Source organism: Chenopodium album, chromosome 13 (assembly GCF_948465745.1).
Source record: "Chenopodium album chromosome 13, dcCheAlbu1.1, whole genome shotgun sequence".
Taxonomy (NCBI): domain Eukaryota; kingdom Viridiplantae; phylum Streptophyta; class Magnoliopsida; order Caryophyllales; family Amaranthaceae; genus Chenopodium; species Chenopodium album.
This window is the reverse complement of record NC_137846.1, coordinates 18264433-18408611: the sequence shown is the minus strand read 5'-3', so window position 1 is coordinate 18408611 and position 144179 is coordinate 18264433. Positions and strand designations below refer to the sequence as shown.

Here is a 144179-nt window from a genome sequence, read left to right as displayed (position 1 = left end):
AATTCCTTGTCTTAAAAATAATGTATGCATGATGCATGTTCTTAGGCCAAGAGGCTAAGGACAATTACATCATGTGACACGATAGATGAATGAACTTAAGTCATGGAGCTAAGCATCATATATGGTGTAAAGAAACGATCTTGAACGTTACTTAGGTTTGGAAGCTAAGCACGTATATAGATGAAGTGATTATTGCATAATGAACGTTGCTTAGGTCAAGGAGCTAAGCACGATATGCTTTGTATGATTACAAATCATTGATATATAAATGTTGTTCAGCACATTATGCGATGCGTGAAACAATGAATATTGCTCAGGTTAGGAAGCTAAGCAAGTATATAATGTTTCTTCATGCGCGGTAGGGAAACAAGATTTCATGATAAAGGGTTCCTAAGGGAAAGATGATATGGCTATGTATGTGTGAAAGAAGTGTGTGAAAGTGATACTAAGGTGAGGTTGCAAAGGCTATGGTGATGGAAAGAGATGTGAGAAAAGTCAAAATGGTGACTCTTTAGGCTAGGTAGGCTAAGTGATGTGGGTTCAAGCCCCCAAGTCTAACTCTAGATGGATAAGGTCATAGGGATAAGCATTGGATATTCTTCGACTCGATCATGCATATGAATGTGGCCGCACCTCAATGTGAGGTTGCCTACGTATCCATTAGGAATCAGGCCGAAAGTAGCTCTAGCCGAACTTTGCACAAGTGTATGTACACCTCAAAGAGGTCTTTCAAGGGTTGTAATGGTTCAGCTGATGGTTTAAGGAAGAAAGGGGTAAAAGGCTCAAGACCCGAGAGAAGCCCCCAAGATATGCAATTATGTATTGGACTTTGCAAGTTTTATTTATCATTTTTTTTTTTTTTTTTAAATTTCTTTTTTTTTTTATTTCTTTTGAATCAATGTAGGCAATCTCAGATCATGTGATCTATCACTCACTTAGAATTCATGTTACTTAGGCACGGTACCAAGCACTCGATGAGAGACGCAATTTGAGACGTGTTCATATCGAAGACATTTGAATACTTGCCTTTACACATTGTTTTTTTATTTATTTATTCTTTTTTGTTATTATTATTTTCTTTTATTTGAACTTGCTTTCTGATTGTTACACAAATTGCACACCATCCCAAGGTTAAGTGAATATGGGTTGAATAAATAAGGTCAATCGTTAGACAAGGCTTAAAGTGGTTAACGAAGAAATGGATATGTGATGAATGGCTAATAGGAAATGACAGGGTTGCAAAGGTGCCTCAAGTCATTGGTGTACCTTGTGTATAGTTCGGTAATTGATTTTTTTTTTTTGAATGAGTGAATGAAAAAATGCTACGATCGAGATGTAAAGGAAATATGCTAATTTTATTAATGGAAAAGGTGAACTAAACACATGAAACATATAGAAATTTGAAATGGAAAACCTATGCTAGACATGAATGGGGGAATAGAGATAAATGATTAAAAAAAAAAAGAAATCATGGAATCTTGCACGAAGGATCTGCTGTGCGCCTTGTGTTCATTACTTCTTGTTGTTTGGAGGGACCGGAAGTTTGTTTGCATCCACCAAGTCTTGAATGACGTTCTTCAAATTCCAACATTACTCGGTAGTGTGGCCCCTTCCTTGATGGTACTTGCAATGGGCATTGGGATTCCATTTGGCGCTCCTTTCTTCAGGTTTTGGCTCTGGAAATGACCCAATAGGTGTGATCAAGCCTTGACCATAGAGGCAATCAAAGGCCGCATCATAAGTCATTCCTAAAGAAGTGTTAGTTCTCCTTTTCTTGGGCAATGGAGCATCAAGAGCTAACACTTCATTGTGATCAACTTGGCTTATATTGTTGGTAGTATTTTCGTGCTTAGAAGATGAAGAAGAAGGAAGGTCGTTCTTCTTGTTTTTCCAACTGTTATTATTGTTACTATCAGTAGTCTTTATTGGCTCATCCTCGATATTGATGTCAATGTCATATACAGCTTCGAAAGTGTTCAGTGGAAGAAATTTGAGATGTTCCCTATACTTGTAAGTCAGATTTTAGATAAAGAGGCAAACCATCTCTCTTTTTTTAGGAGGATCTACCAAGAGTGAAGTCTTTTCCCTCCACCTGTTCAGATAAGCGGTGATGCCTTCATTCTCTTTCTGTTTGAGAATGGAGAGTTCACGTTCAGAAGTTTTGGTTTGAATGTAACACTTATAACGATTCATGAAACTGTCGGTGACATCTTGCCAAGTCGCAGTACGGTTGGAATCTAGGGAATAAAACCATTGTTGGCAAGCATGCTCTAAGGAGAGAGGGAACACCGTAGGGAAGAGTGTTAGTTCAATCCCTTAAGAGCCATGGTTGTTGAGAACACCTTCAAATGGAATATTGGATTGTTAGTAGGCTTGAACATTGGAATATCAGCGGTGGAGAACTTTTCAGGGAGACCGTATTTCACATCCAAAGGAGTGGGAGGCTGTTCCACATAAGTGAAATGCTCAGAAATCTTACTCATCTGTTCCTTCAATTTGTCGAGAGTAGAAACAGTGACCTTGTTTTGTTCCATGGTAATGACCCTAGTGGTAAGGGTTTTCATCATGGCAGACAGTGCTTCGATGGATTTGTTGATGTTCTCAATATCTTCCTTAGTGGCCATTGGAACAAACTGAAAGTAGTTTGAAGGTAAACGCCTCTTAGATCTAAGAGATTATTGCGGTGATGACTCGAACCGTATTAATCTACTCCTGCTCCTTGACCAAGTACTGAAACAAAACAATTTGCTTAATTGTTTGACACATTCCTCAATATAGGAAAGGAAGGGAAAAAAATGGACATTTGAAAACATGTGAGAAAAAAAAAACTCCACTCGTTTTTTTTTATTATGACGAGAAAAAGGGTGCATGAACCTAGTATACGATCATAAACGACATGGTGCACGACTCGAGTCGGAAAATAAAGAAAGTGTGTGGACTATACATGACTCGTGAGTGTTTAAGTGATATTATAAGACTCGTGGTATGATCGTATGGCTAGACATCTGAACAGTAACCAAAATGACTGACGCGAGGACCAAATTAGCACGGAAGACTAAAAAAAGGCTGACTGGACTTAATCCTTGGGCACCGTGACACGATAAACTGTACTGTGTCACGGTACAATTTGCCGTGACACGGCACTATGACACGGCACTAATTGTCGTGACGTGGCACTGATTGCCGTGACGCAGCATTTCTGTCGTGGCGTGGTGATCAGTTCCAGGTGTTTTGTTTTGTTTTTTTTTCGGTTTTTATTTTATTTTTGTGTTTGCGCTAATTACTAAGTGAGTACGGTCCATTGGCATTAGTAAGTCATAAAATAAACCACCATTGACAAAGAAAACTCTTTAAGGTTAAGATCAAAATGATCACATATAGGGCACGTAGGCACAATGATGAAAATAAGAGTTCGCAACCTAAAGTCAAGTTATATGTTCCACTATGGTCAAGTTTATTTGGTGTCAAAGGGTACCATGGTTAAGAGTTTGGATGCGTTGGCAAGGAAGCCTCCCTTGAGGGTGTATGCCAACGGGCGGCTCCGCGAGTTCGTGATGGAATTGAACTCGACTCTATGGTTTAGGTGGATTTAATAACTCGGATGAGCCTTTATTGCCATGAGAGTTTTTAGGTTGATAGAGTTTAAATCCCCAGGGGCTAAGACGTATGTAGAACACACACGTTTTTTCAGAAAAGTCGAAGGAAGCTGACTGTGAGAAGAGAAATGAAGCCACTGGAAGGATTTCTGGACTACCGCAACACGGCAGAATCAACCGTGTCACAGTGCTGGACACCGCATCATGGTGCCCTGCGCCATGACACGGCAAGCTCTGTCGTGGCACAGCAGTTAGGAAATCTGACCGGCGCCTTTATTTTTTTCGTTCACGACCAGCTTATCCAATTTTTCCTACGGGACAAACTTGAAATACGATGTTAAAACGTCTATGCATATGCAAAAATGCCAATTTAATCACAAGATAATTTTCCAGAATCTTTCAAGTCTCATCCACTCATCTTAATTAAATATTGGACACTCAAATCGATAAATAAACAAAAATCCTCCCCAGTGGAGTCGCCAAATTATAGGCATCATTCGAAGTGCGCCTACGTCAAGCATGTGGTGAATATGCTTGGCACTCATAGGAAGTAGGAATTGACATATACGATTAGGGACAAGGAAAGTAGTTAGCTGCCAACAAGTTTTTAAGGAACTTGTACACCGTTCACAAATCATAAAAGGCAACCACAATTAAGGGACAACCAAAGGCAACAACGATTGACCCGTGAAGGTTAGACCCTATTCATAATCCATGAGATTACTAACTCCATATGGTTCGGAACCACGAAAGGAAGATCGGGGATGATGGTACGAAGTGAGTCATGAAGTCACATTCGCCCGTATTGGCCCTTACTCGATTCTTACTGTGAAAAGTGATTCCTGCGATCTCAAAGGCATGCAAACAAAGATTCAATTTGCTCCAAATTATTATTATGCTAAATTGGTTGAATATTAATGCAACATATAATTTCAAAATATTGTGATCACTTGATTAAACAACAAGATTAAAACGGAACCTAAACCGGTCGTCCAAATTATCTTATTAGGAGTGATTTTCAATCACATATTCCCTTTAAACATGCAATATGTTGATCAATAATAATAGAATCAACATTAATATTGGAAGCAATTTAACAATAATAACTTTAGTCAAATCAAATAATAACAAACCCTAATCATGATGCTAGCAATATAAAAATAAGTAATTAAATTAATTAATTACTCACGTTACGCGTGATCCTTAAAATTGCTACATCATGAATAAATTGTTAGTAACTTCAATAAAAATATTAATCAAATGGAAATTAAATTAAATAAATGTAGAGTTTAGTTGGTCCAAACCCTCAGTTAATTCTACCTTTTCACGCCTTGGTTTAAGGACAGAACCTCGGGTCAAGTATGGACTCCTTGGAGTGCTTAAGGGAAGAATGATGTAATTAGAAATATAGGTTTAAGGCTTAGAATATGAGAGAAAGAGAGAAGAGAATAATTTCTTGTGTAGAAGAGAGGAGGAGAGAATGATTTTGGTGTAGAAAGTGAGAGAGACTGATTTTTAGTACCCCGAACTGCAGAAATGAGGGGAGTATTTATAGGGAAAATGAGTAGAGGGAACACACGGAACCCTAAAAAGATAAAACCCTAAAAATAATGTCGCGACACGTCAGCATATTGTCGCGACACGGCAAAATATGCCGTGACACGGGAGAATTTAGCGTGACGCGGGAAAGCTGCAGCCCTAAAAAGGATAAAACGCGTTCAGGTATATGCGGAGAAACCACGGTAAAATCTCGTGACATGGCGCATGTACCGTGACACGGCAGAAAATGTTGTGACGCGACAAAGTCCACCGTGGTGCGGCACGTGGCGTCGTGTCACGATGTTTTATTTTTTCAAAATGCGGTGGAAAATACACAAAAAAAGACACCGTGACACGGTGTAGAATCCATGTCACAACAATATGCACCTTGCTACGTCAGCCTTTACCGCTGGCGTTTTAGCTGCTGCGCTGTAAATCCAGTTTTTTACGCGTTTTTAAAACTATGATAACTTTTGATCTGTAACTCGGAATTAGGCATATAATATATCATTGAAAAGCTTATCAAGTCTACTTTCCAATAAAAATTAGGTCAAAATCATTTGTAGATTTAAAGATATGGTCGTTTTAGTGAAAAGGTGTCGGTTTTGGGCCGAGTTTAGTATTTTGCTCATATCTTCTTCGTTTTAAGTCTGAATTGGGCTTATGATATATTGTTGGAAAGCTTATTTCAAGGCCTATACAACCAAATAATAATTGGATCAAAAGTATAGGGTTACAAAATCAGTTTCTCTCGGTTTTGTGATGTGGATATAAAAAGTGGAAAGTAACTTATGGTTTAGGGAAATGAGCTATGAATTGGATCGGTTTATGAAATGTATTGAATGGAAATATGGATTAAGTACTCCAAATATTAAATACTCAACCCGAACAATAATGGCGGTGAAAGGTTGTTCATCATCGGGTTTGGTTTTGGGGAGACATTTTTAGGTGTTTACAACGACAATGTAGCCGATCCACTTACTAAACCTCTGCCTCAAGTGAATTACAACAAGCACGTTGAGGCAATGTGAATTAGGCACGTTGGGGATTGGCTTTGATTTCCCTGTTTAGTGTTTTAATTAATTTTGAACATTTTAATGTAGGACACTAAGATGAACCACTCAGGTTTTGGAGTAATTTAATTTCATGCAATTTTATCAATCCGTTTCTATTTAATTGTGGTTTAGAATTAAACACTGAGTCCATTCGATACTGAGAATATTCAAAATAGGGTATCAAGACCAGTTTTGAATAAAGGAACACCTATTAAGTGAACATTGAATATTTTAATTGAAAATTAAACCTAATCCAGGTCATTTAAATGATGGACGATTAATGACCACTTGAGATTAGTGTATAGTTTGATTTATAGCACCGTTTCTTGTGGTACAAGGACATGATTGTCATAAATCATTTGCACAGTTATTGGTTTAGAACCATACTGGATCGACCTATGAGAATACTTTATGTGATTTAAAAATCGTCATAAGTATACTTCTCATTATGGCTATCGGAACCTCTTTCCTCGACCATGAGTATTATGAGTTCTCTTGTTTGAGTACTAGTCCGTTTTGATGTTAGTCAAACGTCTGCCGTACATGGAGATTATAACGGCAACACTCGGGCGGCTGGGTCCACTTAATAAGAGAAGCTGACATTACAAGACTGGGAATGTCCCCCTACTGACAATAGGGAACGTGTCTTTTTTGTTTACAAGGCCTCTCGAAGAGCGAGACTGTTAAAATGCATGGCCGTGCTCAGATGAATTTTAGAAATCATCTTTATATTGACAATCAAACTCGGATTTTGAGAAACACTTTTGGACGTAATAAGATGACGAATAATCTTACCTTATAGTTCATGAAGAAACATCAAGTGACATAGAAAAAAGGCTACTAAAAGCACACTTTTCCAGAAGGACAAGTGGGAGATTGAAAGGAATAGTGTCCTTCAAACAAGTGTATTATTTCGATAGAGGGTTCGAAGCTATTAGAAAGCTAATTATTCGGTTAGTTCAAGTGATCGGAATGCGTAGGTGGAGGCCGCTTTCGATTAGTAATATTAATGCATAATTAATATTACAGCTTGATCTTAACTGAATCCTTCGGGTCACACCCTGGACACTAACGATCAGACACGACGAATTAATTTAGAAGGAATTAATGAGTCGCTCGAGTATTAAATATTTAGACGTCGAAAATCAAGCAAGGAGCGTCGAAACCGAGCGTCGCAAGTCGAGTCGAATTAATAAAATACGAGACATTAAAATCAATAATTAATCAACAATTTGCCAAAATACCCCTAGCATCGGAATGCCCTAAGATAACCGAGTGCTAGGGGCATTTAGTATAGCAAGGTGGCTAGCATGCGCACCAAGCCGAGCCTAGGCTGGGTGGTTGGTGCTGCAGCATGCTAGCGCACCACTGCTAGCAAGGCTTCCATCACATGGCTAGCAAGCTGTACTAGCATGTGCGGGCAGCAGCAGCATTAAGCTAGCAGTGCTAGCTAGCTAGCAGCGCACTAGCATGCTAGCATTGCTAGCAGCGTGGCGCGAAGGGGCCTCGACCAACAGCTCGCAAGCAATGTGTGGTGTGCTTGGACGAGGCAGCAGCACTTCCGCACAAAGCAGTAGGCACAACCATACACACCAAGCGCCAGCAAGGTTGCTTGGGTGCCAAGGCTTGGCCTGCCACGTGGCAGCAGTACACTAGAGCTAAGGATGATGGGAGCCGGTTTGGGAAGCCTTGGGATCAAGTATTGGTCCCCCCCCCCCTTCCCTTGTGGTCCTTACCTAACCTCTTCTCTAAGAATGCCACTTGTTGATTAATTAGTTGTTTGCTATTTTCATTTATTTTTAATTTAAAAATAAAAAGGGAAAATTGATTTTACCAACTCTCCCAATTGATGGGAGAGTGGACTTCTCACTTGAGTTTCCCTATAAATATCCCACTTGGGAATTGGGAAAACTCACTTGAGTAAGAGCTCAATAAGGCATCTCCACTTGAGAGAAAACCGTGTTTTGGTCCGACTTGGCTAACCTCCAAGTAAGAGACCCGTCGCGGTCATGTTATTCGTGGATATCGTTGGAGGCCGTTGCGCTTGCGAGGCTTAGCTTTCTCAAGTAAGAGCTTCGGTTTTCGAGTGAAGCATGCTACAAGGGTAATTTAGTCTTTCCTCTAATCTTGTTATTTATGCATTTTGGTTATATTAATTGTGAGTTTTTTCTTGGGCTCGGGTTTTATTTCCGCAGTGAGTTAAATTCATCGGAACCCAACCTTTAAATACCAAACTCTTGTTGTGACCCAATGTGGTGCAGATGTGGGATGGAGGGTTGCCACTAAGAAATCTAAAAATAGGGTGTGCCTGTAGCTACTTGTAATAACTTTGATCAGTTGCAAGAACAAGATCAGGTATAGTAGATTGAGGATGAGGAATCGATTCAAGTGGATAATGTGGAGATGGATGACCAAGATGATTCGATCTTGGAGACACTACTGATATTTAATGTCAAATATCTGCACTTGGAATGTTAGAGGGCTAAATGATCCCTCTAAGATAAGTGAGGTAAAGAAGTTGGTTAGCTCAAATAATATTCAAGTTTCTTTTGGAAACTAGAGTCAAGCTTAGAAATAAGGATAAAATTATGTAGAAGCTTGGTGGGCATTGGACTTGGTATACTAACTACTCCTTTCGTGTTAGAGGAAGGATTTGGTTAGGCCGGAGACCAGTATTATTCATGTATCTGTTCTATTCATTTTTGAACAAGTAATTCACTATGAAATTGCTGATAATGTTCCTAACTTTTCTTTCTTCTTTCTTGTTGTTTATGGGTTGCATACTATTGAAACTAGGAAGCAAATGTGGTGTGATTTGAGGTATATACAAACTATTGTTGTCTCTCTTCTTTGGTTGATTATAGTTGATTTTAATCCTCTGCTCCATGTCACTAATAGAGTTAATGGTGTTAACTTTGGCTGAGATTAAGGAATTTGCAGAATTCATTGCTGGCTGTAATCTCTTTGAGTTGAAGAATGTTGGTCACTTCTTTTCGTGGCATAAAGGGGGTGAAATGTCTAATATATCAAGCAGAATTGATTGGTGCTTGGGTAATAGCAGCTGGATGCTTTCTAAAGGAGATGTTGTTGCTGACTATTTGAACCCTTCAATTTCTAATCATAGGCCAATTCTGATTAATTGTCTTAAAGATGTGCATGGTGGGGGCAGGCCTTTCCGGTTTTTCAATTATCTTGCTGAGCATAAAGGTTTCTTGCCCTTAGTTGAGGATTGCTGGAAAAGTGATGTTCCTAGTACTGCTATGTTTAGAATCTGGACTAAGTTGAAAAAGGTGAAGGTGGCTCTTCAAAACCCCCACTCTGAGGTATTTAAGAACATTGCATTCACGAGATCAGATGAATCCAATGTTCATGATTCCGAGATTTGGAATTTATAGCTTTAATGTATTGGGGAGCTTAAAAAGTGGCTCAAAGTTGATGAAACTGCTTTGAAATAGAAGTCTAGGATCCATTGTATCCATGTAGGAAATTCAAATCATAAATTCTTTTATTCTTTTGTCAAAGAAAGACATAAATTAATCGAATTTCTCTGCTCTATAATGATAAAAATGAGAAGCTCCTTTCTCATGATAATAGCAAGAGGTGTTGCAGTTCTGTAGTGGTCTTCTTGATTCTTATGCCCTTCTCTTCCTATGATTGATCTCCCACCATGAGGAATAGGCCTCGTTTATCTACTGAGCTTAGGAGGTTCTTTGTAATCCTATCATTGATGCTGAAATTGAAGCTGCTTTGAAATGCATTGACGATGGTAAGGCTTCAAGCTTAAATGGGTTGAATGCGGTTTTCTTTAAGCACAATTGGTCTTATTAAGACTGAGATTTGTAGTGCTATAAAGGAGGTCTTTGACAGAAGACACATGTCAATGGTCACCTCAGTTACTTGACGTGGGAAAAACTAAGTCGTTGGACTAATTCTCCCTAAGCCAAACAAAATTTATAAACACTCAACAAACCTAAATACAAGTACAGAGGTAAGTCAAGGGTCGAACCCAAAGGAACGGTAATGTCTAAGTGCTTCCAACTATGTGCCTAAGCTAGGTCAAAGACAAAGGGTAAAAGAGGACACTAACAACTACTAAGACAAAGAAACCAAACAAATAAAATGCTAGGGATTAGGATTCACTTATAATAGCAATGAACAATGCAAATTGGTTTAGGAAGTTGACTAAGTCAAGCAATGTGAGGGAAGATCAATTATGCAACCAAAAGAGCATGTCAAGCTATTCTCCTAGAGGTCTAACTAGCGTCAACTACGATAAACTCTAGCTAGGAAACATCACAAGACACCTCAATCGTGTAAATGCAAGCCACAAATCAATGGTCCGTATCAATGTGAACTTACAATGCAATCTAGTGTGAATAACTAGGGTGATCAAGCCTAAATCAAACACACACATGCACATAATCAATTAACCAATTTAATCACATCATCAACTCCATCAAAATCCCCAATCTACATCAATCCATTACATAATACAAGCTTCACCAAATCCCTAACCAAACAACTACTCTAGCAACATCATCAATTCAACAAACAACTAAGAACTCAACAATCAACAATCTAAGAATCTACAATCAAAGAAGGACAATTACACTAATCCAATACCAATCATCAATCATCAAAATCCGATCAAATCAAACAATGTAAACATGAATACTAAGCAAAACAATAAATGAGATAGAGTTTAGAAATGCTCATTGATAATAGAGTAGATCTCCAATACAATTGTGACCATTGGATCTTCAATCTCTCAATCACCATTGAAATTCTTCACTTTCTCTCTCTAAAATCTACTCCTAAAACTAACCCCTAAATCTAGAGAGAGAAGCTCTCAACTAAGCTAAGAATATGATCTAATTCTATTCTTTTTCTTCTTACTAAGGAAATAGCTATATATACAAAGGAGAAGGTCGGTTTTGACGCCCAAGAATAGACCCACGCCGGTGCGGGCGCTCGGAGGAGAGAGAGAAGGGCGCGCGGGACACACCCAGAAAGGTGCGCCCGCACACACCCCATGTGCGGCCGCACACGACATATGTGCGGCCGCACACACCCCGTGTGCGCCCGCACATATCTGGCAACCTCCTCTTCTTCTCTTCGTCCTACCTCATGGGGTGCACACATCCTAGATGATGATGATGAAGGACAAGGTAGGCAGCAACTTTCTTGGAATTCTTGAAGAATATAAGCAATGAAAAGAGCATATACAAGGCCTTGAGGCATGCTCCTTGGATCCCCCTTTGACTTGAAACTCTTTGCACAAGCATTAGGCATGAAAAACGATGAAAGACCATGGAGAGGAAGCTCGGGATTTCTTGGACAATCAATCACAACCTACAAACAAAGGAGAAAAAGCAAATAAAAGGGAAAAATAACAAATAAACTAGAAAATGCACAAAATAGAGAATACTAACCACAAAAAGCATAAAATGAAGAAAACAAGAATAAAACTAAGGAAAACTAAAGAAAGGAATAATAAAATGGAATGAAATTCATCCAAAAAGGGACCAAATGAGTGCCATAAATGTCACTCATCATTACTTTGGTCTCTAAAGTTCCTAACCCAACCAAGGTTAAGGACTTTCGACCCATTGCATGTTGCACAGTCATTTACAAGATTATTTCTAAAATCTTGACAACTAGAATCCAGCTAGTGATCTCTACAGTGGTAAGTCAATGTCAAGCAGGCTTTATTCCAGGAAGGCACATCTCTGATAACATTCTTTTAGCTACAGAACTCAATAAGGGTTACACTAGGAAACATCTTTCCCCGAGGTGTATGGTCAAATTAAACCTCAAAAAAGCCTATGACTCGGTTGAATGGAGTTTTTTCAGTAGTGTTGTGCAAGAATTAGATTTCCCTGATCTGTTCTTGGACTGGATTTTTCCTTGTCTGAGTTCTGTTTCTTACAGCATTCTTATTAATGGGAAGCTTACCCCTCTTTTCATAGCTAAGAAAGAGTTGAGACAGGGGGATCCTTTATCCCCTTATATCTTTGCTATAGGTATGGAATACCTCTCCAAAAGTACGACTCAATTGAAAAATGATCCCTACTGCAATTTCCATCCTAAATGTGAAAAGCTTGGTATCACTCATTTTATGTTTGCAGATGACCTCTTGATGTTTTGTAGAGCCGATCTTTCTGCAAACATGCTTTTTCAAGCTTTTAATAAATTTTCTTGCTCTTTTGGTTTGGAGGCTAATGTAGACAAGAGTAATGTTTACATTGGGGATGTTAATTTGTTCACTCAGCAGCAAATTATTTATAATTTGAAAATTCCTAAGGGTACCTTTCTCTTTAGGTATCTTGGTGTCACTCTTGCTACAAAGAAGCTTTCTTATTATAGGCGTCGTTTGAAGCGCGCCTACGTTAAGCATGTTGTCAATATGCTTGGCACTCATAGGAAGTGGGAATCGACATTATACGATTAGGGACAAGGAAAGTAGGGAGCCGAGAACAAGTTTTTAAGGAACTTGTAAACCGTTCACGGATGATTTAAGGCAACCACGATAAGGGACAACGATAGGCAATAACGATTGACCCGTGAAGGTTATACCCCATTCATAATCCATGAGATTACTAACTCCATATGGTTCGGAACCACGAAAGGAGGATCGGGGATGATGTTACGAAATGAGTCATGGAGTCACATTCGCCCGTATTGACCTCTACTCGATTCTTATTGTGAAGAGTATTCTTGCGATCTTAAAGGCATGCAAACAAAGATTCAGTTTGCTCCAAACTAATATTAGGATAAATTGGTTGAATATTAATTGACAAGGGAAAAAACACGTCGTCAAAAGTTTATCCCTAGATCAAATAAGATTTATAAAACCTAAACAAACCTAATACAAGTATAAGGCAAGCATAGGGGTCGAACCACAGGGAACGAATAAACACCACCAACTATTATCAACAACTAAGCTAGTGCGGAATAGGAGGTAAGTGAACTAAATTCTAAAGATGCTAAAACAAGAAATAAAACACTAAGGGAAATGTTTTAGGTATAGCATTCACTCGAACATAAACAAAGGCATAGAAGTTGAATTAATCATGAACCAAACATGCATGAATATCGATATAAGGAGTCCAATCTAGCCACCTTCCGGGGTCAATTGGCTTCTCCTAACATAGCCTCTATGCTTCCACATTAGAACCATATATTGGGAGGTAAAATCAAGTAACAATCGATACAAATGAACTTAGCTAAGTCAACTTCCGTTTCATGTAGCAAAGATTCACCTTCAATCAACTAACAACGTGCACTTTGCAAGAAGATTGAAGAATATCAAGCATATAAAGACTTTAATCATAAACAAATTAACTCCAAACCTTAAAACATGCTCAAGATTCAACTAAACCACAACCATCCCTTTAATAGGGAAATTACTCACTAATCATGTTAATAACAAGATTAATTAATAAATAACCAAACATAAACATGATTAAAAAGCAATACTAACAACTAAAACAATAATCAAAAGAAAGAAAATAAAATAGAGGAAAGGAAGTTAGAATTCTCATTGATTTAATAAGGAGATTTCCAAAACAATTGTTATAATTTGGTTCGATTGTTTGCAAATGGTGAAGAGTGGTGGCGCAATTGCTGCTATGCGTGGGCGGCAATGGTGGCTGGAGTTTGTGGCGGCCTGAGGGATGTTCGGGCTGGACGGAGGTTGTGATTTGGTGGCTGTTTTGTTGAGTTGCGAAGGGGCGAGTGGCGTGAGATAGTGATGTGGGCTATTCGAGGTGAGGGTAGTGGTAAGGTGGTCATTGCGGTGGTGATGGGTGATTGCTGCGGCTGAATAGGGGAACAGGTGATGAATGGCTGTTGCGGTTGGAGGTTGAATGTGGTGAAGGTGGTGTGTTTGGGTGGCTGGAGTTGCGTGAGGCTGCTCTGTTTTGGTGGGCTGATTTGGTTGGGAGTGGTGGTTGCTGTGTACGTGAGGGAGCAGGGGAGTTTGAGCAGGGGAGGCTGTTTTGATGTGGTGGAGGATAAGGATTGGTGGGGGCAGCAACCTAGTAAATGAGTGCTTGAATTAAACCTCGAACTTTGGAGTTCCGAACACGGCCTCAAATTAGAACACGAACCTTGACCCAAGCACATACCTACACACATCAAGAAAATCGAGAAGAGAGGTAAAATAAAAATAAAATGAAAATAAATAAAGCAAAATGGAAAAAAGATAAATAAAACTAAAGATAAAAATTAAAGAAAACAACGAAATAAAATAAAAACTAATATAAACTAAGAATTAAACTGAAGCACACTTAAAATACCAAATAAAATAAAAACATTATTTAAAAGAAAACAAGATAATAAAGGGAAAATAGATAAAATAAACACGAGAAAGGACCTAAACACTATCACTAAGAGTGACATAAATGTCACTCATCATTAATGCAACACATAATTCTTAAATATTGTGATCACTTCAATTAAACAACAAGATTAAAAAGGATCATAAACTGGTCGTCCAAATTATCTTATTAGTCGTGATTTTCCATTACACATTCCCTTTAATATGCAATATGGTGATCGACAATAAACAATAGAATAACATCAATATTGGAAGTAATTTAACCATAAATGTTAGTGTAGGGAATATTTCAAGCATCCCACACTTGAGCCCCACTGTGATCATACACTTAAGCATGGTGGCGTCCAAAGGGAAGTAAGTTAGAGTAAAAGAGTCGCCAACAACTTTTAGGAACTTGTAAACCGTTCACAGGGTGAAGGTTACACCTCTTCACGATCTATGAGATCGCTAACTCCATAGTGGTCTGGAACCATGACTGGATATTCGGGGATGAAGGTACAAATCCAACCTAAACGAGATTGAACCTGCCCTAATAATAGGTCTCTACTTTATTCTTCTCATATCCATGTGCGCTTTCTGACTAACATACAATCAATAGGTTAACCTTAAACCTGTTTATTCTATGTTGGTTGAATATTAATGCACAAACAAAACTATTATTATATTGGCGATCACTTGAATTATAACCATATTAGCCTAAACAAGATTATTAATTATCTTATTAAGCGTGATTACAGGTACAAATTCCCTTTAAACATGCAAGAAAAGGCGTGATCAAGCAATAACAATAATATCAAGCAACATAATAACAACCATCATCATCATAACCTTAATCTCATCAAAGCATGATAATATTATTAGCAAGATCCTAGGCATGATACTAACAAGATTAATAACAAACCCTAGCATGTCACTAAAGAATAAAGATCAAAGCTTTATCCCTAACATGATATTAGAAAGAATAGGAAGCATCATAGAAACATGATATTAGAAATCTTAGTTATTACCCTAAACATGATGCTAGGAAGCAATAAAACATCATAACATGATACTAAGAATTAAAATAATCAAAGCATGATTTCGATATCAAAATAATAACAAAGTAAATTTCTTACTTGGATGTCTCTATCTCTTTCTAACAACAAAACACACGCGTTAGTAACTTCAAGGAAAATAATTAATCAAACAATCAAATTAAATAATTAAAATAGGAATTTGGGACCAAACCCTCAGAAATTATCAACCTTTCACGTCGAGGGCAAAGGCAACTTCGAACATGGCTAGGTGATTCTAGAATTCGTGAATGTGGAATTTTGTAGGAGGGGAAGGTTTAAAGAATAGAGAGAGAATAAGCTTCTAGCTTTAGAGAGAGAATAGAAAGGGATGATGATTGTGAATTGTTGATGAATGAAAATGGGGAGATACGACCCCTATTTATAGAGAAAATAGTCCGGAAACAAATCAAGTCCTATTCGGAATAAAATACCTCATGTCGCCAACGACAGGAGTTAGCGCCAGGTGACATCCTTGTCATCTCGTGCTAAGTCAAAATTAAAACGCGCTTTCCACGCGGAATCCTCTTCTTAATACGATTAATCAGCTAATTTCGCGTTGATCATATTAAAATCATTATTCATCAGCGTTCCCAAAAGAGCATCACACACATTCTTCTCTATATGCATCACATCAAGACAATGCCTAACATCGTGTTCTTTCCAATACGGAAGCTTCCAAAAGATTGATTCTTTCTTAAACAGAGCAGTTGAGACCACAACTTTTTCAGATTTTCCAAACACCGTTTGTATACCCTTAACTCGAGCATAAACCTCATCACCAGTTAATGGTCTAGGCGCAGTCTCCTCTTCCACTGTCCCATCAAAAGCCTTTTTCTACCTACGGTATGGGTGATCACGCCTAAGGAACCTTCGACTCTGCAAGTAGACATCTTTGCGAGAATTCTTAAGGTATATGCTTGTTGTGTCATCACTACATATGGGGCATGCTTTTTTTCCTTTGACCTTGTACCCACACAAGTTTCCATGTGCAGGGAAGTCATTCATGGTCCACATAAGGGCTGCACGCAATGTGAACATCTCGTTCTTATGAGCATCAAAAACGGAAACCCCTTCGTCCCACATCTTTCTCAAATCGTCAATAAGTGGCTCAAGGTAAACATCTATATCGTTTCCAGGTTGCCTAGGCCCCGTTATTAGCAGTGAAAGCATTACATACTTACGTTTCATGAACAACCAAGGAGGCAAATTATAGATCACTAAAAGTACCGGCCATGTGCTGTGTTAGGTACTAAGAGTGCCAAATGGATTCATCCCGTCCGTGCACAACCCAAGCTTGTAGCGCGACTTTTGGTATTGAGAATAGACGCTTAAACCTTGGAATAATGGGAAGATATCATTACACCTTAGCAGGAGGTCCCTCCATACCAGGATTGCAACTCATGCGCTTGTAGCGCGACTGCTTGTATTGTGGACACTCCTCTAATTGTTCATACTCATTTAAATAAAGAATACAATCATTAGGATATGTATGTATCTTCTTATACTCCAAACCAAAGGGACACATGAGCTTCTCTGCATATTAGTAAGACTTAGGAATTTCATTCCCATCAGGCAACATCTCACTTAATGCGGTCAATAAAGAAGTAAAACGTCTGTCCACCCATGCTTTGACTTAATGTTGAAAAGTATTAGTACGGCTGATAGTTTAGAGTATTTTTTGCACCCAAGATATAAAGGCTTTTTGGAAGCCTCCAATAATAACTCAAACACGCCACCTTCAACACCATGCAACATCTCATCCACATCTTCATCCTCGACTTCATCCGCCTTATCATCCTCGGCTCCATCCTCACCATTATTAAAAATATATTCATCATTCTCGTATTCCTCGTCCACATGAATCTCATTACTTCTATCATGCACATCATTCCGATCAAGATCCCCACTGTACTCTCCATCTTCACTGTTTCAAATCCACACATGGTATTTAAGCCTAAACCCACGACAAAATACATGATCTCTAATGATTTCAACACTGTTGACCACCTTCACATTATTACAATCAACACAAGGAGAATAAATGCCTTTGTCACCCATTTTGCGTTGATAAGATAAAGCCCTCTCGCAAAACTGTTGAACCCCATTCCAAAATTCCAATGTATTATGTCTACCATACATCCAACCACGATCCTTCTCCATTTAGTAAATTGTCTCAAAACATATATAGCAACATATTATGAATAATGTGTAATTGCTACATATTTTATGTAAATCAAATTCAATTACACATCGTGAATATACTATTCATATAGTGAAAAAATGCATGTTTCCAAAGGGTCCTTATCACTCTAACCTAACCCATCCTTGAATGTCTACTCTCACTAGTGAATGTATGTTAACTTTCCAATTTTAAGGAAAATTTGGCATCATTTCCCCCTAGTTCTCTGAGTACACGATGTAGATAATTACTTACCCACATAAGTACCCAGCGAACATAGTGAGGAAAAGGTAAGCCAAGATGTTCCTTAAAATCGAAAAGAAGACATACATTCACCACCTAAGTGAGAGTACACATTCAAGAACAGTCCCAACCAGGGACTATTCAAGACTTTCTCCTAATGAGAAAGCCTTGAACGAGTATCTAGGCATATGATGATGCAAGAATCTATATATTGTTTATTTATTTGTAATTAAACAATACACAAGTTGTAATATCATGAAAAAACTTTTATTAAATGGATAAATAGAAAGAAATATAGCTTAGTAAAGTTTATAATTCATACCAATATAGCAAGTACAATGGGTGTACACTTTTGAACATCCCACTTGAGCTAAATATGTAGTATTCAAGCTAAACTCGTGCTTCACATATGAATCTAATTTTTAAAAAAAAACAAAAAAAAAATTAGGTTAAATATTATGTATGTACTATTTCTTTCTCATAGCATGTTAATATTACCTAGTATTAGGTGTCTAAGGCTTGAAATGACATTAAAAGAGCATTTTACTAAGTTTTAGGATGCATTTTGTCCAAAATGACCCATATAAGGCCTATATGACTTCTACTTTGCCCATTTCCTACATTTCTTATCAAATGATCTAATTCTTTCTCATAACATGTCAATATAACCTAGTTATAGGTGTCTAAGGCTTAAATTGACATCAAAAGAGCATTTTAGTATGTTTTAAGATGCATTTTATCAAAAATGGCCTAAATATGGCCTATATGACTTCTACTTTGCCTATTTCCTACATTTCTTATGAAATGACCTATTTCTTTCTCATAACATGTCAATGTTACCTAATTTTAGATGTCTAAGGCTTGAAATCACATCAAAAGAGCATGTTATTAAGTTTTAAGACGCATTTTACTCAAAATGGCCCAAATATGGCCTATATAACTTCTACTTTGCCCATTTCCTACATTTCTTATCAAATGAACTATTTTTTTCTCATACCATATCAATATTGCCTAGTTTTAGGTGTCTAAGGCTTGAAATCACATCAACAGAGCATTTTATTAACTTCGAACTATGTTTCATCCAAAATGACCCATGTAAGGCCTATATGACTTCTACTTTGTCCATTTTCTATATTTCTTATCAAATGAACTCTTTCTTTCTCATAACTATTTTTCACTAATCTGTTCAAAATTACCCATTAAAACATACCAAAATTCAACTAAGTAACAAGGTCACTACTCTAATTTATTCAAAATTACCCATTAAAACAACCTAAAATTACACATTAAAACATACCAAAATTCAACTAATTAAGTAAAAAGGTTACTAATCTTTAATTTATTCAAAATTACCCATTAAAACAACCTAACATTACACATTAAAGCATACCAAAATTTAACTAATTAAGTAACAAGGTTACTAATCTCTAATTAATTCAAAATTACACATTAAAACAACCTAAAATTACCCATTAAAACATACTAAAATTCAACTAATTAAGTAAAAAGGTTACTAATCTCTAATTAATTCAAAATTACACATTAAAACAAACTGAAATTACACATTAAAACATACCAAAATTCAACTAATTAAGTGAAAAGGTTACTAAGCACTAATTTATTCAAAATTACCCATTAAAACAACCTAAAATTACCAATTAAAACATACCTAAATTCAACTAAGTAACAAGGTAACTAACTAATATCTAAAGAAATCAAAATTTCCCAATAATACAACAAAAAATTCAGAAAAATTAGGGTAAAATTATATTCAAACCTTAAATTTAATTTGCCTAACAATTGTTCAACATGCAAAAGAATTAATATAAGTACATATTTCAAAATAATTGTTCAAATTGCCACCAAATAAATTAATGCTAACCCTAGGTGGAGGTGGAAGGGAAGGAAAGATTGAGGACTGGTGGAGGCGGCTATTAAGGTGGTGGCTCTCAGGCCTAGACGCGGCTCTCAAGCATGGACGTGGATGTTCAGGTGGCGGAGTGGTGTAGGCGGCTGTTCAGGTGGCGCGCAACTTGGGAGGGGGATGGTGGTGTTTTCGAACACCAAATGAGGAGAAGGGAAAAGAAAGTGAAAGAGAAGGAAAGGGGAAATAGAAGGACAGGCTTGTTGGTGCATGTCTTCGAACCTCAGGCGTTGCAGGTGGCCGACGTTATAGGTGGCGGCAGTGGTGGAGGGTTTTCGAAAGAGGAGGGAACGAGAAGAGGAAAGGAAGAGAGAAGGAAGAACGAAAAGGAAAGGGAAAAGATAGAAAGAAGAACCAAGAAGCTAAGTATAAGGGCGGGTTTTTTTTGTTTTTGAATTGCCATTGGTTTAAACCGATGGCCTTAAAGACATATGGCACCGGTTTGGGTTGAACCGGTGCCAATTAGCTATACCCCAATCCCGCCCATTTTTATCCCTACCGGTTTTTAAAAACCGGTGGCCATTAAGTGGTGCCAAATTCACTTTTTCTACTAGTGCTTGATAGTGGCCGATGAGTTATGTAGAGAAATGAGGAAAATGAATATAGAAGTTGTAGAATGGCGAGTGCCAGCAGGGAACTTACGAACTTAACCATCCAACCAACAATATTCGATGAGATAAGGGAAAATCAAGTAGGAGATGTGAAATTGGATAGGATTCGCAAGATAAAACAAGGCAAAGCTACAGATTACAAAATTGAGAGGTTGGGATTTTAAGGTACAAAGGTTGATGGTGTGTACCATAGAAATGTGAGGAAGTTAAAAGAAAATTAATGGAAGAGGGTCACAATACACCATACTCAGTGCACCCAGGAGGGGACAAACTATACAAGGATTTGAAAAAGGTGTATTGGTGGCCTAGAATGAAGAATAAGGTTGCGAAATTTATAGCAAAATGTTTGACTTGTCAAAAGGTGAAGATAGAGCACAAGAGACCCCGAGGAACTGTGCAATCATTGGAAATTCGTGGATGGAAGTGGGATTGTATCTCAATGGACTTTGAGACTTGCCTCCCAAAGTCAAAGAGTGGAAATGATACCATTTGGGTAGTGGTGGATAGACTTACAAGATCTGCAGTGTTCATACCAATGAAGGAGACTTGGAAGATGGAGCAACTTACAAAAGCTTACATAAAAAATGTCGTGAGGTTACATAAAGTTCCAAAAGATATTGTGTCTGATAGAGATTCTAGGTTTCTTTCGAAATTCTGGAAAAGTGTATAGGAAAACTTTGGTACCACACTTAAGATGAGTAAATCATTTCACCCTGCCACAGATGGACAAACTGAGAGAACCATTCAAACCTTGGAAGATATGTTGAGAGCTTGTGCTATAGACTTCCAAGGGGGATGGGAAGAAACTTGGACTTGATTGAATTTTCCTATAATAATAGTTACCATGCGAGCATAGGCATGGCTCCATTTGAGGCTTTATATGGAAGAAAGTGTCGTGGTCCAATTTATTGGAACGACATAAGTGAAAAAATGATCTTAGGGCCTCAAATGATTGAGGATATAGTAAAACAAGTGAGGGAGATTCAAGCTAAAATTCAAGCAGCTTAAGACCGTCAAAAGAGCTACGCAGATTTGAAGCGTAGAGAAGAAGAATTTGAGGTTGGTGGCAAAGTGTTGCTGAAAGTGTCACTAATGAAAGGAGTGATGAGGTTTGGAAAGAAAGGAAAGCTTAGTCCAAAGTATATTGGTCCATATGAAATATTGCAAAGGATAGGTAAGGTAGCTTATAGGTTGGCTTTACCTGCTATGGAGCTAAGTGAAGTACATGACATATTTCATGTATCTCAGTTAAGGAGGTATATCCTTGATAAATCTCATGTCTACAACCTGAAACCATTGAATTAGATCAAAGCTTAACCTATGAGGAAAGACCTGTCAAGATCCTTGATAGTAAGGTGTGTAGTACACGCAATAAGAATGTTAAGATTGTTTAGGTGCTATGGTCTAACCAAGAGTATGAGGAAGCAACTTGGGAAGCTGAAGATGAGATGAGAAAGAAATATTCCGATTTGTTTCAGGTATATTGAGTTACGAGGACGTAACTCGTTTTCTTTAAGGGTGGTAGAATGTGGTAGAATTTCGTGCTTTTTCCCTATATTTTTAGTTATATTTGTGCTTTTTGCACAATTTTAACGAGCATTTTGAGTAATTTTGATCTCAAAGAGTCACCAAAAGGTAAAAGTATGACAAAAAGTAGAAAAATATTATACAAAGTGAGGAAAAAGTTTTAATTTCATTACCCAAGTTCCGGGACGAATCTTCTTTTAAGGGGGGTAGACTATAATACTCCGTATCTTTGTACATATTTTAATTAAAATAAGTATTTTATAAAGTATTTAAATAATTCGAAATGTATTATTTATGGCATTTTTATAATTTGTTTAATAATTTTGGAATTATTTTATTTTATTATTTAAAATGTAGTTTTGGGCAAGTGATTTTATTAAAGGAAGTTTTTAAAGTCAAAGTCAAAAACAAGTTTGAATAGGAAAGGGATTAGTAAGGGTAGGAAGGGAATTTATGTATAGGAGGGTTTCTTGAGAAAAAGGGTATAAATATTCAACACATGGGCAAATTGAACATTGCCTAGAGTGGAGAATACCCAAAGGTAAGTCTTTCTCTCTCTCCTCTTATTTTCTCTTTCTCTCTTTTAATTTCCCCTTTCCTTTTCTTTTTTTTTTTAAAAAAAACCACCACCACCATCACCGGTGGCCGGCTTCCACCACCAGAGCCGACCGCCACCACCCGCCAGCACGGCACAGCAGCTGCAGCAGTCGCGGGGGTGGTGGCGTCGACCACCCTCCCCCTTATTCTCTTTTTTCGAGCATCATAAAAAAAAAATTATTTCTTTTGATTTAATCCTTCATCTAATTGTTAATTATGGGTTTTGTGATGATTTCCATGATGTTTGATTATAAGTATTATGCAAATAAATTTTCAGATTTGATTTTTAATTAAAAAGCCCCAAATTGAAAACCCTAGGTTTCTAAATCAGTGAATACTAAGGGAATTTGATTATGGGTGGTTTAAATCTTTGATTTGGGTGTTCTAAAAATTATTTACAGCAAGTTTTGATGATTTAATAAAGCTGGAAATTTTGTTAGTAAACCATAATTGAGTTTCTTGAAGGGATTTTTAATTACCCATTAATTGGGATTAAAGTAAAGGGTTTTAAATTAATTCTCAACTTGTTTTAAATAAATTTTGAGTGATTTAAGGAGAGTATATATTGCTGGAAATTTGTGTGGAGTAGATATTAATGCCTCTTTATAAATTTGGATTATAGGAGATTTCCAAGTGAGTGATTTCGTATAGTCGTGGCGATTTTAAGATGGTATTCAAGGTACGTTCGCGTACTTGGTATTTATTTGATGATGTAAGAATATTCTAGGCTTTGAATAATTAATTCCAAACAGTATCATGATAGAATTTGATTGGAATTTGTTATTTGGTTGATGTTGGTGATTGAATTATAAAGCATGGATTATTTGTGATGGATTAGTGATTGGAAATAATTAATTTTGCATGTTGTATATGAATTACACTTTTATTATTGGCATGATAGTGAGCATGTTTAATTAAAATAAAGGTTTAATTAAGTAATTTTATTATGGTTCATATAATTTTTATTGATGCTATAAGCATGAGGAAAGAGCTATTTAAGTGTCTATGCACACGAGCGATAAATTATATATTGGTGCCTTAGTGCACTTAAGGTGTTTCTAACACCGAGGACAGGAATTTTGGCGCATTATGCGTTTAAGGTGTATTTGACACCGAGATAGATTAAAAAGGGTTCAACATTAAATATTACGTGGTCACTAATTATTCAAGAATTAAATTGGTATGTTTAGTTATTTGAATAATTATAATGATTGATTGTGTTATGGTTTGATAGTCATCACCAAGTCTAATAATATGTAAATAACGTAAGCTGAAAAAGATTACGCACCAAAACTCTTGGAACATTTGTACCTTGAGTATGAACATATGGGGGGAGTTATGGGGTTTTATATTTAACCATAACTTCTATTAGGAGTACAGGATGTTGTATATTCATTTTTATTATTATGCGCAGGAATTTCGCCACTTACGAGTGGTTCTTTTATACTGGCACGGTTAGCTCTCGTGTTAGTACCTCTTTATTGGGGTAGGATAAGGAGAAAACCCGTTCGATGCGTAATCAATGATAAATGATTCGTTATTTATTTTAGGGTCATGTTGTATGTTGTATGCTTATAAACAGGTGCAACAAGGTAAGTTGTGTGATGATAGGTGAAAGCATGTGTTGTGTGTTTTATTTACCCTTATATACTCAGCATTACTGATTGTGTGTTGTATGTTTGTTTGGCTTAGTCTTACTTTGGCCCTACGATGACCCATTTCTAATGGAGAGTAATGGGGTCAAGTATCGATGAAGCATATTCATGATGGGCATGAGTGAAGAGCGAATCATGCTTAGTTTCCATAAGTTTATGATGTTGTTTATTGCTTTGATTATTTTATTATATTATGCTGGTGAGACTAACACAAAGGTTTTTAAGTTAGTTTGGTTTAAATAAGGGTCTACAATAGTTCCAAGTTGTAGGTTGACTTCGTTTTACTTTAGTTTGACTTTACTTTCGTTTGGTTGACTTTTAAAGTTGAATTGTTTTGAATTTTCAAAAAATTATCTCGCTGTGTGTCTTTGATAGTTACCTTAGCCGTTTTCACGGTGACGGTAATGTCTTAGATTTTCCTATTTTATGTTTTAAAAAGAGCAAAACAGGTATTTTAAAGCAAAGGAATTTCTAGGGTATTACATCCTCCGAATTCAAATATTTCCCAGCAACATCCTTTTTCTTTTGGTGACATCATTTACACCAATACACCTGTGAACGCAACCATCTCCACCACCATCTTCTTCCTTTCTTTTCCCTAACTTCCTCTTTTCTTGTTTCTTGCCAAAATTAGCATAATCTATAAACATTTCACCCTCTCTTGTAACTTTGAGTTCCTCATTAACAAAACCTGTAGACTAACCTAATAAAGATGTCAGCTCCTTGAGTTTTTTTTTAAACTCATTGTTAATGGAATCAAACTTAATCTCTTGTGCAAGATCCATGAAAACGAAGTCGGGTTTATTGAGCACTAAAGCTTCCACCACCCTTCTAAAGTAAGCTTTCAATTTAGAAGTACATGTAGGCGTCATTCGAAGTGCGCCTACGTTAAGTATGCTGTGAATATGCTTGGCACTCATAGGAAGTGGGAATTGACATATACGATTAGGGACACAATTAGGGACAAAGCGAATTAGAGAGCCACCAACAAGTTTTTAAGGAACTTGTAAACCGTTAACCGATCATAAAAGGTAACCAAGATAAGGGACAATGATAGACAACAACGATTGACCCATGAAGGTTACACCCCAGTCATAATCCATGATATTACGAACTCCATATGGTTCGAAACCACGAAGGGAGGATCGGGGATGATGGTACGAAGTGAGTTATGGAGTCACATTAGCCTGTATTGGCCTCTACTCGATTCTTATTGTGAAAATTAATTCCTGCGATCTCAAAGGCATACAAACAAAGATTTAATTTGCTCCAAACTATTATTAGGCTAAATTGGTTGAATATTAATGCAACATATAATTCTAAAATATTATGATCACTTGATTAAAAACAAGATTTAAAAGAAATCTAAACCGGTTGTCTAAATTTGTAACACCCCCAAATCTCCCTTTACATAAATACTATATTTATACGTATACAAATACCGTAGAGATAGACTTAGGCGTATTACCGCCACGTGAAAACGTAAAGCTTATTTAATTACTCAAATTGCAGCGGAAAATAACTAACTTTTATTAATAATAATAATAAGAATAACCATAATAACTATTTCAAAATACTCCAATAAAAACTTGTACAGTCATAAATAAAATTAACTCCTAATTATGTGATCCCAATCCGGACTCAAGCATGCTCACGAACAACGCTACACCTGAAATCAAGACTGCTTACCAGTAATGGTAAACGGGACGAACCAAAAAAAAAATAAAAAGGAAAAACAGATTAGCAAAAACGCTAATTACGTATAAATGCAAGGCATGTAAATACTTTTATTAGGCAATCATGCTTTCGAAATAATCACTTTAATTTAAACTTGTCACAAGTCACTTTCCAAAATTAGACTTTTCAATATTAAATCTTCCAAGGATAGTAATGTCCATCAGTGGAAGCTTTCCAAACCAATATATTTCGAATTTATAAACTTTTCAATTTTTAAGGTATATTACCAAACCAAATTTCCTCACCTAAGTGTGCACATCCCCCAAACTAGTTAAACTATCCTCGAAGAAAGACCAGATTATACAAAGCTCATGGTCTTACTTAACCAGTCGCGGGTAGAGGGACAATTAAAATATCAAATACTCAGGCTCATAATGAGCTGAAAATTTTAAATTAATTTAATCAAGTGATTTATAAATTAAACAACTTTTATTAAATTAATCAACACTTTTAAAGATCAAACCTTTAAATCGTAAAATTATATATTTTAACTCATCATGAAAATCATTAACTTAAATATTCATATGCAATATTTATTCAAACAAACGTTTACCAAAACACGCATTCAAAAATTGTATCAAGGACCTAGCCACCTATACGTACCTTAATCACGAGAACAATAAGGTACGACTACTAAATTTGACCACGATCGAGGGACTCCTCCTACACAATTAAAATAACCTTAATTAATATAAGGTTAACAAAATAAACACAAAACTATTAACAATACTCTATTTGTGCATGAACTACCAAATTATTAATCTTATAAAATCAAATTTTACAACAATTTACGTAAGCATTACTTTAGTACCAAAGCTAGGTACCATAATAATATTCCTACTATCAAAACTTCATAATAGTAATCATAACACTAATAATAGCATTATAAGGAGTAGAACATTAGGAAAGTTGTTATATTTTTAACACAAGCTCACGCAAAATAGGAAGTGAAGGGAGGATGGTGCGTAGCACCTTGCGGCAGCAGCATGGTACATAATTGAGTTTATGTAACACAATTTGGTAACGCTTTTTGAAATACAAAATTATTCGATTTATAAGTAACACTTTGGTAACATTTTTTTAAAATGTAACACTTTTAACATAAGTAACATTACATAGTAACACTTTTAAAATAGGTAACATTTTATAGTAATACTAGAAGGTGTTACTTTATTTTTTGGAAAAAATAAAATTAAATTTGGAATTAAAAATTCATAATTTATAACAATTCATTTATCTAGGTTTATCATTGAAATTTTTTCCATGGAGAAGGATGCACGATGCTCCATGCATCCGTTTTTTTTTTTAAAAGGCGGAATGAATATTTAGTTGTTCAGTAAAGAACATACAGTTATTTTGTAAAGAACATCTACCTATTTTATAAAGAACATCACATAAAGTTGTATTGTAATGAACATATAGTTGTTTTGTAAAGAACATATAGCTATTTTATAAAGAACATCCAGTTTTATATGTTTTTTTTTTTTTGTAAATCTAAAGAACATTTGTAATATTAATAAAGAACATGATAATATTAAAGAACATTATTCATATAGTAAATGTACATTTGGTATAAATGATCATATAAATATATATAAAAAAAAAAACATTTTACAATATTGTAATATACATTGTATTTCTAATGAACATATATGTTATAATGTTGCTTACAGGTTTAATGTACATTGTATTATTTAAATCATGCAAGTATATAAAAGAGAACATTTTATTGTATTTTAATGTACATTGTATTATTTGGATCTACAAATTGTTCTGAATTTATCTATTTGCTTGCTTTCTTCTTCCAAAATGTATTAATTGGTCCATCTTCTTCAAGAACTTCATTTAATTTCTCATTGCAACAACAAAACCACATAAATCGCTAATTAATTCCTAATAAAACTAAAAATTACAATTTTCAACCAAATTTATAAAAAACAAACACTCAAACTCAAAAGAAACAAGAATAAATGTGGAATCTGGTCTTACCTTTCGTTTTTATCTGTCATCTTGAACAATTTTGGACTCAAATTTTCGAATTTCTTAAAGTTTTGCTTAAGGTTTGAGGAATTGAAATGAGTTTGAAGTTTGATTGTTTGGAGAGAAAAAGTGAACTTTTGGTTTAAAAAAAATGATTTGTAAGTAATGTATGGTAAAAAAATAATTACAGTACTATTTATCTATTCCTTATATAAAAAATTTCTTTAAAAAAAATATACAAAATTGTTGTACAAAAATCTCTTGTACATTATAAATGAACGTTATGTTCTTTTATACGAAGTATATATGTCCATGTACATTATAAATGAACATTATGTTCTTTTATATACCCATGTATATTAGAATATAACTGCATGTACATTCCGCTTTTTTATAGTTTTGGAACGGATGCACCATGCAGTCGTGCATCCGCCTGCACGAACCACCCATTGGAAACTTGCTGCCAAAGGAAAATAAAAAATAACATTTGGGCCAAAATTAATTTTGAAACCGCCAAAGGAAAAAAAAAAATCAATCCCTGAATTTCCTTTTCCCAGCACTAGCAGCAACGAAAATCTCTTAGTTAGGTTTTTACTAGTTCGTCAATCATCTTGCAAAATTTTGTCAAAAAATCAAGTTGTCTTGATCGTGATCTTGGGTTTCATCAAATTTGTCCTTCCAATTTCAGGTATTACACTTTGCTGACTCTGGTGTCTTCATAGCTCATTCTCTCTGGTTACCACCTCTAATCTTATCTCTTCTCTCTATCCTCACCCTCTTTCTCTCTACCTTCACAATTCAAATCCCGAAATTAAGGATAGGGTTTCTTTAATATGGGCATCAATTAATGATAATCCAACGCCGACAAGTGTACCAGCTACACCGAACTCAGCGCTGGAGTAAGCGGTGCACGTGTGAGGTGTCTAGAGATAGAGCTCCGCTAAATTCCCTTGATTATGTGATCCAATGTTTTGTATGAAATCAACAAGATTAATCTATACAAGGTTCAATCTCTCTTTCAAGTGTTGTTTAATTGTGGCAATTTGTCGAACACCTAGCGATAAATTATTATTTTGCGCTACTTTTGTATTGATTTTTGTTGATTTGATTGTTGGGTTTATGGGTTTTGATTCTGTAGGATAGTAGGCACGGGAAAGCTTGGGGGCTTGCTTATAAACATGGTTAGTCTCAAATATTTTCCCAAATTGATTGATTGATTTTAAGTTGATTACATTCATTATATTTGAGTAATTGAGTGCTTCAAATGAGCTTTTAGGCTTTAGTTGTAAATTGTGTACATGATATAGTACTCTATATTTCTGTCTCTTTGGATAATCCCAGATTTTACATATATTTTTTAAACTCTACAGTACTATAAGTGGATGTGTTAATTTTGAATGCTCAAACACCTACTTATTGTGTTGCCACTTATTCCGTATATGACATTAGTCATAGCCTACCACTAGCCGTGATAGGTAGTAATATGAATTTGCTGTCTTGGACTTGGTGGTTGGAACTTTAAGCAAAGCAATTCAAATCCCAAGAAAATGGTTGCATAAAATGAAATACTCCGTCAAAAACTAAACCAAAATATATGCAAGGGACATGAGCTTTGTACATAGGGTTTTAGCTTCAACTACAAAAGGGTTTATCTTTAATTTCTCAAGTTTAAATCAATGACCCTACATCTCAACTACCCTTTTGCAATTACCACTCAATTCCCAGCAATTTTTTGAAAAAATTGATAAAAGAACCAAAATCACGCATCAAAATCATTCTTGATTATGAAGAAAGTTTAACTCTCAAAAGGACTGTTTTTTCTTGGGATGCTCTTCTTTCTGCTATTAATTCTTCTTCTATATCCAAGGTAAACCTAGTATATTGGTTGAATTAATTTTTTATTGGATGCTTGATATGTGTAATACCCATTTGCAATAACTTTAATATTATTTTCTTTATAAATTGTTTTATGGAAATCAACCCTTGTAAATTTTGATATTATGAAATAGAATGAAAACACTAGCTTTCTTCTATTTGGGGTTTAATTGATTTATGTTGTATATGGTTTCATCAGTTAGTCACTATATTATGAAAAGGTATTAGTTAACAGATATGGACTTGTGTTGTATTCTTATATTTGTGAAAACACTGGGAATAACTTTGATGTTTCATCATTGATGTTTTTTAATTGATTTGCTTTTGACAGATGGGAGATATTAGAACAAATTGGGTCAGTTTGTGCCTTTATGGTACTTTGATTATACTTATAGCAGCAGGTTTTAGTGATTGTTTTTGGATTTCTCCTGGACTAATAGATTTCTGGTTTTTAGTCTTTTATAGATTTTAAGATTTATATTTTCCGTAATGTTTTTTATTTCCAGCATGATTCAAGCTTCTTTGAGTTGATGCGAAGAGGATACGATGGTCGATGCAGCTACTGTGGTGAATTACTGTTCTTCACTCACTCCACCTTTTCCAATTTCATACAGCCAACCAACAAGAAGAAAAAAAAAGAGTGTGACTTATTGGTCAGTTGGTATTTTATTTATTTATTCCTGTAGGCATCGTTTGAAGTGTGCCTACGTTAAGCATATGTGAATATGCTTGGCACTCTTAGGAAGTGAGAATTGACATTATATGATTAGGGACAAGGAAAGTAGGGAGCCACCAACAAGTTCTTAAGGAACTTGTAAACCGTTCACGAATCATTTAATGCAATCACGACAAGGGACAATGATAGGAAACAACGATTGACCCGTGAAGGTTACACCCCATTCATAATCCATGAGATTACTAACTCCATATGGTTCGAAACCACGAAAGAAGGATCGGGGATGATGGTACGAAGTGAGTCATGGAGTCACATTCGCCCATATTGGCCTCTACTCGATTCTTATAGTGAAAAGTGATCTTGCAATCTCAAAGGCATACAAACAAAATATTCAATTCGCTCCAAACTATTATTATGATAAATTGGTTGAATATTAATGCAACATATAATTCTAAAATATTGTGATCACTTGATTTAACAACAAGATTAAATGGAACCTAAATCGGTTGTCCAAATTATCTTATTAGTCGTGATTCAATTACATATTCCCTTTAAACATGCAATATGGTTATCGATAAATATAATAAAATCAACATTAATATTGGAAGCAATTTAACAATAATCACTTTCTTATCCGAAGGTTAGGTGAATGTGGGTTGAAGAAATGAAGGCCAAACGTTAGACGAGGCTCAAAATGGTTTGTGTTAAGAAATGGAGTATATGTTTGAATGGTTAGTGGAAAAAAATGGGTTGCAAAGGTGCCTCAAATCATTGGTGTACCTTGTGTTCGGTTCAAAAATTGATTTTTTTTTTTTTTTTTTTTTTTTGTGAAAATGATCGAGATGTAAAGAATACTCAATTTATTGATGATAATGGTGAATAAGCTAACAAAATTATCAAATTTAGAAAGGAAAATCTGTGCTAGACTTGAATTGGGGAAAGGGAAACTAATAAAAAGAAGAAATCATGAAATCTCGCGCGAAGGGCTCGCCGTGCGCCTTGTCTTCATTGCTACTTGTCACTTCTTACCACCTGGAGGGACGGGAAGTTTGTTAGCATCTACTAAATCTTGAATGGCGTCCTTCAAATTCCAGCATTGTTCGGTAGAGTGACCCCTTCCTTTATGGTACTTGCAATGGGCATTGGGATTCCATTTGGCGCTCCTTTCTTCAGGTTTGGGATCTGGAAATGGCCCAATAGGTGTGATCAAGACTTGACCGTAGAGGCGATCAAAGGCTGCATCATAAGTCATTCATAAAGGAGTGTAAGTTCTCCTTTTCTTGGGCAATGGAGCATCAAGAGCTAATACTTCATTAAGATCGACTTGGCTTATATTGTTGATAGTATTTTCGTGCTTAGAAGACGAATAAGAAGGAAGGTCGTTCTTCTTATTTTTCCAAGTGTTATTATTGTTACTACCAGCAGTCTTTATTAGCTCATCCTCGATATTGATGCCAATGTCATATACAGCTTCGAAAGTGTTCAGTGGAAGAAATTTAAGATGTTCCCTATACTTGTGAGTTAGATTTTGGATGAAGAGGCGCACCATCTTTCTTTCTTTGGGAGGATCTTCCAAGAGTGAAGTTGTTTCCCTCCACCTATTTAGATAAGCGGTGAAGCCTTCATTCTCTTTCTGTTTGAGAATGGAGAGTTCACGTTCAGAAGTTTTGGTTTGAATGTTACACTTGTAACGATTCATGAAACTGTCGGTGACATCTTGCCAAGTCGCAGTATGCTTGACATCTAGGGAATAAAACCATTGTTGGCAACCATGCTCTAAGGAGAGAGGGAACACCGTAGGGAAGAGTGTTACGTCCAACCCCTTGAGAGCCATGGTTGCAGAGAACGCCTTCAAATGGAATGTTGGATTGTAAGTAGGCTTAAATTTTGGAATATCAGCAGTAAAGACTTTTTAGGGAACTTGTCTTTTATATCCAAAGGAGTGGGAGGCTGTTCCACATGAGTGAAATCCTCAGAAATCTTACTCATCTGTTCCTTCAATTTGTCAAGGGTAGAAACAGTTACCTTGTTTTTTTCCATGGTAGTGACCCTAGTGGTAAGGGTTTTCATCATGGCGGACAATGCCTCGATGGATTTGTTGATGTTCTCAATATCTTCCTTAGTGGCCATTGGAACGAACTGAAAGTAGTTTAAAGGTGAATACCTCTTAGATCTAAGAGATTGTTGCGGTGATGACTCGAACCATATTAATCTACCCCTGCTCCTTGACCAAGTACTGAAATAAAACAATTCACTTAATTGTTTGACTCATTGCTCAAGATAGGAATGGAAGGGAAAAAATAGACATTTGAAAACATGTGAGAAAAAAAAAAACTCCACTCATTTTTTATTATGACGAAAAAAGGGGTGCATGAACCTAGTATACGATCATAAATGACATGGTGCACGACTCGAGTCGGAAAATAAAGAAAGTGTGTGGACTATACTTGACTCGTGAGTGATTAAGTGATATTATAAGTCTCGTGGTATGATCGTATGGCTAGACATGTGAACAGTAACCAAAATGACTGACGCGAGCACCAAATTAGCACAGAAGACTAAAAAAAGCTAACTGGACTTATTCCCTGGGCACCGTGAAATAGCGAACTGTACCGTGTCGCGGTACAACTTGTCGTGACGCGGCATTTTTGTCGCGCGATGATCAGTTCCTGGTGTTTTTGTGTGTTTTTTTTTCGTTTTTTTAGTGTTTGTTCTAATTACTAAGTGAGTACGGTCCATTGTCATTAGTTAGTCATAAAATAAACCACCATAGACAAAGAAAATTCTTTAAGGTTAAGATCAAAACGATCACACATATGGCACGTAGGCACAATGATGCAAAGAAAAGTTCGTAACCTAAGGTCAAGTTCTATGTTCCATTATGGTCAGGTTTATTTGGTGTCAAAAGGGTACCATGGTTAAGAGTTTGGACGCGTTAGTAAGGCAGCCTCCCTTAAGGGTTTATGCCAACAGGCAGCTCCGCAAGTTCGTGATTAAATTGAATTTGACTTCATGGTTTTGGTATATTTAATAACTCGGATGAACCCTTATCTCCATGAGCGTTTTTGGGTTGATAGAGCTTAAATCCCCCGGGGTTAAGACGTATGTAGAGCACACACGTTTTTCTAGAAAAAATCGAAGTAAGCTGACTGTAAGAAGAGAAATAAAGCTACTGGAAAGATTTCAGGACTGCCGCGACACGGCGGATTATACCGTGTAACGGTGCTGAACACCGCGTGACGGTGCCCCGCGCCGTGACACAGCATGCTCTACCGTGGCACGACAGTCAGGAAATCTGACTGGTGCCTCTGTTTTCTTCGTTCACGACCAGGTTATCCAATTTTTCATAATTTACAGACCTGAATACGACGTTAAAAACGTCTATACTATGCAAAAATGCCAATTTAATTACAGGATTACTTTTCAAGAATCTTTCAAGTCTCATCCACTCATCTTAATTAAATACCGATCACTCAAATCGATAAACAATCAATTATCCTCCCTAGTGGAGTCGCCAAATTGTAAGCGTCGTTTAAAGTGCGCCTACATTAAGCATGTGTGAATATGCTTGGCACTCTTAGGAAGTGAGAATTGACATTATACGATTAGGGACAAGGAAAGTAGGGAGCCGCCAACAAGATTTTAAGGAACTTGTAAACCGTTCACGGATCATTTAAGACAACCACGATAAGGGACAACGATAGGCAACAACGATTGACCCGTGAAGGTTACACCCCATTCATAATCCATGAGATGACTAACTCCATATGGTTCGGAACCACGAAAGGAGGATCGGGGATGATGGTACGAAGTGAGTCATGGAGTCACATTCGCCCGTATTGGCATCTACTCGATTCTTATAGTGAAAAGTGACCCTGCGATCTCAAAGGCATACGAACAAAATATTTAATTCGCTCCAAACTATTATATGCTAAATTGGTTGAATATTAATGCAACATATAATTCTAAAATATTGTGACCACTTGATTTAACAACAAGATTAAATGGAACCTAAACCGGTTGCCCAAATTATCTTATTAGTCGTGATTCAATTACATATTCCCTTTAAACATGCAATATGGTGATCGATAAATATGATAAAATCAACATTAATAGTGGAAGCAATTTAACAATAATAATGTTAGTCGAATCAAATGATAATAACCCTAATCATGATATTAGCAGTATTAAAATAAAATAAGTAATTAAATTAATTAACTACTCACATTTCGTGCGCTCCTTTAAATTTCTACATCATGAATAAATTGTTAGTAACTTGAATAAAAATATAAATTAAATTGATATTAAATTAAATTAAAAGTAGAGTTAGTTGATTTGGTCCAAACCCTCAGTTAATTATACCTTTCATGCCTTGGTTTTAGGACGGAACCTCGGGTCAAGTATGGACTCCTTAGAGTGCTTAAGGGATGTATTATGGAAGAATAAGGAAGCTAGTGTTTAGGCTAAAGAGGAAGAAGATAATGATTTTTGGTGTAGGAGAGAGAGAATGATTTTTGGTGTAAGGAGAGAGAGAATGATTTTTTGTGTAGAAGAAAGGAAGAGAGAATGATTTTTGGTGCCCTAAACTGCATAAAGGAGGGGTTATTTATAGAGGAAATGAGTAGGGGATCACACAAAACCCTAGAAAAGATAAAAACCCTTATTTGGGGCACCGTGACACGGTTAGAGGGTGTCGTGACACAGTACATATTGACGTGTCGCGGTGCATTACTTTGCCCTAAAATGATAAAGCACGTGCAGTTGTGTACGGGGAGAAAACACGGAAAAATCCTGTGTCACGGCATGTGTACCGTGACACGGCAAAGGATGTCGTGACGCGGCAATGTCCACCGTGGCGCGGCACGCGGCGCCGTGTTACGGTGTACAATTTTCCAGATTTGCGTCCGGGTTCATAAGCGCGTGAGAAAAGGGACGTGGAAAAGACATGAGAAAGCACTGTGACACGGTGAAGAATACCGTTTCACGGTACCAGGCCCCGTGCCACGTCATCATCCCCCGCGACGCGGCAATTTCAGCTAATGTGCAGTAATTCTAGTTTTTTACGCATTTTTAAATCTATGATAACTTTTGATCAGTAACTCGGAATAAGGCATATAATATATCATTGGAAATCTTATCAAGTCTACTTTCTATCCCAATTAAAATCATGTCAAAATCATTTATAGATTTTACGATATGGCCGTTTTAGTGAAAGGGTGTCGGTTTTGGGCCGAGTTTAGTATTTTGCTCATATCTTCTTCGTTTTAAATCGAAATTGGGCTTATGATAAATCTTTGGAAAGCTTATTTCAAGGCCTATCTAATAAAATAATAGTTGGATCAAAATTATAGGGCCATAAAATCAGTTTCTCTCCGTTTTTTGATGTGGACACGAAAAGTGGAAAGTACGTTATGGTTTAGATAAATGAACTAGGAATTGGATTGGTTTATGAAATGTATTGAATGGAAACATGGATTTAAGAACTCCAAATGTTAAATACTCAACCCGACCAATAATGGCGGTGAAAGGTTGTTCATCATCGGGTTTGGTTTTGGGGAGACATTTTTAGGTGTCTACAATTCCAATTTCAAAAAATTTTAGAAATGTCATGATTACTCCTATTCTTACATATAAGCCTTGATGGATTATTGACGTTGTCCTTGGTTGGTGTCATAAGCTATGATCCAATGATAGACATATTTTATAATTGGAAGTCCGAAAGGGTAAGCGTCGTCTGTACTACACTTGATGTGCCTCTCAATAAACTGTTTTAATTCAAACATTGTGTTTCTCTGGATGCTTATCCTTGTTGTTAAACTTTATTAGGAAGAATAACCTTAGTTCCAATGATGTAATATGCTTGTTATAGAGAGTGATATCTCATTAGCCCTTGAAAAATTATCCTGAAAGATAATTCAGCTACAGCTCATGAAAACTGTAGTTAAAACATCAAAGATAATTTAGGCTCACACATTAAGGGTTAACTATATCTTGATTATGCCACTAATTTCACTTTAGACTAGGAGAACAAGTAAAAAAAAATTGCAAATGATCAATTTAACCATTCAGCGAATTTAGCAAATATAAGGAATTGTACCATGTGGTAAAGTGGTATAGCATGTATCTGTGCTCTGGGAGGAAATAATAGTGAGTAGTATTACAGGCCTTCCATAAGATATATTAGTAATTAATTCTTAATTTGATGATCTACAACTTTGAAATAAGATAGTGTGATTAACAAAATTTTAATCAAGAGGCACATAACTTGCAAAATTCAAAATTCAAATTTCAAAAGTGAAATAATTAGTGCAAAGAATTTTATTTTCGACATTTGCAAGTCAAATATCAAGTTTATGGGTGTAGGCCTAGTAGCTTTTTCAGCGTTTATGTGCTTTATTTCTTCAGGGGGTTAGAAATATGGGGCCTTAGTGTTGGATCTACACTACAGTCTGTTTGGGCCACTAGGTAACCTTTAATTAGAAGAGTATTTTTATATAATGGATGTCTTTTTTACTGTAATTAGAAATGAGTTACAATTGTGTACTTCTAATTTATAACGGAAGGCAAAAGTAAGTTTCTATACTGTCAATTGTGAAGTGCCTTGAGAATGTTTGTTGTGACCTATGACGATTGGAGGAGCTTGCTGGGCAAATTTTATGCATCACTTTGCTTGGTGCTCTTTTCTTTTTAGTTTACACTTGATTTTTTATACATCGTCCTCTTTGGTATTCTCAAATTTTGTGAGTACCCCATTCTTTTTAGTCGATTAGAAGTTAGAAATCTAAAACGTATCTGACTGATTCTTGTGAAACTTACCTGTCCACCATATTGTATAGCTGCAAAGGTGAAAAATTTTCTTTTTTTGTATGTTCTGATTTTGTTTTAGTAATTCGATGAATCAATACTCAATTCAACAATCTTGGTCTTACAATGCAGGACTAGTCTGAATATTGAACGATGTTCGACCATGTCCAGAACAATCAAAACATTTGCTGATGCGTTGGATTCTAGTTCTGTACTCTCTCAGTTCATTGTAGTGAATAAATTAATGAACATTCTATTTCAGTGTGCTTACCATCTCTACTTTATTTGATGGACCTTGTACTGATGCACTTGTGTTAGCATTCTAGAGGATGTGACTCTAATCCCAACAGCCAATACTCACAGAAAGGGAGCCAGCAGATGAAGGAAAAGGTTCTCAATGATCAAGTTTCAGCACTGTTGCTGCATATGTTATCCTTTACTGCTAACTAGCCTTAAGCATTGTCATTTTTTTTTTGATATTTTTTTAAAGAAATTGTAGCATTACAAGCATTATTAATAAAAATATTTAAGTTTATATATATATATATATATATATATATATATATATATATATATATATATATATATGTATAATTGTTTGTTTATCTATTAATCGAAAAAAGCATTTTTTGGCATAAAAAGGGCACCGGTTTAAGGGAAAAACAGATGCCCTTAATAATAATAATAATAATAATAATAATAATAATAATAATAATAATAATAATAATAATAATAATAATAATAATAATAATGATGATTTGACAGGGTCTTATCCTTTGACGCAATCGGGGCTATCTGACTTTGTTCCTGGACGGGTTGTGGTTGATGCAGCTTATCAGAAGCGGGTGAAGTAGGGATGGCAATTTAATCCGAGTTCGATTCGAATCCGATCCGATCCGAAGGAAAAAATCCGATTCGAATCCGTTTAAAATTAGTCCGAATCCGAATCCGATAAAATAGATCCGAATCCGAATAGGAGGTGGATCGGACTTGGACCCTACGCAAAGTCCGACGGAGTCCGATCCGAGTCCGAATCCGAGAGTATAAGCATATGCTCTATAACTTGGGACAATTATTTGCTTGTTTTGTAGCAAAATTTTGTTATGTAACTTAGTTTATAATTTAAATATGTTATGTTTATACTTTAATTGGTATGACAATACAAGCAATTATAGGTATATGACATTACAAAAAAAAAAAAAAAAAAAAAAAAATTCGGACCATTTCGGAGGTCCGAATAAACGGACCGGATTCGGATCCGAAAATTACGAGTCGGATCGGATTCGGACTCGGATTTTTCGGATTCGGACTCGGATTCGGATCCAAGTCCAGGGTCCGTTTACTAAATGGATCGGATTCGGATTTAGCCACATCCGACCCGAATCCGATCCGTTGCCATTCCTAGGGTGAATTATGAATCTAGTTGCCGAGAAATTGGATATGTATTCCTTCCCTTCTCATTTTCTTTGCTTGGGGAATTGGACAAGGAGGCTGTTACATTACTGAAGCGAGTTCATAAGTTTTCGACGACTCTGGACATCGGGGCTCGTGTTGCTGCTCATATTTTTACTAAGATAGCTAGAGGAGTGGGGGCCCAGATTGTATCTCGGCTTCCCACTAATTTTTTGTAGGTTGTATGACTTTATCTGGTTTTGAGATATAATAATAATAATAATAATAATAATAATAATAATAATAATAATAATAATAATAATAATAATAATAATAATAATAATAATAATAATAATAATAATAATAATAATAATAATAATAATAACAACAATAACAATAATAATAACAATAATAATAATGACAACAATAATAACTATAATAATATAACAATAACAATAATAATAATAATAATAACAACAATAATAATAACAATAATAATAATAGAATGTTACCAATTAACTAACAAGGTATTACATTAGTTTTAGAAAGTGATACATAATGTCGAATATAGTGATACTATGTGTCAAAAGATGATTGAAAAATGTTACGTAATAATCAACAAAGTGTAACATTAGTTTGCAAAAGTGATACACAATGTAGCATAAAGTGTTACTGTATGATTGAAAAATGTTACTAAAGATAGTCAAGTGTTACATAAGAAATAAAAAGCAACAGTTTAAAAATAATACTACTAATATAAAAAGTGTTACATAAGAGGGTTTACAGTAACACTTTTAAAAGTGTTACTATACGCTACCCAAACTGTTACATAAGACCTTAGGAAACATGGGCGGATGTATCACCCACTAAAGTGTTACCTATTGTCTATAATAACACTTTTACCACTTTATATAACACTTTTTGGGTGTTAGTTAAGGTTATTTATGTACTAGTGGCAAGAGGTAGGAAAAGGGAGCAAGAAGGCGGCAGTATCAAGATGTCGTTAGTTTTAGGGATGGCAATTCAATCCAGATCCGACCCTACTCCGCCCCGATCCAGGCAAAAAATCCACTCCGAGTCCGAGAAAAAATTAATCTGAGTTCGACTCCGATAAAATAATTCGAATCCGAATCGGAGGAGGGTCGGAGTTGGATCCTACAAAAAATCCGAGAAAAAAATCCGACTCCGGCGGATGTCCGACTCTGACTCCGAGATAATCCGACCAGTAATCCGACTCCGACTCCGACTTGTATACAATGTTTTTTGGGATTTGTGTAATTGTATACTCTAATTTATATAATTAATTTTTTTAAGGGGATATAATTAATTTATTGTAATACTTAGGATACACAGAACAATAAAACTCTTTATTGTTACGAATCAACAATATAAACACAATTTAGTTGCGTCACATTATATGATTCATCAATCATCAATCAAGAGTATCTATATTATATAATAAAGTAATCACCATAAGTATCCCTAAAAGTACACGTGTCACATTTACATTAAAAAAATTCCCACCCAAAAAATTTTACTTTTTCTCTTTTTGTTTTTCTTAAAAAATAACGTGTTTGGTTTTAATGAATAAGAACTTACAATAATTTATAAAAAAATATTATAAACCATGTATATTTAACAAGAGAGTTTTAAGGATAGACATTAAATGATTCAAATTTCAAATTCAAAAAAAAAATGGTTTATATAAGTCAATTCATTTAAACTAAATCCATTTTAATTGACTTTTATTATTTTTAAGTCTTATTATAAATCCGTGCATTTGCACGAGGCAAAAACTAGTATATATATACTAAAAGACACACCAGCAATGACACGTGTCATTTTCTGGCGTGTCCCTTATATTTTTTATTTTTTTTTAAATCCATATTAAAAATAAATTTTATACATAAATAAAAGATTTGATGCGTCCTTATATTTATTGTCAACTATAAACTTAAACATAAAACAATATTTCTTATTTACAATGTTAGTCAACCATAGTTTGTTCTTGATCCAAAGATTTTTTTTTTTAACAAATTTAAAGTAACTTAAATAGTACTCCCTCCGTTTCACTTTGTTAGTCTCATATACTATTTTGGGCGTTTCAAAATGATATACCCAAATAGAATATTTCCAAACATTATTATAGGGTGAATAACTTTCATGATCCAAGAATAATTAATCTAATTGGGTGTTTAAAGAGTCAAATAACTCTGATTGGTTAATATATGTGCTAGTGGATTGCTGACATGGCAAATATTCCAATCAAAATTTATTATAAATGATTTAATTATAGCCAATTCTCATAAATAAAACAAATAAAACCAGAAAAGACAAAATATTAATTACAAAGTTGCAATCAAATTCCAAATTAGTGGGATTCCTTCTTTTCTTATTTTAAGTCATTGATTCCAAAGGGAACTAACAAGTGAAACGGAGGGAGTAAATATTAAAAATTATTATTCATCTTTATATCTATAAAGTCAATAATTCAATCAACGGAGTATAATGTTATTCTATCAATAGTTTGTTCGTGATCAAAACTTTAAGTTTTTACTAATTCACAAAAACATAAACATATATATTTAAAGTTATTAATTCAGCTTTATATCTATAAAGTCAATCACGTACTCAATCGATAGAGACCAATCAATACTTAATTCTTGATCAAAAGTTTTAAATAGTTACTAATTCACAGTAACACAAACTATTTATAATTATTAATTGTACTTTATATCTATAAAGTCAATCACTCAATCAATGAAATATAATGTTAATCAATCGATTCATAGTTTAGTCTTGATCAAATGTTTAAGCTTTTTTAGTAATTCATAGTAAGTCAATAGCACAAAAATAGTAAAAGTAATTAATTCACACTAAATCGGTCTAAATTCTAAACTTTTTACTAATTCATAGTTACACGAACATAGTTAAAGCTATTAATTTCAATATTATATTTATAAAGTCAATCACTCAATCAACGAAGTATAATGTTAATCGATCAATAATTGATTAGGATAGTTTTCAGCAATGTGGACTACCTTGATTGACGAGATCTATTGTTAAACTTACCTCTAAATCTCTAATGATTATTACTCCATACTTATTAGACCAATTTGATATATAATGACATAATAATTTAGTTACACAATTTTAAAATTATGTTCTTGTTACACAATTAATATATGTAATGGGTAAAATATAAGACATTCTTTTTTTCTTTATGTAAAAGTTAGATTGAAATGAAAAAATAATGTATTTTTTTTTCAAATTAAAATATCTAATTCTAATTTTGTTGTCTACTTGTCATTTGTCTAAAAAGTAAAACCCTAGACTCACATTCTCACTCCTCGCACTCTCTGTTTCAAACTTTCATGCAGTCACTCATCTTCCTCCTATACTCTCTCAATATCAGATCTCTTCACGGCGGCACGTCTCCACGTCAACCACCTTCTCGTCGCCGCTCCCGCAGGCTGATGCAACACAACATTGTCGACAAGTCAGGCATGTGTTCATTTTTTAAATTTTTTTTTATTCTGAAACCAAATTATTTGCTCGATTATGTGTATTGTTTGCTCGATTATTTGCTCGATTATTCTGAAACCGAATTATTTGCTTGAAATTTTTTTATTCTGCTCGATTATGTGTCTTGTTGTTTGATTTTTGGTTGTTATCCCCAATTAATTTTTTGGTTGTGTGTTAAATTATTAGTTAAAGAATTATGTGTGTTAAAATTTTGGTTGTCTGTTCGATTTTTGGTTGTTATCCCCAATTCACTTTGAAATATTTTGCATTTAGGTATGGAAGAAGTTTCATCTACTCCTACTAATGGATATGATGATGATGAGGGGTTTGTTGATCCACCCTCCTACGTAAAAGAACCTACCAATGTTACTAAAAAACAATCAACAAAGGTTAATGTTGAAGAAATGGCTCAAGATGATGAAGAAATTATAGGTGTTAATGGAAGGAAGCTAACTTTAGTTGTTTGGAAACACTTTGACTGAATTAAGGTGAATGGAGAAGACAAGGGAAAGTGTAAAGGTTGTAAGAAACTTTTTGTTGTTGGAGGAAAGAGTGGTACTACACATTGAAGGGATCACGTAAAGAGATGTATGAAAATAAAAAACACTATGGATGTGAAACAACTTTTACTAGCTATGTCAAGTAAAAGTGGATCTCCTTCCTTAGGGATGGGAAAATTTAAGTTTTGTCCTCAAGTGTCAAGATCCGAGTTGGTGAATATGATTATATTACATGAGTACCCACTTGCCATTGTTGAGCATGTTGGGTTTAGAAGATTTGTAAATAGTTTGAATCCGGATTTCAAGGTTATCTCTAGGAACACCGTTAAAGCGGATATCCTACGAGATTACAAGGAAGAAAGATCAAAGTTAATGAGGTTGTTTAAGGGGAATGATTCTAGGATTGCTATTACCACCGATATGTGGAGTAGTAGCAATCAAAGGAAAGGATATATGGCGGTGACGGCACATTACATTGATGATGATTGGGTTTTGCGTGAACTTATCATTAGGTAATTTAATAGTTTTATAGTTTTGTATGAACTTACATTTAGTTGAATATATTATTAATATGTATGTAACTTGATTGTGTTTGATAGGTTTTTGTATGTGCCATGCCCACACAACAAGGAATCAATTAGCAAGACATTGGTAGAATGTTTGAAGAGTTTCAATATAGATGAAAAGGTATCCACCATTACACTTGACAATAGTACAACTAATGATGCTGTAGTAGATGTTTTGCATGAAAAACTTAACTCTAGCAAGCTTATTATGGGTGGTTCTTATTTGCATATGCGTTGTTGTGCACATATATTGAACTTGATTGTGGATGATGGGTTGGAAATGACTAGTGGTGCAATTGAGAAAGTTCATAGTGTTGTTGCCTTTTGTGTATCAACAACAAAAAGGTATGAGAACTTTGAGGATGCTTGTAATTATTGTAGAATTCCTATCACTAAGAAATTGACATTAGATTGTAAGACATGATGGAATTCATGTTATGATATGTTTCAAATAGCCCTTTTGTATAAAGATGCATTTACTAGGTTGGATTCAAAGGTGAGCAAAATTGGAAGGGATAAATTTAAACTACCTAGTAAAGAAGATTGGAAAATGGCTAGTGAGATATGTGAAAGGTTAGCACTATTTAAAAGGGCAACGGAGGCTTTTTCGGGAAAAAAATATCCTACGGCCAATTTGTATTTCGAAAAAGTGTGTGAAATTCTACTTGCTTTGAGAAAATGGGTTTGTTGTGGGAATAAGGTGATTGAATCTATGGCTTCAAAAATGATTGTTAAGTTTGATAAATATTGGAATGTAATTAATGTGATGTTGTCGGTTGCTTCGGTTTTGGATCCTAGAAGAAAATTGGATATTGTGACTTTTTATTATAGACTTGTGTATGGTGATTGTTTTGAGATGAAATGTGATAGGGTGAAACGATTGTTGGTTGATTTAGTTCATGATTATGAGATGGATGCAAGTTATGATGACACTCCTTTTAGTTTAACATCCTCCATTGTCAATGTGAATGGTAAGAGGCCCATGGATGAATTTGATGAAGTTGAGGGGTTGTGGGCAAGACATGTTTCGCAACAACCTCCTAAGAGGACTAGAAAATGTGAGGTGGAAACTTGTTAGAGGAGAGGCTTGTAGTTGATGAGAGTAAGTTTAGTCTTTTGGCTTGGTGGAATGCGGAGTCACATAGGTTTCCCACCCTTGCTAAGATTGCTAGAGATATTCTTGCGATACCCATTTCTACCGTTGCTTTCGAGAGTTCATTTAGCACAAGTGGGAGGGTCATTGGACCCCATCGTAGTAGACTTCTCCCAGAAACCGTTGAAGCTTTGATGTGTCTTCATAGTTGGAGGCGTTCACAATTGAAAGGTATTTCAATATTATTTCATTTATTTTAGTTTTTTTTGGTCAATTTATAATACTAATGTATCTTTTTATATGATTTTTAGTAACTATAAAGATTGAGCTAGAATAAGCTTTAATTTATGAAGATGAAGATGTGGAAGTTGATGAGGAATAATGAACAAAGGTGAATTTTATATGTTTTTGATTGGTTAATTAATTAATAATAAAATATTATGCAATTATGTTACTAAATCATTTTTTTTTATCTTGGTTAGTTTCACAGTGAACTTGAAGTTAAAGAATTGAAATCTTGAAGAGTTGCATGGAGCCATGGAGGAATGATTGAATGAACTTGGTTGTTTTGTATTGCACTTGTAATTTATTATGAATTTTTATGATATAATTGTTCTAATGTAGACTACTGTGAAATATTTTCTTTGTTGTACTTTGAATTTTCATTATTATTGTTTTTTAGTGGAATTTGGAAATTGTTAATTTAGTATAAATGTCTTTTTTAAAAAACCTGAAAAAATCAAAAAATAAAAGAAACTCGGAGTCCGGTCGGAGTCGAAGTCAGAGGTCGGATTTTTAAGTCGGGTCGGATTCGGAGTCTCGGAGTCGGATGTCGGAGTCGGATTTAGCATAATCTTCTCCGAATCCGACCCGTTTCCATCCCTAGCAATAAGGTGGAAATGGTGGCTATGGAAATAACAACTTGGTGGCGATTGCGGTGTTTGTTTTAGGCAAGGAAAATAGGAAGAAGGAGAGGGCCGTGAGTTTAAGAAATAGGGAAAAGAGTTTTCTGATTTTTGTGTGAGGAATTTATGAAGGATTGAGGGTCTATTTATAGTGTTTAGAGGGGAGAAAAGATAGAGTTGAAGGTATGACATGTTTACTAGAAAATATGGTAAGTTTTGGGGTTTGTTAAAGTACTTGGATCAAATTGAGTCTAGGTTGGTAGTTGGGTTAAAAGATGAGAAGAAATTTGGATAGATTTACATATGGTTGAAGGAATGAAGATAGAAAGCAAAAATGGATAATGAAGAAGGCCGGCTAGAGGTTAAATCAGTAAAGCCATGGTTGCTAGCTTCACGTTAAAGTTTTATTTTATTTAATTTTTTTTAAAAAAAACGAAAATCATAATTACATAAATAAAATAATTGAATTTGATAATTAAACCAAATTATTATATATAGATAATATCAAAACTAAGATTAGTTGTAACTCATAAGATAATAATTAAGCTAAGGTTGTTAAGTATTATTATGATAAAATCCGGAAAACAATATAATTAATGTAAAAACGATGTACAACATTAATTAATAAAGTGTGGACCGACCAAGATCATAATTTAGAAATATGATAATATTTCATTATTACAATTAAAGAAATTACTAAAATAATTAAGAAAATATTTACAAAAAAATTAGGGGTATTACAAAATTATCTTATTAGGCGTGATTTTCAATTATATATTCCCTTTAAACATGCAATATGGTGATCAACAATAAAAACAAATAGAATAAACATCAACATTGGAAGCAATTTAACAATAATATCGTTAGTCAAATTAAATCATAATAATAACCCTAAACATGATACTAGTAATAAAGAATAAAAATAAGAGTAATTAAATTAATTAATTACTCACATTTCGCGCATTCCTTTAAATTGCTACATCATAAATAAATTGTTATTTAGTAACTTCAATAAAAATATAAATCAAATTAAAACGATAAAATTAAATAAAAAAGTAGAGTTGATTTGGTCCAAACCCTCAGTTAGTTCTACCTTTCACGCCTTGAATTAAGTACAGAACTTCGGGTATTGTACGGACTCCTTGGAGTGCTTAAGGGATGTAAAATGAGATAATAGGGAGGCTAGTATTTAGGCTAGAGAGAGAAGAGAGAGAATGATTTGATGGTGTAGGGAGAAAGAGAATGATTTTTGGTTCATAAGAGAGGAAGAGAGAATATTTTTGGTGTAGGGAGAAAGAGAATGATTTTAGTGCCCCGAAACTGACTAAATCAGGTTCGTATTTACAGAGAAAATATGAGAGGTAAAGCACGGAACCCTAGAAGTGAAAAGGGTGCTGCGAAAAAAACCTAATTTAACGCCGCGTCATGACATGTGTGTCGTGACACGGTGCTCGACACTCTGACACGGTGCACAACACCGTCACGCGATGTGCATACCGTGGCGCGGCATTTTCCTGTTTTTACGCGTTTTTAAAACTATAATTACATCCGTAACTCGGAATAAGGCAGATAATATATCGATGGAAAGCTTATCATGTCTAATTTCTGACCCAATTAGAATCAGTTCAAAATATTTTTTATATTATAAGATATGGATGTGTTAGTGAAAGGGTGTTGGTTTTTGGCCGAGTTTAGTGTTTGGCTTATATCTTCTTCGTTTTAAATCAAAATTGGGCTTGTGATATATCCTTGGAAATCTTATTGAAAGTCCTATCCAACCAGATAATAATTGGATTAAAATTATAAGGCCACAAAATCATTTTAAGCTCGGTTTTGTGATATGGACACGAAAATCGAAAAATAAGTTATGGTTTAGCAAAATGGGCTAGGAATTGGGTTGGTTTATGAAATGTACTGGGATTGAATATGGATTTAAGTACTCCAGTATTAAATACTTGACTCGATAAATAATTGATAGGAATGGTGTCCTTCAAACAAGTGTATTATTCTGGTAGAGGGTTCAGAATTATTAGAAAGCTAATTATTCAGTAAGGTCAAGTGATCGGAATGCCTAGGTGGAGGCTGCTTCCGATCAGTAATATTAATGTCTAATTAATATTACAGCTTAATCTTGACTGAACCCTTTGAGGCACACCCAAGCAACTAACGATCCGACAAGACGAATTAATTCGGAAGGAATTAATGAGTCGCTCGAGTAATTAATATTTAGACATCGGAAATCGAGCTAGGAGCGTCAAAACCGAGCGTCGAAAGTCGAGTCAAAATAATAAAAGACGAGACGGTAAAATTACTAATTAAGCAACAATTTACGGAAATACCCCTAGCATCAGAATGCCTCGAGCAAACCGAAGCCTAGGGGCATTTGGTATAGCCAAGGTGGCTAGCATGCGCACCAAGCCGAGCCAAGGCTAGCTGGTGCATGTTAGCACACCATTGCTAGCACTGCTGCTGGCACATGGCCAGCAAGCATAGCTAGCATGCGCAAGCAGCAGCAGCAGCAGCATCAAGATAGCAGTGCTAGCTAGCTTGTAGAGCGCTAGCATGCTAGCACTGCTAGTAGCGCATGTGTGCTGGCGCACAGGGCCAGCGTGGGAGAGCTGCGGCATGGCGCGCCACACCCAGCAGCAAGTAGCAAGCAAGCTTGCTGTGCTGGCTCGCAAGCATGGCCGCTCCTAGGCTAAGGCAGCAGCCGCAAGCACCAAGCGCCAGCAAGGCAGCTTGGGTGCCACGGTTTGGGCTGCCACATGGCGCAAGTTGATTGGGGCAAGTGGTGCAAAGGGCCGGTTTTTCCTTAAGCCTTGGGGATCAAGTTTGTTCCCCCCCCCCCTCGTTGTGGTCCTTACCTAACCCCTCCTCTAAATGTGCCACATGTTGATTAATTAGTTGTTGGCTATTTTCTTTTGTTATTGATTTAAAAATGAAAGGAGAATATTAATTTTATCAACTCTCCCACATTAATAGGAGAGAAGATTTCACTCATGAGTTTTCCTATAAATACCTAACTTGGGGTCTGGGAAAACTCACTTGAGTAAAAGTTAGAAAAGGCATCTGCACTTCAGAGAAAACCTTTAAACTCATAATTACTCGAGTAGTTTGGTCAGACTTGGCTAATTTCCAAGTAATAGACCTGGTTAGGGTCGTGTTGCGGGTGGATACCCTAGGAGGTTTTCGCTCGTTGCGAGACTTAAGCTTTCTCAAGCAAGAGCTCGATTGACGAGCAAAGCACGCTTCAAAGGTAATTTCGTCTTTCCTTAATTCTTGTTAATTATGTCTTTTGATTATATTAATTGTGAGTTTGATCTTGGCTCGGGTTTTATTTTCCGCGATGAGTCGTACTCATCAAAACCGCAACAATCTCTTAAATCTAAGAGGCGTTCAAAGAGAACTTCGCCATCTCCACATTACTTATCACCTTTAAACTACTTTCAGTTCGTTCCAATGGCCACTAAGGAAGATATTAAGAAAATCAACAAATCCATCGAGGCACTGTCTTCCATGATGCACCTTACCACTAGGGTCACTACCATGGAACAAAACAAGGTCACTGTTGCTACTCTTGACAAATTGAAAGAACAGATGAGCAAGATTTCTAAGGATTTCACCTATGTGGAACAGCCTCCTACTCCTGTGGATATGAAGGACAGGCTCCATGAAAAGTTGTCCACTACTGATATTCCAAAGTTCAAGCCTATGACAATCCAATATTCCATTTGAAGGCATTCTCTACAACCATAGCTCTCAAGGGATTAGACGTAACACTCTTCCCTACGGTGTTCCCTCTCTCCTTAGAGCATGCTTGCCAACAATGGTTTTATTCCCTAGATGTCAAGCGTACTGCGACATGGCAAGATGTCACCGACAGTTTCATGAATCGTTACAAGTGTAACATTCAAACCAAAACTTCTGAACGTGAACTCTCCATCCTCAAACAGAAAGAGAATGAAGGCTTCACCGCTTATATGAACAGGTGGAAGGAAATGGCTTCACTTTTGGTAGATCCTCCGAAAGAAAGAGAGATGGTTCGCCTCTTCATCCAAAATCTGACTCACAAGTACAGGGAACATCTTAAATTTTTTCCACTAAACACTTTCGAAGCTGTATACGACATCGACATCAATATCGAGGATGAGCTAATAAAGACTGCTGGTAGTAACAATAATAACACTTGGAAAAACAAGAAGAACGACCTTCCTTCTCCTTCGTCTTCTAAGAACGAAAATACTACCAACAATATAAGCCAAGTTGATCTCAATGAAGTGTTACCTCTTGATGCTCCATTGCCCAAGAAAAGGAGAACTTACACTCCTTTAGGAATAACTTATGATGCGGCCTTTGATCGCCTCTACGGTTAAGTCTTGATCACACCTATTGGGCCATTTCAAGAGCCAAAACCTGAAGAAAGGAGCGCCAAATGGAATCCCAATGCCCATTGCAAGTACCATCAAGGAAGGGGTTGTAGGAGTTTATAGGTACGAATGTGGAAAACACGAATCATATTCATATAGCACCTAATCCCAAGATCATGAATAACACATAAAGAATTAGAATTAATACCTTTGTAGCGTGATTCCACGTGTGATCGAACAAGAACAAGGGAGATAAAGAACCTCAAACGTGATTCCTCTACTTGGTCCACGGGCACGGATTAAGACCTCCACTAATGCTAGTTAGTTGCAATTGAACCCTTCAATTGACCTTCTATGGAGAAGATCGAGCAACGAACGAACCACGAACCACCACACGCGCCACTAGGAGTGGCCGGCCGTGAGTCCAAGGGGGAGGAGAGAGAGAGCCATGGATTACAGAGAGAGTTTGAGGGTTTTTGGGATTTCTGGTTGCTTGATTCACAATCACTGTTAATTGTTCAGTCAATTGTTATGTCATACAACCCTAGGCATGGATCTTATTTATAGATCTCATATCTAAATAAGAGTCCATGACAAAGCCCAAATCCTAACTCTAATCTACCTATGCTAGCCCAATCCAATTCATGATTAGTTACTTGTTCATGAGGCCCATAAATGGGCCTCTAACTTGCTTAACCCAATACCCTTGTGTGTGACCTCATAGGACCCATTCTAGCGGGCTTTGGACTATTTGACTAGCCGAAAGATCATTGATCATAGTCTAGCAACAGATAATGACGACCCAAAAGAACGAACTTATTATCTCCATAATAGTGATCCTTGATATATCTAGTAATTGCACTTATCGAAGACATAATTCCTCCAATCTCCCACTTGTTTGAGACAAGTGCGCAATATTCAAATTCCTTAAGTCAATGTGTGTCGATTTGATAATATGATTGCATCTCATGTCATGATCATATTAATCTACAAATCTTTTCTTGAAAACTGAGTTAGAATTACAAAACAAATGATTACCATGTAATCCATTTGAGCACGGCCATGCATTTTCTGAATTATCCCTCTTCAAGGGGCCAAGACACATTCCGAATTAAATAGGTAGACTCAATCCAATCTTGTGGCAACCAATGCTCCCACCTAAATCATGAAGTAACTAGGAAACACCCTTTATAATCTCCAGTTACGGGAAGATGTTTGAATGTGCACAGTTACATCAATCATTGAATGAAATCAATGTTCCACTCATGTCAAAGGAATCCACTAATATATCCGGAAGCTTTATACTTGAGATTCAAAGTAGGTCTATAGTTCGATCATGCATCATTCATGCATAACCATGTGATTGACCGAGCTTCACTACGCTCCTATAGCCCATGAAACAGAGCTATCCAATCAATCTTACATGCTAGTCCATAATATATGGATTTTGTTCACCTGTGGGGTTTCATTCACCAGGTCATTAAATAATTAACCCGATGAGCCCATCAATCAACAATTATTTTGGACATTTTATTTAATATTGAAACCACAATTAAATAAGAGAAATGATAAACTTCTGATTAAACATAATTCTGCCAATGAATGTATTACATATGTAATAAGTTTTTCTCTAAAAATAAATACAACTTAAATTACATCATTAGCCTCAATCCAGTTTCATTAGCATGTTTCTCATGCTTAGGAAATGGAAGGGGTTTAGTAAGGGGATCAGCGATATTCTCATCCGTATAAACTTTTCACATCTTGACATCTCCTCTGCCAACGATTTCTTGAGTGAGATGATACTTCCTCTCAACATGTTTGGATTTGAAGTGTGACCTTGGCTCCTTTGATTGAGCAATGGTGCCATTGTTGTCACAATACAACTCAATCCCTTTTTGAGCACTTGGAACAATGTCCATCTCAATAAGGAATTTCTTAATCCAAACCGCTTCCTTAGCTGCTTCAACAGCAGCTAAATATTCTGATTCTGTAGTAGAGTTTGCGACAGTGCTTTGCTTCGAACTCTTCCAGCTCACTGCTCCTCCATTCAGACAGAAGATGTATCCAGACTGAGATTTAAAATCATCTCTGTCTGTTTGGAAACTCGCATCCGTATAACCTTTAACAACAAACTCATCTTCGCCGCCATATACTAGAAACATTCCTTTAGTCCTTCTCAATTACTTAAGGATGTTCTTGGCAGCTGTCCAGTGTGCTTCACCTGGATTTGCCTAAAATCTGCTACATATGCTTAAAGCATATGAAACATCCGGCCTTGTACAAATCATGGCATATATTATTGACCCTACTGCCGAAGCATAAGGTATAATCGCCATACGTCTCATCTCGTCTGGCATAACCAGACATTGAGATTTACTGAGCGTAATGCCATGAGACATGGGGAGAAATCCTCTCTTGGATTTTGCCATCTCGAACCTATTAAGAATCTTATCAATATAAGTCTCTTGACTCAGTCCAATCATCCTTCGAGACCTGTCCCGATGGATCTTGATTCCCAAGATGTACTCGGCGTCACCTAAGTCTTTCATGGAGAAACAACTCTTCAACCACTCATTTACTGACTCAAGCATCGGTATGTCATTCCCCATGAGTAGTATGTCATCTATATACAAGACTAAGAAAACTATGCTGCTCCCACTGGACTTCTTGTATACACAAGGTTCCTCTTCGCTTTTGACAAAACCAAACTGTTTGATTGCTTCATCAAAACGAAGGTTCCAACTCCTTGATGCTTGCTTCAATCCATAAATGGATTTCTGAATTTTGCGTACCTTTCCAGGATTTTCTGGATCTTCAAAACCCTCGAGTTGTGTCATATACACTTCCTCCATCAAGAACTCATTCAAGAAGGCGGTTTTGACATCCATCTGCCAAATTTTGTAATCGAAAAATGCAGCAATCTCTAGAAGAATCCGAATGGACTTAAGATGTAGGCATTTCCATCCTTGTCTGTCTGTACCCTTTCGCAACCAGTCTTTCTTTATAGATGTAGGCATTTCCATCCTTGTCTGTTTTAATCTTGTAAACCCACTTGCAGCCAATAGGCTGTACCCCATTAGGCAAGTCCACCAGGGTCCACACAGCATTTTCAGACATCGATTCCATTTCGGATTTCATGGCCTCAAGCCATTCTTTTGAGTTGGGGCTCATCAAAGCTTGCTTGTAGGTTGTAGGTTCCTCATTCTCCAATAAGAAGATTTCAGAATCCTCAGTTAATAGAACTTCAACAAACTGTTTGTTTCTGATTCTGGCAGACCTACGTGGGGTAGGAGCAACAATAGAAATGTTCTCTTCAACTCTTTGAAGATTTTCGCAAGAATTAGATTCAAGTGGGACGATAGGAGTCTCGCTAGTTGAATTAGCTTGCTCCGACACATGATTATGCGCCCCTGCCTCTGATGTGGTGTTATCCACATCCATTTGTTGCTCATCTCGAATTTCTTCGAGAACTACTTTACTCCCACTTGGCTTTCTAGAGAGGAATTCATTTTCTAGAAAGACACCATCACGAGCAACAAACACTTTGTCATCTTCGCGATTGTAGAAGTAATACCCTTTTGTTTCTTTGGGATAACCTACAAAGAAACATTTGTCTGATTTAGGGCTGAGTTTGTCACTTTGTAAACGTTTTACATAGACTTCACAACCCCAAACCTTGAGATAAGACAACTTTGGAACTTTTCCAGTCCATAATTCATATGGTGTCTTCTCAACTTCTTTTGGATGGGCTTTTGTTTAGTATGTTCGCAGCTGCTCCTAATGCATATCCCCAGAATGATATGTGAAGATCATTAAAGCTCATCATGGACCGAACCATATCTAGTAAGGTCCTATTCCTCCTTTCTGACACACCATTCAACTGTGGTGTCCCTGGACGAGTTAATTGTGAAGGAATTCCACAATTTATCAAATGTTCATCAAATTCTTGAGTCAAATATTCACCACCACGATCAGATCGTAATGCTTTAACTGTTTTCCCAAGTTGGTTTTGTACCTCATTCTGGAATTCTTTGAACTTTTCAAAGGCTTCCAAATTCTGCTTCGTTAAGTAAACATAACCAAATCTACTTAAATCATCAATAAAAGTAATGAAGTATCTATATTGATCCCTAGATTTTAAACTCACTGGTCCACACACATCCGTATGTATGAGTCCCAAAAGGTCACTTGCTCTTTCACCTACACCCGTAAAGGGTGACTTAGTCATTTTACCAAGCAAGCATGACTCACAATTTTCAAATGATTCATAATCAAATGTTGAAAGGAGTCCATCCTTATGTAATTTCTGGATGCGCTTTTGGTTAATATGTCCAAGCCTACAATGCCATAGGTAAGTTGGGTTTGATCCATCTGTTTCTTTTCTTTTTATGATTTATATTATAGACATGAGTTGTATAATCTAAGACATACAAACCATTAATTAATTTAGCGTTAGCATATAACATATTCTCTTTAGAAATAAAACAACATTGTCTCTTATTTCAAAAAAAACCTTTAGTATCTAAAACAGGAACTGAAATAATGTTTTTGGTAATAGTTGGAACATAATAACATTTATTAAGCACCAAAATAAGACCAGATGGAAGTCTCAAATGATAGTTTCCAATAGCAAGTGCAACAATTTTTGCTCCATTTCCTACTCGAAGTGTGACTTCCCCTTTTTCTAACGTCTTACTCCTTCTAAGGCCCTGCATGTTATTAACAATGTGAGCACCACAACCGGTATCGAATACCCAAGTTGAAGAAGAAGTAAGATTAATTTCTACAACAAAAACATCAAGTAACTCCTTACCTTCTGTTTTCACTGGTGTATAATGGGGACATTTTGGTGTATGGTGAAGCCAATCACCACAATAAAAGCATTCGCTTTGTCTCCTTTTCAGGTACTCCTCAGCATGGTTGAGTAAAAGGTTGACTAATGTCACCGTCGAGCCCTCATCATTATGAGTAAGCCTGACTATATCAAATCCATTGTGGAGTGAGAACAAGATTATGTCATGTGCGGAGTCATCATCAAACGGTTTCCTAAGGACGTCCATCTGATTGAATAAATCAATCAGTTCATTGACATGGGTCCTTACTGACTGACCAGGCATGAGTTTCTTAGCCATTATCTTACAATGAACATTGTAAGCCTCATACCTTATGCTGTCAGTCCAGGAATAATAAATCTGAGGGATTGAATTAACGACCTCTCTTACATTGTAGTCGTTGAAGTTTCCTCCTCCACTTCCTAATGCCCCAATGCCACCTCGACAGATGGCACGAAGACACTCACACAAGTTGGTTAACTCATATTGCCTGAACCTTCTTTTCCAACAATTTGGAATAGATTCTAAAATGAGATTCCTGAATTTCTCTGCATTCGAAACAATTTTCGCATGCCTTTCAGGATCATAACCTTCAGTATACTTTCCCTCAACAGGTATGTATAAACGAGATTCAAGCTTTTGGCTTATGAGAACATTTCTCAACTCGTTCTCCCATTCCCTGAAGTTTCTGAGATTCAGCGTTAAATTTAGTTTCGTTGGCAAAATAGTGTTGTCATTATAGTTATTCATCTACAAACAAAAAAAAAACGAGGGCAAAATTCATTAATTATGTTTAATAATTTTAAAGTACCATAAACGATTTAAATTGGTAACTTTAAAGCATTTATTCAATATTAAAATGATCCCTGTTGAATTAAATGATTCCAAGACCCTTTATTTGTGTAATAATTGACCGGACTTTGGCCCTACCATCAACCATTACATTTTCAAGGTGAGTAAACTCTTTACAGATTACAACTCTTGTAATTCTTGGTTGAATAATTACTCATCACATGTTTAATTATTACCCTTGCTTCAAGGTTCTAAACTCTTTAGGTAACCTTGTTGAGTATAACCAATTAAAAATGTAAAACTTGATTTACCCCAACTTTCCCAAGATATAATATGACACCCAGCTTTGGCATGACCCATCATAAATATCAAAGGTTTCATCAGGTTTTCAATTGGAAAAGCAACCTCAATATTACCGAGACCTAGATTTATTATGTTGTGATTATTTAGTGAACTCTAACGCATCATCAATTAACATAAAATAAACCTAACATGCATAATCTACTAATGCATAAGTATAACATGACATAGTATGGCCCCTTAATCCTAAGAAAAACTAATAAAGCAGAAAAATGCTCCTAAATATAATCATTATCATTACCCAAATAGAATCTTTTGCTCCATAATAATCTAAAATTAACAAAAATAACAACTTTAATTTTGTTAATTATCTTTTCAAAATCAAAACTTATCCTTTTAATTTTAATTTCGAAATCTGATTTTTAATTAAAACAAAAATAAAAATAATTTTTTTTTATGAAATAGCTGCGCCAGCCACCGTGGTGTGGCCAGCCGAAGCCAGCCACGATGGTCGTACACCTTACGGTGTACGCTGCACAGTAGCGACGCAGGAACAACAGCAGCAACACACGCAACACTTGCGGTGCACTGCTGTCGCTGCTCCTGTCCGAGTCCCTGCCCAGCCCTGCCCTCCCTCCGGACCACCTGCAATGGCAGCCATCGTGGCTGCGCCACCCAGCCGCGGTTGCCGCTGCTTTTAAACCTTTTTTTTAATTTAAATAAAAAAAACAAAACAATTTTGTAAAATTAAATTAATCTTAATGTGGTCCAATTAATTTCAAAATTAAATCATATTCAATTTTGAAATTAGAGTTCTTCATGAAATTAATCCCCAATTTAATTTAACTCTTAAATTAAATAATTTGATCATGAAAAATTCATAATTTAGCATGAAATCAAATAGATTAAATTCTATACACACATAACAATCGAATTAAATCAAAACCAAAACACAAATTTCACAAATTAGGGTTTAGGGTTTCAAATTTTTCGAAAAATTAGGGTGGGGAGTTCGAATTTTCGAGTGATTAGGGGCAAAATTCGGATCTTTGTTGGGTAATTTGGAGCAAATGAAACAACTTTTAATGATTCTATATTGTTAAATCACATTTAAAATAAAAATTGACCCATAATTAAATTATTCTCCCTCCTAATTGAATTAAAATTGTGGACTATCAAAGAATTAATATTCAATATATGTACATGCATAGGCTAACTGATACCACTGTAGGAGTTTATAGGTACGAATGTGGAAAATACGAATCATATTCATATAGCACCTAATCCCAAGATCATGCATAACACATAAAGAATTAGAATTAATACCTTTGTAGCGTGATTCCACGTGTGATCGAACAAGAACAAGGGAGACAAAGAACCTCAAACGTGATTCCTCTACTTGGTCCACGGGCACGGATTAAGACCTCCACTAATGCTAGTTAGTTGCAATTGAACCCTTCAATTTACCTTCTATGGAGAAGATCGAGCAACGAACGAACCACGAACCACCACACGCGCCACTAGGAGTGGCCGGCCGTGAGTCCAAGGGGGAGAAGAGAGAGAGCCGTGGGTTATAGAGAGAGTGTGAGGGTTTTTGGGATTTCTGGTTACTTGATTTGCAATCAACTGTTAATTGTTCAGTCAATTGTTATGTCATACAAGCCTAGGCATGGATCTTATTTATATATCTCATCTCTAAATAAGAGTCCATGACAAAGCCCAAATCCTAACTCTAATCTCACTATGCTAGCCCAATCCAATTCATGATTAGTTACTTGTTCATGAGGCCCATAAATGGGCCTCTAACTTGCTTAACCCAATACCCTTGTGTGTGACCTCATAGGATCCATTCTAGCGGGCTTTGGACTATTTGACTAGCCGAAAGATCATTGATCATAGTCTAGCAACAGATAATGACGACCCAAAAGAACAAACTTATTATCTCCATAATAGTGATCCTTGATATATCTAGTAATTGCACTTATCGAAGACATAATTCCTTCAGGGGTCACTCTACCAAACAATGCTGGAATTTGAAGGACGCCATTCAAGACTTAGTAGATGCCAACAAACTTCCCATCCCTCCAGGTGGCAAGAAGTGACAAGCAGCAATGAAGACAGGGCCCGCGGCGAGCCCTTCGCCTGAGATTTCATGAATTCTTCTTTTTATTAGTTTTCCATTTCCCAATTCAAGTCTAGCATAGATTCCCTTTCTATAATTTGATAATTTTGTTAGCTTATTCACCATTTTCATCAATAAATTGAGTACTCTTTACATCTCGATCATTTTCACAAAAAAAAAAAAAAAAAAAAAAAAAAAAAAAAAACAATTACCGAACTAAACACAAGATACACCAATGACTTGAGGCACCTTTGCAACCTTGTCATTCCCTATTAACCATTCAATCACATATTCATTTCTTCGTCAACCACTTTGAGCCTCGTCTAACGATTGACCTTATTTATTCAACCCACATTCACTTAACTCTAGGATGGGAAGGTGTGCAATTTGTGTAACAGTCCGAAAGCAAGTTCGAAAAAAAAGAATAAGTAAATAAAAAAAAAAACAATTTCTAAAGGCAAGTGTTCCAATGTCTTCGATATGAACACGTCTCAAACTGTGTCTCTCATCGAGTGCTTGGTACCGTGCCTAGGAAACATGAATGCTAAGTGAGTGATGGACCGCATGATCTGAGATTGCCTACATTGATTTAAAAGCATAAAGAAAAAAAAGAAAAGAAATTCAAAACAAAAAAAATATATGAAAAATAAAACTTGCAAAGTCCAATACATAATTGCATATCTTGGGGGCTTCTCTCGGGTCTTGAGCCTCTTACCCCTTTTTTCCTTAAACCATCAACTTAACCACATTACAACCCTTGAAAGACCTCTTTGAGGTGTACATACACTTGTGCAAAGTTCGGTTAAAGCTACGTTCGGCCTGATTCCTACGGATACGTAGGCAACCTCACATTGAGGTGCGACCACATTCATATGCATGATCGAGTTGAAGAATATCCAATGCTTATCCCTATGACCCTATCCATCTAGAGCTAGACTTTGGGGCTTGAACCCACATCATTTAGCCTACCTAGCCTAAAGGGTCACCATTTTGACTCTTCTCACATCTCTTTCCATCACCATAGCCTTTGCAGCCTCACCTTAGTATCACTTTCACACACTTCTTTCACACATACATAACCATATCATCTTTCCTTTAGGAACCCTTTATCATGAAATCTTGTTTCCCTACCGCGCATGCTTCATCATCTTTCAAGACAACATTCATTAGAAGAAACATTATATACTTGCTTAGCTTCCTGACCTGAACAATATTCATTGTTTCACACATCGCATAATGTGTTGAACAACATTTATATATCAATGATTTGTAATCATACAAAGCATATCGTGCTTAGCTCCTTGACCTAAGCAACGTTCATTATGCAATAATCACTTCATCTATATACGTGCTTAGCTTCTAGACCTAAGTGACGTTCCAGATCATTTCTTTACACCATATATGATGCTTAGCTCCATGACCTAAGTTCATTCATCTATCGTGTCACATGATGTAATTATCCTTAGCTCTTGGCCTAAGAACATGCATCATGAATACATTATTTTCAAGATAAGCAATTCAATCCATACGATTCATTTCGTCTTGCTCAAGGAGGAAATTCAAAACTTCTTCCCTTTTTCATCTTTTTCTTTTGGGGAAGTTCAAAAACTTTTTCAAAATTTTTTTATCGAGGGAAGTTCGAAAACAAAACTTCATTTTTCACGTCTTTCTTTTTCGGGAGAAAGTTGATACCCTCCACTCATGACAAAAATGACTGAAAATTTTTGCTTTTGCATTTTCGGTTGCTTGTTTCTATGCACACACTCACTCAAATCATACTTATACACACACAATCACAAGTCATACACATGTCATGTCGTGTCAAGCCAAGCTTGGTTAAGTCAGTTGGTCAAGTCAATCACAGTATATGCGAGTCCCTTGGCAAATTTCATTTTGCAGGTCTCATCTACAGCCCACATTTGGGGACAAGCGAACCATCTACAGCCCACATTTGGGGACAAGCGAACCATCTACAGCCCACGTTCGGGGACAAGCGAACCATCTACAACCCACGTTCGGGGACAAACGAACCATCTACAACCCACGTTCGTGGACAAGAGAACCATCTACAGCCCACGTTCGGGGACAAGCGAACCATCTACAGCCCACGTTTGGGGCAAGCGAACCATCTACAGCCCACATTCGAGGACAAGAGAACCATCTACAGCCCACGTTAGGGGACAATCGAACCATCATCATCTGCCAAGCGAAGATGATTCACTGCGCAATGTTCTCGATACAAAGAGACTTGCAATCTCATCATCAGACAAGTTTTTCCTCAAGCATGGAAAATTGTCGGTTGTCGTTGCCACCTCTCAAGGCGAAGAATTCAGCAATTATATCTCAACAAACATTATTCGGTGGATTTCTTCAAACATAGAAAGCTACCAAACTCATTTGCCACAGATACACTGGTGTCAGATACTGTCGAACATATTTGCCACCGATACAATGGTGTCAGATAAGCATTCTATCCCTTTACTCTTTTATATGTGGAACAACATTTTTCTGCAGGTATCGGCATATAAATAGTGATTTAGGATTGCAGAACTTCTTAAATCATTCTCCATCCCTATCGATTACTTTTACTATCGTTTTCAAAACTGGCATTTCTACAAACTCAATCAAAGTGGGGATTTCTGTAGACACCTAAAAATGTCTCCCCAAAACAAAACCCGATGATGAACAACCTTTCATCTCCATTATTGGTTGGTTTGAGTATTTAATCGTTGGAGTGATTAAATCCATATTCATTCCCAATACATTTTATAAACCAATCAATTCCTAGCTCATTTCCCTAAACCATAACTTACTTTCCACTTTTCATGTCCACATCACAAAACCGAGAGAAACTGAATTTGTGGCCCTATAATTTTGATCCAATTATATTTGGTTGGATAGGCCTTGAAATAAGCTTTCCAACAATATATGATAAGCCCAATTCCGATTTAAAACGAAGAAGATATGAGCAAAGTACTAAACTCGGCCCAAAACTGATACCCTTTCACTAAAAAGGCCATATAATAAAATCTAAAAATTATTTTGACCTAATTCCAATTGGGCTGGAAATTATACTTGATAAGCTTTCCAATGATATATTATATGCCTTATTCTGAGTTACGGATCAAAATTTATCGTAGTTTTAAAAATGCGGCAAAAACTGATGTGGCACGGTGCATATTGTCGTGACACGGCACTCTACACCGTGTCACGGTGCTTTTTTCGTGTATTTTCCGAAAAAAAGTACACCGTGACACAGCGCCACTGCCGCGCCACGGTGGACTTTGCCGCGTCACGGCATTTTCTGCCGTGTCACGGTACATGTGCCGTGTCACGGGATTTTCCCGTGTTTTCCCCGCGTAAAACCTTCACGCTTTTTATCATTTTTGGGCAGCTATTGCACCGCAACACGGTATTATGTACTGTGTCACGGCGCCCCAAAACTAGGGTTTTATCTTTTTAGGGTTCCGTGTGTTCTCTCTACTCATTTTCTCTATAAATACCCCCTCCTTTCTACAGTTCAGGGCACCAAATCATTCTGTCTTCCTCTCTTCTACACCAAAAATCATTCTCTTCTCTCTCTCGTATTCTAAACCTTAAACTTGTATTCATCATTACATTATTCCTTCTCTAAGCACTCCAAGGAGTCCATAATTAACCCGAGGTTCCGTCCTTAAATCAAGGCGTGAAATGTATAATTAACTGAAGGTTTGGATCTAATCAATTCTACTTTTAATTTAATTTAATTTAATTTCAATTTGATTTATATTTTTATTGAAATTACAAAAAATTTATTCATGATGTAGCAATTTTAAGGAACGCGCATAATGTGAGTAATTAATTATTTTAATTACTTATTTTATTTTTATATTGCTAGTATCATGATTAGGTTAATTCATATTTGATTTGACTAACAATTTATTGTTAAATTGCTTCCAATGTTAATGTTTGTTCTATTATATATTTATTGATCACCATATTGCATGTTTAAAGGGAATATGTAATTGAAAAACACGCCTAATAAGATTATTTGGATGACCGGTTTAGGTTCCTTTTTAATCTTAATGTTTAATTAAGTGATCACAATATTTTAGAATTATATGTTGCATTAATATTCAACCAATTTAGCATAATGTTAGTTTGGAGCGAATTGAATATTTTGTTTGCATGCCTTTGAGATCGCAGGATTCACTTTTCACTATAAGAATCGAGTAGAGGTCAATACAGGCGAATGTGACTCCATGACTCACTTCGTACCATCATCCCCGATCCTCCTTTCGTGGTTCCGAACTATATGGAGTTAGTAATCTCATGGATTATCCATATGGGGTGTAACCTTCACGGGTCAATCGTTGTTGCCTTTTGTTGTCCCTTAATCGTGGTTGCCTTAAATGATCCGTAAAAGGTTTACAAGTTCCTTAAAAACTTGTTGGCGGCTCCCTACTTTGCTTTGTCCCTAATCGTATATGTCAATTCCCACTTTCTATGAGTGTCAAGAATATTCACAACATGCTTAACTTAGGCGCGCTTCGAATGACGCCTACACTAGGAGACCGTGAATATAAAAGTGTATGTAGCAACTAAAAAATGGAGGAAGTATTTTTGCTCATTTATAATTATAGTTTGCAACATTTAAATGTAACTCAAGTTTTGTTTGCTATTTGAAGATTGTTTGTCCCAAGAATTGGATTGATTTTCTTGTTTAGCAAAGACTTTAGCTTTTCTTAAAATGTAGCTCATGTGTTTGTTTCTTGTCTTCGTTTAATTTAATACATCCTCCCTTTTTAATACTTGCAACACTTCCCTAAATGTAAATGTCACAATACTTGCAACACACCATAGTTGGAAAGTTATTTTGGGAAAAAATTGTACTATTTCCCTTACTTAAACCACATGGCCAACTAAATTATACTCCTAACAACCTCTCACCTCATTTTAATGTGTATTAAATCATGTGAATCCCACTTTTTTAAATACTGTGAAAAGTGTGTGTTGTAACTATTAAAAAACGGAGGAAGTACTTGGGTTTCACTCATGATAATTATAGTATGCTTTCTCTTAAACTGTCTAGCGCTTTCATGTTGAAAGAATGTCGAACTCATTTCTTATGAACCATAGTATTCTTGTTAGCATATTAGTGGAATGGCACTAAGGGCAAATTATAAGTTGCACCATGGTGCACCTTATACCACGTGTTTACTAGCTGTAGTTTTCTTCTTTCAAATTCTCAATCTTCTTCTTCTTCTTCTATTTCGCACGTCCTTCCCTCTTTCAATCATTTCTTAATTTCTAAATTCCTTCTGTTCAATTCTCTTCTTTTTTAAACTTTTCTTATTTATTAATCATCATACATAATTCCCCTCTCCTCGATTTTTCTCCATTGTTGATTCCTCTGTTTTTTTATTGAATTTGTTCATCACTGTTGTTCATCATAATGGATTTAATTTATGTACATGAGGTTCTCAACACTGCAGGTTAGATTTCTTATTTTATTTGATAATTATCGCTAATTAGGTTTTTTTGTTGTTGATGCTAGTTATTTTTCATTTTGCTATTGATTCTAATATTGTTTTGAGTTATTGTTGATTTGAACTGATCGTATAATTTTTAGGTTTAATTAGTTTTAATTTCATATAATTCAATTGATTAATTGATGAATTGATCAAACGATTGATTAATTTTAATTAAGCTGCTGAAATTTGTGATGAGATTTTGATTTCTCGTTGTTTTTTATTAATTTGTGATGAATTTGATCATTTGTTGATTAAACTATTGATTAATTCTATTAGAATTCGTTTAATATGATTTTGAACATTCGGTTCATATGATTACTTATTACAGAATTTATGTGATCAATTTGAAAGATATTCATATATTTTAGTTATTATTTATTAATTATTGATTAATTTGAGATTTAATGTTAATTAAGCTGTTGAAAATGTGTTGAATTTGATTTTTTATTTTAATTGCTTATTTTTTTTTATGATTTTCAGTTTTATTTATAACTTAATTGTCGAATTAATGCTTTAACTTGTATTTTATGAATGTAATTTGTTTATATCATGTTTTTGAACATTTTGTTCATATAATTTGAGTAATGCACTTTCCATTGTATTTATCATCAAAATTGTTATTAGCAGTATCATATTATGAACACTATTTCTATTTGTTATGAACATTTAGGTTACTTTAATGAACCTTTCCATTTTACATAATTCTCTGAGTATGTATTTATGCTTTTTAGAAAATTATAGTAAACGTAATTATGAACAGTTCTTCTTGTATTTGAACTTTGTTGTTTATTTTTGAACTCTAGTAATGGTTATTATGAATTGTGTTTGTTTATTGCAATTAGAACGTATGAAGTTGTTTATAAGGAAAGTCTAAAGGCTGAGCAGCATTCTAAGCAGTGTCTTCAGGTGCAAAAGTTTTTGAAGGGTGTTTAGTGGTTTGTGGTTGGGTTTAGAAGTTTTTGTAGGGGGTTCAAATGTTTTTGTAGGGTGTTCAGTGATTTGTGGTTGGGGTTCAGAAGTTTTTGTAAGGGGTTCAGAAGTTTTTATAGGGTGTTAATGGTTTGTGGTTGGGGTTCAGAATTTTTTGTAGCGTGTTCAGTGGTTTGTGGTTGGGGTTCAGAAGTTTTTTGTAGGGAATTCAGTGGTATGTTGTTGGGGTTAGAATTTTTGGTAGGGAGTTCAAAGGTTTTTGTAGGGTGTTCAGTGGTTCATGGTTGGAGTTTTAAAGTTTTTGTAGGGGGTTCAGAGGTTTTGGTAGGGTGTTCAATGGTTTGTGGTTGGTTTTCTGAGGTTTTTGAAGGTGGTTAAAATGTTTTTGAACGGTGTTCAGTGGTTTGTAATTGGGGTTTAGAAGTTTTTGTAGGGAGTTCAGAGGTTTTTGAGGTTGGTTAAGGGTTTTCTGGTGGCTTATCAAAAAATTCTAGGGGCTTATCAGAAGTTTATGAGGGCTTTTGTGTTGCTTCTGGTGTCTTATCAGAAGTTTCCGGGGGATGTTCAGAAGTTTCTTGAAGGAACAAGAAAAGTCTCACACAAAGATGGAGGATTTGAAGAAGAGTATTCTCACTCTAGATGCTGATATGAAGAAGCTGGCCACTAGCATTGAGAAGGGAAGAGTATCCACTATCAAGGATATTATCTCCAAGATAAGCAAGAAGTTAGAGGATCTTGCTGTTGATGATGACAAGAGCATTGCTTCTTAGCCCCATCTCACTTTCTTGCCTCTTTATTTAGACGAACTTTATATCAATTTACTTTTGGAAACAATTTATTTTCGTCTATAATTATTGGGTACTTTTGTTTCTTTTGCTAAACTTGTGAATTTATTACATTTGGCCGATGTTTTAAATCGGCTTTGGATGATTACTATCTATGTTTGCTCTACCTATATGCTTTGTGAATATATGTTCTCTATGCATGCTTCCTGTCTTAACACCAAACCACTTAGATTAGTGTTGTGTTATGGTATATTATTGCTTGTGTTGGTTTTTGATGATGCCAAAAGGGGGAAAAGATGAAAGCTATCAAGGAAACTTAATTATTCTATGGTCTCTATTCGAAGTCTTCACAAGTCTGCCTACTTCTCAACAAGCAAGTATATGTAAATACAAGTTTTTCAAGTTTTTTTTTTAGTACTGTTTTTCTTTATAAGTATTAGTTCCCTTTCTAGATTATGTTTTGTTTTTTTCATTTTCTTTCTCTTAGTTTAGGTTGGATTATCTTTGTTTCCTTATAAATAAGTTTGGTTTGTTTGTCATTATCACAAAGGGGCAATGCTGTTAGACTTTATGATTTTGATGATGACACAACCTAACTTATTTACAAACTAATATATAAGAGCTTGATTGTTTGAGTGTGTGATCAGTTGCAATGACTAGGAGAATTGAGTGTCTTGCGAAGATGCCATGAGGAACAAGACAGCCAGGAACAAAGCAATCCAAAAAGAGAAGAGTTTCTTCACCGGAACTAGTGTTTCGGAATTAAAGACTTGAGAAGTGAAGTTGCCCCTCAGGGAACTAAAGCTTCAGAGAAGGTTCATCAGAGAAGAGAAGTTCCTTCCAAGGAACAGAAGCCTCGGATAGACTTGGCAATCCTGACCCAGACTCGATGACCAGACCCGAATGACCCGACCCATAACCCAAAATTGACCCAAAAACATTGACCCGAAAATGACCCGAAACCCGAAATTGACACGACCCGACCCATACCCGACCCGAAAATGGAGTTGACCCGATCTTGACCCGACACCCGAACTGACCCGACCCGAAATTGACCCGAATTGTTTGACCCGAAAAGACCCGATACCCGAAATTGACCCGAACAAACCCGATATCCAAAATGTCCTAAACTAAAGTTACCTTATAATTGAACTTAAAATGTCTTGTACCAAAAATAACTCAAATTGTTCATCTTTAATCGTAGATAAGCTCATAAACTGAATTGGTAGTGTTTGTTATAACAATAACAAAATATAAAACAACCCGAACATGACCCGACCAGATTTTGACCTGATCCGAATGACCCGAACATAATTGATTCAAAATTGACCCGACCCGAACATACCCGACCGAACTGGACCCGATTCCTGACCCGGAGTTGACCCAAAACCTGACCAGACCCGACCGACCCATACCCGACCCGAATGTTAGCTGACCCGAAATGATCCGACCCGAAAGTGACCCGACCCAGACCCGACCCGAATGACCCATTTGCCAGGTCTAGCCTCGGAGTAGAAGCTTAATCAGAGAAACATGAAGGCTAATATATTTTATATATCTTAAGATTTATGTAAGTATAAGGATAATATTACACTCGAAATATTTGTGTGGAATTGGTCTAAGAAGATAATATTGTGTAAGCTTGTTTTTAGGAAAACAGTTGTTTTTGAACATTTATCTTTCTAACAAAAAGGATTTTATTTTGTTCTATTTTCGAAGTATCTTTTTACAAATAAAATCTGATTTTAGTTTTCCCAAAACTTACGGCCTACTCCCCGTGATCTTTCCCATATCATGGTCTTACACATTAAGGAGTTCATGTCCTTAATTTTAGGACATGTTCTTGTTAGTGGGTTGGAGTAGTGGCGTTAGGGTTTTGCTACACAAAATGAGTGTTCCAAGACAAACTTTGGTCTATAAATAGGTAATTGATTTCAATTGGAAAAACTCACCCTTGCTCAAATAGATTTCAATCTTTGTTTTCTTTAATCGAGTCAAGAGTTCAATTCCACACTAGTGAAATAGAGTGTTCTAATGTCCTTATACTACAGTTAATCTTTTCGAGTTGTATTTTGGGGAATTGGGAAGTTTATGTGAACTTCTGCTTGTGAGAGAGAGAAGTGAGAAAGAGAAAGAGAAGTGAGAAGAGAGAAAGAGAAGAGAAGAGTAACAAGTTGGGTGACTTGTTTCTCGGGGCTTTGGGTTCGTTGAGGAACTCAAAGTTAGAGTCTTTAGTTTGTAATAGGTCTTTTCGCCCTATTTTTTTCCTAAAATTCCAAGTGGTCGTGGTTTTTCTCCTTGTTTAGGGCCAAGGAGTTTTCCACGTAAAATCTCTCTTGCACCTTCAGTTCCTTTAGCTTACTTGTTTTTATTTCCGCAAAAAGTTTGACAAATGTGTCATACTACAATTCAAACCCCCTTCTTGTAGTATTCATTAAAACAACAGACATCCATTGTTTTGTTCAAGCATGCAATTACTATTAGAAAGAGTGTTAGGACCAAGACAAACATAGCAACACTAGAGCCCCATAGCAGGATTGAAAAGTTGGCCTTTATTACGCTTCACAAGTATGCAATGGCTTATTTATGTTATATTTATGTTCCGAGGAATGTTGGTTCATATGTCTTAGCCTTAGAAGTTTACAAGTATGCAATGGCTCATTTTGACAAGTTGATACAATTGAGCAAATGTATATAAAGAAATATCACTTTTGTGTGGTAAACAATGCTTCATTTAAGATGATTCTATCGACAATTTTTTTTCATAACACTATCCTACTAGCTTAGTTGGTTAGAACATTGTGCAAATGCACAAATAAATTGAGTTCAAATCTCATATGGGTTACTAATTTAATAACATGCATTAGCTAAAATTTTTTTTCTAACCAAAAAAAACACATTGTTCATTAAACAAATGAGCAAAATACATTACTCCATTTTTCCTAACTGAAATTCTTTGTGTAAATTAACATCTGATCTTTGTATCCAGATTCCCACAGTAGTGTAAAGGTTAAACGTGATTCAGAGACAGAATCTAAGTTTTCCATTAAACAATTAAAGAATATTTGTACAAACTAAACTTTAATAAAAGATAGTAAAATTGATACACAATGCTTTATTCCTGAAACAATGCTTCAATAAGAAACATCAGTAAATTGCAAAACTAAATACACAAACACTGCACATTCTCAGATTTCTCAATTCTGAACCACAGGGGTGTATAATTGGGTTAATAGTTACCATGGCATACGCCCCAGTTCAAATGACCCCTGTACCATTTGATAGTAGCAAGACACTGCTGTCACAGGGTTCCGAACGAGGAGGCATCTTCTTGACATCTGATGATTATGCCCTCTCAAAACAGATTGAGCAGCTGCACAACCCCGATACTCGTAATTTTGATGTTAGACCCCTTTTCCATCTTGTTGAGGAAATCATCAGCCGTGTTGATGATACTCAAGTTACTGGAAGTCGTCCTTCATTGGTATCAATGTTTTTTCTTTTACTTGTTTATGTTTCTTATTTATTCACGCTCAATTTAGCGTTCATGTTTACTGATAAATTTGTTCTGATCTTCGTATACGGTCAGACTGAGGCCAAAGGAAGCAGAGTTACCTATGAATCCCATGATGATGTTCATTCAGAAATTCCGGATTCGCCACTCCTTGTTGATTGGATATCTTCTGAGGTACTATAGTTGCGTTTTTGTTTAAGTAACATGTACACTTTTCTAAATTAGCCGTGTTTTTTAAGTGACACTTCCTAAATTTAAAAATTCTCTTACAGTGACCTTAATGTTATAATCGAAACACATTACTTGTCCTAGATTAATTTTTACACTAGTCATTAGTATGTTTGCAGTTTCCTTACAAGTTACAATTAGTTGCTAAAATTGCTTTACTGTTAGTAATTATACCAATAAAACTGATGCAGATGAAACGAAATCACCCTGATCAACACGAAACCACCCTCTCAGTGTTACATATTTTGCAACACTTGTCTTGGGAAGCCAAGGTGGTTATTACATTAGCAGCTGTTGCTGTAACTGTAGGAAGGATCTGGCTTGTTATCAAAAATACATTAACAAATGACCTTGCATATTCGATTTCAAAACTGCGCACAAATGATGTGGTTGCCAGAAACCAGTTCGAAGCCACTAATCATTTAATAAGGGCCATACAAGATACAACCAGGTGCATAATTGAGTTTGGAGAAATTCCCGCTATGTATATCACAGATGAAGATCCTGAAGTCAAGGCTGCAATGAGTCAAATTCCGATAGCTGTTTATTGGATAATCAGAAGTGCTGTGGCTGTTGCAAGACAAATTACTCGATTTTCTACCATGACCAACGAGGGAGTTGGGTAAGTTAAATGATGAGTATACAATAATACGTCGCCTAATGCAAGAATAAATAACAGAAGGTTTCCTCATTCATTTTCTTTTCTTGACAGAATTATGACAGCCAAGGCTAATTCATCTGAGCTCTACAAGCTCAAAACTATCAGCGATCATTTCAGGAAAACCTTAACTAACTTGTATAGATTAATAGGTCAGATTTAATCAAATTTCTTACTTCTAATCTAGCATGTTGTCCATACAATAATGTCTAAAAATTGGGTGCTAATGAAAGACACTGTTTTGTTGTACAGATGAGAAGAAGCATATTAATTCTTATAATATGACCAAGGAAATCATGAATGATAAAATGCATATTGACAACATGAAAATCCTAAGGACCTTGATCTATGCTGATGATGATATGCCACCACTGTATGACGGTCCTGCAAAGAAAAGGGTTTGTGCTCGAAACTTTTGTCACTGTATATCAATTAATATTCGTTCCACACAACATCTTCTATAAATCTCGGCCTTGACATAATGACATGGGCACATGGCTATCAACTCATGTAAGTTATACTCATAATTTTACTATTTTTCAGGTCCCCCTTGAGATTTTGAGGAGGAAGAATGTGTTGTTACTCATATCAGGCCTCGATATCACTCATGAAGAGCTATCCATTCTCGAGCAAAGTTACATTGAATCAAAGGTCCATGAATATGAGGTTGTCTGGATCCCAATCATTGACAGTTCTCTGCAATGGACTGATCCCATGAAAGTTAAGCTTGAGAACTTAAAAGACTCAATGCCCTGGTACTCTGTTCATAATCCTTCATTAATCAGAAATGCTGTCATCAGGTTTCTGACAGATGATTGGAACTTTCACGGTAAGCCTATGCTTGTGGTGCTCGATCCTCAGGGAAAAGTTCTGAGCCCGAATGCAATCCACATGATGTGGATCTGGAAAAATCAAGCTTTCCCGTTCACACACGTAAGGGAGGAGGCGCTTTGGGAGCAGGAAACATGGAAGCTTGAACTGCTTGTTGATGGTATTGATCAGACAATTCTAGACTGGGTAATTTTCCTTCACTATTTTACAAATTTATACTCCCTTTGTTCCTAAATAATTGACATGTTTTACCTTTTTTTTTTTTTTTTTTTAGTATTCATACACTAACTTTGATCTTTGTTTTAAGTATCATATAAAAAAAAATTGTCATGGATATACGGTTGAATAGGTATTAATATAATGTTTCATAAAATCATTTCATTTATATTTTTACTTAAATTTAATCATATATATCAAATGTTAAATTAGTGCATTAGTATGTGTCATGTTTGACTGTGTCAATTATATAAATTTTAGAATCTCCTATGTAATATTACATAATCTAACCTCATATAATTATGCTAACATCAGATCAGAGAAGAAAAGTACATTCTCTTGTATGGAGCTGACGACCTAAAATGGATCAGACAATTCACTAATTAGGCACGAGCTGTAGCACGAACTCTGCAAATTCCTCTTGAAATGGTCTATGTTGGCAGGAGCCATACCAAGGAGGAGGTGCACAAAATTTGTGCATCTATAATAATGGAACAGCTGAGCCATTGCTGGCAAGACCCGACCTCTGTTTGGTACTTCTGGACAAGAATCGAGAGCATGATCTACTCGAAGATTCAACTAGGTAATGTCCATGACCACGAAGATACCATATGGCAAGAGATACAAAAGCTCCATAGTCATGACAAATCACACAGCGGATGGGTAGTGCTAGCCAAAGGCTCGAGGATCATTGTCCATGGTCAGGGTAAGGTGGCCATGGTAACTCTTGAAGAACTCGAGAAGTGGAAGGAACCAGCTATAAGAGATGGATTCGATGTGGGGTTCGGAAACCATTACACAAAGCTTCATATGGAGGAATATCCATGTCATAGGATTCTGTTCCCCTCTGGTATGAGAATTCCAAGAAGTATGCCTTGCCCTGACTGTCGTCGTCCTATGCATAAGAATGAATCTTTCATCTGCTGCCATGAAGATCACAATGCTGAAGCTGCTGAAGTTCTGGCTGCTTTAACTGATGTTGATCAGTATGAGGCCTAAGTTACAAATTTACTATGTTTATGTGATTTTTAATTTGTCTTGTATTTTAGTATGAGCATTACTAGAATAAATCCCAAAGAGCTGATATGAGGTGATACGTTTGCATTGGTATCATGTTATAGCAAATGGGTCAGTTCAAGCTTGTAGTTTAATATCATGTGTTAATGTACTCTCCATTTTAGTAATACTCTTTGTGTCCATAATAAGTTGTTACACATTTAATTTATTTTTCTTTGGGACTAATGTTGCTGAAAATTGTTCAACCAAGGAGCTGACATTACCTTAATTTTTTTTTTTTTCTTCAATTTATTTAATATAAATGGCCTATAATCTAATTGTAATTCAATTTTAAAGTTAGAACAATGGGCAAAAGCTAATTGGAAAATTGGAGCATAGAAGATTGATTCTGAGGCATATCAGATTATTAGATGCTTTAGGTCCTTTCTTCACTTTCACTAACGTGCTAATGTGCGGAAAATTACTGACGCATAGCGCCTATATGTAACTTCATGCAGAAAGTTAAAAGACTATAATTCTAAATTTCTAATATGACAATATTTTTACAAAAATTTATATTCATTAAAATCAACTTTTATTAGTCGGGTCCCATTTTTTTAGTAAGAACATAGTCTCCAAAATATTTAAGATGACAACATTGATTGACAATTACTTAATACTCTCTATATAGTTTATAGTCACTTTTCCTGTTAATAAACAGAATTTTACAACAAAAAATAAAATAAATAAATCAATAAATAAATAAATAAAACTATATTCACTTATGTTAACGTTACTCATGCTTGTTACATCAATCTAATTAAGTCATTTGACATTGTTACAATTCTTATAAAAGCAAGAATTCGTTTCCTTTTTCCAAACAGGGGAAAAAGCAAGGGTACAGAATCTTCTGTTCTTCTACTGTGGTTTTGCCTCTTGGTGAAAAACAAACTAGAGAATATTGAAATTGAAGTTAATTAGAGAATCGAGCAAACCAAATCAACTAAGCAATTGCTCTGACACTCTACCTTTCACAACACTGTTTGCATTTAACTAATTGTCCTTGAACTGATCCCTTTTTTTTTTTTTTTGGTATGACAACAGTAAAACACAAATAAAGTAAACAATTACAGAAAAGGAAACTAAACTAGTCCAACAATTGTTCACAATAGTGTCTACCTTCAAAATGTTGCGTCTTTGTAGAAGTGAGCTAAGTCGTTGTACGTCTTGTAATGTCCTATGTGAAGGTGAAGCTGTAGTCGTAGTATCCATTATTCTGAAGGCAAACACGTACTCTTTTGACCATAAATTGCAACACTTTAACTAGCATAGTTAACGAGGCACTACTGCACTATGTAGTCAACGTTCGGTTACTCAAATACCATTGGCTATGAGATTGGGGGTTCAATTCCCACTAGAGATATTTTGAGAGTGAGATCCCTTACCCTTCCCCCCTCTCCCTTAAAGCGTCTGACCCGCAAATACCTGACAACATAACCGCGAGGGTTGAGGTATGGTCAGGGTCCTCCTCCTTACCTTTAAAAAAACAAAAAAAAATCCAATACAAAGTTCCTTCTGTTTTTTGTGCGTGTAGGAAGTTGGGGAGGCTTCAATTAAGGGAAATTACTTGTGTTGATTAGCAACTGCAAGTCCAGAATCCCACAGTGAAAAAGTAAAAGGTGATTGAGAGACAAAATCTAAGTATTTCATTAAACAAACGAAGAATATTCTTACAAGCTAAACTTCAATGGAAGCAAGGAATTGAAGTTGATTCACTTTGCTTTATTCCTGCAATGCTATAAAAGAGCAGTAAACAACAAACGCAACACACAAGCCATTCTCAGTTTTGACATTTCTTGACCAACCAAAACTGTATAACAACTTTTATAGCCACCATGGCTAACACCCAGAATCCGATGAACCCCAAAGTATCAGCTCAGTTACAATCTCAGCTGCAAAAACAATCATGGGATGCTGAAAAAAGCAACGTGTTGTTGCCTTCTTATATAGGCACGTCCCTGCTGTCGAGGGGTAACGAACGAGGAGGCATCTTCTTGACCTCTGATGATAATGCCCTCTCCAAACAGATTGAGCAGCTGCACCAACCTGATGCTCGAAATGTTAATGTCAGACCTCTTTTCCATCTAGTTGAGGAAATCATCCGCCATGCTACTCAAAATACTGAAAGGTCTTCAATGGTATAGCGAATAAATAACTTATTTCAAAATATTTGTATTAGTATTTTCTTCATACCCGACCTTGCATGTTTACTCATATCTGTTTTCTGACCTGTTTACAGGGTCAGAGGGATGCCCAAGGAAGCAGACTTACCCTTGACGGTCTTCAAGAAGTTCCTGATTTGCCACTCATTGTTGAAAGGATATCCTCTGAGGTATTTCCTGAACTGTTACATCTCTATAAACCGCATAATATAAGGTCCCAGTATTCAGTGGTTGCAGCTTAATCTAAACATAAAACAGGTTTCCTGTTTTCACCTTTGTTAGCTTATAGTTCAAATGCATTTTATAGTTAATTACATGCACAAGAATGTGTCCTGTTTTCTGAAAATTACTCGCTAAAACTGGTTTTAGTTGACTGTTAGTAATACCTATAAAACTGATGCAGATGACATGTAATGTGTCCTGTTTTCTGAAAATTACTCGCTAAAACTGGTTTTAGTTGACTGTTAGTAATACCTATAAAACTGATGCAGATGACATGTAATGTGTCCTGTTTTCTGAAAATTACTCGCTAAAACTGGTTTTAGTTGACTGTTAGTAATACCTATAAAACTGATGCAGATGACATGTAATGTGTCCTGTTTTCTGAAAATTACTCGCTAAAACTGGTCTTAGTTGACTGTTAGTAATACCTATAAAACTGATGCAGATGACATGTAAGTTACTGAGTGGATACGATGCACACAATACCACCCTCTCGGTGTTGAATATGCTGCCACACTTTTCTTGGGAAGCCAAGGTGGTGCTCACATTAGCAGCATTTGCTATGACTTTTGGAGACTTCTGGCTTCTTGCCCAAATTTATTCTACAAATGCCCTGGCAAAATCAATGGCACTTATGAAGCAATTGCCTATGGTTGTGGAGCATGCAGGCGCCTACAGAAACCAGTTTGAAGCCACTAATAGTCTAATAAAGGCCATGCTTGATACAACTAGGTGCATTGTTGAGTTCGGAGAGTTACCCACTATGTATATCACAGATGAAGATCCTGAAGTCAAGGCTGCAATGAGGCATTTCCCAATAGCTATTTATTGGATAATCAGAAGTGCTGTGGCTGCTGCGACCCAGATTACAACCATGTCTAGCAAGGGAGTCGGGTAAGCTTTGACTATACAATAATGCGATGCCTGATACAACGCAAGGTTCTCTAATAGATTTTCTTTTTGACAGAAATATGTCAGCCACAGCTGAATCATGGGAGCTCTCCAACTGGGCTCACAAACTTAAAACAATCAATGATCATCTCAGGAGCACCTTAGACAACTTGTACATGCTTATAGGTCAGATAGCTTCTCAATTCATCAAATTTCTTACTTATAATCTTGCATTATATTTGTACAATAATGCCTAGAATATTATTTAGCTCTAATGGACATTGGTTTTTCATATAGAGGAGAAGAAACAGATTGACGCTTATAATGTGATCAAGAAAATCATCTACCACACAATTCATGTTGACAACATGAAAGTCCTGAAGACCTTGATCTATGCTGATGATGACATATCTCCACTTTATGATGGTCCTGCAAAGAGAAGGGTTTGTGCTCGAAACTTCAGTCCATAGTATATATCAACTATCATTCATTCCAAACAATAGTTTTTTTTAACATAGCTTTCTAATCAAGGAAACTGTACCTATATTTTGGCTAATTTGAAGGTCCACCTTGAGATGTTGAGGAGGAAAAATGTGTTATTACTCATATCAGGCCTCGATATCACTCATGAAGAGCTCTTCATTCTTGAGCAAAGCTACAATGAATCGAAGGTCCACGAATATGAGATTGTCTGGATCCCAGTCATTGACCGTTCTCTGCAATGGACAGATGCCATGGAAGTAAAGCTTGAGACTCTAAAAGCCTCAATGCCCTGGTATTCTGTTCATCATCCTTCAATAATCGGAAATGCAGTCATCAAGTTCCTTAAAGATGATTGGCACTATCATGGTAAGCCTATGCTTGTGGTGCTGGATCCTCAGGGAAAAGTTCTGAGCCCAAACGCAATCCACATGATGTGGATCTGGCAAAGCCAAGCTTTCCCATTCACAAGCATGAGGGAAGAGGCTCTTTGGGAACAGGAATCATGGAGGCTTGAACTGCTTGTCGACAGCATAGATCAAAAAATTCTAGACTGGGTAAGTTGCCTTCGCTATTTTGTCTATCTAAGCATGTTCCCAGCTTATATACTATGTATGATTCACCTACTTGCAAAGATGCAGGTTCTGCTTTTTAGAAAATTTTTATGTAAACAGGCAAACTTTGAGTAGTTTACTACTATTTGGTTATAAACCAGTAGAAAAAAACACAATCATAATATTCATTCTAATATGAACGGTTACAACCCTTTAATCCTATATACACATCAAGAGCACAGAAGCCCCCACAAAGTCCAATTGCCCACCTTAAGTGAATTATTGAAATATTCATATGCCCATACATGCAGTTTCTTGGTAGTTTGTAAATAGTATTGCATTACCACAATTCCAAAAGCCATGAAAATTTTAGACGAGATTACTAGTTGCAGAAAATTTAAAATAGGAAGCTCAACCACGAGACTCTCAATCAAAACAGCTCAATGATTTGAAGGCGATTAGACCATAGAGAAAACTAGTGGAGCTTATAATCTGACATTAGTGCAGTAAATAGCTTACTTGTTTAGCAGGAGAGGGAAACCTTAAAAGAAGTGTTTTCGCAACTTGAGTATCCAAGACCATCTGCAATAGAGAATCAAAAGCATTTAAGCTAAAAAAGTAATAGATCAGATAAAAACTAGTCTAAAGTGACCAAATAAAGGGAAAAAACCCTAAAAATTAGGGTAAGATTGCATAACTGAAACTCACCAAATTATCCCAACATTCATAGTAGGTTCTTGTTCTTCTTGAAAATAGTACATGGGTGCACCATGCGCATGTTGCACCCGAAAAGAACATTAGACATATTTTAAAGAACATAGGCAAAAAAAAGAACATTTTAGTGTTTGAAAAAGAATATACCTGTGTTTGACAAAAGAACATGTTTGTGTTTGACAAGAACATGACATTACAAAGAACATATAGTCGTTACAAAAAGAACATGTTATTTTTCATGGTTACTTGGGTGGTTAAACGTATTTGAAAAAGAACATTATATTTGACAAAAAAAAAAACATGTTTGTGTTTGACAAAGATAGAGGTGATCATTGGGCAGGACAGGCCAAGGTTAAAAAATCAACTCACTTATCGGGTCGGGCCAAGTTTTAGGCATAAATTTTTGTGCCCAAACCCTCCCAAAATGGTCCGGCCGTGCGGGCTTTTCGGGTCGAGTAAAAAAAATCAACTAAAATGCATAAAAACGCATTTCCAAACCCGCCCAAAAAATTAAATTTACGGGCCGGGTCCGACCCGATTTTGGGGGCGAAAAAATTCTTCCCAAAACTCGTCCAAAATCGGGCCAGGCCGGTCTAACTTTGATCACCTCTAACCAAAGAACATAAAGTCTTTACAAAAAGAACATGATAATACATTAAAGAACATGTTCATTTTCCTAGTTACTCGGGTGAATTTTTTATTTATTTTTATTTATTTTTAATTTTTTTTATGTACCTACATTAAAGAACATATTTTATAATGTAAAAAACATAATAATCAAACTTAAAGGACATATTATGCTCGTATTCTTTATAAATATCTATAATGTTCTTTTTTTTCGCCCATATTCTTTTAAATATACCTAATATTCTTTCCAGGTGCACCATGCGCATGGTGCACCAACCACACATTACTTCTTCTTGTCATGGCTTCACCTATTCTATGTTAATTTTAGTACCTTTAGTCCTGTCAAAAGTACTATTGGTAAATTATTTCTACACTAACTTCAAGGGAACCTCTAACTTTCCTACAAACAGATCAGAGAAGAGAAGTACATTTTCTTGTATGGAGGAGATGACCTACAATGGATCAGAAAGTTTACAAACGAGGCACATACTGTATCGCGAGCTCTGCGAGTTCCACTTGAAATGGTCTATGTTGGCAGGAGCCATAACAAGGAACTTGTGCGTAAGGTTTGTGCAGCTATAACAATGGAACAACTGAGCCACTGCTGGCAAGACCCGACCTTTGTTTGGTATTTTTGGACAAGAATTGAGAGCATGATCTTCTCGAAGATTCAATTAGGGAGAGTCCACGACCATGCAGATATCATACTGCAAGAGATACAAAGGCTCCACAGCCATGACAAATCTCATGGTGGCTGGGCAGTCCTAGCCAAAGGCTCAACAATAGTGGTCCATGGTCAGGGTAAGCTTGCTCTGACTGCTCTTCAAGAAATGGAGATATGGAAGGAGCGTGCTGTAAGAGAGGGATTCGAAGTGGGGTTTGAAAGTCATTACAAAGAACTTCATATGAAGGAATACCCATGCCATAGGATTGAGTTCCCCTCTAGTGTGAGAATTCCAAAAAGTATGCTATGCCCTGAGTGCCGTCGCCACATGCATAGGTTCAATTCATTCATCTGCTGCCATGAAGATTACGATCCTGAAGCTGAGATTCCACCTGCAGTAGCGGCTGCTGCAACTACTGTTGCTCAATATGAGGGCTAAGTCACAATGTTTCTGTGATTTTCATTTTGTCTTGCCTTTTTTTTTTTTTTCTTTTTCTTTTTTCATAAAAGCATTATACTAGAATAAAGACCAAAGAGGTGAAGTGATACATTTGCTACATATATTATGATCCATTCTCGTTGCAAATGGCTTCAGTCTTGTAATTCGCTTTCATGTTAACAGTGTACTCTCTCCATATACAAAGTATCAAGTAATTATTTAATGTTCATGCAAAATTAGTTAGAGAGACTAAAACTCTTTAATGTATCCACTGATTGATCTCAAGTTTGGGCTTCCTTTTGTTCCTGCTAAAAGGTTGACACATATATGACCCTAAATCATTCTAAAAGGTAGAGAAACACAAGGAATGCCATGAAAACCATGGATGGAGTTCACATATAACGTCAAAGATAGGATAACATATGAATAGAGTTGCCAACTGGTTTAGGTTATACCCATCTTTACATGCAACGATTGCTGATTCTGAACTTACAGACTCAGTTGCTGGAAGAAAAATCAGCACAGTTTGTTAGTTTATATTACCAGTTAGGTGATTTGGTTCAAGCTTAATCTAGCAGCAGCAGATGCAGGGCAATTAATCACAGCAAGTTAAGCTCAGCAAGAGGTTGTTAGGCCTCGTCCACCTCAGCAAGAAGTATGTAGATAGTTTGTTATGATAATGCAATTCTGTAAGAAAGTTGTTAGGATGTAATAAGCTTAGCTCCTTTCAACTTCTGTATATATATATATACGTAAATTATAAGAAATGAGAATTCATTATATTTTCCCCAAATTTTGGGTTTGTAAGAGTTTCTCTCACTATCTTAAAATCAATAAAATTCTCAATTCCTCTTCATACATTCAAAGTTTTTCTGCATAATTCATTTGATGAAATTTACTGTTTCATCAAATTCAATACAGTTTCTATAAGAAAACCATTGAATTTTGATGTGTATCATGTATCTTTTCATGGTATATGCTCCAAGGTATATAAAGTTCACAGATAGGTTGAAGATACAGATTACAGATTGCGCTACACACTTCATCCGCTGACTCTCACTATAACAATTAGAGAGAATTTAACTTGGTTTCAGTCAAAATAGCAGAGCTGAACCCAATGTTTAGTTTCAACCCCAAAGAGGTCAATAATTTTTTAAACTTGCAATGTAAATCGATTTGGAAGTTGGGAAGAAAAAAAACAAGGATAAAAATTGGTTAGGGTATTGTATCAGCTCACAGTTTCTGTTGGAGAGAGCTTGGATGTACTTCTGCTTTATAATGCACAATGGCAGACGGTGGTATAGATCCGATACAAATCTCGTGTATTGTTCTGAAAAGGGGAAATGAATCAAACCATCTGTTGCTTTCTAAGACCTCGTATACCTCTTTAGCTGTCGAGACACCCTTCAAGAAAATAAAGACAGAGGCTGCTATAAGTGGAATAAACATCATTAACTGTATCAGAAAATTATATTGCTGGTCAAATAAATAAAAAGAGCATCCGAGATATTGATTAACTTCTCTCTAGAATCAGATGCTTGAAACATGCAGTCTAACATTGTCTGTTAAAATGTATATATTTCATTTTCCATATGCATCCAATGGATACGATGATTTTTAACAGTCTACCTGTAATTTCTGCCCCTGCAACATCTCAGCTTCCAGCTCCTTAAAGGGTCTAGCACGATTTAAAAATAACATTAGATTAGCATTTGCCTGAAACAATCAATCACCACAAAGTATTCATTGTAGGGAAACATAAAAAAAGTTTTACAAAATCTATACCTCTTTCCTCCATGAATTGCAAAAGCCTCTGCAACTTTTCTGTTCCTTCCTCCAACTGTCAAAGGAAAACCATTGAGCATATTAAGTTGAAAGAATGTTTTTGAAAAAAAAAAAACAATCAATCAAACAAGAACGTGAACTGAGATTTTACAACAAGTAGCGATAAGATCAGCAACTCCACAACTCTCAAAGAAAGTGTCCTCTCTAACCGATGGAAACAGTCGCTTGGAGAATGCCCTCATTTCATTCAAGCCAATTCTCATGATTGCTGCCTGAAATAAACCATTCTGATTACTCTTGCAGCCACATGTGACCTACCAGCAACAAATCTAGCTAAATAGACCGTTCTAATTACTCTTGCAGCCACATGTGACCTATACCAAGCAACAAATCCAGCTAAATAGAATTTCACAGCATTTTGAATATATTTTGGACATTTATTTACTTTAGAAAGACAATTTGAGCCATAGAATATTTACTCACAAAACTTTGCTTACTTTTGAATTACTCCCCATATCCAAGCCATCAACAAATCCTGTAAGTAGAGCACATTATGGTCATTATCCATTGAATGCATTAACTCTTATCAATAATCTTCAATCGAATGAAAAGAGCAAGTGCTAAAAAAAGAAAAACCTGCAGCTATGGCCACTACATTTTTTAGTGTACCACATAATTCCACTCCTTCCACATCTTGAATCTGTTTTTCATGAAACAATTATAATGGTGTATGTGAGACTGTGAGGAGACATAGCGTAGAAGGAATAAATCATGAAATGTTCTAATTTCAGAAGAGATTCCAAAAGAATAAAGAACAAACTCACAGTTGTGACAGCAAAATAGGGTGTGGCAAATAGTCGAGCCCACCTATCTGCAACCTCTTTATTTTCACTATATCCTAATGTTGCTTCACTAAACTTCTCCTCAGCTATCTACAAAAGAAGAATCAGTTATTCTGATTACCCAAGGGAAAGTTATAGGCCATACCTCATTCAAAGATACAATAAAGTCAGTAATAAAATAAACAAATAAATAAAAAATTGTTTAAGTACCTCATCAGCAATATTTGCCCCCATTAAAACACAACAATTGACTCCAAGTTGCTTAGAGATTACAGAGGATATCATGCATGGGCCATCAACTTTGACCTCCATGCCTTTGATCAATGAAATAGCCTCGACATCACCCCTTAGTTTTCCAGCTAGTCTCTTACAAACACCATCAACAAACTGATGTGGTGTCACGAATACCAGCATGTTAGCATCTCTGACTGCACATAGTTCACCCAGTCAAAACAATAAAATGAATTAAAAAGAAAAAAAATACCATTGAACTATAATGATTAAAGAATATACAAGTTAATCTTGACTAGAGCTTCTGAAGAGAATAATACAAACCCACTCTACCAAGCCAAAATTCTCATTTTATATATCTTTAACATTGTGACAATTGGATATTGAGTACTAAAAAAATGTCATCTTAATTTACCATAATTTCATTTGTATGTATCAAGGCTGAAGCAGTAAATTGAAACTCTGTATTTGTAGATGTCTACACAGTTTGATGCTTCTTAATGAACATATTAGCCTTTATAGTCAAATCTCTTGGTGCAAAAATACACCTAAATAGTAAAATTGTAATCACTTCCAAGAGGCGGTATGAATATTTAAGGAAATTTAAACCATATGTAGAAGAGGAAATTGGACACAACTATTCTGATTCCTCAATAACATGGTAGCTAACTTTTTCCAATTTCCCTCCTAAAATTAATTGTTCCATAGTCCCAACCATTCGAATCAAAGAATTTGACATGATTCACATATATATCTTTTCATAGTTGTTTTAACCCCATTCTCTCTCCCATATCACTTACTATGAAAAGGATACATTTTTTTAAAAAATATGAAAAATCAATCACAAACCACTACAGCTTCAAGAAATAAGACAAATCTTTTCGAGCTATCCTCAAATAGGACTCCCTCTATTGATTATTAACAATCATGTATTTATTATTGTGATGACCACAAACAATCTAATTATCTTATAATAAAAACTTAACTCACCCAATCCATGTGGACCCACTCACATACTCTTTTTCTCTCATATTCTCCATTTATATTTCATGTTATGTGGGTCCTCTCACCACTAAATATCTTTAATCAATTAGTTTTCAGTTATTTTTATTACCCCCATTATCAACCAAAAAAGTTACCACACCCTTAAGGGGTGTTTAGTTCACGAATTTTAGGTATTAGGTATGGGTTTCCACATGTGTTTTGTAGACAATAATAAGAATTTTAATTCCATCAAACCAATAATTTAGATATCAAATAACAGAAGAAAAAAAATGAAAAAAAAAAAATCATTTTAAAACAAAATTAAATGCATGGTATTACTATCAAATTCTAAACTAATTCCAGTGTGATTTCATTCCTAATTCCAACCTCATACCTCTCGACAAACAAAACTTGCTCAATATTCGCAAACAAAAGTATATGTGATCCATAATTTCAAGCAAAGAAAATATATATAATACCTGTGGTATCGAGGTCTGGGTCAGCAATCAAGTAACTATTAAGCTTACTTTGTATTAAATATTCTAGACAATCAAGTAACTATTAAGCTTACTTTGAAAGACATCGACCTTGTTCTGGAACCGGAACCTCCCGAGTCCTGATTTCGGTTCCCAATTTTTAGGAACCTATTGAACAGGTTCCGGTTTCGGTTCCTATTTTTAGGAACCTGTTGCAATAGGTTCCGGTTTTGGGTCATGAGATTTTTACAGGGTACCTTGCTATGCTCACCCCTACTACTCCCTCTAGTTATCCTAAATTTTAGGTACTCCGCAACAAAAATTTTTTTTTCTTAACCTCCTGTCTTTTGATTGTAAATTCTAATTTGTTTTTTAAAATTATACTCCTCCGTCCCCTTTTGTGTATCTTTAAACAAAAAATACGGGAATTAAGATTGAGAATGTGAAGTATTAAAAGTATATGGGAAAGTGAAATTCCCAACCAATAAAGTAATAAAAGTGCATGGAAAAAAGATATTTCCAATTAAAAAACTAATTGATGTATATGAGAAAGAGAAATTGGAAGATTCAAAAGTGTAAAACATTAAATTAGTCAAAAATTGTCACAATTTTTATGGCTAATGTTAGGGTAAAATAGGAAGAGGTCTTAATAAGAACAAAAAGAATGAGGGTACTAAAATCTTTTTATATATCTTAATAATAATAAAAATATGAAATGTGACAAACATTTAGGGGTACTCAAAATGGCAAAAGTGACAAACAAAAGGGGACGGAGGGAGTATTTCTTTCATTTCACTATTTATATATACTAGTTTTATGCCCGGGCGATACCCAGATGGTTGATAAAAGTTTAGAATAAACTTTTGGATTGAATGTTAAATATAGTCATATAATTCCTTTTAATAATGCGAGATATTTAGACATACTGTATTGAAATTATTTTTTATTGTTCTGGAATTATTTTTACCGAACTGATAATATTTTTACCAAAACTAAAATTATTTTCCTTGATTAAAACTAATTTTCACTATTTCTGTATTATTTTTGTAAATAAATTAAATATATTATAAATGGATCTTACTTTAAAGAATTTTATAAAACGAATTTTGTGATAGAAATAGTACCAAGTTACTTCGTATAAGATATTTATTAAAAGTTATGATTAATTTTGTATATATAAAATATTAGAAGTATACCGATAATAAAAAAAAACTCTATACAACATTTTTATCTTGAAAAAATCATCCAAACTTCGCTTAGTTAGCATCATATACATGTCACAATCATACCTATTTGTCACCTTCGTGCCACGACACTTGGCAAAAAACTGAAATGTCAAGTATCGCTGTCTCGTGGCCTGATTGCGAGACCGGATTTATTTAATAATGATGATATGATAAGATATGATATTAGATAGATTGTGTTTTAATTAGTTTTGTACCCGGACGATCCCAGATCGTTGATAAAATTTCAGCATAAACCTTTTTACTTGAATGTTAAATACGGTCTTACAATTCCTTTTGATATGTAGGATATTTAGGCATACGATGTCATATTGCTTATTTAATTAAATAATAATGTACTTTTTGTAGTTTAGTTTGTGAATATGACTTGAAATTATTTTTATTGAACTTAAATTGTTTTTTTTTTATTAATTATCTATTTTTTAAAAGAAATTAAATATATTATAAATGGATCTTATTTTAATGAACTTTTTAAAACGAATTTTATGACGGAATTAGAACCGATTTATATGATATTTATTAAATGCTATGATAAATTGTAACACCCCCGATTTACTAACTAATAATAAACAATAAATAAAGGAAAAATAAACAACCTTTAAATAAAATTGCGGAAGCATACACCTAAATCGGAGGTATTACCGCCACACTCGACAACCTGTCAAGTGTTAAGGCTTACAAAATCCCAATAATTACAACTCAATAATCTAAGTGAGCTATTTATACAATTTTACAAACTCGTTATAGCATACTAATCGAAACACTTGAGCTCCTTTAGATACGATCACTTGTTAAACCTGCTTAGAAAATCTTGACTGCTCACCATTAAGGACAAATTCCAAAATAAATCGTCATAGGGCCACCATAAGAAAAAGACATGGTCGCAAACACAAGTAGCACAACAAACAAACAACACACACATGTCAGCAAAAAGCTGAGTAATCACCACTTATCAAATATACAATGAAGTAATATTATATTTAATAATATAATTAGCTCACTGACTATGTAGTTCGAAACTACATTCACCAAAATATCAAACTAAATAAGACACTCTATATAACTAACCTTGATAAAAATCCCACCTCAAAAATAATAATATGATACTCTGCTCAATTAACTCATCTAACCAATAAGTGTGTCACGCTTTTTGTTTTATACCTAGCCTTGGACATGAGTAATTCAAACAACAAACCAACAAGTATAAAAACTTAAATACTCTCAATAACCAGAAAACACTTTAAACCAGACCACATACGGGCCAATTCCCACTAGAGGGGCCCACTGAAAAATAAATAATAAAGATTGTACCTCATTATCATCCTCTTACCAACATGCCAAAGACTGAGGTATATAACGCCGAACCTCAAACCAAGAACAAAATAATCATTCTCAACCTTTTGATCTCATATATACATCGATCAGATAATCATCATTCACAAGCTAGTTTATAATATCTCAATAATGGCACAGGTTCCCAAATAATTAACATAACAATTCAATTCATAAATATCTCAACTCTTAGGGTAATAATACTAGCACCAAAAATTAATAAATTCTCAACCCGAAGTTATATTAGTAACCCTAAACCTCGATAAAACGATACTCCCTATAGAAACAACATTAAAAACCCTAGAATTTATAACACAAACAATTAATACGATAATTAAATCATATAATACAATACATATACAACTAATCATATATATATAAATCTTGATCATACAAATAATAAAATTTACATATAATAATACAAATATAATTAATAAAAACAATAATTAATGATCAAATAAACAACTCCAAGGATTAAGATTCGTGTGATTACACATAATAAATAATACAATCAAACATCTCCAGATTGATAAAGTGTGATTACATATAATAATTAATATGATCAGACAACTCCAAAGGGTCGAACGTGATTACATATAAAAATATATGAATATATGATTCCAATGCATGAATTGATATACTGTGATTACCTCGTGGGAATAATTAAGCAAATATTAGAGCAGTTATGGTACTCCACCGATTCATGATTAACAACAATTCACGCACAACGCACAAGATACTCCACCATTAGATTATAACTGAGACACATAACCTGTAATTTTAGAAAAAGTAATAGGTTTGCAAAACTTTTATCATGGAGATAATTAAATGCTTATCATAAAGATTATGGCAAACAATATGCAAGCTGCCATAAACCCACAAACAAAACGGCTGCACAAACTTGGGTTAAATAGTTTAAATACCCTTACAAATATATAATCCTATTTAAATTAAAATAGGGTTTTTTTCACCCAAAAAAAAAAATTAAAATAGGGTTTTAAAACTTTTCGAACTCTAAAATAAAAATATGAGATTGGGAAAGTAATTTAATAAATAAAAATAATAACTATTTTTTTTAAAAAAATATATATATTATATAAAATCATAAAATATTCGGGTATTAGTTAGGTTCGATTTAATTACCACTAAAGTCAATTTAAAATTTTTAGGCGCCTAATGTTTTTAAATCTTCCGATTTTGGATTTAATTACTTGATTTAAAGTTCAACTTTTATTTTTGAAAAGTATTTTATTTAAAATAAATTAATTTGGAATTTTATTTGAAATAATAGGTATGTATTTATACATAAATTTATTGTGTTATTTAATTATTTTTAAAATAAAATTAATCATAATTCTCTGGACCTTAGTATTATTTATTTTATTTTATGTGTGAGTTTTGGGTAGTCTTATTAAGGGCATATAGGATTAGAGCTGTCAGTTTCTGACCCGAACCGTTAAACCCGACTGTTTCGAACCGATCCGAAAAGGAACTGAACTGCTTAAAACCCGTTTTTTGGAAACCGAAAACTGACCCGACCCAATTTTTTCCTACCCGAAACTGAACTGAATCGAATTTGTGCGAACCGTTACTAACCCGACCCGGTATCAAGCCAAACCGTTACAACCCGAAACTGAAAGCAACCCAAATCGATTACGCCTAAACCCGATAGTAACCCGACCCATTTTAAACCGAAAACCATTAAAACCCGATAAAAATCCGATAAACCTAAATCGTTTCAACCCGTAACCCGTTGTGACCAAACCGGTTTAATCCGTAACCCGTTGTGACCGAACCGTTTACGACCCGTGACCCGTTGAGACCAAACCGTTTAAAACCCGTGACCCGTTATTACAATCTGTTACCCAATATGTTTATGATCTAATCCGTTTCAACCCACTACTCGATAAACCCAACTTATTTATGACTTGACTTGATTATAACATGACCCGTTCCTATCCGTTATCTGACTAATTCGACTCGATAATCATCCGACTCAATTTTAACCCGATATGATTTGATTAGAAACCCGCTTCAAATTGGTTAAACTCGTTTTCAAACCAACCAAGTTCAATCTAAACCGATTATAACCTGAAACGATAATGATTGGACCCGATTTTACCCGATATGTTTTGAACCGAAACCCATTTTCGAACCGACCCAGTTTAACCCAAACTGATTATGACCCGAACCAATTACGACCCGTCCTGATTAAGACCCGAACTGTTTTTAACCGAAACCCACATTAAACGGGCTAAACCCGTTTTCAAACCGACCCGATTCAACCCAAATTGATTATGACCCGAACCGACTAGAACCCGACCCGATAAGGACCCAATCCGAATAGAAACTGCAATTACAAAAACCAAACCAAACTGACCCGATAATTTTCAAAACCGACCCAAAACTGACCCGCTAATTATTTCAACCCGTTATAAACCGACCCGTTATAACCCGAAACTGATAAACCCTACCCAAACCCGAACTGTTTACCCGAATTGACACCCCTATATAGGATAGATGATTTCTTTCTATGTGCATTGTATTTAATTCTTTTTGAGTTGTTTATTTTTGAATGAATTGTTTATGCAAGGTATTTAAATTATGTATGTGTTATATGGATGATTTGTGCAATGTAATATGTATGAGTGATCATTATGTGGTATGTGAAGCATGTAATTATGTGACTTGATTTGTAGTTATTAATGATGCTATTTATTTTTGGGGGGTTGTTGGTGGGATATATCTTTCTTTTATTTGACTTTTCCTCCAAACCTTGTTTCTAATGAGTATCTATTTAAGCAACCTTATAATTTTATTGTGGAATATACTTGGGAAATTGTTGAATTGATGAAATATTGGGTTGAACACTTGTTTATGTTAATTTTGTATTTCAAATGGTTATGTATGTGAAATAATGTTTAGTGAACAAGTTTTACTTGGGAATTTTCATAGAATATGTGTATGAAGGAATTAAGTTTCTTTGGGGAAATGGAAAAAGAACTTATTGGGCATGCTAATAATCATTAAAATAAGAGCGAGTGAGTTAAACTAGGAGCGTTTCGTATATACAAATAGGCAAACGATTGAGATGAGAACTATCTTAAGGAATTATAAGGAGCTGTTTGATAATAATTTGATGTCATCTCAAATTGAACTTAATTTAAATTCTTAAATAAGAAAAAAAAAAAAAAAAAAAAAAAAAAAAAAAAGGGGATTTTTTTTTTTTCTTTCAAGAAATGAGGTGTTCTAGCTATTGCAGACAAACTAACGAATTAAGGCTTTGAGTGATGCTATGAAGTAAGTGACTGCGACCAGAATTTTTCTTTTGGGTTAATAAGAGCATCTAATGTTCTATTTCTAGTTAAATACATGTTGAGCTATGATAGTGTTTAATACCCTTTCACCATATTTGTTTTTTTATCCGTTATGCTTCAAATCTTGCTGGAAACTAAAGGACTATTTTATGATTCTTTTCTCATGTGTATATGTATGGATGATTATTTATTTATTTATTTATTATTTGAAAAGTGTGAAATAGGGGTGAAAGTGTGACAATTGTGCACCTTTTTCCTAAATATTGATAAATAATCATGCAATATGTCGTGATAAGTGGGTGTTTTGACTAATTTTATGCAAAGGGGTGAACGGCTAATGTTTATGCTTTAACTGACATAATTTGGATGAATTAAATAGATATTTTTGTGATCACATATAGGATGCTAATTTAGTGATTTTTGGATAATTTTTTTTTAAGATAAAATTGTTGTATAGAGTTTTGTTATCAATACAAAATTAATACTTCATATATACAAAATTTATGTAATTCCCCGTATTTTTAAATATTTTATAAAAGAAATTTTATTTTATTTATAATACTTATTCGTATTTTTCCCAGAATTTATTCTATAGGTTTGAAATTATTTTGGGTTGATAAACGATTTTGTTACAAAAGGATTTTTTTTTTTTAATTATCAATTCTACAATATATGTCCAAACAAACAAAGCCTAGTCCATTTTTATTTCTTAATTGGCCCATTATTTTTATGAGGCCCAAAATTTTTACTTACCCTACAACTCTCTCTCCTATAAATACCCCACACAAAAAGGTTAGTCTTATTTTCTTTTATTTATTTTTCCTTTATTTTTCTTTTATTTATTTTTCCTTTATTTTTCTTTTTTTTTTTATAACACTTTTCTTCTCCTTCACGTGAGAATGCAACCACCACCCCCACACTTGTGCTGCCATGGCGCCACCTCACCGGAGCCGCCTTCCGTCGCCAGCCATCAGTCACCGGCGGCCACCTAGTCAGCCGCCCAACCTCCTCCACAACGGTCCATTCTTCCTCCTTTCTCTTCCTCTTTGTTTTATATGTATATAGTATTGGTTTTGGTTTTAATTGTTTGAAAGATGTTTAATTAGTATCAAAAAAAACATGTTTTAATGGTTTAAAAGTATAATTTAAGATTATTAGATTGGTTTTAATTAATAAATTATAAAGTTAGGGTTTAAAGTTATTTAAAAACATGATTTTTAGGGTTCTTATACTAATTGATTTGGGGCTTTTGTATACCTAATGATTTTATTGATTAACTGGGCATAAAAGTATGTTTTAATAAAGTTTTTAGGGGTTTTTGATTAAAGGATATTGCTGGAATTTTATTTAAAGAAGTAGTGTTGTGATTTTAATGAAAGGGGTTTGATTACCCATTAAAAGAGAGATTAATTAAGGGTTTTTAAATAATTTTCAGAATCTTACAAAGTTTTAAACTTGCTCTGATACCACTTTGCAACACCCCTATAATTCTCTCTTTAAACCTGTAAATACCCTGAATGAAATTAAAGAGAATTACTGACGTGCTACCGCCATGTGTTCAAACTTTAAGGCTATTTCAGAATTTCGCAGCGGAAAACTAGTTTAATTAAATTGAGGTTTCAAACCAATAATTAAAAACCAAATTAAGTCTTACAACTTCGAACCATTAAGGCCCTTATTCAAAACCCAAACTAGTGAAAATAGTATAAAATGAAACCGAGTTAAAACCAATTCAAAAGTAAGTAGCAAAATAAATTGTGAAAAGCAACCAACACTCCACTCAAAATCCCACCACCTAGATGTGAATGCTGCATGTGTAAGAACCTGTGGTTAATCTGCTCCCCAATATTACAAGTGTAAAAATTGGATCGTCACAGGGTCATTGAAAGGCGAAGGCCATGACCAAAGAAAGACACACAAAAGCACGCCATCATCAAAGCTGAGTACATACAAGCTGCAAAATATAATAAGAATTCCCTAGCATGCTACTAATAATCAATCATCACACATCATTAAACTATAGACTCAACACGCGACTCAACTGTGAGCTTTACTAAGACTTCACTAGTTAATAGTAGCTAAATCATTTCATTTTAATCATTGGATTAAGCAATAGACATGGTTGTCCATCCCATGCTCCATTTGGAACATCAATAAAAGAAAAACCTCATGCCTCCTTTCGGAAACATCAATAAAATATCCAACGACCACGGGCGCGACTCCGTGAACGTAGCTAGTATGAGATCTCATCTAAATCCTAGTTTTTTAAAAGTATTTGAAACAAGAGACTCGTATATCAAACAGCCTCTAGAAAAGTTCACGGCTAATACCCCGTGTACCCCAACCCCTGATTGTCATTACTCCAGATGTGCACAAATCTAGAGTTTTATTGCTCATCCATATTGCACTTTAAGTAATTTACAAGTTTAGACTTGGTGATGACTCATATGCAAAACAATACAATCAATCCAATATCAATTCAATCAAGTAAACCAAGTTTCCAATTCAATTCTTGATTTATAAGTGACAAGCAATATTTATTATTGATTCCTTTAACTACCACGGTGTATAAACACCTTGAGTGTATAGGGCACCCTAAAACCTTAACCTCGTCTTATAAGACTTTAATAAACTCCCTCTACTCAGATCATAATTAATTTATGAAAGAGTATTAAAAATTAACCTCATGGAACCATTATTAATTCCACTTATAGACAACCAAGAATTCATAACCTTTAATTAATCATAACATATCCAATTGATAAGAAAATCACTTATACATCACCCACAACCGTAGTCATATACTTATATCTCAAACATGTCTCATACACAATATACGGAAATCACAATGTATAACCAAACAATTATTTAACACCCTAGAAATTCCTTTCCTTTAAAATACCTGTTTTTGTCCTGTTTAAAACTTTAAATAGGAATATCTAAGACATTACCGCCACCGTGAGAACGGCTAAGGCAACTATCAAAGACACACAGCGGAAGACTAACTTCAAAACCTTTCAAAACAAGTCTACTTGAAAAGTCAATCCACAAAAGTAAAGTCAAACCAAAGTCAAACGAAGTAAAATAAATTCAACCTACAACTTGGAACCATTATAGGCCCTTATTAAAACCGAACCAAATTCAAAACCCTTTTCGTTAGTCACGCATAACAATATTATCATAAATGATTAAAGCGATAAACACAACATATACTTATGGAAACTAGCTTAATACGCTCTTCACTCATGTCCATTCATGAAAATGCTTTCAACACCTGAAAAGCTTATCTCTACCTATTTCCACTACTCTCCATTATAAATGGGTCATCATAGGGCCAAGATAAAGACAAGGCTAACAAACACACAAAACACACAATCAGCAAAGCTGAGTACATAAGCGTAATTAACACACTAGCATACAATTCCCTATCAACACACGACTTACCTTGTTGCACCTGTTTTTCAAGCATACAACATTCAATAAAAATTCTCACTAGACACTAAATAATTTATTTAGCATTGATTACGCATCGAACGGGTTTCCTCCTAACCTCCCCCAATAAATTGAGGTTACTGACATGGGAGCTAACCGTGCTAGCATCAAAAACCACACATAGGTGGCGGAATTCCTGCGCATAATAATAATAATAAAAAGGAATATACAGCGTCCTGTACTCCATTAGAAGTTATGGTTAAATATAAAAAACCATAACTCCCCCCATATGTTCATACTCAAGGTATATACGTTCCAAGAGTTTTGGTGCGTAATCTCTTTCACTTTACGTTATTTACCGATTATTAAACTTGGTGATGACTCTCAAACCATAATCATTCAATCAACAATAATTATTCAAACAATCAAATATATCAATTTAATTCTTGAATAATTAGTGACCACATAATATTTAATGTTGAACCCTTTTTGATTCTACCTCGGTGCCAATGGCACCTTAAACGCATAAAGCGCCACAAATCCTATCCCTCGGTGTTAAAAACGACTTAAGTGCACTAAGGCACCAACATACAATTTATTCCTCGTGTACATAGACACTTATATAGCTCCTTTCCTCATGCTTATAGCATCAATAAAAATTATATGAACCATAAATAAATTCTTTTTCAATATTCCAAACCAAATTAAACATTTAGTTTAATTAAACATGCTCTCTATCATGCCATAAATAAATATGTGGTTCATAAATAATATTCCAAGCTATTATTTTCCAATCAACAATCCATCACAAATAAATCATGCCTCACAGTCCATTCACCAATAACATCCAAATCAAAATTTCCAATTCAAACCTAGCATGATACTATTTGTAATCAACCAAACACATTTAGCATGTTTCTACATCAACATAATTATGCTAAGTATGCGAACGTACCTTGAATACGATCTTAATATCGCCACAATTAATAGAAATCGCTCACTTCAAGGTCTCCTACAATTTAAAATCATAAAAGAATATTAAAATCCACTCTACACAAATTTCCAGCAATATATACTATTATAAAACCCCTCATAATTTATTTAAAATAAGCTGAAATTATATTTAAAACATCATAATTCAATCCCAATTAATGGGTAATTAAAAATTCTTAAAGAAACTTGATTTTTAATGCTTTACCAAAAAATTCAGCACTATATTTTAATTAAATATTGCTGTAATTTAGTCTTAAAACACTTTAATCAAAGGTTTACACCATTATATATCATAATCCTTCAATAATTTATAAAGCAAGAACCTAGGGTTTCAAAAATTGGGGCTTTTTAATTAAAAACATAATCTGAAAATTAATTAACATAATACTTATAATCAAACATCAAAAATCAAATCACAAAACCCATAATTAATATTTAGATTTAGGATTAAATTGATTTTTAAAACAAAGATTAATTTTTTTTTATTCGAAAAAAGGGGAGGAAGGGGCAGCGGCAGCCACCACGCCGGCTGCCAGCGCCGGTGGCCGCCTGCTGGCGGCGGCTGACGCTGCTGGCGGCGACTGGCAGTGGTGGTGGTGTGGGCAGCCGAAAAAGAAGAAGGGGAAGGGGAAAAAGGAGAAAAGAAAAAAAAGAAAGAAAATAAGGAAAAAGGAGAAAGAAGTTTACCTTGGATTTTCTCCACTCTAGGAAAAGTTTGATTTGCCTCATATGTGGGATATTTATACCCCTTCTCTAAGACCCTTCTCCCTAAACTTTCCCTTTTTAATTTTCCTAATCTCATCCCTAATAAAACTTTACTAAAATAAACTTTCCTAAATTAAACCCCAACTTAATTAAAATAATTAATTAAATAAACTTTCCTTTTATAAAATATTTCCACTTATTAAAATAAATAACTAAAATACGTTAAATAAGACATTTCAATTCAATTAACTACTTCTCAAAATACTTATTTTAAATAAAATACGTATAAAAATACGAGGTATTACAAATTAAGCCCAGTCTTCTCTATACAGTACATGATACTAAGTTCTCGATACATTCCTAATCATGCTTCTAAAGGCAAGGTTTCGTAACTCGTATGTACCTTGAGTAAACGAATTGGTTGGCCACTTAACCAACTAGAAATCATCTTCTATAAAGTCCTCTCCTAAACCAAACAATAAAATTTCAATCAATACCCAAACAACCAAATTTACAGCAATACTAACTTACTTTAAGACCTTTAAAATCCAATTAATAAACAACACTTTTAAACCTTCCCTTTAATTAAAATCAAAAGTTTGTATATAGTTCTTTAAATTTCCTTCATGAAAACCTTAAAATACACCTTTTTTCATAGAATTACAGCAAGTTTAAAACTTTATAAGATTCTGAAAATTATTTTAAAACCCTTAATTAATCTCTCTTTTAATAGGTAATCAAACCCCTTTCATTAAAATCACAACACTACTTCTTTAAATAAAATTCCAGCAATATTCCTTAATCAAAAACCCCAAAAAACTTTATTAAAACATACTTTTACGCCCAATTAATCAATAAAATCATTAGGTATACAAAAGCAATAAAATCATTAGGTATACAAAAGCCCCAAATCAATTAGTATAAGAACCCTAAAAATCAGTTTTTAAATAACTTTAAACCCTAACTTTATAATTTATTAAATCTGAAAATTAAAACCAATCTAATAATCTTAAATCATACTTTTAAACCATTAAAACATGTTTTTTTATACTAATTAAACATCTTTCAAATAATTAAAACCAAAACCAATACTATATACATATACATATACATATAAGCTATATAAAACAAAGAGGAAGAGAAAGGAGGAAGAATGGACCGTTGTAGAGGAGGTGGGGTGACTGACTAGGTGGTCGCCGGCGACTGATGGCTGGCGACAGAAGGCGGCTCCGGTGAGGTGGCGCCATGGCAGCACAAGTATGGGGTGGTGGTTGCATTCTCACGTGAAGGAGATTTATAAGTCCCCAAATAATTTATAATCTCTTTTCATTGTACCATCATATGATCCTTATCATCAACTTTTAAATAAAATAAAAATTAAGTTCTAGTATTTTCCTTTGTTGAAACATCCTTAATATTTATCTTGTATCACAACCATTAAGCTGCTTCTTCTTCTTCATTTTACTAATCGCATTATAGGCATCCCTTGCAACAAAACTTTAAACCAGCATATGTAACTCCCAACTTCATTCCTCGTAAGTGAAATTGTATCAGTTATCCCAATACCATTATCTTTAAAGTAATGAGGGTGAATAATTGTCCTTTAGTCACTTGTCTTTGTGAACTTAGCCAAGGCCTTTTGTCACTAGGCATCATATCATGATTGTGAACCATCTCATGTCTTACACATCATTAAATGTCAAAATGATCAACATTAAATTGAACAAAAGTCTTACAACCACACCTCATATCTGCCTTAGAATTAGAATTGTCAAGAATAATACAACCTCTGACCTTATTTTCCAAAAAAAAAAAAAAAAAAAAATGACCTTACGGTTATTCCATAGTAAAATAACCTTTGATGGACATCTCCTCAAAATAGAGATCCTTTCCAAAAAAAAAACATTGAACATTACAGAGGTATCATTTTTCTTAGTTTGTAGAGGATCTTTTGTGCACTCAACACTTGTAGAGATGACACATGGATTAGGTCATTCAAATTGAATTTAATTGGGTCATTTTAGGTTTGGTGACTCATGATTTCATATTCACTAGTTTAGATCTTTTTATGCACTCATCATTTGTCCTAATTATTTTTCTTTCTAAAAATAATTGATCATATCATTGAGGTTAATCAGAAAGAAATCAAGTATGTATATTTGATGTCCGAAAGTAGTCTCCGACGTGATAGCGATCTTTATTTTAGGTAACATGTCAAACATTATGATGACTACTTTTCAATAATTTACTTACAAACATTATGAAGACTAATTTTCAATAATTATTATATAATTTAATCAAAATTTTAATCATATAAATAATTAAAATCATAAGTTTTCTCTTTTTTGGACAAATTAAGGTTTGAAATTTAGAGCCTGTTCACATTTACTGAATTGAGGTGAACTGAACTAAACTAATTCGAACTGAACTGAACTCATTGGAGTTGAGCTGAACTAAATTGAATTGAATTGAATACAGCTGTAATGAATTTTATGAGATAAGGAAATTGGAAGCCAAACTGAACTGAAATTAACCTGAAGTGAACAAGCCCTTGATTCCAATAATTAAAGTCAAATCTAATAGCATCAATGCTAAAATTGAGTAGTGGAGGCTTTAAACTTCAAATTGAATCGAAATTGATTTTCAAGGTTTCTACCTAATTTATTTGTTTCGTGCTATAGATTTTTGTATAAAGGGGTGAATGATCATTATTCGGATCAAATTTAATTTCAATCCAAATTAAATGATTAATTCAATTTGGATTATAAACAAATCAGATAAAATTATACCGTCAAATTCAAGCACTCCCATCATATTTCACTCTACAACCATACGTTTGAGCATTCAACAGTAACAAAGAAAAGTAAGCTACAAAGAATCAGAGAGAAGCGAGTTTCCAAATGTATGTGCTCAGCTTAAATAACTCCTGTGAACAAATGAAAGAAAGGAAGGGATACAAGCAGATTCATCTTTTCATTATCGACAGTCAAAAGAATTGTGAAGTTCATGTACAAAACAAATATGCAGAACTGTCGGACAACTAGTACAATCCAGACATCCAACGCGTTCCATTTTACTAAACAAAAATGAACTTGACCTAAGATTTCCTGTTGCTCTGTAGCATTCTGGCATATGATTAAAGAACTTCATCCTAGCAGTTTGTAAGCATAAGACTAAGTGAACTAGAACCTATTATGTTAGTATACTAAAATTAAATGTCCAAATCAATCCTACTTTTACTGTGCTAACAAGACTATACAAAGAAAACATGATTCTCCCGCGCATTGATCTTGAGGTGAAATCAGCACCTCTCATCCAGGTACTCCCAACATATCGAAGCATATATGAAAGACAAAATGATATGCTTAAATTATAATTTATGAGAAGAATTTCCTGTAGAGCTACTTCATACGGAAGTCATGCCTGAAAACAGTCAAGTTCTGGGTAAACTTGTCCCTGTTTTTTGAATCTAAACTTCGGGATACATCTGCCATTAATTTGTCAAAACAAAGCACAAGGCGCTGCTGTTGTTCCACTGGCTGCAAGTATCAAGAGGTTAAATCAGTTAAGTGAATTTAACATGCTTTGTATAAGAAGTTGGGTATTAAATAATGACCCATATTCAAAAGTCGCCTTATAATGCAAGTGATGTAAATCTAGTAATAGACCAGAAACTATGCATTTAAAAAAAAAAAAAAAAAACCTTCATGCATTGAAAAGAAGATTAAAGTGTTCATGGGAGCAAAGTTTAGGAAAACTAAAGCAACTATGACATATATAAATACCCTGTGACATACCAACAGATTAACTAACAACAAAAAATTTAGAGACATAAACTAAGACTGTTTCTTGTAAGCTGAGTGCAACATAAGTCTCTTGCTTGGTTTTTATATTCTCAAGTAATTGAAACAGAAAATAAGGATTGCAGAAAGAAGATATCGAAAATATACCTGTGAGGCTAGTATTTGAGTTTTCAAATCCGTAAATATCTGCAAAGTCAATTAGGATAACAGGTTAGTTAAATAACCATTTGTTCCCCTTCCTGGTGAGGAAGGAGATAGATGATCTACTTCATGTCTATGTTGGATCTTTTTCCTACATTAAACCCCGTCCTGGGTTAAAATCGAACTTCATTTGACAAGAGAAATAATGTGAGTGGCAGGAAAAGGAGCATCCAAGAAAAAAGAAAAAAATATAAAACCAGGATAATAGTGCAACAAGCATTATACAAAGTATAAGACAAACTAGCTACGATTTACTAAAGACCAGGTGACTAGACTTTTTCTTGAAATAAGTCAAATAACTTTTAATTTTTACAACTATTTATTTTAAGTTTGCCTAACCTAGATGTTGATAATAAAGTTCCAGCCTAGTCAAATAACAAGTCAACTAAAAAAGGAAGGGGCAGTGCGGAGAGAGGAATACTAGTTTTCAAAGATGAGCATCCAATTTCTAAAACCTCCATCTTTATGCTGATCTGATATATCAAATTACAGTAGGACACACTTCTGTAGAATATTTCCTTGAGCATTTAACCTTGAAATCCCTACCTTCATTCAACAATGCTCCAAAATATACTTAACAACAACAATAGCTGCTTGCTTCACAACTCTGAAGAAGCAATACATAAACATAAACTCAAATGCTTAATAATACGAATGGCTGTGTCTAACAATATGATGGCTGTGTGTCTAATAATACGAATGGCTGTTTGTCTCACAACTTTGAAGGTCCAATACATAAGCATATGCAGGGATGAGCATAATGTGGTGCGATATGAGGATAGTATTATTATCAACTCTCTCTATTTAGCATATATACTTGGTTCTCAACTTCTCCCACCACCTCGACACCTAGTTCTATTGAGTAGCCTTCCATTGAATTTCTATTAATATTGACAATAAAGTACTGACATGGCTTTTTGACATACGTCATATTTCGCTAAGTAATCTCCTATAGCCTATTCTTTTTTGTTCGCCCTTCTCTTGTATATTCCCATCTAATTTATATTCTTTCATTTTTTTTTTTTTTCAAGTTCAAATGTTACATCCTTAGAAGGGAAAGAACATCGATGGATTAAAAATAAGGAAGGATCAATCCATAAATTATTTTTTATTAGCTAATAATAATTTTTTTTTTTTTTTTTTAACAAAGAAAACTGTAATAGCACATTGTATGTCACACAAATCCACTAAATTACAAAAGGATGGAAGGGGAGAGAGAGAGAGAGTACGGCCTAGATGCAAGCTAAGATAGCTAAGCAATCACTTCATGGTGAAGGGAAGAGGTACGAATAGACTACACTCAAGAGGTTGCCTTAAAAGCAAAAGATCCTTTAAAGAAACAACGGATATCCTCCAAAAAGGGAGTTCAGATAGACTGTAAAATAAAGCATCTCACTTAATAGATTGGAGAGCACTCCTAGCTAGACCTCAATTACACATGCTAAATTTAATGTGAGTGTATAATACATTAATGAATTAAGTGATACAATGACACTCATGACGGCATCTCCTAGGAAGTCAAGAGTTGGAACAAAAACTAGATAAGCTCCAGTACAAAAGCATATACATATTGACATTCATTACGGTCTCTCCTATAAAGTCAAAGCGGTGGAACAAAAAATATATAAGATCCTATATATCTATATATATATATATATATATATATATATATATATATATATATATATATATATATATATATATATATATATATATATATTCCCATGTCAATTGCATATATACATGTAAGTGATGTAACCCCATGTCAATATGAGCCCACTAGTAGATATTGTCCTTTTTGGACCTAAGCCCACGAGGATTTGATTTGGTGCACGACAAATATCCAACCCAAAACTCCTCTAACAGGTTAAGGTATCAACTCCCATATAAGGAAGATTTTGTTCTCCTCACCTTCCGATATATAAATAATAGCACATTGTAATGCTACTTATGTCGAGTATGATTATGGAGCAATTACCCACATGTGAGTTCGGCACAGGGGATGACAATTCAATCCGAGTTTGATTCGAATCCGACCCGATCGGAAGAAAAAAGTCATATACAAATCCGTTTAAAAATAGTCCGAATCCGAATCTGACTAAATAGATTCGAATCCGAATGGGAGGCGGATCGGACTTGGACCTTCCACAAAGTCCAACTCCGAAACTGAATGTGATGTAAGAAATGAAATTTATTAGAGATAAACTAGCAAATATTAGTATATCTTAAAAACAGAGCAGAATGTATCGAATGTCTGAATAAACAAACCGGATTTGGTGGCAAAAAAATACGAGTCGGATCGAACTCAGACTCGAACTCGGATTCAGCGGATTCAAATTCGGATTCGGATCCAAGTCCATGATTTGTTTATTAAGTGGATTGGATTCGAATTTAGCCACATCCGACCTAAATCTGATCCGTTACCGTTGCCATTCCTAGTTGAGCATAGGCTAGGCTAACACAAGGGCTAGTTAGGCACGAAACAAAATGGACTGACAACATAACAAGGGCCACATAACAATGGGTCATGCCTGTACATCATTCAAAATATTCAAGTCTGATTTTGAACAAATTGAATAGGAAAGAACTTTTAAGATAATATATAACCTTTAAATCATATAAAAAATCACAATGCTCTAAAAAGAGTGTGAAAGCCTTACAAAAAAAAATCCAAATCTTAGAAAACGTTGAATGCATGGCATCAATATTTTATTAAACTTTACATGAATAATTTATTTGAAAATCAGAATTTTGCAAAAGAAAGTCAAATTTTCTCCAATTAATTTTTAATAATTAATAATTGCAACATTAGGGAAGACACAAATGTTTTGGAGAATTATAGGGTACAGACCATAGGGGGAATTTTATTATATAAAGTATAGATAGTGGGGATATAGTTAATTGTAAATAGGATAGAGAAAAAAAAAAAAAAAAGTGTAAGTGGGGTTACTAGAAGAGACAATAATAAAATATTTATGGGTCCTTATCAAATAAATAAGTGTTACAATTATTATAAAATGGATGAAAAAGGAAAGTACTGCAATTATTACGAAATGCAGGGAGTGTTTAAATGGACTATAATTAAATTTTATCCAAATAACATTCACCAGAAATTCAGTTATTTTTGGCATTGATGCTGCTGGAATTTGACCTCACCATTTAAAACCAGAATTTGTCTTAAAATATTAGTAAATAAATTTTTTGATTTAAATTAGAATTTAAATAATTGAACATAAATTAAATTAAATTAAAGTAATTTTCATAATGCTTGATATACTACTAAAATTAACTAGACCAATTCAAGATGAGGTTCCATGGTGTATGCTGTTCGCAGATGATATCGTTTTGGTGGATGAGACTAAGGATGGGGTTAATGTCAAGTTGGAGCAATGGAGGCAAAGGTTGGAATCTAGAGGGTTTAAGCTAAGTCGGAGTAAGACTGAATATTTGGTATGTCGTTTTGGCACTCAGAGGGGGACAAGCAATGAAGTGGTGAGTTTGGATGGAAAGGATTTGACCATGAGTGAATGTTTTAAGTACCTAGGGTCGATCATCCAGAAGAATGGTGACATTGATCAAGACGTGACCCACAGGATTAAGTCGGGGTGGCTTAAATGGAGAGCGGCCACGGGAGTGTTATGCGACCGCAGCATTCCCTTAAAGTTGAAGGGAAAATTCTACAGGACTGCCATAAGACCAGTGTTGCTCTATGGTACAGAATGTTGGGCTTCTAAGAAAGAGCATATTAAAAAGATGGAGGTTACGGAAATGCGCATGTTAAGGTGGATGTGTGGAAACACTTTAAGAGATAGAATCAGAAATGAGGTTATTCGCAAGAAAGTAGGTGTGGCGGGCATTGTAGATAAATTAAGGGAAAATCGTCTGCGTTGGTTTGGACATGTAAGACGGAGACCCGAGGGTGCACCGGTGCGAAGAGTGGAAGAGTGGGACCATGGAGGGATTAAACGAGGAAGAGGGAGACCAAAGATGACTTGGTTGGAAGGAGTGAGGAAGGATATGAAGTGCATGGATTTACGTGAGGATGAAGTTTTGGATCGTAAGGGATGGAGGAGAAAGATTTATGTTGATGACTACACGGAATAATCAAATTTGGTTCATGTTAGCCGACCCCACTTTTGGGATTAAGGCTTTGATTGATTGATTGATTGATTGATTGATATACTACTAAAATAAAGATCGCTATCACGTTGGAGATTGTTTCCAAACACTAATTATACATGATTTATTTTTTATTATTAACCTCAATTATTATGACCAATTATTTTTAACAAGGAAATTAATTAGAATAAGTGGTGAGTGTATATAAAAATTTCACATATCAAATATGAATCCCTAAACCCAACTCGATTTTAATCAATTCAAACTACACATACATGTGTTATCTCTACAAACTTAGAGGATGTTATTTTTACTAGCAATTTTTAATTAGATTATAATTATAATGTTAATTTCATTTTCTTGGTTTTATATAATTCAATTAGGTAATGCTACCTAAGTACCCATGTCGAATATGATTATTTAGCAAGTACCCATGTAGCATGAGATAGGTTGACACAAGGGCTAGTTAGGCACGCCATGAAAATAATCCGATATGACGACATAGTGTGGGACATGGATCAAGCCTAGGTATCATTTAAGAGAATCAAGTCCGGTTTTAGCAAAAACAGTTAGAAAAGAAATTTTAAGACTAAATATAAGTTTAAATAAATATAAAGAATCACAATGCTCAAAATACATCATGAGATACATATTAAAAAAAAATTAAATTTTAAAAAATAATAATATATAACATTAATTTCTTACCACACTTTACATAGATTAATCTGAAAATAAAAATTTTGAAAAAGAAGGTTCAATTTTACTCGATTTTTTAATAATCCAAATTGAATTAGTTGTGTAATTTGGACTGAAATTTAATGGGATTTGAATAACATTCACTCCTAGCAAGATACAAATAAATTAGGTAAAAACATTGAAATTCAATCCCGATTCAATTAGATGTTTAAAGCCTCCAACACTCATTTTGAACATTTATGCTACTGAAATTTAACTTAATTTTTATAAACAAATTTCAAACGTAAATTTGTAGAAAATTATTGGAACTTTTTGTTGGATTAAAACTAAATTTTATTAAATGCTTAAAATTTAGTTTTAATTAAATAATTAAACCTAAATTATTACGTAAATAATTTAAACTCAGTTTTCATAATGCTTTATATCCTACTTAAATTAAACATTGCTATCACGTTGAAGGTTTATTTTTGAACATTAATTATACGTTCATGATTTCTTACTAATTAACCTCAATTATTATGATCAATTATTTTTAGAAAAGAAAAATAATTGAGATAAGTGATGAGTGTACAAAAAAGATTCACACAGTAAATGTCAACACATAATTCACTGAACCAAAATGACCCATTTTATTTCAATTCGAAAGGCCCATACATGTGTCACTTCTACAAACTTGCAAATGATAACATATAAGTAGTTTTAAGTTGAATTTTAATGTTAAAGTATAATTTCCTAATATTATATAATTCAATTGGCTAATCTTTTTATACACTCACCATTTGTCTTAATTATTTTTCTTTCTAAAAACAATTTATCATATTAATTGAAGATAATAAGAAAGAAATCACGTACATATAATCAATACTTAAAATAACCTCAAACATGATAGTGATCACTCATCAGTATTTTAGGTAGTATATCAAACATTCTGAAAACTACTTTTACACTTCTATGAAGGAATGAATGTTATGAGGTTCAAATTTAATTCCATCCAATTTAAATAATTAATTCAATTTGTATTATAAATTAATCAAATAAAATTAGCCTATTTTAGCAAAATTTTACTTTTCAAAAAAAAAAAGGGTATATGGATAATATTTTTTATACTTATATGGATAATTAATCCATGTAAAGTACTGTAAAACATTGATGTTATTCTTTAAACGTTTATTAAGATTTTTTTTTTTTTTTTTTTTTTTTTTTTTTTTTTTTTTTTTTTTTTTTTGCAAAGATATTTATCTCACAATGTTTTTTTTAGCATTGTGATTTTTTGTATGATTCAAAACTTATATGTAATCTTAAGAACCTGCTTATTTTGAATGATGTCGTGCCACAACCCATGTCCCATTGTAAATTTGTAATGCTACCTATATCAAGTATGATTATGCTACCCATGTCGTGATATGAGGATACCATAAGTACCAACTATTAAGACTAGTCAAACATGCAGTATATAAAATAATACCTCTTTCGATATGTTGACATACCAAAAATAGGACATGTACGAAAGAAGATGCTAGTGAAGAGTTCCGCAAATTAGAACAATAAGAGTACAAGGCAAAAGACCTGACAAGTGACCTTTGCCACCTAGGGCTGTTCAGATTTAACTAATGAGACGAGACAACAAGAAACCTTAAAAAGGAACTTACCTTTGCAAATCTAATTAAATTTTCTACATGATATTAATGGCATTTATGTGTTATTGACTTTTCTGTTTCGTGTCCCAAACTTAATTAAATATAATTGGTTCTCAACTTCTCCCACTACCTAGACACCCCGTTTTATTTAGTAGCCTTTCGTAGAATTCCCATTAATGTTGACCATAAAGTATTGACATGGCTTTTTGACATATTTCATTTTTCGTTAAGTCACTACTGTAGCCTAGTTTTCTTTGCTTGCCCAACTCATATAAATTCCCTTCTAATTTCTTTTCTTTCTTTGAATTATTTATCTTTAGCTAATATTTCACTTTACATATATTGCTTTTTTACCTCTAATAAAACTGTTTGTAAAATCCATATTACCAAAGAAAACTACAATAGCACATTGCATGTCACACAAATTCACTAAATTACAAGGAGGAATTAAAGGTGAGAGAATATGGCCAACATACACGCTAAGATAGCTAAGCAATCACTTTGTGGTAAAGGAAGGGGTACGAGTAGACTACATTCAAGAGGTTGCCTTTGAATCAAAAGATAAATTAAAGAAAACAAAATCTATAAGTAAAGAAACAACTGACATCCTCCAAAAAGGGAGTTGAGATGGGTCAAAGACAGTAAAATAGAGCATCCCACTTAATAGGTTGGAGAGCACTCTTAACTAGACCTCTTTTAGACATGCTATGTTTAATGTAAGTGTTAATATATTGAAAGAATCAAACGATAAAATGAAAATTTTAAGGTTTTTTTTTTTTTTTTTTTTTTAATAATTTAAAATCATTGTTATTAAAGAAAAATGTTTTTAAAAAATCTTGGCCAATCAAAATATGACACGTGTCAGTTGCAACTTGTAAAACAGGTCACCGGTTTTTTGTTCCATTTATAACAGATAGGCATCAAAGGTGGTATTATTTTGAAATAAACGAAAGGTGGTTCCATGTTTGAAAGATGGATGAAAGGTAGTATTATTCTTGGCAAATTTTGCAAAAACAAAATAAAATTAATAAGCATCCTCACAAAATGCTAGGTTTACTAAAATGCAGGGAAGATATCAAATGTCTTGATTTCTGCACAATGGCATCATATTAAGTATCAATGCATCTTTGTTTTCAAAAAAAAAAAAAAGTATCAATGCATCTTTATTGAAAACTTGAAAAAAAAAAAAAAAAAACAGCATCACAAAGCTACTTTTAGGCTTTTAGCCAGATAGTACGTACTATCAACAGCATGAAATTGGTCTAATTCATACAGTGTTATCCCAGGCATGCATAGTTTTTTCCATAATGATACAAACACAGAGCTACTTATACTCTGTATTGGCCAAACAAAAGAAGCGTATAGAAAAGCATAAAAAGCTAGTACCTGCTCGCTTATCAAAATCAGACTCAGAATTGGCCTACTCAAGCTCCATTGATTGGGACAGTCCTCAAATAAAACAAGCTCAAATAAAGTCTTCAAAATCTGTCAGAAGCAAAAGTAGATTATTACCACAATAAGACATTAAAGCCATCCAAAATAAAATTATGTGCCCCTCGCAGCCATTCTCTCCAACTTTAATAGAACTGAATCAATAGTGTGCAAGACTAAAGCCATCCAAAATAAAACTATGTGCCCCTCCCAGCCATTCTCTCCAACTTTAATAGAACTGAATCAATAGTGTGCAAGACTGCACAAATCTTGCAACCTCATACAGATAGGTGTTAAAGTGTCATAATCGGCTATATGTATAGGGGGAAAAAAAAAACAAAAAAAAAAAAACTCTTCATGAAGATTTGAGGATATAAAATCTTACTTCTGGGAACAATGTGGGGCATTCTGCAATATGCCGTGCAAGACTGATTGCAGCTGGTGAAGAAGGTGCATCCCCCATAGTAATGTTGTTGAAATAAAAAGCTGCCAAATTATCAATTGCTGATGCACACTGAGAAGAGAGCATTGATAAAAGTCAAGCTAAAATATGATAGTATGTGAAGAAAACAGCAATCCTTTACATTCATTCACTCCGCTTCACAAGATTTTCTTTTGAGGATATAAAAGTTCTCACTGGATTAAAGAAACAGTGAGTGAAATAATCTAGAGCCACACGAACATGAACAAAAAAAAGCTGTATATAATTTTAAAAGACTTGACTACTGGGATGGCAGGGCAGCTGTAACGCACCTGTGTTGAGATGCCAGTATCTAAACCTTTAAGACCAGATTCAAGGGATCCCATAATGCGCATAAAAGTGCTTGTATCCAGATTCAGTACAAAAGCAATATGACTGCTAAACAAAACCTCCAGAAAGGCAAAATATGCCCTTGTTAACTGTCAACAAAGAGAAATAAAGTCCCATCAAAGTTTTTTATGTGTAAATACTAAACAATAAAGTCAATGCTTACTAGCATATTTAATGAGCACAGAATAAGAAAGTCCCTTCAAGATTCAACCATAGTAAAAGCAATATCATTTTCTAAATCTGAAATTATTGAAACAGCACTCAACTATGTCCAGTAATATAGACTCTCCCTAAGTTGCACGAAAACGGATACGTGGACAAAAACGGGTACGGGGACGGGATACGGCAAAATCAAAATTTCAAAAAACGGGTACGACTTGGATACAGTAATAAAAAATAAAAATAAAAATAAAAAAATAAATCAGCAAAATATAAATTCATGAAATGTGAAAAAATAAGAATTTAAATTCAAAATAATCCATACAACACAAATCATAGTACGGAGTACCATTTAAAATGGAAAAAGGTTAAAAAAAAAAAAAAAAAAAAAAAAAAAATAATTGACTTCTACACCACTAGCATCTACAATGACTTCAAATAAAAAATAAAACAAAAATCACATGCTACTGTTTGTAACATACTCCGTACTAACCAACAATTAATCACATTATTACATAAATAACCAACAAAAAAAAAAAGAAAAAGAAAAAACAAAACAGAAGTGCGAAGAAAGAGAAAAAAGAGAGCTAGATGCAGAACAAAGAGAGAAGAAAGAGGAACAGTAACAAGTCGAAGCCTCGCCGGTCGGCCGTTGTCAGAGTGGTCGCCAATGGTCTCCGGTCACCACAGAGGATTGAATCAAGTCGCAACTCTAAGGGAATCGCTGTTCGCAATTGTTAGGATTTTTGAGAATTGGGGGAAATCGAAAATTAGGTTAGTAATTCACTAATTTGGGTTTTTTTTTTTTTCTAAAAATATGGGCTGAAAATCTAAGGAAACGTCAGAAAATGAGCCAAGCCGTCCCCAATACTATCCGAGCAACAAGCTAGCCGTCCCCAAATTGGCTCCTTACTACTTTCGAAGGGGACGCCTTAGGGACGTTTCCAAGCCGTACCCGTCCCGAAACGTTTCCAGTACGGGAGATGGCTACCATCTGACGAATCCGTGCATCACAGGACTCTCCATTGTAAGAGAATAGAAAACTTATAAATAGAATAAGGCGTAATCTCATAACACTCAATAGTTTCATAAACTGAAATAGGAAACAATCTGGCCTGTACATCAGTTTGCATGACTTCAACTACAAATATCATTATGCAAATGTGTCACGTTCAAACTAATAGATTAATACTCCTAATTATTTTTAAAAAGAGAACATAAAGGAGCTGCACCTAAGAATCCAATTCTTATATCATGGAGCTGCACCAGACTGAACATCCTAGTCCCTTGCATATTATTGCATTACACTTACATGTTCTTTGTATGACACCTCTATCCTTTTCAATTTAATACAAGCACTATCTCTCATTACATCCACCTTTTCTGTGCAAAATAGTCCATAACTCCTATCATATTTACATTTTAAATAAAATACCAATTCACTAACTGCCATTATGTGTAAAAAATAATTTGGGAAAAGGACTGTAACATACTTAAGGGAGCATGGAATAAAATAAGGCTACTCCATTAAAATAAGGTCATTCTTTACAAGAATTTTCAAGTTTTCAGACATAAAGCTTAATAAGTATTTCCTGCTTTTTTTTTACTTGGAAAACTTCTATATTACACTATTCACATTCTTCACTTCAATTACATTCCGTGATTCATACTTAAGAAAAATATAGTCGTATGTGTAAGATCTATCTTAATGTGTACTCTACTAAAAATTTCATTTTTACTCCCTTCATTTCTATATGTTAGTCCCATATGGAATCAATCACGTAAAATAAGAAAAGAAGAATATTAGGAATCTAACATTAAAATACTATAACAGCTCATAATTAGTTTTGTCGTATTCAATTTTTCTGATGTTTAGGAAAGTATAAGCCATAAATCCATAATTGTGGGCCTTCGTGGCTGAGCATGTGACTTAGCCAAGATTTTATTTCCATATCATTAATCCACTACCATTACAAATAACCAATCAAATTTAACATTTCAAAAGCTTTAACTAATCAGATTTATTAAAAAATGATGAAAATTAAAATGCAACTTTTTTATTTTCCCAGTAATTTAGACTTTTTTTTTTTTGACAGGAACACCACGTTGATGTTTTTATATTTCGAAAATTAAACAAAAAAATTGAATCTTCAGAAAAAAATTCGAAACAAGAACAAAGAGATAATAAAGACAATATGAGCAAATATTACGAGCATTAAACATTGATCTCAATTCAATCTCAATTTGAGCAAATACACCCAGTACATCAGAACTCATGGCTGGCAAGCACCAAATGAATGGCAAATGCAGCTTAATCTCAATTCAATCTCATTCCTCATCGCATACCTCTACATTACAGAACAATCAAGACTAGGTTTACGCACAAAGACTATTAAAGTGGTAAAAAACACAATTTTGTTGATGAACTACCAAAAATTAATCAAATTCGTACCATATATATTGAGGGTGAGAAAAATAGCGAGGAGAGAGAAAGTGAGTGTTTAACAAAATTAACTGGGGGCTTTGTTAAATCTGGTGACACTGACCCAGAAAATCAAAACTTTAAGGAGTAAAGAAGGATTTGCCTTCAGATTGAAGAGAAAACTAGGGTTCTTCATGTACAATGGATTTTTTTTTAACCTCCCTCATGTACAATGGATAATGAGGGAGGTTAAAGAAAGAAGAGAGAGGGGAAGAATCTGGATGTTTGAGAAGTTAAATGTATCAGTAAAAAAAACAAAATAATGTGGTGAAAAATCATTGACAAGAGTTATTAAGCGTGGAAATTTAGGAAACAATCCAAATAGAATGAAGGGATATAATGGGTATTTAAATAAGACAATGAGGGCGTAATAGGAAATAAATAAAGGCTAAAAAAGGAAAACATTCAATATAGGTAAATTTTTTTGAAACGCCTTAAATAGCATATGGGACTAACATTATGAAACGGAGGGAGTACAATATTTAAAAATGCATAAGCATAACTAAAGATATTAACAATTGAAATTGGAAAACGTGAAAAACATAAATGTTGCAAGTAAAACCTTATGACCATTATTTATATGGATCTTGCTAACGAACGCCTCCGGGTCATTGGATAAGCATTTAAAATCTTACCTAAAGTGGTATTAATTAAGGAAAACATGATAAAATCACGCGTCGATCGGTGTAATTAATGTTAATTTTAATTTAATCTTTTTACTTTTAACTAGATTATCCAACGCTCCCAGAGCGTTCGTTAGTATTTGCCTATTTATATTGATACTAATGAATAAAGACAACATAAATACTTTAGACTCATAATTCAATAACCATAATAATTATAACCATCGTAATTCTTCAAACATCATATGAATATATGATAAAAGCTATGACTATATTTTCAAGTACAATTAAAAAAAAAAAAAAAAAAAAAATCAATCTAGAAATTATATAGTTCCCCTGTTATTCTGTAAATGCATCACTTTCTAAAAAAGGAACTTTCAATATAGATAAATCACTTTCCTTTTTAATTAATAAACTATCTCTATCACTCTCCTATCACATGGCTCTATATTTTTCTTTCTCTTTATCTCTCTCATCTCCAAAAATTGCCTAGGAGTCCGCAATTATTTAAGTGATGCAACTAAAAAGAAATGGAGGAAGTAGATAAAATGACATCAACAATGCACAACATCACACCTGTAATAGACAAACCTAAAGAAGGGCAATACAAGTAGTCATGGTCTTTGAAATTAGTTTATATATAGAGAGAGAGTGAAAGGACAAGGTAGGCAGATTTTTGAGAGAACACTTAGGAGAGTTGTGACCTCAAGTCACTATTAGGAGAGTAGTAGTCTTAAGCTACCTCGTAGATTTGCTACCTAAAGTTGCTAGTTTGTAAAAAGCTCAAACCTTTTAATCAAATAATCAATCTTTTTCTCTCAATTTTCCTGTTATTTTCATGAGTAAATTAGCAGTAATCTCAGTGTATTACATGTAATAATTTCAGTCGGTTACACTGTCGCTTCTACAGTTCTACTACATACCGTAATTTTTTTTTTTTCTAAGGATACAAGTTTCCACTGTTTTAATGAGGTAATTGCAGCCCTGTTTTTCTTTTTCACTTTTAAAACATTCACATACAAAAGACACAAATAAATGAGAAATAGCCAAATGGAGATTACCCTACTGCAACATACAAAATTCAAATCCATCACCTACAGTGCAAAAGAAATTCATTACTAATCACCTAAAGTTTAGCTGGAGTAACTATGCACCTCCTAAGTCCTACTATGGAGGGCAGTGAGAAACAAGACAACAGGTTTATAACTGCAAACAATGCTGCTTATTGAAAACAGATTTTAATAAGAAGAATCAGTTTAATTAAGTAGGGCTCTTCTGTTACAAATTCTCAGTTTTTGGTTCAACAGTTCAATTTAGGATAGCAAGGTACTACAAAAGATTCTAGAGCCATTTCTATTGCACATCCAACTATCCAAGAAAAATTTATAGGTGTACTTTAGATGATGAAGATGCATTTGGCTGAGATTCAAGGGGGTTATTTACATAGAGGACTGGAAATAGTAGCAGCACAATCCATCAACAGAAAAAAGATAATCCGTTCAAAAACCGTTATTTTCTTCTTTTCGACTATAAACGGAGGTTAAAGAGGGAAATTTTCTGATAATATTTGATGGAATAGGTGTAATATTTGAGCTAGTTCACAGAAAATTTATACTCCCTATATAAAATATCTTCCTTATGTTACAGGTTGGTACTCTTTACCCGTTATGTTCACAGCAGCTATTATTGTAGATAGACCAGAACAATGGAATTTAATACAGAGATAACAGCACATGTAATCATGTAGAGCATTACATACCTTACGAAACACCAAGATGTCCCCCAAAGGGATCGATAATGTCATCTTCAGAGCCATGTCAAGGGCATCAGCAAGAGCTCTATCGCCATAAAGTTCAAATACACCAAAATTGACATAGTTTCCACCAAGAGCTACAGTGAAAAAAGAATTAACAGCATTAATCAAGACGTGAACATGCCCACAGAATTTTCACATGCAGGAAGAACCTATTAGAAAAGTTATATCATTCAGAATAAAATAAACAAGTAGTTCAGTTGTTAATACCCTCGTTTTCTTTTCTAGATTAAAATCACTGTTTACTGATATTCATAGAGTGCCACAAATTTTAATTTGACAATCGCTACCAATGCAGAGTGCCACAATTTTCCTTAAATATTCTTTTTACAGAAATTAGGGAAGATAATGCTACCTCTGTCTTACAATGATTATCTTATTTGGTATTCAGCAATTACTTCCCCTGTTGCACAGATGTTGCAACAAATATCATTTTAGAAGGTTTCACAAATATCGGAACATTTCCCTATTTGCACATGTTGTCTCTCTTTCTCTCTCCTCATCACATGGATCTCTATCTTTATTCCTCTCAATCTCTCTCCTCTTCTTAAAATTCGTGCCCCTTCCCCATGTTGCAATATTAGGGGAACAGGGAAAGTATTAGCTAAAAATGTATCAATATAAACAATAGTGAATTACAATTGTATATGCATTGTGTAATTAAAAAGACAATCAAAAGATACACTATCAAAAGAAAGGAGCTCATTCTTAGGGATGAAGGGTCTAATACTCTAATTAATTAAAATAACATGACATAGGGTCTGTTCTAATTTACTGAACTGAACTGAGCTGAACTAAACTTATCTTATTGGAGCTCAACTGAACTAAATTGAATATTTTTTTGAGAAAAGGAAATTAAGAACTGAACTGAACTTATTGGAGCTGAGTTGAGTTGAACTGAAAATAAGCTGAAGAGAACAGGCCCATAGTCCACATTTAATCAATTTAGATAAATAGCTCACTAAGTGTGAGAGGGACAATCAACAAGCACATCTAGAATACATGTCACCGGTCCAAAACAATCACAAATTCTTCAAAGAATATAATTGAACAGAGCCACATACACTTTTTTTCTTATGGAAAAACCACAAAAACTTAAAAGGGAGATAACAGGGAATAAAAAAAAAAAAAGGCATATACATTATAAAAGAGTCACATAGTTACGATGTAGAATCACACACACACAACTGACAGAATAGTAAGAGGTTATGAATGTCAAATGATAATGTTAAATATCACTCAATGGGGAGGAATTGTGATGACCTTGTGTTACAAAGAAATTTCCATGTGAAATAATAAACATTTGATACTAAGAGTTGTATATGGAGTTAAAGACACTCGATGCTGCAGTTTAGGGCAGATATATGAAAATTTTATAGATGATAAATGCCTCCAACACCTAGACATACATCCATGTACCAAATCGTGTAAGACATCTACATAACTAGGAATTGAAAGTATGTTGAGAGAGTTACTGTTTCCTAAAGGGTTGATGGGCTCACAACAAGTGGAAACAATGCATGCATGGTTGATTTTATCAGCATGCTTTCTGTGGTGAATGGCCATCAGTTGAACCTATTCTTAGGGTATCAGATGTTTGAGCCCCTTTTTTTCTGTACCCTCTGATCGCCATCTTTTGTATTAACTTTTTGCAGAGGATGCAGGATGCGTCGGGAGGTTTAAGTATTGAGACATGGTGTCTGTTTCTCATTAGCAATTCAGAGGCAACACTATGTCTCAAAAAAACTTCAGAAGGTGAATAGTTTTCACTACCCTTAGATCTTTATGGTGATATTGCTAAGGTCATTCTGCAGCCTTCTTCTCCAAGAGTGTTCGTTCCAAAGTGGGTGAGCGTCCTGAGAGACCCTGATTTTCTGCTTACCTACGTCTGGGTGCCATTCAGGAATCGGCGACAATAATCTAGGGATCATGTGAGAGAGTTTTTGAGAGTGGTAGCATTGGGAAGGCTTTATCCTATTCAATTCCAGTGCTATTTCTCACTTTACAAGTGAGAGACCATCTTGTACAATTAAACTGTGCATAGGCCTAAAGTAAAACTCTAGCATGAAAAAAATCTCTAGGGAAGAATTTATTGCAGTTCTGGAATTTATGTCTACCTCCCATTTTATATCAAGTGATCAGAGCAGCAATGATACTCTCAAGGCTTTAGGGTACTCAGACTTCCAGATCCCGTGCATGGACTTACAGTTATAGTCCATACAAATGCATGTCACATGGATCCATGGCAAATATGTGCTAGCTTAGTTAAAAGTGGCATTAGGAAGAAGATTGATTTCCTAAAGTGTACTAAGAAAAGGTTTTTTATTTTCTTTTTGGGAATTCACAATTAAGATGAAATCCTCTGAATATTGAACGAGCTTACTAAAAGGTTGGTTAAAGGCATGCCCTTTCTAGATTGTAGATGTTCGAGGATATGGTTCGCCAGGTTGGGATTTATCTATCTTTTTCACTCCTTAATTCCTTATATAAGCGCTTTTTGCAAAATTTTGAATGAGTATAGCCAAAGCCCAAAGGCATTAATAGATTAAGTGATAAGACAAATTGCGAATATGACAACCCAGCATGGAGACTGGGCATATTCTTTTATGTGTTTTGTGCCTGAAAAGACATTGAAATAGGGATTTATTAGTTTATGCATAAGCACTTTTATAAGCTCCCTTTGTCAGAAAACAACCTTATAAAACTTATTTTGGCAAGTTCAGACCTTAAACAAATTTTTTTTGTCAAAGAAGACCTTAGCCTCCGACATTGACTCCCTCTTTTCCAGTGTTGACTAGAGCAAGCTTGGCATGTGATCTTATTTCTTTCCTAATTACACCCCTTTTTCCTCCAAATTCCCCCACAAAAGACCCATGCTCTTTCACTTCCTCCATTACAATCTTCCTTTGGCTCAAATTTGAAGGCTCAATTACCCCAAAAGCTATTAAATTATGCAATTCAAATCTTGAACAAATCAATTAATCATTTTTCGACCAAGATAATGTGTTTTTCCTTCTTTAGATTTCTGAATTTTTATGAAATTGGGTTGTTGAAAAATAGGTTTTTCTCCCTAAATTTTTTCAATTGATGTAATCGAAGAACAATGAGGACGCAGATCATAAGGAAGGGGGAGTTCAGTTCAGGAGTCTTGAGATATTGAGGATGGAAAGGGTTGGAGCATTTGATAAGATGGGGCGGGATATAAAATTTGGGTATCAAAGGGGAGTGATTATGAAGGTGGGGGTTTGAGGACTTTGAGGGATCTAAAGTAGAGGAAGAGTTACTTAGAACACAATGAGGAAGAACAGGATCGGAGGTGGAAATGAAGATGGTAACGAGGAGCTTGGTGGGGTGGAGGGAAAAGAAAATGGAAGCAAAGGAATGGAGAATTGGTGAGTGCTATGAATTTTTTCTGAATTGAGATGAAGAAATTGGATATAATGAGAAAAAATCAAAGATTGACAATTGAAATGGAGAATAAGGAGATATTCTTGTTTATTACTTTTGGTGTAATGGTGATGGCGGTGGATTGGTGATAGTGGTGGTGATTTGGGTTAAGATTGGTAAAAAGAGGTCTAATTAGGAAAAAACAAGGTCAAGTGCCAACCATGTCCATTCAGCGCCGGAAAAGAAAGAGTTAACGTTAAAAAGTATGCTTAGGTCGTCTTTGACCCAAAAAAAAAAATGTTTAAGGGCTGAACTAGCCAACAATATTTTACAAGTTTGTTTCCAACAAACGCGAGCTTTTACAAGGTTGTTTCTGACAATTTTTCCTTAAATATTCTATGCATTAGAAAAATCCACCTTTCTTTGACTTAGGTTATCGGAGTCCTAGAGACATGTAGGATCTATTAGGCTTCTTAGTCATGTCTGCGATTTCTAGTGTCATCTCTTGTAAAACCTAAAAGTCAAGTAACCATGTTTCACAATCCCATGGGTCTTGTGTCTGACTTCGGAAAAGATATATTTTCGGGATATAACATAATCACTAATTATACCCTCTTTAAGTAATTTTCCCATATTTTAAAACTTTTTTTTATTATCCACATTAGCTTTTAGTTTATTGGTCAACTTACAATATAACCACTATCCCAATTCATGCAAAGAGTTGACCTATAGGAATAACTAAAAAAATAAATCATATACTATAATAGTATCAAGTCAAGGAATAGGAGGATACGAATAAAATACCACACACTTTCTTATCTCATGCACGTAAATTTCAACAATAATGCTAAAACGCGGATTACTGATGCCCTCACCTCTTGACAGTATAGTTAAGCAAATCCATATGCCCTTGTACTTGAATGAATAGATTTCAGATGCATTAGGAAGAGATAATATCCTTGAGCCATATGCTACTATTAATTTGCTTACTTCCCGGAAAAGTAGTATTCCATTAGCAGAAGAAGAGTCAAAAGTCAAACGCTGGGCCTTGTTCAGTACAAATTCAGCCATGAATTTTAATAATGGGGTTGTAACCTGTAAAAAGTAATCATGATTTTAACTTTAATGAGACTAACTCATCTAGATAAAATCCTAAAAACAAAATTAGATTAATAAACAAAAAATTTGAAGAATACTCTTTAAGCAACAAGACTATTATGTATTAAGAAAACAGGAGTTTCCGATGTTCAGCCTTTCTTGTTGAGAAAACACAGAGAATTTGACAACAAACACATGCGTGGTTGCAAGGAAATCACAAAGATTAGCCCAACACTCAGTCACCACTAAAAGCATTCTTAAAGAAGAATGTAAGCCTTGCAGTGATCTAAAAAGTCACTAGAAAAAGGAGAAGATGATCTTTATTACCCAACAACGCAGCTCTGCAAGTCAATTTACTGTTGGGAGGATAAACAAATTAAAAAAGGTTAAACATTTTATAAAGATTCAATATGACTCTCATCAAAACATTATCGATGAGGCATCAAAATATATGATCCAGATCAGCATCACAGTTACCCAAAAGAAATGGCCTAGCTAAAAATTTATTTCTAAGTTAACAAGGCAAAACACAAAAGCAAAGAGTAATGCAGATCCATTCACAGTAGAAAATTCCAGATTATAGTCATTATACATTAGAACATAGAGCCCTTATTTTACATTACCATAATTTATATACTAGATACCTCAATGGACTATGAGAATATCATACCTCAGGAGTGTCAGCCCAATGTGAAATGCCTCTCAAGAGGAGTGGCATCCTTGAAGGATACAACCAATCGAACAAGAGCCCATAAGTTCTTCGACTAAAGTTAACAAAGAAAAATTCATCATAAAAATCGAGCTCAGAACTAGGATCGCAAATAAGCAATAATCTGTTAGAAAAAGATACCTGTTGGTGGCCATTGCAATTCCCCTGAGATCTCTCATCAGTCCAATTAATGAGTACTTAACATTATCACTTCGAAACATTGTATCGGGAGTTGACTCCAACGAAACAAAAACCTACAAAATACAAGTCATATCACATTACCAGAACTAAATCCTAAATTGCTCCAGGCTAAAGAGCCACTTTACAAAGACACAAAACACGTACAAACCCCATTTTTACAGTTGGTATAGTCTTCACAATCATATCTTGATTAAAATACGTAGCAAACTGTGTGCTTTTCTCCAGATATTGATTGGTAAAGCAATACAAACGGAAGCCTTAATCCCAAAGATGGGTCAGCTAAAAGCAACAGTTTGGACTCTAAAAAAGCAATACAACACAAATATTTTTCATGTTCCTATGCGTAACGATTTAACAACGATTTTTGGTGTATTAACAAAGATTAAAAAGCTTGATTTGGACAACATTAGTGCAATGACATTCAGTTATGTTATCATATCTTTGACTGCCGTTCCTTACATATTATAGTTTCCCGTAATATGTTGCCATAATGTATAAGATTTCTCCCAGTTAGTCTACGTATTTTTTTTCCCTCTCACAATTCATAAGACATACACATACCACCATTGTTTCACAATACCATTCTAACTTCTTTAGATGTAGAAACACACATTTGACGGTTAATTTTTGTATGCATATTAATTAGTAAAATTATATAGAACAGTTACACTTCGAAAATATACATTGTATTATACTTTGAAAATATCCATTTAAACCTATACAACAATATTTTATATTTCCAAGGTAAAAAGAAATATTTTAAATTGACATCACCCAGTGTACAATGATATACTCCGTCAGTCTTCAAATCATTGTCCTTTAAGGCTTGGGCACGCATATTAAGAATATATGCTACAGTGTAGGTTTTTTGGTTGATAGTGGAAAATTGCTAGGGGTAGCAAAAATTCTAGGTACTCAGAATTGGATAAGTTAGGAATTAATGGATTAGGAACCAGAAGGTTCGTAACCAAAACTGGACAGGTAATCAAAATAAGGAACTGGTTACAACAGGTTTTCATTCCCATTCTTAGTTTTTTGGAACCGGAACCGGTTAACTACCCAGTTACCCGACACATATTAATATATATGTATTGAAAAAACCAAAACGTGTTGAATGTATATAGTTAGTAAATGATTAAACTTAAAAAAAATAGCTTTTTTTGGGATGGTAAGGAGAAGAGCCCTAGTGGTCGAAACCTCTCATAGGCACTTTGATCCCACAACCTCTTCGTTGTGAGATGTAAACTTTCCAACTAACCAAACTCTGCTTGGTAAATTAAATAAATTTTTTTTAAATAAAAAAAACAAACAAACTTAACGCATATAACAAATTTACGTATCAAAAGCTTAAAAATGAAATAGACAAAAAAAGAAATATTATAATTTGTATTGTTTTTCAACAAATATACTCCCTCCGTGTTTTAATAAGTGTTATAGTTTGACTTTTTTCACTATTCACATAATAGGTTTGACTTGATTATACATTGTTGGATTCGTTATAACGTATACTTTCATAATATCAATTTTCCTATGATTTTATTAACATATGATTAGATAAATTAACGGTCAAAGTCGTGTTTCGGCATGCTTGTTTGGTCAAACTGTAATACTTATTAAAACACGGAGGGAGTATATATAACCAGGTATCCAAAACCAAAACCAATACCCAGTGGTTCCAAAGCCAACTCCAAATTTTTAGCAACCGGTTATACCGATTCCAAATTTTAGGACTCGATCGCAACCAACTCCGGGTCCGGTTATTTAAACCGGGTACCTTATTTGCTCACCCAAAAAAATAATGAATAATGGAGAAAGATATAGCAAAGGACCCACATCACACATATTGTAAGAAGAAAGAAAGTGAGGTAGTTATGGTAGAGCCCAAATCACATAAAATTGGGTGAGGAGAATTTTCCATATAAAGTAACAAAAAAAATTATTTGTGGACAAAGGGAGTAATTACTATGAGCATCACCACCCATTTTTTTTTTTTTTAACCTCGTCACATGAGATTTACTAGGGAGAAAAAAAAGATCATTTCATGGCACCAAACCAATACATAAAATCATCTCATGGGTTGATATATTCCATTGGATGGTACTTGGTACATATCATGCCTCCATTTTTGCAAGAATCAACTACTATTAAATTTTAGTTCGGATTTAATAAGTTATTTTCTCCAAAATGATATTGATAAAAATATAAAGAAAAAGCAATCAAGAGTCATATTTTTGTAGAGTTTTAACAAAGCACCACTACTGGCATATTTTCAATAGAAAAAGAATAAGAAAAATTTGTTGTAGAAGAGAGGAGGATAAGTAATTTTGAAATTGTTCATGAACAGAATAAAGTTTGATGTAAAAATATAATGTCATGACATAGATGATGTGAATGAGAGAGAGAAAGAGAGGAATGATAGTGAAAGTGAAATGATCAAAGACTTTAAAAATAGGCATTATAGTCAAATTGCATAACCCCATCATTGTGGATATCAGCTACCCTAGTAAGTGTATTCTTGGAAGTTATGCCTAAGACCTAGATTCGAACCTCGCCTACATCATAACCCTTTTCGTACACCAAAAGCATAGCCGTTGTCATTGATGTAGTTACAAATCCAAAGTTTGTCAACAAGGAGTGATAGAGGAATCAATCAACAGCTTTTATGTAATGTAACAGGTAGAAGTATGCTCATTTGTTCAAGAAAAATAAATAGATGAATCAATTAAGAGCCAACGAGATGTTAAGCTAAATATTTACTAATGCAAAACTTGAATATTAATTTCCCATACAACCTCCGGATTTTCAATTTTACTCACTTTTCATTTTGACACTATACATACAATACCGTTTTGGTCGTCTTTTCTATGATTTATATTACAGGAAAAAAAAAAAAAAAAAAAAAAAAAAAAAGATCTTGTAAGATTCATATCGATATGTACTTTTATAAAAATCATACTACCTCCATTTTGTTTTCGTAGACACTATTCTATTATCACGCTTGTCAATGCACAATTTTAACGATCAATATCTCTAATTATAAACATTGTAAAATTATAAAAAGTGGATATTAATAAAATATACATTAGGACAATACAAACAAGATCCCACATGACTATGCTTTATCATGGCTATAGATCATGAAAGTTAGTCAAAATATAGTTTGTGAATAATGCAAAAGTTAAATGGTGTCAAGGACTGTCAACTAAACAAAACGGAGGAAGTAATAAATTTTTATAATTTTACTTGTAAAAAGTTAAAAGACATGGATTTTGTTATTTTAAATTTGTAAGTTTGCAAGTGGAAAAAGTCAAATAGAGTAAACTACCAGAAAGAAACGAGTGAAGCAGACTACAGAACCTTGTCAACTTTCTCTATACCATCACAAATTTCCTGGACTTCGTCCTTAACATTACTTTACGTAACTGCGCCAGGGCCAATATAGAAGAATGATCATATTCAGCATCCTTAGACAGAAGGGCTGGATAAAAAATGTCATATATACTCAGGAAGATCAGGCTCTATTGACTTTAAAATAAACTGCTTAACTAAAACTATTCTTATGTCCACTTCTTTTATCACTTTTCTCACCAAATATAGAGGAATACCTTTAGAAGAGGCTCCATTGAGGACTTGAATTTTACAGGGCTATCCTCCATAAAGATTAGCCAACCAATTATATAATAAAAAGTTGTTCTGCTACGAGAGCACCTATGCTCTTCCAGAAATGGAAAGTGATCCCTCTGAAATTAAAATGTCAAAAATAGAGTCAAAACCACTATAGAGCTTAAGTTCCTCAGCTAACAAAATAGGGAAATGACAGATTCAAATAAATTAGACAAACAGTACCGTGTGGTTTGCGACAATGAACTTGACTGTGTCCAGCCTCAGAAGAAACTTTCCAGTCATATAACTGCAAACAACCAAAGGCTACCTCAGTTTACTTATTCTAGTTTTTTCTTATACAATAAGCTGTAAAGCAATCTAGGTTAACATAATTACTTACCCAGAAGCCAGCTCCAAGAACAGACTCAATGTATGATCAATAACTTGTTCACTCTACATACAAGAAGAAAAGCAGAGGTTAGACGAATATATAAATCTACTGAGAATAAATAAGCAATCAAGACCCACCTCTGTATAACATTTTAAATTTGTTGCAATCTTGCTCACAATGACGTTTAGTAAAACTAAATGATCATTAAGCCCTAGAAGCTCCGATAATCGAGCATATAACTGCTGCACCCAAAGATAAGAGTCTCAAGCACGACTTTAGAAATAAAATATTGTGTGGTAATCATATTATATGATATTGTTACCTTGGACGAATGCATGGCCTGGTCACCAATATAACACTTTCGGAAATTCTGGAAAAACATGAGTATTGCACGATCTAACCTCTGCTTGCTAATTTCAGAATATCTCTTCAACATGCAAAAAATTAAAGGTTATTTTACATTGAAAAGTAAGATAAATTAATAGGAAAAGAACCAAAATTAGTCACACAAGGACTCAAAAATTCTCTCAACTTTTACATGCAGTTAATGTACATAAAAGTATGGAAGAAATAATAACCTTCCCACTCGCATTCAAAAAAGAAGTACCAATAAAAAAATCTAACAAAATGGACCAAGTTTCCAACAAAAAATTCTGTATCCTGCTAAAAATCAGGTTGAAAACTTAAACCCTGCAAAGGCGGTGTTGGAAATCTAAATCTACTCCAGCTATTAAATCCCCGTTGTTAACAAGGTAGCAAGACTACACAGAAACCTAAGTTCCTTTTCATCAGCTTGCAGACATAATGAATATTCAATTGTTTTACACTGTCTCAGAAAGTACTACTGTGCTACACTAGGGAGGGCAAAAGGCTTTGGGAGCCTTATTTAGGTTTAAAAAACTAACATGCAACTAGATAGTGGGCTAATAGTTTATCTAAAATACAAGATGTGAGAAGAGAAAAATAATAAAGAGGGTAGGAGTGGGGATTTTGAGTGAAGAGAAATAATTAGAATTGTAGTAGAGGGGAGTAGGGAACCAAGGGAGGAGAGATAATTAAAAGTAGTATAAAGTTTCCAAATTGGAGAAGTGTAGCACTTAGAAGATAAAACAACATGAGTACAAAATATTAAGTCACAATGCTAAGGATGTAGTAAAGTTAAAATCCAAAATACTGAACCACCTGCACCCGTGACACTTGTGCGGCTGAAAAACAGGATGGGACAATGGGAGGCCGAAAATATGGAACATTAAAATTTGGTTCGAATCCTGCCACTTAAAAGATGGAAGGGAGCAGGAAAAGGGGGAAAATTGGTCATTACTTTTTAACCGTCAGTATCTTGCCAAGAAGTTGGTGGGCGCATCATGAATTAGGTTGGGGTGGCTGGTGACTGCCTTTTCTTTTTTTTTTTACGTCCGTACTGGAGTTATAACATTTGAATTTCTCTTATATTCTACGTTCCAAAAACGGATTCTATCAAACAAAATTCATTCTCTATGATCATCTTTATTTCAGGTATTCGGGGGATTCTACTTAATAGACGAAACATCCTAGTACACGGCTGAGGAAAAAATCAGTGAAAAAAAAAAAGATTAAAAATTAAAAATTAACAAAAATAAATAAAAATAATATTCTTAAGTTTTTTTTTTTTTTTTTTTTGAGGAAAAGTAAAGCTAGTTACTCATTAATGTGATATGTAACACAGTTTGTGACAGAATAAACGGCTTCAACTTTCACAGCTTTTACCTGAATATTAAATTTCAAACATGCAATCTGCAGACTTTTCAGAACCAGTTCTTTAAAAATGGTATAGAAAAAAAAAAAAGTTTCAAACAAACAAAGTCACAGTAACAGTAGACCAAGAATCATCTCTCATTGAAGAAGAGTCAAACACTATACATCTGTTATCAAGATAACCCCTTACAGAAAATGAAGCATAACAAAAAGGAAAAACTTAAAAAAAAAAAGACTCAACCAGAATCCATGAGCAAATAAAATAAAATAAAGCTACTTCCTATGAGCTGCCAACTTTCTACGATACCAAAGTATCACAGCAGGTGCTGCTTAATTAAACACAACCCCCCACCCGCTCCCTTCAACAAATGGAAATTCTTGAAATCCTTTGGGATGGTTCAACCTAAAGAGCCAGTTTTTGTTGACATAAGCCAGGCCCAGAAATAAGAGGATGATGGGGTCCAGAAGGCTGTTAGAAAGTGTAAGGTGGCAATATGCAAGTAAAAGCAGAACAGAACAAAAAAGGAAAAAGAGGGTAGTAGCGATTTATTGATTGTGTACTGTTTTTCTTGGGAGAGTGTGAACCGCTTGAAAGCTCATTGTTATAATAATCATTAATTTTGCAGCCTAAATATTATTCAAATCATCTTTTTACTTGATTTCAATGTTTATTTGTGATTAAGCTCATTTAGACTATCTTGCATTAGAGTTTATCTCACCTTTCCCAAACAGTAGTGTAGTACTACATCAATATCAGCCACTTGGGAGGATCTAGCCTTGCGGAGTGGTCATTACTGATTCACAAGGGATCCCACATTCCCACGTGTCCCATAATATTTGCACCAGATCAGAAGTTACCGATGCTTCCAGCTACTAGTATCTAACCATCTAGAGTGCACCAACCCACATTCCACAGTGGCCTCAAAGGACACTATATCATAACAAATTGGGGTGCCTGCAATCTTTGCTAAAAGCACTATAATAAAGATTGCTGTGATACCTTACTGAGTGATCCACTGTCTGCAATCTTCACTAACTGCAGAACACGTGCCGAAAGTTCAGCATCAATTACCTCTTGTGACTCTGTACTGCAATAAAGTAAGATGATAACAGTTATTTTCCACCCAAAAAAAAAAACACATGGATATTTTTAGAAGAATTCAGGCATAAACTGTCTGTTATACCTACTGCCTGTACATTGCTTGATTTTGAGAATAGCAGCAATAATATGAACAATCCATGCAAGTTTGGCTTCGATTACAGATAGCTCTTTGATATCACTGGTAGGCATTTGAGCTCTTTCCTGTAACATAATACTAGTAAATAACTTTTAAAACACTGCCAACATGAATAACTCAGAAGTCTCATTCACAAATCAATTCAGAGTACCGTATAACTCTGCAGAATAGGCTCTATGACATTAATTATATATAGGCTGCTGCGCTCATACTGCAAAATAACGTTAATAAACAAAATCAGTGCCAAAACAAGAAATAACAGTGATTTTAGTAGTTTATTGCTATACACCTATACATGTATCCATGGAACAACTACCAATTAAGATACAAATATTTCAAACAATAATTCATACTCTCAGAAGAAAATCAACGGAAAGGAAAAGGACCAACCTGGAATCTGCAAAGATAAGGAAAACAATCAAGCTGGTCCTGAAGAAGTTCAACATTGTCGAGGGGATTCTCAGAGAAGTCATCAGGAAGCACAGCCTAAAAAGCAAAATTAGAAAGGACAATTGAACTTTCATATCAGAATTAGAAAGTGAAACTAAAGAACACTAGCAAAAGTTTCATTTTGAGACAAAACCTGCACAGAGTCGAATCTGGAGGTGATAAAACCCTCAGTGATCTTTGGCACGAACTCATCAAGCAAACTTGGCGCATCACCCTTTAAATATGGTACAGAAGTTACCAACCTCGACCACAGCCCCAGAAGATAGTATACGCTGCTGCTGGCCCACTTATACACCATTCACAAGGTAAACAATAAGGGTCATGGCAACTTGTGAAGAATCAGCGGTAAAAGAAATTTATCAATGAATTAACTGGGAGACAATACTTTCCAATACAAAGACAGGATAGGAGTAAAAATATATCATCAAGATCTCCGATAAAAAGAAGACAGCTCTTTCAACTACAGGGATTACCAGATTAGATAAAGTGAGGACAGCACACCCTTCAATTGAAGAAAAGTTCATTAAAGCAAGAGCTTTTTAATCCAAAATAAGTGCTGCTTTATAATACTATGAGACAATACAAACTTTAAAATCTCCACCCAATATGAAGTTCCACATTAGTATATTTGGATGACTAAACGACCAACATAAAAACTATAATCCTTTTTTGCTTTTCTTCTCCCTCCAGTACATCAGCCCTCTTCTCTCCATGTCACAAGACTCACAACATTTTCCCTCTTACAATTTTTCCTCTTTCCATCCACTTAAAACCCCATGCCAATAGTCCCTCTAATACAAATTAAGTGTTTGAGATTCAACCACATAGATCAGACTAAGTAAGGATCTTAAAGGAATCCACGAAACTAACCTGCCAGGATTGTAACGATTTTGATGTGAACTCAGCCACAAGATGTATCCAATCACTGTAACCTTCCAAATTAACAAGTTCTGACAACTGTAATACAGACATAGAATTACCGAGTTGGAAGTAAGAAAAACATACTGTGTTATTAATCATGTGACAGCAGACCACAAAAATGCAAAAGAAGGAAATGGAAAGCCAGCAGCATTCCTTTAGAAACAAACATAGAATCATCTCGTCCACCTTTGTTCATCAGAAAAACATAATTATGGTGATCATGAGATTCATGACAATAATGCTGGTAAAGAACAAGTGCCCACTGCCAAAATTCACCATACTAACAAGTCAAGAAACGGCTATAAATTCCACAAATAGACTCCAAATGATCTATCCAGTTGATTTACAGAAACCACTTTCCAATGATTCTACAGCTACATGTTTAGGAAGAAGAGACCTTAAAGGCAGTGGATCACTCTTAGGTCTCAGCCTCCCTGTGACCATCTCCACTTAGAAGATAATACTCATGCCGTTAGGATTTTCAATATTCAGGTAAGAGCACTGGAGCTATAATCATCCTAGACTAGAGCATCGTGCAAGGAATCAATATTAGGGGAAGGGTATGTTAGTCATAGCCTATTAGTAGTAGCTTGGGGAATAAGTTAGAGTTTGTTATGAGAGTTTTTCTATAAATAGGCCTCATTAGGAGGAATAAGGACATGTTGAATATTGTTGAAGTTATGCTATAGGGAGAGAGTGAGCCTCTCGAAAGCTCATATTAGGAGAGAATCCACCTCTCGAAAGTGGAATTATCATCCAATTTAGTGTAATTCTCATCTAATCAATATAATCATCATCTTCCTTCTGTTTTTCTGCCGTTTATACTGCTGGAAACCATGCAAATGCCTAGCACATCGCCATCAACAAGACAAGATTCTGATCAAAAGGATGCTCTTCCGAACAACATTTTTTTTTTTTTTATGATTAACTATTAAAGAATCAGAATACATTTAACTTTTCTTTCTACATAAATTTCCCATGGCTTCACATGCCCGATTTGATTTAGCGAATCACTCAAGAAGCAGAATTTTGGCTTCTAAGTTTTCGACAAGGTTTTTAATTTCTATCCGCTTCTAATTTTTATTCTTCATAATATAGCAATATAAATTAACATGTATCTGTAACAAAAAATCCATTTAGTGAGGAACAACTGAGTAAATGAGTGGGTAAAATCAGTCACTAACTCCATGCAGAATGGCTTCAATGCATCACATACAAATGGAAAGATATATATGCATTATTTTTACCTGATAATTCACTCTAAAACGACCAAGAAGACGACAAAACTCATGGTAGTTATCATGTTGCGCAAGACCTGTAAAAAATTTCACAGGAAATGAAAAAATGAAATATAAAAAACAATGCAAATAACAGCCAAGCCTTCAAAAGTCCTAAAATTAAAGTAAAAGCTAAGACTTAGAAAGAGCATAAAACCCAAGTGATAAAATGATGAACCTATGTTATGAGTAAGACAATATAGATTTAAGATCCATTATTGGGAAACTCTACAAGGTCATCTTGTGCTTTGCAAAATTTTATAATGTGGGATTTTTTTCCCCATGGTGACATTGAGTTTTTGCTTAACAACATTCTGTGACCTTGTATAGCATAGTCTGTTAAAATTCCATTGACTAATCAACTTTTTTTCTATATCATCCCTTTATCTCCATGACCAACGACCACCGTCCTTCATGACTATCGACCACCCCCTTCCTCCATGACCATCGACCACTGCCCCCTTCCGCCATGACAAGTTACCACCACCCCTTTCTTGCATGAACACTGACCACACTGCCCAACCTCCATAACTCCCACCCAGCCCACCCTCCCTAGAAAAACTGGCAATCAGTACCCAAAACAGGCACTCCCTCCACCCCTTCAGATTTACTATTCTGGTTGTACAAACGTCTACTAAAGTCATACTGAATAAGAGAAAAGCCTCAAAGGCCACTGGCAATAGATAGAACGGATGTAATAAAACAGCCCAGTTCCATTAGCAAGTATTAACAATAAATTAAGCAAAGTAAAAACAAAGCTGATTTACTAAAATAGTAATATATACCACAGATAGCAGAAAAACTAATTTTCTTTCTTCATGATATTATCATCTTCAATGCATAAAATAATAAAGCTCAAGACACTAAGGCGATAGGGATCCAACTACACCTAAGTGCTCCTAGGGTGCACCTCATAGAAGTGAGGAACGCTTAAGAAAATTACAGATGGGCTTAAAAAAACTATAATATACTCAATATATGCATTAAAGAATTTCCAACAGCTTCAGTAACATAACTATTCTCAAAGTCATAATAAATGAGCAATCTTCATTTTTCTTGCCCATAGGAAGCTCCATACACATGCCATAATAAGAGCAACACCAAAAGCACTTTTAACATTTTACTAATTAATTTTTTTTTTTTTTCTTTAGACAAAATTCAGTGTCTTCAGGTTGTAAAAACTTTTCCATATACTACATAATAAACATTGAATGAGCAAATAGTACCTTGTCCACTTTGTAATATTTCTTTAGTTCCTGTCATTAGATGGGCCAAATATTTGGAACGTACACTATCAGAGAAAACAGAGCGCCTTACTGAAGCCAAACGTACTAAGCATTCGAGAGCCTGAGAACATAAGAAAAAATAGTTAGGAACAGGTCAACAAATTAAGACTTAAGAGAAACCTATGACTTATAATAATCAAACAGCATAGAGAGAAGGGAGAAAACTATGTAAAATGTAGATAGAAATATAAAAATGTCTTATTATTCATCATCAAATAAAGTGATATATATGTACAAAGATAACTACCAAAATGATAATGAACAACACAAATTTACAGCACTCCACCTTGGATGTTCATTATCTAAAACAATACAATATCTACTAATGCGCATGAAATGCTAATTTTCAGTAATTAAGAAAAGACAATTTCCAATTTTCAATATGACCATTGGTATGGAGTCCCTTTATATACTAATTGCAATACCATTATGCTTTGGTGACCAACAGAGGCGTCACAGCATAATCTCTATGTAGCTGTGCTCTCATTGAAGTACATCATCAGTTCAAAATGACCATAGTCAACTAGAGAGTCAAAAACATCCAATGAGCCACTGTAATATATAACAATAACTACTGAAGCCTCAGGGTGATGTTACAAAGCGTAGCAGTACGTGAAAAATTAGAAAAGCAATAATGCTATGTTACTAGGACTTTCATACTCATGTTGGACATAGATACTTATCTATGTGTTAAACTCAGCTAAATTATATAAAATTAAAAAATAAATTTGAACCCAATTTAATGGTCTAAAATGAGGTTTCACTAATACCCATGTCACAGTGTCACAAGAATTTAACACAGGTACATGAGGATTTAAGGTGATAGAGGTTAAATGAAGAGTTAGAGTAACATAGGTTAAAAGATACGGAGCCAAACAGTTCAACAACCAACTTTCTATAGAAAAGTTCAACAGCAAAATAAAAATTGAAACGATAAATGTATCATAAACCTCCTTTGAAATTGGGGGCTGTGTGATAGCGTAGTAGTCAAAAAATATTTTTAGTGTTGAAGGATCTTCAAGAATAGGTTTCCAAGAAGATGGAACCTGCAATGAGACCAAGAGTCTATAATTATCATTCAAAGTAATAAAAAAAAATGACGGCCATTGTCTTTGTTCAAGCATCAAACCAGTATTATAACAAGATTTTTAACAAAAGGGACTTCTGACCTGGACAGCGCCAAACTCTTCAGAGCTCTCATCAACAGTTGTGCCAACAAAGTCAAAAGATAAACATTTCAGCGCAAGTGAAAGTGCCAGCTCTTGCAACTTGCTTGTCGCTACATGAAGTTTTATTAGAAATCATTGTGGTTAGAGAAAATTATGAAATCAGCAATAATAACAATGAGTTGTATTAATATTGAAGATGAAATTTCTACAATGAGAGGAATATTTGAAAAGGAAAACAAGAAAATTAAGAAATATGACTAGATGATAAGACATATTACAATCACTAGCAAGTTGCTGCAACGATGTTAGGGAAATTTGGAAAATTTGAAAAAGTGATTGATCCCTGAAGGAGCATGCTACCCTCCGATGATGAGTTGCTGGTAACCCTGAATTAGGCTACAAATCAAAAGCAATGAACATCAATGTAATCAGGTAAAAGTTAGCCAAAAAACTAAAGTAAAATAAAAAGACTGATTTAATGCAAAATGTAATGAGCATACAATTAGCAACAATTGATTTTATATATTGCACATAGAAGACACATTTCATGACAATTAGAATTATTAACCATGCTTTCAAGATTCAAGTATAATCCCCAACTGCTCAAAAAAAATCCACTAACAAGGGCAAGTAATATGCACAAGTCACATAAATCTTATGTAGCTTTAGGATAATCTTAACGAACTTCATTGCTTCAGATAAACAGTGGGAAAATTTTTTAAATTGGCTAAAGTATACACCATCACCACCACAAAGATATAGATTCCACCTATAGGTAGGGACTAGGAATGTCCAAATGTAACAGCCTTAACCTAGGCAATGCAATACTTTCTATGGAAACCCATAGAAAACATTTTTTTAATACAACCAAAGATATTTAAATATGTGTGAAATTCAATGTCGGTCCAACCGTCTAGGGCAATGGAGGGCTGCGGGATACAACCAAACTTGGTCACATTCAGAAGGATGAGAACATACCGAACAAAGCAGAGTACATAGAGTGCCATTTCAGTATTAAAACTTAGAGAGAGTCAAACAAGGTTGTAGAAACATTAGATGGTTAGGAGTTGCTTATAAGACCACAACTGAGTGAGTTAATTATTTTAGGTTGATTTTACAAATTGATGAAGACATTGAACAAGATTTAAATTACATGATTACGTCTGTGTGGCTCAAATGGAGATTTGATACATTGTGCAACAATTGTGTACCTTAAAGGTTTAAGAATACTTTACAAGATTCTATCATACCAACGTTTTAAAATATTAGAATGTCGGGCATTTACGAATTATCATACAATAAATTTGAGAATGGTAAAGATGTGTCGACACATAAAAATAATATAGTTTGAAAAGGAATGGTAAAAATAGTCAATAGATAAAAATAGTCAATTTTAAGAATTCTAAAGAATGTACCAATGCGAACAACAAACCTGATTTATCTCAGAAACAAGCTGGTTTAATATCTTCAGCCCAATAGCATAGTGATGCGGTGTTGCCTGATATGTTTACAAAAAGGAGAATAAGGATTCATTCACAAAAATAACATGCTAAAATTTTAATCAACTTCTTCAAATAAGAGGTTATAAGAATTTGCAAGTTCTGTGGCATCTCCATTCTCCAATCAAAGTATAATGCTCAAAGATCAATTTAAAGGTACTATTAGTTAGATAATATAACAATGATGATAGTTTGCTCCATCAACAGCAAAACTACTACTCCTAAAAAGGTTGGACTGGCCATAAATAGACACTACTGCAGTATATCACCAACAGATCAGACATAACAAAAGAACATTGGGAAACCACATTTGAAGTTCAAAATATATCTTTAGTGTGTTGCTCCTGTTGAGCTTCAATCCAACTAAATTTGTCCATGCACAACATATAATGAGTTGCCAAATAAAGTATTTTGCAAGTGTATTTTGTTTGAGTGTTTCAGAGCTTTCAGTCATTAACCTTGCTACAATGTTTACCAAAACAATTATTAAAACAGAAGTCACAAGTCAAATTTAAAGTTATTTGCTAAATAGAATATTGTCAAATCTTCTATAGAGGCTCAGCTATATCCGTATGTACCTAAGAAATTGACAAATTTACTGTGATAGGTTACCTTACTCAAGGAGAACTATAAAACAAATATATTGATAATAATAATGATAAAAATAATAAAAATAAAAATTCTCAAAATCATGCAGTTATGTCTTTTAATTTATAAAGGGTGTTGCTTTGCACAAATTCAGAGATACTTACTCTGTCAATAAATAAGTTTGTATGAGCACAAAAAGATACAGCCTGCTTATGGACCTCTTTTATCAATAAATTGACAGCAAAATCAAAGATTGGAAATTTGTTGATTACAGAATTGTAGCTCACTAAAATAGCGACTACTAATACTTGTATGAACCCCATCAACGACAAGGTAAAGAAGTCATGAACTCAGGTTGTACATGTACATAGTTAAACCTATAACTAGTTGAGCAGCTACAGTGCTATTTACGGTCTCTCAACAGGAAAAATAAATAACTAATAGAAAGAAAGCAACAAGGTATTGTAGAAGAGAAGTTCAAAACCTAAAAATCAAAATATGAAGTAAAAGAAAAAATGAAGATGAATAAACTTATGGCCAGTCTAAATAAAAAAATTACAAAGTATAATTTAATGACACATCACAGCAACAATTTTCTACTACTTGTATGTGACAATGGATAGCAATCTGTTTGTCATCTCTTCTTCTGAAGTTCTGAAGACCATTTCTTTTCCTTTTCTTTTTTGTTTTTTGTTTTTTTAAACAGGAAAGACCATTTCCTTGAAGCTGCTATGTTAGTGTGAAAACTATAGTTTATGTGAAGTGCTTGCTAACTGGAACAAGCTTTAGAGACGACTTAAAGGAAGCATCAAGACTTATCTATTTAACACCTGCTCTTGAGTACTGTGTCAACCTTACAAATGAAATGAATGAGGATATTTACAACAATAAGCACCTGGCTAAGAAAGTTCATGGACTCTTTAACCACGTCCCTGAATCTATCATCATCAAACCAACCAAACTTTGTGAGCCGGCACAGTAGTTGAATGAGAGACTGTATCACGAAGTGCTGTAACTCCGGCCCTCTTGTAGCCAAATAGTTTATCAAGTAATTCCCTTGCACACAAATAAAAAAATAAACAAAGAGATCAGACAAGAACAAAAAGGTGAACTCAAAGCTGAGATTAGTCTTATGCCAGTATTAGCAAGAATTGCAACTGTCCCTGTAGTATGGATCACCCAGCTTTACGAGGCATTTATATTATAAATCAATGAATCATTTCTACAACCAATAATATAGATCAATGAACCATTTTTAGAAAATTCGGTACCACTCCTTCACCAAATGTATCACTAACAATAACACACACAAGGACTGCAGATAAAAGTATGGAAACCTACTTTTCAGTTAGTGGAATTGATTTTATTAACCCCAAGCCAAAGCATAGATAACCTCAACTCCGCTCACAATACTTTCACAGCTTAACTGTCATAAATCTTACCATTGCAATTTTGTTACCATTTGACCTTTAATTAGGAAATGGGAAAACAAGAATCATAATTGCATCACATATAAATGTTTGTTGTAGACCATTTCTCAATACTGAAAAGTTGTGCATCAGTGAGGCTTTCAGATTTGTTTAATCAATGCTACTATTATATCCAACTGAGCACTTCATTGTGCATTAACTAGAAATTTGATGCAGATCATGGTGGGGTAAATGTACTTTCTATTTTTTCATAACAGACAAATATAGAATATGTAGAATAACGGACTTTCACGATTCAAATTTAAACTAAGTTGCTATTTTGCCGCTATCTTGCACACACAAACTAAATTTCAATTCAATTAATTCAACATTGTTACTCATAGGAAGCTACAGCCAACGTGCAATACAAATTCTAGAAAATTCTAAGAAAACAAAAGATAATTATTTTTCAAGCTAAATCTATGACAGAATAAAAAAAAAAAACAATAACTAAGTACGAACTCAAACAATTAGCCAAAATAGGATCTAATTTGCACGACATCATCATTGTATTTTCCAAATACGCATCCAACTCCCCTTCTTAAAAAAAACTTCGCCCTCAACAAATACCCACATATGAATTATGACAATATTGTGGAGTTGTACCACCAAAGTATTAAATGAAACATCATCATCTTCATCTATAGTTTCCCATGAATCAAGGAGTAAAATTATCTTGTGCAAACAATTAACGCATTGCGTCAAAAGTTTGACATTGACTGGGAATTCGTTACTTGATAGCAGTGGAAATTGTACAACAAAAATTCTAACATTTTTTAATGCAACACAAAACAAGTCGTTGAAAAATTCCAGGTAAAAATCCAGATATAGTCAAAACGACCCAACTGCGCAAAACTGATGCAAAACCGGATATCTTATGAGTTCTCTAAAGTTAAGTCGAACAATGGATCAATTTGAGAAATAATCTCCCTATATAACATTTGATGCAGATCATGGTGAGGTAAAAAGGATATAATTTAAGAAGTTTGCAGCTATATCAGCGTACACAAACTAAACTAAGAAGCTGCAAAGAAGTGCCTTCTCACTCAAACTTCAAATTCAATTAACTTAACATCATTCCTCATAAATCACTACAACATAAGGCCTTTTATAAATGCAATATAAATTCCACAAAGTTTCATATGTAGCTAGCTAGCCACACCGTGTGGCTGGGTTACTTGGTTAGGGGTTACTGGTGAGTCAAGGGTTACTTGGTTAGGGGTTACTAGTCGGTCAAGGGTTACTAGTCAGTGTTTTGGTGTGTGGCAACCAGCCACACTGAAAACGCACTGAATAAATTCTAGCATATTTTAAGATAACAAAAGATAACTAGTTTTTAAAACCAAAACTATAACAAAGAAAACAATCATAACTCATTATTATCTTTAACAATTACCCAAAAGATAAAAATTAGCAAACTTGGACCTAATTTGCACAACATCATCATTGTATTTTCTAGATACACATCAAAATTGTTACTAAAGCTGTCCGTATATAGTTATCACCTTGTTAATCTATGTTACATGGACTCGAGTACCTATGTCCAACACGGGCATTCGACTCTGCTATTTTGGTAAAAATTCCATGATTTTGAATTAAAAGTGAAGTATCCAAGTTTCATACCTATATCCATCTAAAGTCCTACATAAGTACTTAAAGTGAAATGAAAAGTTTGGATAACATAGGTCCTAATGCCTCATAAACAAGGGTATGGCACAATCATACTAAAAAGAACCTCTATTAAAAATTAAACCATCTCAACACTATCATAGCACAATCTAAATCATGGTTCGAGTAAAATTGGTATTCTAGATAAATTAATCGCAAACTATATTCTTATCAACCAAATGTGACTAATAACACACACATAGCTAAATTTTAAGGGTGATTGGGAATATAAAAAAGAATGGCATTCTATAAAAATAATCACAACCATATATATCATATATATTGCAAGAAATGTGACACATTATATCGAACATCCTAAAATGGCATATGTGACTAATATTTACGGATAAAGGGATATTAAAAACAAAGGCCATAGACAGCTGCACATACTGATATCAAGGCGAAGCTGCAATGACAGTGAATGATCTGTAACTTGCTTCAACAAGCTCGAACTCGCAAGCATCAATGCATACGGTGTCAATGCATTGTCTAGGATGTACTGGCATTGCGGAATATACTCGGAATTCATCGAAAAACATTTCAAAGTATTCTCAGCATGAGCTCTTTCCGCTGAGTCTTGTGAATTATATAGCCTCTCACATAATGCCTCCAATTGTTGCAAACTTTCCATGATTTTGCACTCAAATCCAACTCCTATCACAAACAATTAACACCAACTTAATCTCCAAACATTCAAAATCATAACTTTAATCAAATTAAATCAAACTTCATCATGAAAATACCCTAATTACTCCTCATTTACTTACTATGCTACAATTAAATCCACAAAATATAGCCTAAAATTTCAAAAAAAAAAAAAAAATAATAATAAATAAAATAAATCATCGGAAAGCGTGAAGATCGATCGATTACCTTGCTACAAACAGAGATTAGAATTCAAAGTTGAGATCAACGAGTCAAATCGATTGATTGAGTGAATCAGTTTATCTGTGTTTTAGGGATGAAATGAGAAAGAAAGGAAAATTTACGTAAAGAGATTGCTGACATTGTTAAAAATGAAAGGGAAAGGTAAAAAGATTGAAGTAGCAGAATCCAAATTTGTGCATCGCTTATAGTTATAGCGTATAGGGTACGGTTTTAATTTAGAACTGTTTTTGTCCGATTTTCTTTCAATGTTTTCTATTTTCTATTTTCATTTTTGGAGTAACATTTCAATTTTGTTTCTCTCTTGTATCAAGCAAACTTTTTTTTTTTTTAAGGAATAATAAGGCTTTGTTTGGTTCAAAGGAAGCAAAAAGAAAAGGAGAGAATTGAAAGGAAAAGAAAAGAAGAAAAAAGAAGGTGTTTTTATTTTTCAATATTTGGTTAGTGAAAGGAATTGAAAGAAAAGATTTAAAATTTACTTCATATATAATTTTTAATTTTCTCTTTCCAGTTGAATTCCTTCAATTTTTCCTCCCACTTCCCTTCCTTTCCTTTGAATTCTCATGTTATTTATTCAACCAAACATGGGAACATGATTAAAACCCTTTCCTTTCGTTTCTTTTCCACCCAAATCCCTTCAATCAAAAAGGGTCTAAAGCAAACTTTTATAAATAGCGTAAATGACCTGCTATTTAAAAAAAAATAGTGTAAATGACCCTACAATTGTTTTTAGATAATTTTAGAAAATAATACTATAAAAAAATCACGATTTTGATTATAACACCACCACACACACACAAAAAAAAAAAAAAAAAAAAAAAGGTAAGAAGTTATAACACCACTAAAAAACCCAAGAATTTGATCTTATCACCACCTAGTGGATGTCGTCCAAAAAACCGTTTGTAGACCCCACCAAGTACACGTGTCACTTATATACTAGTTAAAAAAAATTTATTAAAAAAAAAAAAAAAAATCTTTAAACCTAGCCAGCCAACAAGCCCACCACCTGCAACCCCTACATCCCACCTCGGAAGCCCTGCTGCCGCCAAGCTCACTTGCCAGAACCTCTCCTTTATCGCCGAACCGCCGGCACCCCATCCCTTTAATGCCCACCGTCGAAAGTATCCCAACACCAGCAACCCTAAAACAGCCGGCCACGATTTGGTTTGGGTTTCGGATTTCGGATTCTAGGTGCGGAGTTTGGGTTCAGGTGAGCGTGATAGGGGTTTTTGGGTCTAAATGAGGGCTAGGATGCGTCCGCGACGCCAGCAAGGCTAAGGTGGGATCTAAGCGGTCATAGCGGGGATCTGTCAGCGCTCACCGGATGTGTTGCGGTGCATATGTTAAGTTTTTTTTTTCCCAACATTATGTCATTATGTTTAAAAGTAGTAACCAGGTGCAACGCCCGGGCTACACACTAGGTTTTTTTTTTAAAAAAAAACAATGTTTATACAGACACGTGTACGTGGTAGTGTAATACCCCATACTTTTAATGTATTTAATAAATTATTTATTTATGATATATATTTTGGGTCAAACTATTTTAATTATGGATTATAAATATAACAAGTACTAATATTGGCAAAATTACAATCATTGACACAAATTATGAGGGTTTTGCACTTATTGACACCAACTTATACCAGTTGTTAGATTGACATTAACTTGTTAAAAAAAGAACAGCATTAACATAATGATATTTGAGTGGGCCCAATTGTTAAGATGGTTACATTTTACTTTATTTAAATCATTTTAAGCATTTATAAATAAATTATATAGTATGAAATCAGTAATTTATTTATAATTACATGGTTTTTTTAGTACCAAATTAAAATATGAAAAGAATTTCAATTCTCTCTCTCTTCTCCTTCAATTTTGATCTTCTCTACTTACTCTCCCTTTTCTTCATTTTTTCTCTCCCAAATAACCTAACTTTTGTGAACCAAAGTTGAATAAATCGATTGAAAAATGAGAATCAAGATATGAAAATGGAGATATTAAAGCTTAAACAAGCATATGGGAGTTTTAATTTTTGTATGAAAATTTTAACATTGTAAGAATTGGATGAGGAACAAAAACCATTGACGCCATTTTATTAGCTTCTATAAATTGTCTCCCTTTCAATTTTGCAAAAAATTGGCCCGCTAACTTACAATTAAGGAAAGTGATGAAGGGGAAATTAAGTAGAAAGGAAGAAAACAGAAGAAGAAAAAGATGAGAAATACTGAAGAAAAAGGAGAGAGAAAGAATTGGGTTCTTTTACATATGATTTTGTTAATTTGAGGTTCTTTTAATACATAGTATAAAATAAAGTACTACGTACTCCCTCCGTGTTTTTTTAAGTGACACACTTTCCTTAAACGGCCGTTTTTTTTAAGTGACACACTTCCTCTTTTAGAAATTCCTTACATTTTAATAATATATCTTCACCCCACTATCTCTTACTTTATCATTTCTCACTCCTTTCATGATCCCCACTTCCTCTCACATTCTTTTACTTTATCATTTCTCACTCCTCCAACCTACCCCACTAACATCTTATTTTATTAAAGTCAATAAAATCTCCTAAAACTACGTGTCGGTCAAAGTGTGTCACTTAAAAAAACACGGAGGGAGTATGTAAAATTAAATATTGTTAATTCCTAATTCATTGCATATGCCTATGTAAAATTAGGCATAGCAAGTGGGCCCACTTAAATATCATTAGTGTTAATTTTGTGCTTTTTTGAACAAGTTGGTGTCAAAATAATAAGTGGTACAAGTTGGTGTCAATAAATGCAAACTCTCCCAAAGTTAGTGTCAATGAGTGTAATTTTGCCATTAATATTTGGGTCAATAAGTATTTAATCTAAATGTAACTCATCTTCATAATAAACTCAATCATCCTATTTTTACATTTGGGCTACCTATTCCATTATTCAAGTTTAAAATTTTTATAAAGCTCAAACCTACCCTAAACAACTCTACACTATAAATACTCATTCAATCTCTAAAATTTTACCACCCAAAAGGTCAAATGGTCAAGGTAAGCTATTTCCTTTTTCTTTCTTTTCTTTTTTTTTTCTTTTCCTTTTCCTTTTCCTTTCTTTTTCTTTTTTTTTCCTTCCCTCCTTTCTTACGTGAGATTTCCATGAAGGAAATCTCACTGCCGACACCTTCGCAGACCGGCCACTAGACCGCCGCGCGAGCGGCCACCTATTGCCGGCGACCTTAGCTGATGGCCACCCACCCAGCCAGCCTTTTGCCGCTGCAAAGCCACGTGGCTCTCCTCCCTCTCTTTCCTCTTGTTTTCTTATTTGTTGGATTTTGATTTTAATTATTTAAAATATGATTAACAAATCATGTTTTAATTGATTTAAAGATACAATTCAGATTTTATACTTGGTGTTAATTTTCAGATTATATAGATTATAAGTTAAAGTTCTCAATTTGATAAAGTTATGATTTTTTAGGGTTCTTACAAAATTGATTTGGGGGTTTTGAATACCCATTAATTTTGATTATTAACCAAGTATAAAGATATGTTTTTGATGAGATTTTAAGGAGTTTTTAACAAAGTATTATTGCTGGAATTTTATTTAAAGTAGTAGAATTGTGATTTTAATAAAAAGGTTTAATTACCCATTGATAGAGAGATTGATTAAGGGTTTTACTATAAATTTCAGATTATTATTAGTTGTTTAAAGTGAATTTAAGTTGCTGGAAATTGTGTATACAAGGGTAATTAATATAGTATTGTTGTCCCTTTATGTAGGAGACTTGGTTCTGGAATTATTGTAGTGTATTCGGCTACTTTAAGGGCTTATTTGAGGTACGTACGCGTACTCAGAAATTTATTAAGCGTGTAGAAACATTCTAGGATTTATTTAATTGATTCCAAGTTAGTGTCATGCTAGAAATTGGTTGGAATGGTTGAATTGAAATGAGATTAGTGGTTGGTGATTGGAATTGGATTGATTGAATTGAGAATGGTTTTGGTGAATTATTTGTGAAGCATGATTGGTTGAAATAAATTATTTATTGGAATTGCTGATATTGGAAAATTGTCATTGAACCATATTTTTATTATTGGTACGTTTGAAGGTTTATTTAATTAAACTAAATGTTTAATTTGGTTTGAAATATTCAAAAGGAATTTTATTATGGTTCATGTTATGTAATATTATTTAATAGCGTATGGATGTCCATTCTAGAATGTGAAGGATTAGATAAATGTCCAAACCTTTATGTATTACTAAGTCTTTCCATATTCTATATTCTTTTCATGTAACTAGCTAGACCTTTCATTCACCTAGCATTGTGTATATATATAGATGTACTCCCGATCAAAGCGTGTAGAAAATAATAAGAATAATATACAATATCTTCTCCCTAATATTCTCTCTATAATTTCTCCCTTACACTCTCTTTATACCATTAGTTTTATAACACGTTATCAGCACCAAACCCTAATCAATTGAGCTAATGGAATTACCGTGGTACTCTGATTAAGATCAATCGAACGTAACCATTGCTCCAATCAGATCTAATAGGTTGAATCTATTAGTGTATATCTTCTTGAAGGTACGCAAAGAAATTTTTCAGTTTAGATGATGTGATCAAATTTATTTACTAATATTTTTTTAATTATTTGTCGACTATATTTTGATTACTATAGCAACTTTAAATCATTGTCAATTATTGATATCATCATCTACTAGTGTGCACCCATGAATCCATGAGCCTTGTCTCTTCTTATTTTATGTTGATAATTATAGCTTCCCATGACACTTGTTGTTTCGTTTTTCCCGAGAGTGTATATGATAAAACTAGGCATAGCACTAATTTCATTATCTTTTATAAGTTACATGATTGATGGTATATAATTCCATCCATTTTGTGCTTTTTACATTGTTTGTTGTGAGTATATCGATTGGTTGATATACTTTTCACAATTATCACCAGTCTTTTGGTTGGCGAATCAATTATAATTAAAGGTTTGTGGTAAGCTTTTATTTATGTTTCACTCAGATTTTGATTAGTTGATAAAACTAATGTAATTGTACACTTTTATTTGTTGCTGATGATAATTTTGTCAATTCATGTGTTATTTTGTGTCTCTTTGAGAATTAAGATCACAACTATTAATATTATACGAGTAACAAATTATCTCTTGCCACGTATGATTATTGTGTGCATGTTCGATATCTTCCCTTTTATCGTCGCTACTATTAGCCTTTGTTATTCCCTTCATGTCTTTAATTTTATCTTTAAGATAGTTAAGAGAGAAGTCATTGTTAACCAAGATTTTAGTTAGTATATACACAAATTAAACTACTTTTTAATGAATATTTGGGGCTTTAGTGGAATATTGTAAAACTATCTACATTGCATTTTCCTATTTGTCTTAGCGCAAATTATTTGATGGAGGATTTCGTGGTTTTCTTGATTAGAAAAATTACTTTTGCTTCGTGTCATTTATTTAGTATTGTGAGGCCGAAGTGGAAGATTTATGCTATGGAGTATTAATTTTATTACTGGTGTTTTATTGTTCGAACCCTTTGGTTTTATTTCAGGTTGTGCTCATTTAATCACAAATTAATTTGTTTTTTTAATGCAATGTTGAATATTAGTTTAAAGTTGACTATCAATTTGAGAATAATCATTTAATTTGTACATTAAATGGTGAAAACCAAAAAGAATTGATTGATGACTTACAATTTGTAACCACCATAAGTGTTATGTGAAACAATAACATATACTAAATACTAGTAACTTGCAAACTAATAATATATCATCTCATGTATAGATGGCACATGTACAACTATTCGATTTCTAGCTATGTTATGGAATACGTTATATTTCCTTCAAATTTAGTAACTTTTGTCTTTGACAATATTTTGCCATAATGACTCTGTTACAATATTGATTGTATATCAATATTATGTTTCTTGATTTTGGTAATTATGTTAAATGAGTTGATAGATGAATCATAATTTGTCTTATTGCAAGTTGATAGCCTATAATCCAATGACATGTATATGATCTAGAAATGTCTTCTAGTCGGTATTATATATTGGCTACATATTCCACCTTTGATAATTCTAATGTGTTTCTATATACACAATGTTATTTGGAAAATTAAAGGATTCTAAATATCTTATATATTGTCTTTTGGGTGGATATTTTTGATACCAAAGTGTGGGGTGAAAATTGGTGTTTAATAGCTTGCTAGCTCATTTCCAGACGTGAATGAGGATAGCGGATATGTTTACTTGTTGATATTTTACTATATAATTCATGAAAAGTTCATATGAATTGCAAATATGATTACATATCATTTGAGTAAAAATATTGTTTATGAGGTTGAAATAAAGATAAAGCCTCTACTTACATGAAATTTCAAGATAAAGATTAATTTGATTTGACAAAAGTTTCATATAAGAAGCCTATCCAAATAATTTACTTTAAGTGATAAATGATTCTGCCAAAAGAATTTATGGCTTAAAAGTGCAAAAGATTTTAAAAGGTTGTTGGACTAATTTCGTACCCGCCATATGCAAGGATTAGGGGGAGATATTATTTTATTCTTGCACATGAATAATAAAATATATTGATGGTTAGTTTGGTACATGGATTAGCTCAAATGTCAATGATTTATTTAATAGAATGGTCACATGGCAGATTAAATATTTAGTTGATACCATCTTGAAGATGGATATTGATAAATGCCATTGACTATGTATTAGTAGTAAATGCTCCAATTAAGTTTGATGTCATTAGTTGTTAATGAACATAAAGCACGCATGAAGCATGGTAAACCTATAGGTTCTAAAGAGAATGAATGGAGTAACTTTTGACAGTGACAAATTCGAGAAAGTGATAAATTTTGATGGATCTCCAGAAGAGATTATGTCCAATAAAATTAATATGTGATGTAATTATATAAAGTATTGCAAATGAGTATAAAATGTCCAACAACATTAGTATGTATCAAGATTATAATCAATGCTCCAGCAGAGTTTGAGTTATTGGATTATGAATTAGTTATTTGTCTTGCCAATTATAGAAAGACACATGTTGGTGTTCTTATATCACATGTCTGATAAAGTGATCACTAGTTGAATTGGAAAACTGACCACATATAATTTAAATTTTGGAAAATGTTATTGGACGTGATAATAATATTAGGTCATCCGGGTTTAATGATTACCCGTTATGGAAACCTGAAGTTTCATTTGACATGAAAAATAATGTGCTGACGCCCTCTCATGTTAGATGTATTAAATGAAATGAATGGCAAGACATAACAATGAGATTGAGCTATATTTGAATTGTGATTTTTAGTAGTTTGTTTTGAAAAAAAAATCAAGAGATTAACTATTATTAGTTTTTAATAGCTTTGTATGGGTCTAATTATATATGCAATAGGTGACCAGAAGTTCACCGGAACAACTTATATGTTTTTTCAATATTAGGTGACTAGAAGCTCACCAAAACTACTTGTATATGGAAATTTGAGGGACTAGTGTTTATTTAACAATCTCATCGGTCAACACAAGAATAAAGGAAAGAAATGATGAACAACTGCACAATATACTCCTCCCCATAGATAATAATTTTAGAAGAGATCATTTTTATTGAAGTGATCCTCCCAATGAAATGAATTTTAGTACAATTTTATATACTAAGTTGGTTAAGAATTTTGATTCCCCTATATTTGAAATATATATTTTGCCAACTTAGGGGGAGAAGATATATAGTAAGTTGGCAAAATTTCAAAGATTAAATTGATGATAATTTGAAAAGATAGAAGCCAACTTTTGTCTATATATTATCAAGATATGTTGCACACCTATGAATTGATTTGTATCGAGTTATGACTCATGTTGCATAAAATTGAAGATACATTTTGGTCATGGTGATATTATGTGTGTACATTGAAATAAAATCTTGCCAATTATACTTGAATTACTACACCTGAAGTTAGATTGTATGATCGGTTCCGATATAAAGATATGATATATGGCAAGATAGTGCAGTTGACACTTTTAAGTGTAATGGTATTAATACCATAGCGTATGAAATACCCCAGAAGTGGTATAGATATCTGAATTATAATAGATGGAGGAAATCTGCGCAATTTGATTATCTACAATTTTATTATGGGCTATGATCGAATCAATTTGAGCATCTCTACTCTCCATGTGCTTTTGCATACTAACTAGCATCGCTCTAATTTTTGTCAAAGCAGGGTCAGAAGATGAGGAGGGTTGTTGTGGTATTTTTCTCACCAGCATTGGGATGGTAATATTTCTATTGTGGTTGTTGTGGTGCCTGTTATTGTTGTGGAGGTGGCGGGTTTTGAACATTGGTGCTCCAGTAGGAAAGATATGGATGGTTTCGAAGCCCAGGATTGTAGGTGTTAGAGTATGGGTCATTCTGCCTATAGGCTTGAAAGACATTAACTTGCTCCACGAAACTCCTGCAATCTTGTTCCCAATGACTTACAATTCCACAATTTTCACAGAAAGCCTCATTAGAATTATTATTAATTGCATAAACATTAGCTATATTTGCAGTGCTAAGATTATCTAATTTCTGACAAATAGAGGTAATTGAGCTTGCAAAAAGGATACAGAGTCAACACTATGTTTCCCTTTGTTAGCAAAGCCTCTAGGATTCCCATATTGGGAATTGTGGATTGTCATATCTTCGATAACTTGACCTGCATCATCAACATTAAGGTTCATAAACCTCCCACTAGCTGCAGAATCTAATATTGTTCTAGATGAATTTCCAATCCCGTTATAAAAGGCTTGGATCAACTGCACTGTGCTAAATTATGGTGGGGACACTCTCTCTGCAGATCCTTGAAACTTTCCCAAGCTTCATATAAAGTTTCATCTAGCTCTTGGGCAAAGTTCTGAATTGCGCTCCTTAGCAAAGCCGTCCTCTCTGCAGGATAATATTTATTATAGAAATTCAAAACAAGAGTTTCCCAGTTAGTTATACCAAGTGCAGTTCTATTCAATCCATTATACCATAATTTAGCTTTTCCACATAAAGAAAAAGGAAAAAGAATCTCCCTAATTTGGTCCTGTGTAACCCCAGCTTGCCTGATGGTATTACAATATTGAATATGAAGATTTGGATCTTCACCCTTAGCTCCACTGAATTGCTTCCTTTCTATCATCGTGATAAATTGGGGTTTAATCTCGAATTGTACTCCATCA

General features: G+C 34.4%; 4 protein-coding genes and 1 non-coding gene across 6 annotated transcripts; 3 read left to right on the top strand and 2 right to left on the bottom strand.

Annotated features, from left to right (window-relative positions):
• Window positions 1-68166: 68166 nt before the first annotated feature.
• LOC145576455 (protein SIEVE ELEMENT OCCLUSION B-like) lies at window positions 68167-71661 on the top strand. The gene is made up of 7 exons (XM_081634216.1): window positions 68167-68503; window positions 68609-68707; window positions 68953-69383; window positions 69474-69571; window positions 69672-69817; window positions 69963-70436; window positions 70782-71661. Exons 1-7 carry the CDS (start codon window positions 68261-68263, stop codon window positions 70851-70853), a joined length of 1563 nt encoding a protein of 520 aa, XP_081490342.1. The 5' UTR covers window positions 68167-68260; the 3' UTR covers window positions 70854-71661.
• Window positions 71662-73311: 1650 nt separating this feature from the next.
• On the top strand, window positions 73312-78590 carry LOC145576454 (protein SIEVE ELEMENT OCCLUSION B-like). The gene is made up of 7 exons (XM_081634215.1): window positions 73312-73660; window positions 73762-73854; window positions 74352-74800; window positions 74874-74983; window positions 75095-75240; window positions 75361-75834; window positions 77583-78590. The coding sequence occupies exons 1-7, from the start codon at window positions 73358-73360 to the stop codon at window positions 78273-78275; spliced, it is 2268 nt and encodes a 755-aa protein (XP_081490341.1). The 5' UTR covers window positions 73312-73357; the 3' UTR covers window positions 78276-78590.
• Window positions 78591-79044: 454 nt separating this feature from the next.
• LOC145575331 (glycerol-3-phosphate dehydrogenase [NAD(+)] 1, chloroplastic-like) lies at window positions 79045-90040 on the bottom strand. The gene is made up of 10 exons (XM_081633215.1): window positions 90028-90040; window positions 82597-82659; window positions 81113-81330; window positions 80885-80992; window positions 80697-80760; window positions 80558-80595; window positions 80212-80332; window positions 80061-80115; window positions 79905-79953; window positions 79045-79679 (listed from the first exon to the last, which is right to left on the bottom strand). The coding sequence occupies exons 1-10, from the start codon at window positions 90038-90040 to the stop codon at window positions 79509-79511; spliced, it is 900 nt and encodes a 299-aa protein (XP_081489341.1). The 3' UTR covers window positions 79045-79508.
• A 6522-nt stretch (window positions 90041-96562) lies between these two features.
• Window positions 96563-135254, bottom strand: LOC145574673 (uncharacterized). 2 transcript variants are annotated; one of them, XM_081632514.1, is made up of 29 exons: window positions 134953-135254; window positions 134470-134733; window positions 131838-131998; window positions 130288-130353; window positions 129134-129251; window positions 128856-128965; window positions 128637-128732; window positions 127627-127747; window positions 126371-126438; window positions 125073-125159; window positions 124336-124488; window positions 124143-124238; window positions 123904-123963; window positions 123699-123817; window positions 123515-123602; window positions 121103-121207; window positions 120918-121022; window positions 120790-120842; window positions 120633-120696; window positions 120392-120526; window positions 116727-116839; window positions 116547-116640; window positions 115654-115873; window positions 111338-111468; window positions 106257-106403; window positions 105889-106017; window positions 105459-105557; window positions 97567-97605; window positions 96563-97155 (listed from the first exon to the last, which is right to left on the bottom strand). In XM_081632514.1, the coding sequence occupies exons 2-29, from the start codon at window positions 134708-134710 to the stop codon at window positions 97018-97020; spliced, it is 3156 nt and encodes a 1051-aa protein (XP_081488640.1). In that variant the 5' UTR covers window positions 134711-134733; window positions 134953-135254; the 3' UTR covers window positions 96563-97017. The 2 variants fall into 2 exon arrangements, with proteins under 2 accessions (XP_081488640.1, XP_081488641.1); XM_081632515.1 differs by having other exon boundaries at window positions 120918-121019.
• Window positions 135255-143783: 8529 nt separating this feature from the next.
• LOC145577271 (small nucleolar RNA R71) lies at window positions 143784-143890 on the top strand. Its single transcript, XR_014098725.1, has one exon. It is a non-coding gene; the product is annotated as a small nucleolar RNA R71 (small nucleolar RNA).
• Window positions 143891-144179: the final 289 nt, after the last annotated feature.

Coding starts and splice junctions, on each gene's coding strand:
- LOC145576455 (XM_081634216.1), top strand. CDS start 68,261: ATGGCATACGCCCCAGTTCAAATGACCCCTGTACCATTTGATAGTAGC. Junction 69,384..69,473: donor ATGACCAACGAGGGAGTTGG/GTAAGTTAAATG, acceptor TTTTCTTGACAG/AATTATGACAGCCAAGGCTA. Junction 70,437..70,781: donor ATCAGACAATTCTAGACTGG/GTAATTTTCCTT, acceptor TGCTAACATCAG/ATCAGAGAAGAAAAGTACAT.
- LOC145576454 (XM_081634215.1), top strand. CDS start 73,358: ATGGCTAACACCCAGAATCCGATGAACCCCAAAGTATCAGCTCAGTTA. Junction 73,661..73,761: donor ATACTGAAAGGTCTTCAATG/GTATAGCGAATA, acceptor ACCTGTTTACAG/GGTCAGAGGGATGCCCAAGG. Junction 75,241..75,360: donor ATGGTCCTGCAAAGAGAAGG/GTTTGTGCTCGA, acceptor GCTAATTTGAAG/GTCCACCTTGAGATGTTGAG.
- LOC145575331 (XM_081633215.1), bottom strand. Junction 80,993..81,112: donor GGGCAAATATTGCTGATGAG/GTACTTAAACAA, acceptor CTTCTTTTGTAG/ATAGCTGAGGAGAAGTTTAG. Junction 79,680..79,904: donor TGCAGGGGCAGAAATTACAG/GTAGACTGTTAA, acceptor ATTTTCTTGAAG/GGTGTCTCGACAGCTAAAGA.
- LOC145574673 (XM_081632514.1), bottom strand. CDS start 134,710: ATGGAAAGTTTGCAACAATTGGAGGCATTATGTGAGAGGCTATATAAT. Junction 124,239..124,335: donor CCAGATTCGACTCTGTGCAG/GTTTTGTCTCAA, acceptor TTTGCTTTTTAG/GCTGTGCTTCCTGATGACTT. Junction 106,404..111,337: donor ACATCTTGGTGTTTCGTAAG/GTATGTAATGCT, acceptor CTTTGTTGACAG/TTAACAAGGGCATATTTTGC.